Raw genomic sequence first — 144,179 nt, forward strand, 5'->3', positions numbered from 1 at the left:
ACACATATTTAAATACGTACATATAAATATACTCAATTTTGACCCTATTTCTTTTGACTGAAAGATACAGGCCATCACCTATAATGGTGAATTACAGTTTAGTACAATGTCTTATGGGATTCCCAGATGGCACAGAGGTAAAAAATTTACCTGCCAATGCAGGAGATGCAAGAGACTCAGATTTGATCCCTGGGTCAGGAAGATCCCCTGGAGGCAGAAATGGCAGCCCACTCCAGTATTCTTGCCTGAGAAATCCCATGGACAGGGGAGCCTGGCAGGCTATTGTCCCAGGGGTCCCAAGAGATGGACATGACTTAGCAACTGAACACTCATCTACACTACCTCATGGATATACAACTTCATTTCCTGAATTTATCTGATTCAAGGGGGAAGGTTATGTTAAATATTGCATTAGATTCTTTAAAATGTTGTTAGTCTGGCATAGTATAAGAAATAACTTTGTGCCCAATTTTTATCTTCATGTAAAATGTGGTATAATTAAGCTTTAGACTTGAAAGTAATATTAGCCCTGCTCAAGAATGTGTTGCAGTTATTCAACCAAAAAAGCAGATTTTAGAACTGTGTCTAACCTATGACGCTCCTATGAACAGCAAAATTACGTTTGCCTTTCCCCAAAATACACATGTAATACACACATATGTCTGCAGCATAACTTCTGGGTCCTTTGTGTGTATCAGATACCTGTTCCTGCTGAGGAGTCTTCTCAAGTTTTACCTTCCAAACCCCATTATTTTAAGCCACCTATTCTTCATTGATTTGACTAGTGTCCTAAAGATTAAAAGCTAAATACAAAAGTACACATAAGTATGAAATGTTTTTCTTTCTTTAAATACATGCCCTTCCATTTTTGCTTCTTGGATATATTAACACACTAACATGCACTGAATCTTCAAAAGAAGTGCCTCATATAAGATATCATTTTCCAAACTTTCTTGCTCATGAAGGTTTTTTTTTTAATTAATTAATTAATTAATTTTTTGGTGAAACATCAATAGACCTGTAGAATTTACTAACAGTTGAATTAAATGAACCCAGGTTTGCCTCTTGATTCCAAACTTTAGGTGCAAGCAAATTTCCTAATATTATTTAACACGAGCATTTCCCAAGGAAAGGGTAACTGGGAGGAGACTGACCAGGGGTGGAACCCAACCCTCTGCATCGAAAGGGCAAGTCTGGACTGCCAGAGAAGTCCTTAAACACTTACTTTCAAATGTACAAAAATAGCAGAACCCTACTTCACGACTGTCGGATTCCTATATCCAACTTCTACTCGCTATCTGCACCAGGATTTGCACTAAGTTTACACAAGATAGAGGTAATAGTTTTCTTTCTATTGATTTCTTTTGACTCCCCACCCCTTCTCCACCCTCAAACCATCTTCCTTTCAGATTATAATGCCAGGACTCTACAGCCAACCACTCAGGAGAAAGTCTTGATCTCTTTCTCTCATACCCACGTTCCCTTCCCCACCTAGTCCTGCCACCTCTACTTTCAAAATGCCCCAAATCAAACAATGCTTTCCCGGGCTAAAGACCACAGCTGGAGCCCCCATCAGCATCACCGTCTCTCACCTGAAACTGCTAACCCCTTCCTGCTCCCACGCTTATCCTCTTTCCGTTCATGTTCTAGAGGACAACCAGAGTTGCAATTTCAGATGCAAATACAAGGTTCCGAAAATGTCCTCCTGCCTCTCGCGGTGGTGGAGTCAGACAGGACCAACTGATGCAGTCATTACAGAGATGGAGCGTGGTATCAGCGGAGGCCCTGGTCCTTGGAATCCTCTGAACCCCAGGAAACATGTTCTTCAAGCCCTACCCTCCAGGAAGCTCTTATGAGTCTCCTCAATCCACCGTTTATATTATAAATGTTTCAACAAAAGTAATGAAATCATAACAAGTGTGAGAACTTGTTTCTTAATACCCATCTCTACCTTATCAAGACTGCGGGTGGTCCTGAGTGCCCTGACCATGTCTAGAAATTCTAAGGAAAAACATGATTTCTTTCCTGCTGTGTCACACATTATGTAGGGGAGGAAACCTTCAAACCAACCTACACTCACATGTGATCTGTGACATGCAGGTAATAACAAGATCAGTCTGGCTTTTGAGGTTAAAGTATTCTATCGCATTGCTATTTCAAGTGCCCATCAGACTAGTCCAGGCTGAGCTGATCAATTGTAAGTATCTCTAAATACTAACAATAAAATACAGAGTTTGTTCAATCTTTAGTCAAAATTGTGAAACCTGGAATAATCCCAAACCCTCCCTGAACTGTCTGAACTTGCAAAGTTATAAACGACATCAAGGAAAAATAGCAATTTCATGAACAACTGTTATTGTATGTTACATTCTATTTGGCACATCACTTAAAAATATTTGAAAAATATCTTTGATTGACTATGTCTATCATCTGCACTAGGAAGGCAGTAGATAGGATTAGAACAGAACACCTCTCTGGTGGATTCACCACAGATGCCTGGCTGGTGGGCCACACAGGCAGCAGATAGATTAACCTGGAAGATTTTGAAGGAGGGGATCAGGTGCAAGGGACTCTGCTTACATAAAACTTGACCCCCACATATCAGATTCATCTCTCCTCTATAATCTAAACTTCAGTCTGTTGCATTAAGATGCAAAAAGATGCTCCAAGCAACTAACTGATGACTTTGAAACTAACGAGTTGCTTCCTAACTAGTATTCTTTATCTTATCCTCTTCCTAAGGTAAATTATTATTTGAAGCAAATAAGACTGCTGAAAAGATATTAGCTTCAGGATTGCTAGATTAAAAACATGAGAGGAACCTTTCAAAATTCTCTAGACATTTAAAAATAAAAGTATTGCTATGCATAAAAAGCAACAATGATATAGCTAAAGATAAACATCTCTGGGGGACTATTTGCTCAAAATTTTGAGTAAATTACTGATAGATTTATCTTGCAGGGTAAATGTATATACACACATGAATGGATCTAAGAAACATAGAAGAATATAATAAATATCACTTATACAATAAGAACCATCTTCTTATAATTAGTGCTTTTTAAAGATAGTTTTCAAACTAGTTAATATTGTTACGCCAGATGCTAAACAACAGTCTTAGTCATATTTACAAAGGTGGTTTTATTTAAAATAAAAAGCTTCAGGACATTTTGCACATAATTTATCACGTATTTTATTGGTCATTTGACTTGCAGTTTCCCACACAATATCTCTCAATGGTAAATTATCATGTTTTTTAGCTAATTTGTTTAGCGTCCAGTTGGCAAGAACCTGGGTTTCAAGGTGCAAGAAAAACAAATAAATACATGCACCACAATGTTTCCAAATCATATACTTAAGATTGCAAGCATGATTACTTCACTCTCGTAAAATTTTTCTCCCCTAAATTAAAAGAAATAAAGTCCCCCGGTGTTGTTAGAAAGCATGGCAGCCAGAAGCAGGCCCTCTGAAACAATAGAGTCATCAGCCAACTTTATAGCCCGGGCTAATTCGATGTGTCAGACCCTAATCAGCTCCGTTTCACAGCGCTTTAGCTCCATAAAAGCAGATTTGTTTAACCGCAACCTGTGTATTTCAGCATGACTGAGGATGGGGAATAACGGGCCGAGAGCAGGCCGATCTCACGGGTTAGATGGCGGGGATAAAGGGAATCCATCATGGGCTGGAGAGGCAGAGGCGAAGTGACAGGCTCATTCATGCCTCGGAGACATTTTTAGGTCTATTGAAAATTCTAATCTGTGCACTCTAGATGAACCTCCGCACTCCCTAATTTAGAACATGTAGCCATGTGTGGAATCTGTCTGCCTCAGATAGGGCGGGCGGGGCGCGGTCGGCCAGCCAGCCCTCGGAGCGGTGCTCCCCTCTAAGTGCATCCTGCCCTGAACTCTGCAGCCCAACACATAAGCTCCATTTACAGGAGGATTTCAGAGTTAATTAAACGCGGAATTTGTTTCTTTGGAAATCACATATGCCTCGGGGTTGAGTAATAGTATTTCAGCAACTACTTTAATTTAGGATTAAGCCTACTGTACATTTTCCGAGGGAATTTTATTTTCATAAGGACGCATCTAAAAAGATGGGGAAATGTGGCCCCTCTGTTACCGTGAAAGGTTTTAAAAATAGCTTTAGAAAAAAAAAGACAACTGTATGAAGAGATGCTGCCAATCAGCAAATGCAAAATCATCTGTTGCCTAAAAAGCACTGGAAACAGACAAATAGAGGAGCATGCTGGTGAAATTGTTGCTTTGCTGATAAGGCAGGCAAAGACTTGCGCCAAAGGCTCCCAGGTTTGAGTTCTCTTTGCTCTGGATTTGCTCTTAGCATGCCAAGGTAATGATTCCAGAAGCATAATATTTACAAATATTTGGATCCAAGATGACAGGTCAGATTTTTATGATCATGCTAGCAAGTCAGTGCCAACATATATCAACTCCAACTGAAGTCCCTACAAAAAATAGTACATATTTTCATTCTTAATTTTTTTTAAGGTGGATTCTTAAGAGGGGGAAAATGTGAGCAAATGAAGAACAGAGCAATATAAGAATCCAGTACCTTCCTCTGTGGATTTATTTCAGTACTTCACAAACACCATGCAGTAAAAGCTTCACAATACATGTAGAACTTGAGTTCTTATCCATTGATGTTTTTGAGCATCACTTGCAGGAATGTTGCATATTAGCCAAATGCCCAGTTGGTGAGGTTGTAGATTTACAAAAAATCAGGGAATATTAATATTTTACAAAATAAAATTTAGAAAAACACAGGGGAAAAAAGTGCATTTGAAGTTTGAGAACAACGCAAACTTTTTTCTGTTTAAATTACTAGTGAGATTTTGTGTGTTCTTCTCAACCTGGAATACTTCTTTCCTTTCCTGAGCATTTGCACTGGCCTTAAAGATTGAGATGAAAATAATTGTTGCCAGTTTTGAGGTAGAAATAAAATTAGACAGCATTTGGCATTTTCTGTGGTCCACTGAGCATATGGACTCTTGGAGGTAAAAAGTTCAATTCATGAGGAAGAGCAGAGACAACGGAAGGCTAGAATGACTACAGTAAAATAAAACAGCCCCAAAGCCCCACCGAATAAGCCCCCATCCATAAATCTCATTAATCAGGAATACCTCAAAATAGAGAAGGAGTGGGAGGAAAGTGAGCTCTCCTTCAGAACGGCCCAGATTCTTTATTACCTGAATGAAAGGCTTGAAAGAAAAGGAAATGATTAGGGGAATGGAAGAGGCACGAAGATCAAGAAAATGGGAAACTTTTGTAGTTTGTCTTGGATAATGTTGTGAGGAAGCATAAGCATCCTGTGTCGAAGTTCGATATCAGTCTCTGTGCAGATTTCTCTTGATTGTGCAAAAGATCAGTTTCTAATTAGATGCGTCTTTGCAGCATGTGATTTGTATCGTTTAACCCGTTAAAATAAAAATTACATTGTCCTGAATGCATCCTCTGCTCAAAGACCTTGTCCAGTGTTTAACTTCTGGAACACTTCTAGTTTCAGTTCTTATTCATTTGGAGAATAGTGATTTATTCCTGAGTTCTATAAACAGGTATTGGAAAGGAAATTGAATAAAGCAAATGGAGAAGATCTAATTGTGAATGTGTAAATGCTCTACTAGGGCTCTAGGAATCATTGTGATTTGGCAAGTTTATCTTAGTGTCTGTGGGGAATCTGCTATTAAAATAAAGCATTGGTCTTGAGAAAATAATGCACATATAATAATGCAAACATTTAAGAGAACATAATTAGTTCATTATTTGCTAAAAATAATATTAATTGATTTTAACGATTACTGTTTGGTAATTATAGAACATCGATTTTATGAAGCTTCAATTATGTAGTAAAATGATTTTTAAATGTTTTACTTTTGATTTATTAGTTATAAAATAAGATAATGATTTTATAGGAAATCCATGCTGCATACAGAGTAAGAAAGGAGAATGCACCCTGTCACGGGGTATTTAAGATTCTATACTTATAGATGATGTTGAAGCTGAAACTCCAATACTTTGGCCACCTGATGGGAAGAGCTGACTCATTTGAAAAGACCCTGATGCTGAGAAAGATTGAGGGCAGGAGGAGAAGGGGACGACAGAGGATGAAATGGTTGGATGGCATCACTGACTCAATGGACATGAGTTTGGGTAAACTCCCAGAGTTGGTGATGGACAGGGAGGCCTGGCGTGCTACGGTTCATGAGGTCACAAAGAGTCGGACACGACTGAGCGACTGAACTGAACTGAACTGATACTTACAGAATCCTAAAGCTATATCTATTTATATCTACCAGATATAGAGTGTATATGCATACATATCAAGTTAATTTTGAGATGATGTGAATTTTTGTGGTAGGTGTTAATGTATGCTTTGAATCCACATGCTTCTTAGTTACTATTGCTAGATTTAGGAAATTTTTGAATTGGATTTCTATGATTCTTAATATATACTAATTGTATTGCCTTGGCTTATTTCTGTAGTAAATTAAATCTGCAATGATAATTTTCCACATACTATTATATCAGTTAAAAATCTTTCATAAAAATAGAATGTTCACTAAACTTTAATCATGTCACTTTTTAAAGTGCCAGAGAGACAGCACTAAAATACCACATCTCCATTGTGGCTTATATGGTCTTATTTTAGGTCATATTTATTCCTATTTTTGATAGGCATGATTTAGTCTTTTATTATTTAAAAAAATCTGATTTAGTCTCTTAGTCTTTAAAAAAAATGTTATCTATTATAGTTCACAGGATAATTTTCATGTTTATAATTTTATTTTTTCAGTTATCTATATCAGTTTGTTTTATTCTTATTACTTTATTTTCAATGTTTCAGCTGTTTAATACCTTTTCATTTTTACTTATTGGTTTCTTGTATAGTCTAGTTTAATTCTATTGAGTTGGTTTTGTCCTGCTCAGATTAAGATCTTTCTTTGGGGAGCTTCAAGATTGTCTTAAATATTATGCTTTGAATTTTAATACTTTCCATATCAATACTGTATTATCTATCTCTATTTATATCTTGTATGACTAGATATAAATTGACCTTATGTAACTATATCAACAGGTTTAGAGAGATATTGGTAGCTTTAGATACCAGTACAGATATAGATATAGATATAGATATAGATATAGAATAGATAGATCAGAAGTAACCTGAATCTCTTTTGATGTCTTTCCTGGGACGATGCAATTAGTTCTTCTCCTCCTTTTATCTATTTTTGAGGCCAGTTCTCAGGGTCAGCTTGTTAAAATAAGAAGGCAACAAGGTGTTGAAGAGCCTCTAACCCATCCACGTCCCTGACTGTCACCTGAGCAGGCGTCTGTGGTGCTAAAACCCTGGACACAGCCCTTGGTCCCAGACTCCCGATAAAGGATAGCGTGACTTTCAGGGTCAGGCATGTGAGCCTCTGGGTGCAGCCAAGTGAGAAATAGGCTCCAGCAGATAACCTTGAGCAGAGACAATCAAATAATCTCTTTCCAGACAGGGCTGGGCATCTGTGCTAATGAATTCTTCCAAGTTTGAAGGATGAGTGTATGGGTGCCTAAAACATCAGGGGCAAAACCAAACAAAACGCCCTAAGACCCGTAAGATATTTCTGGTTGTGGACAGGGGCTCTATTTCTGGACAACAATTTTGATTCATTTAAACAGGTGTAGATGAATTTAAAGCGGGTAAAGAACCTGCTTGCCAATGCAGGAGATGTAGGAGAGTGATGCGTGTTTTGATCCCTAGGTTGGGAAGATCCCCTGGAGGAGGGCATGGCAACCCACAGCAGTATTCTCGCCTGGAGAATTCCCTGAAGAGAGGAGCCTGGCGGGCTATAGTCCATGGGGTTGCCAAGAGTCGGACACGACTGAAGCAACTTGGCGTGCAAGGTTGGAGCTGAAATTCTGTCTTGCAGAGCAGAATAGAGGAAAGTGGAGATTTGGGCGCTATACCATCTCAACACACAGGGCGCTGTCATCTTTGACCCTTCAACAGCCTTCTGGGAAGACCAGTCTTGACCTTCAACCTCGGAATATTTTTGTCTTCCTGAAGTTGCTAACCCAATCCACCATGCCTGGGCTGCAGTCCCTGTGTGAAGATGCCTCCCCAAGGCTGTCCCCTCAGAGTCTGAGGTAGAAAGTCACAGGAGTGATGTAGGGAGCTGCCTCTTTTGCTCTGTTGGTATTGGGTGAGCTTCACCCACCCCCTTCTCCACCGCACTTAAGGGGGTGCTCAATGGATTTTCCCATAGGAAAGATATTGACACAACAGAAAGGGGATTTGAAGCTATACTTGCTTCAGTATACATTAGATCAACTTTTAGGGATTTGCCTAAGAAGCTAAACTTTTCTGTGGAGAAAGATCAAGTTCAGGGCAATGGGTTATCAAGCCAGCTCCTGGAGTCTTTATCCAGAACTGGAGAAAAATCTCTTCATTGTGCAGAAGTGCAAGGTACAAAGCAAGTGGGCATCCAAGACAACATTCCTTTTAACAGAGCTCTGGAAGCCAGAATTCCAGGGTTGTGGTGGAATCCTTTAGGGAAAAAAAGGTCATCTTTATTTTGAACGTGTTCATGTATAGATAAGAAGTTGAACTAAACTTTGTTTCTGCTTCACTCACAATACCTAACTGGTGCTTTTGGTTTGGTGCTTTGTTCTGCTAAGTGGTTAAGGACGTGAAAAGTTCTCTCCCAGCCTGCAGGTCTTGAAGCGCTTATTTCTTTGTCAGTGTTAGTATGTCAGCAGGTATGTGGGGGGGTAAGAGGTGCCCTGGAAACATGAATCGTTCACCCGGTTAAGTAAGATATTAAAAGGATCATACAAATGAAGATATGAAAGAGTTATCAATGAATCTCCATGCTCTGGCTTAAAAACTAAAGGTATTTTTGATAAAAGATGTCAGCAGTGCATATGTATGTATGTATGTATGTATGTATGTGTGTGTATATATATATATATATATATATATATATATATATATGTATATATGGCCAAATTAAATGGGCTTCCCTGGTGGCTCAGACAGTAAAGTGTCTGCCTGCAATGCAGGCGACCCGGGTTTGATCCCTGGCTTGGGAAGATCCCCTGGAGAAGGAAATAGTGACCCACTCTAGTACTCTTGCCTGGAAAATTCCATGGACAGAGGAGCCTTGTAGGCTACAGTCCATGGGGTTGCAAAGAGTCGGACATGACTGAGCGACTTCACTTCATGGTCAGATTTGTCATGTCTCCCACAGGGAGAGTTAATGCAATATATAATGCCTTATCTTTGAATGTACTTTAATCTGATGGACCCAAAGGCTGGGCTATGGAGAGAGGAAACACAGACGTCTGTGGTTGGCTGCTTCTTTCGTGAATAGTTGTAAGCAGCACCGTACAGGAGTTGACTCCAAGAGATGGATTGTTTGTTGTAGGCATTTGGCAGAATGGATTGAGGAAACCTGTTAAAAAAAAAAAAAAAAGTAATCCCTGAGAACTGGAGTGAGGTATGTGTCCACTCAAGAGCAGTGTGGAATTTCCCCTCATTGTCAGTACTAGGATTCTGGAACATGTGAGCTGTTTCCTAGATACATAACTTTAGGAGTAGGTTATGATTTATAAAAGTCACCTCCCCAGGTGAAGTTTTAAGATAGATAAAACAGGACGGTTTGATCTTAATGAAAGGTTTAATGGGAAAGCCAACCCAATGATGCGTTTTTCTTTGAGTGTTCTGCTGCATTCATTCATATTTTCTAAAGAAAGCAGAACAATATGAGGAATGTATTAATCATGTTACTCCTCTGGGCTACAGTAATTTATTAAACAGTATCTTAGTTTCCTGGAAGGTTTACTAAACCTATTCAATTACTTAACTCTTGCAAAATAATTTACTTAATGGAGACGGCAATGGCACCCCACTCCAGTACTCTTGCCTGGAAAATACCATGGACAGAGGAGCCTGGAAGGCTGCAGTCCATGGGGTCGCTAGGAGTCGGACACGACTGAGAGACTTCACTTTTGCTTTTCACTTTCATGCATTGGAGAAGGAAATGGCAAGCCACTCCAGTGTTCTTGCCTGGAGAGTCCCAGGGACAGGGGAGCCTGGTGGGCTGCTGTCTCTGGGGTCACAAAGTCAGACATGACTGAAGCGACTTAGCAGAAGAACTGATGAGAAAAAATATACATGAAGTTGTTAACTTAGGATGCTTCAGAAGCACCTAGAGAATAAAATATTTTCATCCCTCAGTTTATCATGAAATAGTGTTTCTATGCATCAAGTTTTCAAAAACCCTTTATTTTATTTCATGTTTTTCAATATTGGGGATAAATAGCAAATATTTACTAATAAATTAATTTTAAGGACGTACATATTTTCAATCAGTTTGCTTGCTTCTGGAATAAATGTCATATTCCAATTTTCTGAGAGATCAGACATCAGTCAAAATTGTATGATGCATTTTTCATAATGATCTTTGTACTTCCTCTTAATATTTCCCATTTCCTTCCAATTTTCTAAGCATTACTTGCATGTACCACTTGCAGAAGCCTTCAGATCAATCCAGTGAACTACTTTCTTATACAATTTACACTGAACAAAGAGCGCTTAAAAGTCTAAAAATGGAACTGCAGGCTCTGTGATAGAGATACAAAGAGATATTGTTTTCAGTCAAATATGAAAGAACATTGATTATTAAATGTACCATTGTTTTCTGTACCACTCAGAAAGAAAAAACAATAAACTATAATATATGCTTAGGAATAATTTACACAGCATATATTCATTACACTAGCCTTTGCAAGCTTTAAGATATATTTAACATATTCCAAGGGAGATGTCATTTTTTTTTCTTGCTTATATTGTTTGCAGGTGATGGGCAATCATTTTGCACATAATTCCCTTGCAAAATGGAGCACAGTGGAATCTACTTGTGGAGTTTTCCCATTGTGAGATACAATAAAGTACTTAATTTTGCTTTGCAAGAAAATAAATGGAATTGCAGTCATTCCTCCAATAGCTAACATTGCCAGCAAGGATTGAAAGATGCCATCAATTCCTAGATGCGTCTTGATCTTAGAGTTGATCTATTGGAGGAAAACATGTTTCTAGAATAGATGAAATGTATGTAGTACTTGGGGAAGGATTTCTTTCTCAAAGCCGTTTAATTTGTTTTCCTCAAAGAATGAACTATCTAGCATCCCTATCCATCTTTGGGTATTAACCCTGGAACTTCAGTCTTAGTAGGCTATTTCTTAAGAGATGGACCATGTAGAGGTATATTGTAAAATGTAGTCCATGTTTTCAGTAACTATTTACTGTATTAAGTCAATTATTAGCTATTAATATCCTTAGTTTACCTTCATTATTAGTTAAAATATGCATTTATAACTAAACAAATATTTATTCTTGGAAAGATCACAAACTAGTTGGTAGAGAATGCAAGCATATGTGAAATGAAACTAAATCTTTTAAAAATTTGATAATTCTATACACACTGATGTATGGATATACACTATATTTATTGACACATTATAAGTTTAAATTTGTAATGCAATTTTCAGAACAGTTCATAGTTTCCCCCTTGATTTTTTGCTAAAAGTTTGAGAATGTTCCTAAAAGGTAAAAAAATGGTCCAATGTCTCGTGTGAGTAATTAAATGCACGGGGGTGGCTACTTGTGTCTGTGCTATTCGCTCAGTTATGTCTGACTCTTTGCAACCCCGTGTACTATAGTCTGCCAGGCCCCTCTGTCTGTGGGATTCTCCAGACAAGAATACTGGAGTTGATTGCTATTCCTTTCTCTAGGGGATCTTCCCAACCCAGGGATAGAACCTGGGTCTCCTGCATTGCAGACAGATTCTTTACTGTCTGAGCCACCAGGGAAGCCTCAAGCTGAATATAATCTTTGGCAAATCTCTTAATATTTTGAACTTAAAATTTTTATTGTGTAAAAAATATGGTATGTAGTCCAATTGCAAATATAATTGTTTTTGGTTGTGACCATTAAAAGGATAGCTGTATCGATCATATAATAAATTGAAAGTGTTTATAATAACATATTATAATATCAATAATAAGTCTGAGAAGAGATCATAGAACCATACTTTATTTTTTCAATCATGGAAAACTCTGAGCAATAAGAGGCTATAAAGAAATGAAAATGCCTCAAGTGCTATACTGCTATTGAATACTTCAAGTTTTATAAATGTTACTTAATACAATATATACAATTATGTTGTTTTAAGAAAGATTATACAATAGGTTGTCACAGGGTACTATTTAATATATGTCGTGAACAAAGTGTGCAAACTTACCAAGGAAGTCATTCAAATAAGGATAAGTGGCCTGATATTCATGATTGACATCTTTGGATAAAGAACCAACTTAAGTGTGAATCTGCTTTAGCTTTGGAGGAGCAGCAAATAAACTGATTTTTCTTAAGACTGAAAGCACAGAATTGCTGTAACAGAAAAAAAAAATTCAAATATTACTTAAATATTAGTAAACAGAAAATGTGAAACTTTATTCTAAGAGTTTGAATTAAACACAATTTGAAAATCTGAACACTGATACTTTTTTTTTTTTCCTTTTTTGAAGGGGATTTGGTGAACATAGGAGAAGCAGAATACAAATGGAGCTTAGCTTTACATCTTCACAGGTAGATTCAACATTTGGGAAAAGCAGAAATGAGGGCAGTCTTAATGCAAGTTATTGCATCCTAGATACTTCCCTGGTTGTCAGACGGTAAAGCGTCTGCCTACAATGCAGGAGACCTGGGTTTGATCCCTGGGTCAGAAAGATCCTCTGGAGAAGGCAGTGGCAACCCACTCCAGTACTCTTGCCTGGAAAATCCCATGGATGGAAGAGCCTGATGGGCTACAGTCCGTGGGGTCACAAAGAGTTGGACACGACTGAGCGACTTCACCTTGCCTTCACCTTATTGCAATCCTAAAGAGGTTAGGCTAGAGACTGCAGAAATAAAGGGGGGAATAGTTGATTCTACAAATGAGTATATATTAGCATCAAAGGAAAAAGTGAAATTAAAAAGTAACTCAGCTTGTTAGCTATTAGAAGGATCTTCCCCAGTGGCCCAGACAATAAAGAATCTGTCTGCAATGCAAGATACCTGGGTTCGATCCCTGGGTCGGGAAAATCCCCTGGAGAAGGGAATGGCAACCCACTCCAGTATTCTTGCCAGGAGAATTCCAAGGACAGAGGAGCCTGGTGGGCTACGGTCCGTGGGGTCGCAAAGAGTCAGACACAACTGAGTGACTAACACTTTCAGTTTCACTTTCAATACCAATAGTAGTCTAGTGTGATGTACATTTTTAATTTGGGAGGCTTGGAGGGTTGTAAAGACTTCCTTTCATCTTAAATATCCATTTTCAGCAGTTATCAAAGGTTGATATTCCTTGGTCAGTCACCCATATACTTACATTTGTATTTATGACACACAGCTGACACTGCCCCTAAAATATACTCAAACGTGTACACTGTCTGTATATGTATATATTAACAACATAAATACCGAGTTATTTAAGCCCTGATTTAACCTATATAAGGAATGAAAATCTAGGGAAATGGTCCTTAATGCATTGTACAATTTTATAATGTTATTTTAAAAGCCTTATTAAAAACTTATATTCAATATATTCAATAAGAATATATTGAACCTTATTGAACCTATTATTCAATAAGAAACATATTAAAACTTTAAACTTTTCCTCCTACTAAGTACCTTAGAGTTACTTCTTATCTTTGTTTCTAAAACCCAATTACTTATACACATATATGTCTGTGCATATGCATATAAATGTATACTTATACATATATAATATACATATGAGGAGGGCTTGGAGACTTACTCCAGTATTCTTGCCTGGAGAATTCCATGGACAGAGGAGCCTGGCAGGCTACAGTCCACAGAGTTGCAAAGAGTTGGACATGACTGAAGCAACTTAGCATGCATACAGTGTAGAAATATATGTATACACATATGCATGTTATGTGTGTGCGTGTATATATATATGAAGAGAGAGAGAGACAGAGAGAGAGTAAAAGATTTTCAATTCTCATACAGTATCACATATATGAGGTTCAATATATTCTTATTGACCATGGTATTCGTAGCTTTCACTTTATTAGAAATTAAATAAAATTATAATTTGTCCTTGTACTACGTAGATATAATAGAAATCAAATCACATTGTAATGATTACAGTATTCAGGATGCAGAAAGGTGGCTAAAAGTATCTAACAAACTTACAAAAATTGTATAATTGGAGAAACATAAGGACAACATCTAGATTTTCTGGTTTTCAAACTGGGTATCTTTCTTTCCTTCTGTAAGAGGCAAAAATATTAATCTTTTTGCATGAATCTTCTAGAAACTGAAAACAGTATATCATGTTGCTTATTGTGTCCATGAAACATGAAAATAAGATATTACTTTGTGACTTTTGAAATTGAAAAGCTTTTTAAAAGTGCTTTGCTTTATATTATGCTTACCAAATCCTAAAAAATACATTTATTTCCTAAAACTCCATTTAAATTCCATATTTTCTTTAAAAACTTACAATACCATGTAATGGGTTTCAGTTTCATTTTTTAAAAAAATACTGCTTTATTTCACTTTGTCAATATTTACAAGGACTGGTATTTATTACCATGAGGTTCAAAGTGCCTTTGTAACTATTTTAAATTCTATATCTTAGATATTATAGGGCTTACTTATCTCTCTTCCATTCTAGCCTATGAGAGGTGATAGATCTCCTGTGTAAAATTACAATCTATTTGGAGAAAAAATGATAGGCATATAAGACAAAATAAGAACCATTTCAGAGTTTGTACATCAATATAGCAAAACTACCCATACACAGCATGCCTAAGTGTTGAGGGTGTAGTATTTATTCTGTTTTATATCTCTGAAATGTGTACAATTGAAAATATGTTAAGAATATAAACCCATGTGGTTTTATTGCCATTTTACTTTGAATAAAGAAGAATTTTATCTTCTGCTTGTTGAACATTTTCTGGGAAAAAATGACAACCTGAATGAAGATTTCTGGTTCTACTTGGTCATATAGATTCTACTTTGGAAATTCTGAAAAAAAGCGGTTGACCACCATTTGCTTCTTTCAAAATTTAGGTTGGCAGAGATAAGTGAAACAAAATGCCTGAGCATCTCTCCGTTATTTTCTTTGCTAAAATGTGAACGCACATGCGAGGCAATTCCTCATGTGCATCAGCTTCACGGATGCCGTGTTGAGTTGGGTTTCATCTGTCATACTGCATCACGTCAGGTTACATGGTGCTTTGTAATGGATGCTGACGTGGGGTTGCAAGCTGCCCTCGCACCTATGTAAACACACTCAGAATGAAAGCAGATGGGATGTTGTTTGCTGCAGTAACTCTTTTGGCAAGTAAAATATCCAACCCCAATTATGGAAAAGGATATCATTATTATGTTGCTAAATCTTACAGTCTGAAATGCATACGCAATCTGATATAAAGCATAAATGTTATGTGGTCTAATAGATGCTGCTGTTTTTTTTTTTTTTTTTCCCCTTGTGTCATGGGATAAAAGAGAAATCAAGCTAAGAAGATTTGTTTTCTTTTCTTAATTTTGCACTAAATATTAAACTGGAAATTATAATGCCACCACGGTCCATACTATCATGATTAGCTAAAATTTTTTCAGAAACAAGCCCTAGAGCTTTTGTGGTTTTTTGCAGCAACACTGAAGCTAAAATGTTTAATAGTCAATTCTTGTTTTGGAGAAAGTAATAGTAACCATTTTTCTTTTTTTTGCTACTGATCACTTCAGATTCCTAAATTGTGGCAAAGAGTTGCCAACACAGATGTCAGCAAAAGTTTCAGAGATGATAACCATTTTAATAGGACACAGAGTGAACAACTCCTGCTAAATAAGGCCAAATGGAGCTAAACTCTTCCTGTATCACCTTAAATTTCAGGCTAGGTCAGTGAACACTGAAAATAAAACCTAATTATTTGCAGTTGAAAAGTTCAATATCTCCATTATGATCTGACCTATTTCAAAAGCCCTTGAAGTTTTTCTGCTGCAATGAGTAGCAGGTCATCTAAACTATTTTTGAAACATTCAGCTGTTGTGAGCTACATCACAGCTATGATTAGAAGACTGATATTTTATATTGTGAAGTAAATGAATTATGAGAACAGAGAATTTGTAATTTGGTAAGTCTCTGCAATTGTGTGATTAGAGGTATTCTGTCACAATCAATATAACATTTCAGAAGAAATACAATTAAATAGCTCAATTGACTAATGAATTAAAATTAACACTTCACTAGTTTCTTATATTATAGATTTTTAAGATATAATTATTCCATTAAATGTTTATTTTATCCTAGTCTTCATGAGATTATGTGTTTATTTCAGTTTTAATTTAAAAATCTTTATATGAAAAACAGTTTTATTATATAAGTTGGTGGATCAGTTCGAAATTTAAACTATAAAAATAAATGAACTGATTCAGTACTTTGAAAAAAACTTTTTTCCCCAGATATTTAATTGAAATATCTCAATACAACTTATTTTTATAGCAAAATAAATCCCTATTCAAGTGTTTCTGTTGTTCTATGTGAAAGTATCCAGAAAAATGAGGAGGGGGAAGATGATATGTTAATGTCTTTTAGGAATACAGGGGGCTTCCCTGGTGGCTCAGTTTTTAAGGAACCCACCTGCAGTGCAGGGGATCTGTGCCGATGCCTGGATTGGGAAGATCCCCTGGAGAAGGGTATGGCAACCCACTCCAGTATTCCTGCCTGGAAAATCCCCATAGACAGTGGAGCTTGGTGGGCTACAGTCCATGGGGTCCCAAACAGTCAGACACAACTGAGCAGCTAAGCACACACACATGAATAAAGTAATTAAATTATCTCAGGAACTAGTCTGTCTAGTATGAGATCACAGAGATCCAAGTTGCATGATATTAGGTTATTTTTCCTTGTTTGAACTTTAGCTGTAGGAGAATTTTAATTTTCAGTAGACAATTGGGGTTATTTTAATTGGCTCTGTTCATGAGTATATTCTATAAATGCCTCATAAAAAGAGCAAGGAGCACTAAACTAACTATATAAATAGACGATTAGATAGATAGAACAGATAAACAGCTAGAGTTATATCAGATTATATTTTTATCTGCTGGCTTCAGCACTGCCCAGTGCTACGCTCATCCTAGTTATATTTCAGTCGTGATCTCTTTATCGTTTCTTTAACCACAAACTCAGACTTTTCTTAGTCTTCTGCCGGGAGCCGGCATATTGCATATTGAGTGCATATTGCATATTGAGTGCAGCACTTTCCACAGCATCATCTTTCAGGATCTGGAATAGCTCAGCTGGAATTCTATCACTGCCGGGAGCCAGCGTGAGGAACTCCGCCCATGACAAAGGTCATGAGGAAGGAGGCTCGGCATACACAAAGGCGGAATCGAGCCTCAGGAGTCCCCCTGGAAATTCTCGAACATCTACCCCCAAACCAGAGTCTGCCTACTTTCTGCTTTGTGCTTTCACCTACACCTCTGACTTTATGGGGGGCTGTCCCCCACTACCTCTCTCTGAAAAGAGAGTTAGCTTACAGCTCCAGTTAATAATTCCTGGGTGTGACAGTGTTTCAACCTACAAACTCCTTTGGAAGTCCTCTAGCCTGCCTGAATAGGTTTTTCCGGCCACATGTGATTGCTCAGAACCTCCCAACTGTGAGAGGCAGGAGATGTTCTAAACTGTCTAAACACAGATTCTTTTGAGTAGTTAAAAGATTGATTAGAAATTGTATTGGTGAAGGGTTTTTCACTTATTGAGCCAATGTTTGCTGCTAAGTCTCCATACTCCTTACCTACTGTGTCCTTGGCAGTGTATTGATTGATATAATGGGTGTATAGAAATGTAAAATGCAGCTTTGTCCAATGCTTTTTTGGAGGCTGGTGCCTGACTTTGGAATAATCACCTTTAGGGAAAAATAAGTTTCTTAAAATGTTAACAGGCCTCCTGGCCAGAAGATGATGTCAATCACCTGAACTTTTGCATATGATAAGTTTGAAAGCCTGGGTTCGATTTGAACCAGGAACTGCTGTCCTTGCATGACTCCACCCCTTCCCCCATTATCCTCTATGCATTAAGGTATAAAAACTACTTTGGAAAATAAAGTGCGGGCCTTGTTCACTGAAACTTGGTCTCCCCATGTCGCTCTCTCTCTCAAATTCTGGCTGAGTCTCCATCTGGAGCGTGGAACCTGCCATGCTTGCTAATTATGCCTGGGCTTCTAAGATCCGACCGGGGAGGCCTCAGTGTCTCCTCTCCTTCAGGAGAATGGAAGGACGCCTGCAGCCTACGTAAGTGGTGCAAACTTCTTGTCTTGAAGTTTTATTGGTCTCCCGCGTAAACCAAGCTACTCAGTCTCTTTTCTCCACTGAATTTTCCTACTGAGCTATCCTCGTTCTATTATTCTTTATATCCTTAATTAACATTTAATTAAGCAGTTGTTTCCTGACCCTCGCCTATGCCGTCTCTCCTTCGAATACCCTGGATCAGCTGGGGCTGGACCCGGGCAGTCTTCATCCTATAAATTTCACATCATCATCTGAAGCCCTTATTCAACTCCTTTCACATTGAAATGCTGTTCTATCTCCTCAAGGGCCACTCAGATATCTCTCTTAATGAGCAACCTATCTTCAGAAACTGTGACTCATAATTACAACCAATTGTTCATTTCTTCATTCAACAAACATTAATATGCCCTATCTACACTGGCTATTGGACTGTAAAATCAAATAGAATAGGCTATCTGTCCTTTATTGAGGGAAACAAGTGTGAAAACGTTGAATTCAATGAAGCTCCTTATAAGAAAGATATATAGAGAATGTATTCAGGGCATGCAAAATTAACTTGTGATTTGATCTTGAGAGTGGGAATTCATAGGAGAAAGAACAGAATAAAAAGCTTCAAAGAGTGAGCGACTGTGTGAGTCTTGATAAATAAGGGTTCACTCCACCTGAGGTGAATACTTCTCTTGTGGAAGAAGCAACTTTGCAAAAGGAGATATGAAATAAACAAGGCAGAGCATTTAGGTATAGCTAAAGGAAGCCACGATGGTAGATTGTCAGTGCTCACAAACAGATGAGAGTGTAGTCACTTTTAGAGGCTCTATCAGCACATGTGCTGGACTTTACTCTGAGGACAATGGAAAGATTAACAATATTTTTTTTCTGCGAAGCTTGATGACCAGGTTTTCATTTATAAAATGATTATTCTTCAGAACAGCCAGTATAGCCTGTAGACATGCTCTCAGTCCAAAGCATGATACTGACTTTCTAATTTTGTTTCTCCTAATTTCTTCCAGCACATTTTCCCTCTGGCAATCTCCACAATGAAAGCCCCAGTTGCCTTGGAGTTTATCCATTACTTCTTCCCCTTCTACATTATTTAACCTTAGTTAAATCAATTCTACCTCAAAATGTCTCTTTAATCCACACCTTCCTCTCTAACCCCAGTGAAATTTTCCTATCTCAGCCTCTTAAAATCCCTTACCTGTACTAAAGACTCTACAATTTTTCTAACTTTACTCATGTCTTAATCCCTTCTAATTTATCACCTACCTTGTCACCAAGGTTGCTGTTTTACATTAATTTTATCAGGACAGCTCCCTATTGGCTCATTACTGGACAAAATCCAAACTCATCTTTAATTTTTTTCTATCTGACCCCAAATTCTAGTTCTTGAACCACAGGTTTGGCTTGCTACAAAAAGGCCTGTGATATAAGCAGGTATGAAAGGGATTCACCATTTTATATGTGTCTAGTATATTTTTAAAAAAATATATGCATGTGTATGATATTTGCTATTATAATTAAGGAAAACTACAGATGTTGGTGAAACCAAGAAAGTAAATTAAATGGAAATTCAAACAAAAAGCTAAGATTAATGAACTGGAAAATAGATTCAGAACACATCTATAAGACTGAAGTTTGGGAAAAGGATGCATACACAAAAATTAGGAATCCCAAATGAATATAATGTATAGAGAAGTAGATAGCAGAAGAATATGGCAAGATAGTTGCTCAGAATCTTTACTTGACAACCAAATCTGATGGATTAGTCCTGCAACAGGTTTAATTCCACTTGTCCTTGTTCAGTCCCTAAGCCATGTCTGACTCTGCAACCCCAGGGGCTGCAGCACACCAGGCTCCTCTGTCCTCTACTATCTCCTGGGGTTTGTTCAAATTCATGTCCACGGAGTCAGTAATATTCTCTAATCATCTCTTCCTCTGCTGCCTGCTTCTCCTCCTGCCTTCAATCTTTCCTAGAATCAGGGTCTTTTCCAATGAGTCAGTTCTTTGCATAAGATGGCCAAAGTATTGGAGCTTCAGCTTCAGCATCAGTCCTCCCAATGAATATTTAGGGTTGATTTCCTTTAGGATTGAAATCCAACTTACACTATTATTTAACTGTATTATTACCTTCCCCCTTTTCGAGGGCACTCATATTTAAGACTAGGCATATTTAGGTGAATATGCTTTCTCAGTTGATGAGAAACATTCTGCTCTTCTGTACATAGAATAGTGCTACTCCTTCAGCATATTATTCTGATGAGCAGCAGCAGCAGCAGCAATGAAAAGAGAACCCTTGACTTATGCATGCTGCTGCTGCTGCTAAGTCGCTTCAGTCGTGTCCGACTCTGTGCAACACATAGATGACAGAGCACCAGGCTCCCCCATCCCTGGGATTCTCCAGGCAAGAATGCTGGAGTGGGTTGTCATTTCCTTCTCCGATGCATGAAAGTGAAAAGTGAAAGTGAAGTCGCTCAGTCGTGTCCGACTCTTAGCAACCCCATGGACTGCAGCTCATCAGGCTCCTCCATCCAAGGGATTCTCCAGGCAAGAGTACTGGAGTGGGGTGCCGTTACCTTCTCCATGACTTATGCATAAGGAAAAGTCAAACAGATGATGTCCTCAAGATCTAATGACAATTTCACTGGTCTAGATTTTGATCTGTTGCCAGCTAATCCAATTTGAATTTCCACTCACCTGTGTCCAGTGAAGTCTTGCTTTACCAGCTCCAGTAAGAGCTGAGTGGCAGCTTTTCCCCAGCAGATGTTAGAGTCTTTAATAGGGAGAAAATACCTTAAACTCAGACCTTCCAATTTGAGTCTCTTCAACCACATCTAAGCACTTGGCACCGGGTTGCTCTCTATCCTGGGTACATATGGTTTGTTTTGGAACTAAATCTAATTTAGCTATTTCCAAGTTCTGGTCAGCAAACCAGCCTTCTTCCATAATGAGATTTTATTGGTCCATGTCAAAATGAAAGAAACATGGTTAATTCAGTAAAATTTTTCTAAATACAAATTTATCCATTACTAAGGACCTAAGAGTTGACATTATGTTTTCTAAATTTTGGTATTGAAATATTGTTCCTTCCATGAAATGATTCTGATGAAAGATTATATTTTGGGTGGCAAAATCTAGTTTTCTTTTGACTTTTTATATCCTTGTTAGAAAAAAAAATGACAATTACAATTCATATATATATCTTTAATTTTACTTCTATATTCACATATGTATTTAACTTAATAATTAAATATGGATATATTTAATTAGATTGGATTTGTTAAATTCAAATATGTAAGGATTCTTCTAGCATATATTAACATTGAACCTGACCCTATCATTTTAAAGAAGCATTTTATTAATAATATTGGCCCTAGCCTTCAGAGGACAGCAACCTCTGAACTTGGGTATCTTTCTCACCATGGCATTCTTTCTTACCTTGATGAATGATACACTCTCTTTATGGCCCTAGGGGACATAATCCTTGAGTGGGCCTTCTGGCATCACATAATATATCTATTCCAGCATGTCCTTCTCGGTCAGCCTCCATCTACCTTCCATCACCATCTGTTGCAGCAACTCAGATAACTCAGATCTGTACACCTTACTAAGCAATGATTCCCACTTTCTCGAAGCTTCTAACAGCCGTACGACCAGTGTGTCAGGCTCATCCTTACGGTTTCAATCAGGATGTAAAATGGTATGTCCCAAGAAACTGCTGGACTTCCTGGTGGTTCAGTGGTAAAAGATCTACCTGCCAAAGCAAGAGACACAGGTTCCATCCCTGTGTTAAGAAGATCCCCTGGAGAAAGAAATGGCAACCCACTCCATTACTCTTGCTTGGAAAGATCCCATGGACAGAGGAGCCTGGTGGGTTACAGTCCATGGGGTCGCAGAGTCAGACACGACTGAAGCAACTAAACAGTGCCACCAGGTCAATGAACTTTTACTTTTCCAGTCTTCAGTTTCAGACCTCTTAATCAAGTATTGTTGTGTCCAGTGAGATATTTGGATGGCATCACTGACTCAATGGTCATGAGTTTGAGTAGGCTCTGGGAGTTGGTGACTGACAGAGAGGCCTGGTGTGCTGCAGTCCATGGGATCACAAAGAGTCGGACATGACTGAGTGACTGAACTGAACTAAACTGAATCAAGTTTACTTGAAATTTAATCAGAAAGATACTCTTGCAAGCACACGCTCACTAGTTCTTGTAGGTCCTCCATTGTATAATTTTATTCCTCTTTTGTCAATCCCAGCAGGTCATTAGCCAGATTATCTTTGCTGGGATTAAACCATGGTTATCAGCCCATGAGCTCTTAGGAGTGAATTTCATTCCCTGTGCATTATCATTCATCAAAGGGGAAAGAGTATTTTTACTAAAGAGAGGTGAACCACTTTTGTAAGCAGAGACATCTCAGGGGGTCTCTGAAGTGAAAATCCACTAGGGCATCCATCCAGATGTCCAACACCTTATTTCTAGTTCTCAGATTTTTCTAAGCAGGGTTTCAAACCTCAGTCCAAAGACTGGCTTTGGCTGAATATTGAAATATATTTGGAGATCTGTAACTTTCAGGTTCTAAGTCTGCTCTTCATCTTTGTCCACTGTCTCACTAAAGGCAATGTGCTGGGCTTTGTTGATCAGTCATGTCTGACTCTATGTGACCCCATGAACTGTAGCCCACCAGGCTCCTCTGTCCATGGGGATTCTCCAGGCAAGAACACTGGAGTGGGTAGCCATTCCCTTCTCCAGGGGATCTTCCCAACCCAGGGATCAAATCCAGGCCTCCCACATGGCATGCAGATTCTTTACCATCTGAGCCCCCAGAGAAGCCCAAGAATACTGGGGTGGGTAGCCCATCCCTTCTCCAGGGGATCTTCCTGACCCAGGAATCAAACCAGTGTCTCCTGCATTGCAGAAAGATTCTTTGCCAGCTAAGGAACCAGGGAAGCCCACTAAAGGGGATCTGGGCCTCTTAATAAACTTATAAAGAGGCTTCTAGTTCTCACAGTCAGCCTTTAAGGACTTGGTAATCGGCACTCTGTGTCTCATTGTCTCTCTCCAGAGAGTATCCTTCCTGTCTTCTGTACAGATTGTTTGTGTCTCCTCCTCCACTCAATTCATATGTTGAAGCCCTGATATTTGAAGTTGGGGCCTATGAGATGATGAAGCTTAAAGGAGGTCGTAAGGTTGAGGTGCTCATCCAACAGGGCTGATGGCCTTCTGAGAAGGGCAAAAGACACCGGGGCTCTAACCCCATCACAAGAGGATGCAGGAGAAGGTGGCCCTCTAAGGCCGGAAAGAAAGCTCTCATCAGGAGTACTGTCAGCTGCACCTTGATCTTGGACTTCCCAGGTTTCAGAACTGTGAGATATACATTTCTGTTATTTAAGTCACCCAGTGCCTGCTATTTTGTTATGGCAGCCCAAGCTAAGATAGGAGCTTAACACCCTTTTTCAATAACCAGCCAACTCCTTGTGTACATTGCTTCTTGCACATTGTTCAAATGCCTAAATCACTTGCTTCTTTCTACTGAACTTCTTCCTAGGCCACTATCAGTGAAACTCTCAGTGATAAGACGGCAGCCTTGAGCCAACAAGTATCTCTTCCCACGTATCCTTCAGCACGTGGTCTTCCTTGCTTATCAAGGGACCAGGTGACAGATGTGCCAGGCACCAAATTTCTTCTTACCTTCTGTTTTCTCACCCTTGATATCACCTGAGTTTTTGTTCTCTGAGAACACACCAAGAAGAGATTAGACTTGGAAAGGAAATATGAGTAACTCATTGTTAAGGCCCTCACAGAGATTACATGACATGTTCATAATACTATGAGAACATCCAGGAGACTGGGAATTATGACTAATACTGATCTTGGAGTATCAGAAACACGGAAGGCTTCAAAATGTGTAAATAAAATTGCATGCTGGATTGAATTGCTATATATTGGAAATATCCTCATTTGTTTGGACAGTCAGTGGAGTATTTCAGAGGTCAACAGCACTTAAGAGTATAAAGAGGCTACAGATATTGATTATCTCCAGTTATCTTCCTAAGCAACAAGGTCTAAAATCAATGGAGTGTTATCTCTATTATTGATGTTTTCCCAGATCAAGTATGCTGTAGCTCTCCTATATTTCCTTATTGTCACCAAACATTTATTATATTACTTTTGGATCTTTTCCCTTACAATATTTTGTCTCCATTTCCCCCATTTTGTTGGTAGGATGGGAAATAAATTGGTATTATTCTGTGCAACTAATGATGACCTTGAGGGAATGGTGGGCAGACTAGAGATGTGGGTGTGATCCAAGCCCTAAGTGTTTGGCTAAATTGGATATTTCATAAAGGTAACTGACAACTTGGAGAAATAGAAGAGAGTTGGTAGGATAAACATCTGACACTCTGAAGTGGGGAGTCACCAAATAATTGAATAAATTATTTTTAAAGCAAATTTTTTAAGCAATTAAAGTTTATTTAGCAGAAATTGGAAGAAACTGACTTTGTATTGACACATATTACTTCTAATTTACTTTTAATCATTATGTTATTTTCTATCACTGCTTATATATGAATTGTTATATTATATACTGCATATTTTAATTCCAGATAAAACCAGATTACTTGCTGATTTATTTACACTGAAAAAAATAGACAATGATAAAAAATTGACAAACCTTATTTTAATTTTCCTGTTATTTTCTTCAATTTGTTTTCCTTTTATTTTTGAAATGGACAACTTATTATGAGATCATAATGAGAGACTTAAAATTTAAATTAAACATAACTTATTCTAGGAAAACAGCTTTAGATTCTGAATTTCTGTTTCAAAATTTTTAACCACTGAGACTTCATTATGTAAATGAAAAGCTATCTTATAGATAGAGATGTATGTACATGAGTGTGCTTATTTGGGACTGATTTTTGTTTCACCAATGTATTTGGTGTAATGTTCCAGGACTCTACAAATTGGCTGCCTGCTCTTATATCTCTTGATGTGATACTCTATAACCTTGGTTGTGGAGAAAGAGAGAGAAGGCACTTTTAGTGGGAATGAGAGTCGCTATCATAAAATGTTGCAGAGAAATAGAGGTTTGTTTCATCTAGTTCTCATAAAATATGAAATGTCACTTTTTGAAACTAAGACAAGAAAAAAAGAAAAAACCTGCATGACCTACCTTCCAGGATGTGGCAGACAGAGTGAGATTAATCAAATATTTTTAAGATACTTTTTTTTAAGCCCCTGAAACAACAGAGGGTAGCCGTTATTGATAATTAGGCTTTGGGAAAGCCCCCAAAGAATTTGTGTGCCAAAAATTTAGAGACAGAAAATTAGCTTCTTGAATTTTCAGAGTCCAAAATGAATGTTATTTGTTTGGTTTAACTGAGTAAATAAGTTCAAGGAGAGAATTTTTTATATTGAATTTCATATGGGCGTGTTTCAGTGGCCTCAGTGTGCATTGGAGGCGCACTAGGAAACAGAAGATTTTATTACACATAATGCAACAATGTCATGAAATCCAATAATGAATGCATTTCAGATGACTTTCATTGATTTGTTTCCTCAGTCCTCCACCTTTATTCACCTGCTCAGCTACAGTTTTGGTCTTATGCTCCTCATTTCCCAGCCCCACGATGCTCATACTTTTAATAGTTCTTTGTAACATATGTGACTGAAGCAACAGAGGCCATCAAATATGACAACTCCAAACTTCCTAAAGTTTCTAGGATTCTGATTCATCCTTTGCTGCTTCCTGCTGACCTCAGAGTAAGAGATGCTCCTCTTTCTGTCCATAGAAAAACTTGAATTTCTGCTCTTGATCTGATGTCTTCTCCTCTTCTCTCATCAGCTAAAGAAGGAAGAGCGGGGTGGGAGGAAGGAAGGAAGGAAGAGCAGGAAGAGAGGAAAGGAAAAGGTCCGTCTTCTTTGGATATTTTCCCGGAGAAAATGTGCTTCTTCTCTTTCATTCTCAGTTCACCTTTTTAATGGGTGATGCTAGAATGGCTGTTTTTGTGTTGTCATTCCTTATTTCATCCACAGTCAACTAAAATCTTGCTCAAACAGAAGGTCACTAGTGATTGCCTACTAACGCCTGCCAAATTAAAAAACAACAACAAAAAACCCCCGATATTTTAAGCACTGTTTTTCAGGATTCTATGAAACGTTTAAGGGCTTCCCTGCTAGCTCAGTTGGTAAAGAATCCGCCTGAGTTGGGAACATTTAATAATACTGACTGTGCACAAATGCATAGGATCCTATTGTCAAATCTGGATAATAGAGTCAGAGGTTTTCCTCATTTTTTAGCGTTGCTGGTAGTGTCCACGCTCAGCTGAAGCAGAGAGGAGTCCAGAACATCAACAATACTTTTAAAGCTTTTCTCAGATTGAGGCTGAGGAAGAAAGTGTGTGTCTCTGTGTGTCCCTCCCTGCCTGTTTTTTAAATAGAAACTTCACGATACTAAGCACACAGCATTTCTGGGTAGAGAAAGACATCACAGGGATTTTGCAGAGTATTACTGGTTTCTGACTCCTTTCCTTCTTGTCATCAGATGGAATGTCAGAGCCTTGTACTACCAAGCTTTGGAAAAAAAGATAGTGATGGTTTATCAAATTCATCTGTTCCCAGGAGAAGAAAACACTGCACATGACTGATATCATCTGGCCTCACGGAGAACACTTTTTAGTCCACACCTCCCTTTGCAGCTGACTTCTTAATGAACCAATCCACATAAGTTAGCCTTCATTTTCCCTTGATTTCCTCAACTTTAAAGAATTTATTTTAAAATATATATCAGTTTTATATGTATGTCATAGGAAAAGGGAAAGCCATAATGAAACTGCTGAGAGAGGAAGAGCAGGTAAGAGGAGAGAAGGCAGGAAGGAGGGCAGAGAAGGAAAGCAGGGGTAAAGAAGAATGAACAATATGAGAGGAATTTATGGGAAGAGACAAATCAGGGGGAGAGAGGTGGCTGGAGTTTTCAGATCAACCCAGGACTTGAATTCAGGTTGGAATGTTTATGCACGTGCATACGAATGAATTCTAGCTGTTGGCACTTCTGACATTTGTTCTTTCTTGCATCATCATTGTAATACTCTCGGACAGAAGTTGAATTTTATTTAATGTCATCATCTTATTCTCGTAAATATAGTCTGTCCTCATTTGCTCACTTTCTGGTCTGTCTTCTAGGCTTTGAAATTTGACTTCTGCCCACAGCAGGCTACTCAAACTGCCTTTACTAATTTGGCCCCCTACTTGTTAGAGGTAGTAGCTTTTTCTATTTCTTTCTCTCTCTTTTTTTTTTTTTTTTTAAGTCCATCTCTTGTTAGAGCTCTCTATTATCTATTTTGTAAAGTGGATTGTAAAGCTCTGTTCCTTGGGTTTCTATGGGATGCTCTGGTGATGTTTTGGACTTTATCACTGTTTTCCGCAGACTAGTATCTGAGCCTCTCCGCTTAGCTCCTTCAGGAATTTACAAGATGGTGTCCTAGCATTCCACTCTTCACTCCTGATCCATCATCCCTTGATCATCCCACCTACTTCTACCCTTCAAACCACCACATTTATGATGGAGACTGGGAAGTCTCCATCTTCAAGCCCAAGCAACTCATTTGAATTTCTGAATTATGATGAACTTGACCATCTATTCAATACAGGCCTTTATGTTTCATGAACATTTCAAGTTTCATACATCAAAACCCCAATCCATCCTCTTCTTGTACAAACCTGCTCATGTCGTTCTCTGTGTCTTATCTCCATCCAAGAATCTGGAGGCATTTATCACCTTATCCTTTTCCTCCAGGCAATCTCTAAATATTATGCTACTTTCTAAGGTTTAAGGAAATTGGTCCTTATTCTCTATCCTCATTAATGACAACTATCACATACACACACTCTCTTATCACTTTACAATTGTGCTGCTGTTATAAAGTGCTAAGCAGTCATCTTGCATCCATTGGCCAGTCTCCTGAATGCATCATTTGCACATATAATCAAGATATATGTAAGCTATAAAACTCACCACATTAACACTTGCAGAACCCTTTATTCTTATAACCCAACTTCTTATAACCAAGAGAACAGGTTTCTACACATAGATTTCTCCTTGGGACTCTCCCTTCTCTGATTTTTTTTTCCTTTAACAATCAATTCTTAAAGAGAGTTTCCCCTGAGTGCTGGGCCAGTGTCCCTCTTCTGTGCCACCAGCAACCTGGTCTAACTATTAAAAGCTTGTATTATAGCTGTATACCTGTGTCTGTCACAGACTAAAAGCTTGGATATTTGAAGAGCAAGAAAGTATTGCTCTTTCCCTTACAACAGTAAGCCAATTCCCTTTAAATCAACTTGGAACCGAGATCTCTGAGTAATCAAATAGCCCCCAATCTTGAGAACCATATATCTGCAGGGAGACGCAAGACTTGGACATTTGTTTATCTGGAAAAGACTTCCCTGAACGCCATAAAACCTGGTAAGATACAGCTAGAAATGTATAGTGCATTGTATAAAGTCCACTGTGGGCTCCTGAGACAGGATGAAGCCCTTAATGCTGCAGACCTAGAGCGACTGGTGCCTTCTTGTATATTTTACACCAGGCACTCAAAGGGAAGATCAGGAAGAATTCTGACTCTTTGTTGTGCTTGGGGTTGGAGAACAGGTGTTTCTGCCTAAATTTACCCAGACCTCCTTCCCCTATCTGCCCTATGGAAATAAAAGGAAGACTTAAAATGTAAGAAAAGAATAACTGAAGCCTGCGGGCATGAATGGATTGTCACATCACTCATTGATTCTGTTAAAAATTAGAGAGGGAAAACATTGAGTATACATTCCAAATATTTATATCTAAGAAAAACATGTCCTTAAAACACAAATGAATTGGAATCTAAAGATTGGAACTATAATTTGCTTATAATTGGTGGAATCATTTTTTGAGTCATTGCATCATAAAATGGAACTTGCTTTGATCATGAACATATATTAAATGAGTAGGTGGTTGAAGATACTGTATTATTTTGAAGACTGAGAGTATAAATGAAGAACTTGTTTTCCCCTGGGGAACTATGTCTACCAGGAGTGGCTGAGACCAAGACATTAGGTCAAAACCTCAGTGTGTCTTTACTTCTTTCCAGTCTTCACTTAGCATAAGAAAATGTATTCCTGAAGATGCTGGGAAGTTGCTACGTGGTGTCCAAGGTAGCAAACATCTGGGCAATTGCTCTGACCCTGGCAGTGTTGCCTCAGACACACACTGATTTTCACAGTCTCAATGCTCAGTCAGAGCTGAAAACAGATAAAATTGGCGTGGCAGAAAGGAGTAGCAAACTGCACATTGCTATCTGGATGGTTTAGTAGCTGGGGAACTGTGGAACTAGTTGCTTCCAGGTTCCAAACGTGAGTCTGCTTTGCTTAAATCCATGACTCTGTCAAAAGTAACTGATTTATTTGGAGTTTAATCTCCTTGGTTGTAGGAAGGGAAATAGTACCTACACGGAGAGTTGCTGTGAGGTTTACTATCTTGACGCTGCCAGCCTTTCCTTTAACCTAAGTATTCCATAAGGAAATCTGGTACAACTAATATTAGCAATACTACTACTCTAAGTTCTGCTGCTACTACAGCTATTATTAGAGGCTTCTTTACTTCTAAATAGATAGAATTGGCATTTTGATTGTATATTTTATTTGAGTAAATGGATTCTTATATTGGATATCTATAAATATATAATAAATATATATTGTACATAATATACAGAGCATTTGATATAAGTGCCACTGCTTTATTTGAGTTTGCTGTGATCTTTACATTAGAAGAGGAAACACGCTTGTTTGACTAGAAGAGCCTTGTCCTGGGTAAACTAGTTCACAGCTTATCAAACGCTAAAGCCCATTAAGAGTTCTTTGAAAGAATAACTGTCTAAACTTGCAAACTGCAGGTGCAAGAGTTGATGTGCTTATAATGGACTCGTCGTACATGACATTTCATCAGATTTGATGAGCTAAGCTTAGAGCAGCAGCTACCATACTGGTACCATGGGGTCAAATAAAAGCCGTGCTCTGATGGCAACCTGCAACATTCACAGACATTTGCAATGTTAATACATCTGATGTATTAATCTCTTCCACTCAGCATCTTATTAGGTTTTAAATGGTCAATATTTAGCATCACATTTCTAGAGAGAAAATGAATTCCTGTCATATACTAAATCTAAAATAAAAGGCTTATACTTGGTGACTAGATCTGACCCCGTTTGCATTCATTATGGATGAAGCAAATGCTGTATAAAGACCATTTTCTCTTGTCATTAAATTCACTTGAGATACAGACATTTCTAGATGTGTTTATGTCTATGAAATTCAGCACAGCATAAATATGTTCTCTTAAGAGCAAGGTAACACCTAGTATAGAAAGGCTGTACATTCTGAAGTCTCTCCTCACACACACACACACACACACTCCTCAAGCAATGGCAGTGTTGTTCAAGGGATAATACGAAGCATTTGGGTAAAATGAGCATACAATTGATAATCTTATGTTCCCAATTTTCCTTCTGAATCTATAGAGCTTTCCTTTTACCCCTTCCCAACCTTCTCATTCACAATTTGTGAAATAGGCACCAAAACAAACAAACAAAATCACACTGTCTTTGAGAAAACACCCTTAGTTCTGAGAAGTAAGATTTGCAAATGAAATGATCTGTATTATAATCAAGTTGATATTTGATGTCATCTATATGTGTTTTATGTATACATAAAACACATAATTGTTATATTTGAGAGCTCAAAATTGTTTCCACAGGATCTTTAGGTAAACCACTGTCAGAACAAAATATTTTAATCTAGATATTGAATAAGTGAGTAAAAATCAAAAGTTGTATTTAAGAAAATTGTTAATCTACAGCTTTTTAAAATCCCCTCTCAACTGTAGGTAAAGCTGGTTTAGTTGGGCATGTGAAGAAATGAACATTGATATACTTTCAATTTCAAACTTTTTCATTACATTTGTTAAGGTCATCTGAGATCAGCGATATTTGACATTACTATCATAATTGTCTTGGGTAGGAGCATCAACCTAGTACATAAAAGACAGCAAAGTTAGTCAATAAATGTATGTGTTTTAACTGTTCCACCAACATGTTTTCCCCCATCTCCATTCCTTTTTTGGGGCCTTCTTACTTCACGAAACATAGAAACATTCAAATTAGGTTAATTAATAACCCAACAGTGGTACTCAATAAAACTAAGCTTGCCATGTAGGGTCACCCAATACGGATGGGTCTTGGTGGAGAGTTCTGACAAAATGTGGTCCACTGGAGAAAGGAATGGCAAACCACTTCAGTTTTCTTGCCTTGAGAACCCCATGAATGGTATGAAAAGACAAAAGGATAGGACACCGAATGATGAACTCCCCAGGTGGGTAGGTGCCCAATATGCTACTGGAGATCAGTGGAGAAACAACTCCAGAAAGAATGAAGTGATGGAGCCAAAGCAAAACCAACACCCAGGTGCAGATGTGACTGGTGATAGAAGCAAGGTCTGATGCTGTAAAAAGCAATATTGCATAGGAACCTGGAATGTTAGGGCCACAAATCAAGGAAAATTAAAAGTGATCAAACGGGAGATGGCAAGAGTGAACATTGACATTCTAGGAATCAGCTATCTAAAATGGACTGAAATGGGTGAATTTAACTCATATGATCATTATATCTACTACTATCATAGTCAACAAAAGAGTCTGAAATGCATTACTTGGATGCAATCTCAAAAACGACAGAATGATCTTTGTTCATTTCCAAGGTAAATCATTCAATATCACAGTAATCCAAGGCTATGCCCTGACCAGTAATGATGAAGAAGCTGAAGTTGAATGGTTCTATGAAGACCTACCAGACCTTTTAGAACTAACACCCAAAAAAGATGTCCTTTTCATTATAGGGGACTGGAATGCAAAAGTAGGAAGTCAAGAAACACCTGGAGTAACAGGCAAATTTGACCTTGAAGTACAGAATGAAGCAGGGCAAAGGCAAATAGAGTTTTACCAAGAGAACGCACTGGTCATAGCAAACACCCTCTTCCAACAACACATAAGAAGACTCTACACATGACATCACCAGATGGCCAACACTGGAATCAGATTGATTATGTTCTTTGCAGCCAAAGATGGAAAAGCTCTATACAGTCAGCAAAAACAAGACTCAGAGCTGACTCTGGCTCTGATCATGAATTCCTTATTGCCAAATTCAGACTTAAATTGAAGAAAGTGGGGAAAACCACTAGACCATTTTGGTATGATAAAATCAAATCCTTTATGATTATACAGTGGAAATTAGAAATAGATTTAAGGGACTAGATCTAATAGTCAGAGTGCCTAATGAACTATGGATGGAGGTTTGTGGCATTGTACAAGAGACAGAGATCAAGCCCATCCCCAAGAAAAAGAAATACAAAGAAGAAAAACGGACGTCTGAGGAGACCTTACAAATAGCTGTGAAAAGAAGAGAGGTGAAAAGCAAAGGAGAAAAGGAAAGATATACACATTTGAATGCAGAGTTCCAAAGAATACCAAGGAGAGATTAGAAAGCCTTCCTCAGTGATCAATGCAAAGAAATAGAGGAAAACAATATAATGGGAAAGACTAGAGAAGTCTTAAAGAAAATTAAAGATACCAAGGGAACATTTCATGCAAAGATGGGCTCGATAAAGGACAGAAATGGTATGGACCTAACATAAGCAGATGATATTAAGAAGAGGTGGTAAGAATAAACAGAAGAACTGTACAAAAAAGATTTTCATGATCCAGATAATCACAATGGTGTGATCACTGACCTAGAGCCAGACATCCTGGAATGTGAAGTCAAGTGAGCCTTAGGAAGCATCACTACAAGCAAACCTAGTGGAGGTGATGGAATTCCAGTTGAGCTATTTCAAATCCTAAAAGATGATGCTGTGAAAGTGCTGTACTCAATATACCAGCAAATTTGGAAAACTCAGCAGTGGCCACAGGACTGGAAAAGGTTACTTTTCATTCCAATCCCTAATAAAGGTAATGCCAAAGAATGCTCAAACTGCCACACAATTGCACTCATCTCACACACTAGTAAAGTAATGCTCAAAATTCTCCAAGCCAGGCTTCAGCAATACATGAACCATGAATGTCGAGATATTCAAGCTGGTTTTAGAAAAGGCAGAGGAACCAGAGATCGAGTTGCCAACATCTGATGGATCATCAAAAAAGCAAGAGAGTCCCAGAAAAACATATACTTCTGCTTCATTGACTATGCCAAAGCCTTTGACTGTGTGGATCACAATAAACTGTGGAAAATTCTGAAAGAGATGGGAATACCAGACCACCTGACCTGCGCCTTGAGAAATCTGTATGCAGGTCAGGAAGCAACAGTTAGAACTGGACATGGAACAACAGACTGGTTCCAAATACGAAAAGGAATATGTCAAGGCTGTATATTGTCACCCTGCTTATTTAAGTTATGTGCAGAGTACATCATGAGAAACATTGGGCTGGATGAAGCACAAACTGGAATCAAGATTCCCGGGAGAAATATCATTAACCTCAGATATGCAGATGACACCACTCTATGGCAGAAAGTGAAGAAGAACTAAAGAGCTTCTTGATGAAAGTGAAAGTGGAGAGTGAAAAAGTTGGCTTAAAGCTCAATATTCAGAAAACTAAGATAATGGCATCTGGTCCCATTCAGTTCAGTTCAGTCACTCTGTTGTGTCCGACTCTTTGTGACTCCATGAATTGCAGCACGCCAGTCCTCCCTGTCCATCACCAACTCCTGGAGTTCATTCAAACTCAGGTCCATCAAGTTGGTGATGCCATCCAGCCATCTCATACTCTGTCATCCCCTTCTCCTCCTGCCCGCAATCCCTCCCAGCATCAGTCTTTTCCAATGAGTCAACTCTTCGCATGAGGTGGCCAAAGTACTGCAGTTTCACCTTTAGCATCATTCCTTCCAAAGAAATCCCAGGGCCAATCTCCTTCAGAATGGACTGGTTTGATCTCCTTGCAGTCCAAGGGACTCTCAAGAGTCTTCTCCAACACCACAGTTCAAAAGCATCAATTCTTTTGTGCTCAGCTTTCTTCACAGTCCAACTCTCACATCCATACATGACTACTGGAAAAACCATTACTTCATTGCAAATAGAGGGGGAAACAGTGGATCAGAGGCTGACTTTATTTTGGAGGGCTCCAAAATCATTGTAGGTGGTGACCTCAGCCACGAAATTAAAAGACACTTAACCCCTTGGATGGAAAGTTATGACCAACCTAGACAGCATGTTAAAAAGCAGAGACATTACTTTGCCAACAAAGGTCTGTGTAGTGAAGGCTATGGTTTTTCCTGTGGTCATGTATAGATGTGAGAGTTGGACTGTAAAGAAAGCTGAGAACCAAATAATTGATGCTTTTGAACTGTGGTTTTGGAGAAGACTCTTGAGAGTCCCTTGGACTGCAAGTAGATCCATCCAGCCCATCCTAAAGGAGATCAGACCTGGGTGTTCATTGGAAGGACTTATGTGTAAGCTGAAGCTCCAGTACTTTGACCACCTGATGTGAAGAGCCGACTCATTGGGAAAAGACCCTGATGCTGGGAAAGATTGAAGGCAGGCGGAGAAGGGGACGACAGAGGATGAGATGGTTGCATGGCATCACCGACGCAGTGGACATGGGTTTGTGTGAACTCCAGGAGCTGCTGGAGGAGAGGGAGGCCTGGCGTGCTGCCGGCCATGAGGTCGCAAAGAGTCGGACACGACTGAGCGGCTGAACTGAACTGAACAGTGGTACTTAAGAGTTCAAGTCAAAGGGGGGGTCAGTGGATGCACAAACTTTATTTTTGTCTTATTTTAAGAAATTGCTACAGCCACCTCACCTTCAACAGCCACTACCCTTCTCAGTCAGTAGCCATCAATATAGAGTCAGGAACCTCCCCCACCTAAAAGATTACAAATCACTGATGGCTTTTTACTAGTATGTGAAGCTTCTTAGTTTCCTCAAAATAAATATAGGTTGCATTGTAACAAAGTGACATATTATCAGGATGGACATGATACAGTTATTGGATAAAGCTGCCTTATTTTAGACTATATCCATCTAAAGTTGTGCAATAGGGTTAAATGACAAAATTTAGATTGTACAATGGTATGATTATTATATAGTAAGTCAGATGATATAAATTGATTAAAGAAAAATAGTTAGATAGATAAATGATAGGTAGGTAGATAGAAAGATGGAGAGAAAGAGAGAAATCGAGGAATATGTAGATAATATGCCCACATACACACTGTAGTAGGGTTATGGCATACGCCTTTTTGCCAATATGTATTCTTATTTACTTTTTTTAAATTTATTTTTAATTTGAGGACAATTTCTTTACAATATTATGTTGCCTTTCACATGTATAGGAACAGAATTTCTGGTGATGTCTCCACTTTGAAAATACTAAACTATTAACATTACTAAACAAACTTTCAGCACTATAGTCTTCTTTAACTACTTAAAAATATCTGTTTTCTCTTTAATAAACTCTAAACTTAAAAATCTTGGAACAATATTTAAATTATTTCAAACACTCTCTGTGCTAATTTTGTACACCTTAGTGACTTAGTCAATAAACATCTGAAGCTTTAATAGCCTAAGAAATCATAAGAGAAACCAAAGTTTAAGGCCTAAAGAGAAATAACAAACCATTGATCATAGGTTATTCTTTAAATCCTATTTCCGTTTGAAAATACAAAGCTCCTTTTTTTCCCCACGTTTGATCATGCAGTGATTGCTTCTAATGGGACCTCGTAAAGTTCCTGCTGTGCATTTTAGAAAAGATTAGATGACAAATTCAGCAAAGTTGAACCGAAAAAAGATACGTACACCACATCCGTGGATTTAAGCTATTTATTTTCTTTAGTGACTCACATCGTTTTTGATTGTTGCTTTTAGATGGGATTAAAATTATAGCAGTTGACAGTCAGTACTACTGAAATAAGTATAAAATATTATCCACTATATGAATCCAAAAAGTTGTCTCAACTTCTATAGCAATTTCATAAAGCTCAAATATGAAACACAAAATAGTATATTCGAAAGAGGAAACATGGGCTCTAGTTCTAGAAAACAGTTTACATGTATCTATGATTTAAATGATCAAAACTGCATACACACTAGAAAGTCCACTAAAAGGAAGCTATAAACAATATGGAATTAGTGAAAGAAGGGCAAATTTAATTTTATGGCGTTGTAAGTAAAATATTAGGATTGTTTTGGCCAGAAGGAAACCCATTGACTTGCTTGCTGCAAGAGTTTAAAAGAATTCTCTTTCTTTTTATATGTGATGCTTTTGTATACGTGTTAAGACTGAATCTGAATGGTTAGAAATGTCTGAGGGCTTCCCTGGTGGCTCAGACAGTAAACAATCTACCTGTACTGTAGGAGACCAGGGTTCAATCTCTAGATTGGAAAGATCCCCTGGAGAAGGAAATGGCAATGGACTCCAGTATTCTTGCCTGGAGAATTCCATGGACAGAGGAGCCTGGTGGTCTACAATCCATGGGGTTGCAAAGAGTCAGACACGATCAAGCATCTAACACACACACACACACACACACACACACAGAAATGGCTGATGCCATTGAAATACCACATCTGATAGCATCATCTATACTATTACGAGCCTTCCCAGGTAGAAAGATAATATAGAATTGAAAAGATGGGAACAGAATTTCATTCCATATATTATTTCCATAAGCTAAATAATAACTTTGATTACAGACTAAGTCATAGTTTGTTTATCTAGGGGAATGCTCCAAAGTCATTACAATCTCACTGCAGATTGGGAATACATGAATGCTTTAAAGAAACAATACTTATTGGTCCACTCATATATGATGAGAAATAAAGAAGAAAACCTTATTCACAGATGGCACAGTCATTGCAACAACAGCCACCAAGCAACGGAGGAAAATGAAGTGAAGTGAAAGCACTTAGTCATGTCTGACTCTTTGTGACCTCATGGACTATAAGGTCCATGGAATTCTCCAGGCCAGAATGCTAGAGTGGTTAGCTGTTCCCTCTCCCGGGGATCCTCCCAACCCAGGGATCAAACCCAGGTCTCCTGCATTGTGGCTGGATTCTTTACCAGCTGAGCCATGAGGGATGCCCAAGGATTTCTCTAAACCAAGTTAGAGGGTGTTCTTTAATGAAGCATGGGAACAAAATATTAGACATTCTATTTATATACTTCTATAATGATGAGACAATATCACTAATTGATGATATTTGAATTGCTAGTAATATATTTTTAAGTGTGTAACTAGATATACCAATGTTCAAATTCTTATTTCCTGACAGTATGGGGACCATGTAAGTTCTGTTTATGTTCTGCTGTTGTGACAGGAGCAAGTTGTTTTGAGACTACTTCTCTAAGCAATGGGAAGAGGCATAAGGTTAATATTTCAGTGAGCACCCTGTCTTCAAGTTCTTTTCAATAACCTTCTTAAGCTTGAATGTACTGAGGAGTGTCCAACCCCCCACCACATCTACTAGTAGAACTTTGCAGGAGGGATGTTACAGAACCCACACTAGGAAAAAGAAAACCCTTGTTCTGTACTTCAAAGATCTACAAAGTTTGTTTGTCAACAAAACAAATAAACCCACAAAGCAACCCACAACAACAAAACAAAATAAAAGACAGTAAAACTGAAATAATTTTAATTTAATAGTAAAACGTTTAGTGGTGCTTGGTACATAGCATATGCAATCAATTTCCTTCCTTTTCCTGAAATTTAACACTTAAAATGCATGCCAATAGAATACAGTGGTCAACTTGCGTAAGCTGATTGAGGAGATGTGAAGGAGGGTGATTGGCAGGGGACAGAAATGATGAGTGAGGAACCTGGTGATGGAAGAAGTCAACTCTGCAAAGACTCAAAAGTATTTGTCCAGTCACACCCAGCAGAAGAGTTTGCCATGGATGCTGTATGACATTATAAATATTGTGATATATGTGTTGTTGTTGTTCAGTCACCAAGTTGTGCTGCGATCCCAGGGACTGCAGAGCACCAAGCTCCCCTCTCTTTCACCATCTCCCGTAGTTTGCTCAGATTCATGTCAACTGAGTTGCTGACGCTATCTAACCATCTTATCCTCTGCCACCCTCTACTTCTTTTGCCTTCAATCTTTCCCAGCATCAGAGTCTTTTCCGATAGTGACATATGCCTATATAATATGTTATTATAATATGTGGCATATGTTGCATATTAAGTTCTATTGGCTTAGTGGCAGTGCACGCAGCATCAGCTGAGATAATTTCCTAGACGCTGGAGGATCCATTTCCAAGATGGTCTATTTCTCATCAGACAGTTTTGACTGGCTAATGACCAGGAGATCAGCTAAAGATGAGGGCTGAGAATTCGTTTCCTCTCCCCATGGGTTTCTCCACGTGTCTTAAACTTCACAATAAATATAAGATACAGAGAGAAAAGTCCTATCCCATTTTATGGTCTAAATTCAGTCACATAGCCTTGCTTCTTTTTTACTCTATTAGTTGTAGCTATCACAAAGATATGATCCACCAAGTTCAAGAAGAGGAGAAACAGTTTCTACCACTTGATGGAGGGGCTTCCCAGGTGGCTCAGTGGTAAAGAATCTACCTGCCAATGCAGGAGATGTGGGTTGGATCCTTAGGTCAGGAAGATCCCCTGGAGAAGGGAATGACAACCCACTCCAATAACTGTGCCTGGGAAATCCCATGGACTGAGAATGCTGGTGTGGTGTAGTCCACAGGGTTGCAAAGAGATGGACATAACTTAGAGACCAAATAACAACAACAACTTGATGGAGGAAAAGAAAGGAAAGTTTCTGGGAGTAAAGGTGAGAGGACAAAAATGTTGAGAGCATTTAAAATACACATCGTCCTTCACAACTCGTTTGTGTTTTTTGCATTTTTTCATATGTTCTGCTAGGTTAGTATTTGATTTCTGAACATACAACAAAGCCTAAGTCAACTTTTTGGAAGAAAGGTGGTAAAATAAATTGACCCAATTATTTCAAGGAAGTCAAGAGTAGAAGTAACCTAAAAATGTCACATAATTAATTGGTGATTTTCAGATTTGTGTCTTTAATAAGGTAAGAATGAAATTGGATACCAAGATTAAATCCTACACTTTAAAGTTTTAAATACATTATTGGAAACATCTTTTTTTATAATTTCATTAAAAGCATCAATCACGTGGCATTTAAAAAGTACATGGGAAGATTACTTCATATATCATGTTTTTAAATTGTGACTGTATCTGTAAAAAGTCAACAAACTACCTGAAGAGTGAAAACAGAAGTGAATCAATTGGATTTTGTTGCTGATTCACCATTAACTTATTGAAATGATCCTCCCTATTCCTCATTTATACTTGGGTATGATAATGAAGTTTGTTATCACACAACCCAGGGTCATGAGAACGTTTCTTCCTTTATACTTTTACCATCAATGTATGAAGAAGCAGTACTTCCATAAGTGTTGTGAACTAATTAGTAGAACTTGGGTTTCTCTGTTGGCTAAGATGGTATAGAATCTGCCTGCAATGCAGCAGACTCGGATTCAATCTCTGGGTCGGGAAGATCCCCTGGCGTAGGAAGTGGCTACCTATTCCAGTATTCTTGCCTGGAGAATTCCATAGACAAAGGAAAGTGGCTGGCTACAGTCCATGGGGTTGCAAAGAGTCGGACACAACTGAGTGACTACATTGTTAATTACTAGATCCTACCTTTTATAACTATAGGAACTCAGCACCAGGGACTCTTGGTGGTTTCAAATAATCTGCTCTGAGATTTGCAATTGATACTTCCATGTGTTTCTGATAATTTCCACACGATATCATCTGTCTTGGCTTCAGCAAGTTACCATCCTCTGCCTCTGCTGGTATATGAGCCCTCAGAGTATGTATGTGTGTTAATTGATCAGTCTTGTCTGACTCTTTGCAACTCATGGACTGTAGCCTGACAGGTTCCTCTGTCAATGGAATTCTTCAGGCAAGAACACTGGAGTGAATTGCCGTTCCCTTCTCCAGGGGATCTTTCCAACCCAGGGATCAAACCCAGGTCTCCTGCATGGCAGGCAGATTCTGCACCATTTGAGCCATTAGGGAAGCCCTCAGAGTATAAGTTCACGAAACAAAACAGCAATGTTTCCAAGATGGAGAAAGGAAGCATTAACCCCAACTCAAATTTGGATTTCACTTGTTTCTATAATCCTGACCTAACTGCTTCTGGAAAGGTTTTACTGTTGTAGTTTACTTGTTATTGTTAAAATACTTCTGATTCTAACACCACTGTGATATTAATTTTTCATGTCAACATGATAGTCCATGAAATGCCCAGATTAAGCATTATTTCTAGGTGTGCTTGTGAGGGATTTTTCTAGATTTCATTAGTTCTGCCTCTGTGGACTCAGCAGATTAATCTCCCCAATGTGAGTGGGCATCATCTAATCTATTGAGAGTCATCAAATGGAACAAAAGTTAGAGGAATGATGATTTAATCACCTTTGCTTCCTGCCTGCCTGTTTGAATTGGGACCTCTTGTCCCATCTTCTCCAGTTCTTTGACTTGGATGTGAACAAACACAGGTTTTCATGGCTCTCAGGGCTTTGGACTCAGACTAAATCACAGCACTGCCTTCTCTGAGTCTTCATCTTGTAGAGAGAAGTTCATTGAACTTCTCACCCTCCAAAATTGCAAGAGCCAGTTCTCGGGAGGACCTTAATACATTCAGTCTCACTACAGAGCTCTCACAAAAAGAATCTGCCATGTGGGCAGTCAAAAGCCATTTCATCACTTTCTGCATCTCGCTCTGCCTCTGTTTATCTCTCTGCTCCCTCCACCCACTCTCTGTATATCACACTTTTGCACATATCTCCATCTGTTTCCACCCCTAAATCCAGAGAACACTCCTAAAAGCCCTTGAGCCAATCATAAAAATATATGCCAGAGAGCTGCACAGCCTCCCCGTTTCACAAACATTCAAACGGAATCTTGGTTTGAGCTCAGCTGGGACGCCCTGCCACATTGACGGAAAGTAGAGGGGAGCCTGAAATTAAAGAATCATTCTTTTGAATCAGAGATGCTTCTTCAGGGCTGTTTGAATCTATCAAATGACAAATTAGGAACATGTAATGACAAGTGATCTTTAAAATATCAGAGGAGCGTGCGTCATTTAAAAAGTCAGAATGAAATTCAAAGATGCTGAACGAATTACCCCTCTGTGCCGACTGTGGAGTTAATTCTTCAGAGGCTCCTCTCTGATCAAAGGAAGACACATTGCATTTATCTTTCACACAGCCAAAATGTGTATGTTCTTCCAAATGTGCTATTCCCTTTTGATTTGCTTCTCAAAATTTATAGATCTTCTTATAAAAACAGGACTCAATAAAGGAAAGTGTGTCTATTGAATAGAGGTCTAAGGAAACCGCAGATTCTAGTTTCAGAATTTTCTTTTTTTTTTTCTTTCTTTTAATTTTATTTTATTTTATTTTATTTTTTTATTTTATTTTTTTTTACTTTTACAATATTGTATTGGCTTTGCCATATATCAACATGAATCCGCCATAGGTATACACGTGTTCCCCATCCTGAACCCTCCTCCCTCCTCCCTCCCCGTACGATCCCTCTGGGTCATCCCAGTGCACCAGCCCCAAGCCGCCAGTATCGTGCATCGAACCTGGACTGGCGACTCGTTTCATATATGATACTATACATGCTTCAGAATTTTCAATTGCACCCCCTAAATGGGCTTCCCAGATGGCGCTAGTGGTGAAGAACCCACCTGCCATTGCAAGAGATGCAAGAGACTGGGGTTTGATCCCTGGTTTGGGAAGATCCCCTGGAGGAGGGCATGGCAAGCCACTTGGGTATTCTTGCCTGGAGAATCCTGTGGATAGAGGAGCCTGGCGGGCTACAGCCCAAGGGGTGGCAAAGAGTCAAACACAACCAAATGACTTAGCATGTCCCCTAAATGCAGATGGGATGTACAGCGCTCTCTCTTTTCATTTTTAGATTCTGACCATCCAATGAATGGGTTGGAAAAATTCTGAATGAAGAGAAGTGCACTTTGTACCTCAGCATGCACCCTACAACAGAGCACATCATGGATCAATGCACAGCAAGGGTGCCCATGTGTTTATTCACGTGGTTACTTACCTGTCACTTTCTTGGAGACATCTTGCCTGATTTTTAAAACTAAATCAGATATTCTCCTTATGTCCTGCTTCAAGCTCTCAATTTTTTTTTACTCCTTTCCCTTCTTTGTGAAAATCAGAAATTATGGATTTGTTTATGCCCTGATTCCTTTCTTGTCGTCTCCTTCACTGAATCGTTACAGGAGCCACATTTGTTGTGTGCATACAGCACGGTGCCTGAGACAGAGTAGGCATGGAATAAATATACGTATACTGGATAAATAAATGACACCATCGACATATATTGCAGCGTTATTAATTATCTGATGTTAGCCTTCAGAAGCCGTGCTTGTTGAGTGACATTTCTCTGAGTCCTCCATGTGTGAGAGATGCTGTTGTGTATTTCTCATGTCAAGAATGCAAGACCCTTATCTTCCTTTGTCCCAGCCATTGCTCAGGATTGGGTTCACAGCAAAAGCAACTCAAACCAAACCACCACATCTTTTTAATGATTATTTTTAATTAGAGCATAATTGTTTCACAATGGATATGTTTCTGCTGTAACAACATTGTGAATCAGCCGTAGGCAGACATATATGCTATGTTCATTAGCATACACCCCACCCTCTCTTTCCCCTGCTGTGTCCACAATTCTATTCTCTGTATCTGCATCTCTATTTCTGCCCTGAAAGTAAGTTCATCAGTACCATTTTTTCTAGATTCTATTTGTATACATTAATATACCATATTTGTTTTTCTCTTTCTGACTTATTTCACTCTGTATGACAGACTCTAGGTTCATTCAACTCACTGCAATATATTAAGTCATATATTCTATAATTACACACAGATTTATAAGTACCTGCACTAATTGTAATTTATAATAGTAAGTTGAATAAAAGTTAAACCTGAAGTAATAAGTTTTACAAATCCTGAAGCATTTAAAGATTATACCAAGATTAAGAATAAAGTGAAAGAACAGCCTCTGAAAACATGTGCATATGGTTTTCATATATGCTTTCTACATATAGAAGGTGCTTCAGTGTGTAACCAGCAAAGGGGAAAGAACACAAATAGCTTTGCTAATGCTAATAAGTTGCCAGAATCTCTAGATGGTGGGAAATGCTTTTCTTTTCTTTTTTTTTTCTACCATTTCAAATATATTTTCCTATGGTGAGATAATATAGACTAATTAAAATGCCAGCATTGCAAACGTTTATCAACATTACAGCATTTTTAGAAAGAAAATTGGTCTTACAGGGTAAAGCATCTGCCTGTGATGCGGAAGACCCAGGTTCAATCCCTGGGTCAGGAAGATCTCCTGGAGAAGGAGATGGCAACCCACTCCAGTATTCTTGCCTGGAGAATCCCATGGACAGAGGATCCTGGAGGGCTACAGTCCATGGGGTCGCAGAGAGTCAGACACGACTGAGCAACTACACTTACTTACTTACACTTATAATAATAGAGATTATCTGAGTTTGGAAGAGGGAAGGAAATGCTGAAATTTTTCTGCAGTGTACTGATATCTAGAGCATGTGTTTCAAACTCCCAACATATGTTCCATCTATTCTGAATGGAATTCTAGTGAGGGATATTGAAAACAAATATTATATTTCCAGGAAAAATAACCAAACACAGAAGTAGAAACTGAAAGAGTGAAATTCATATTGTTTGTGTTAGTCTATTTCTGGTCTCCATGTCTGGGGTATTAGAGCCCCAGTTTAATTTTTTCCTGAAAATAATATGTTTGAAAATTCTAATTATCAATGGGTATTATTCAATGCTCCTTCTTATTTTATTTAATTTAAAAATGGAATTTTAGCTTTTGATACTGATTGTGTCTCAAACTGGACAACTGGTTCAAAATAACTTTTAAAACAGTGAAATATATAATTATATACATATAATTATATATAATTTTGTATAATGTAAAATGTATACACATATTCAATGTGTGTGTGTTAGTTGCTCAGTTATGGTTGACTCTTTGTGACTCCATGCCCTGTAGCTTGCCAGGCTCTTTTGTCCAGAGAATTCTCTGGGCAAAAATACTGGGCTGGGTAGCCATTCCTTTCTCCAGGGGATTTTCCCAACCTAGGGATCGAACCCAGGTCTCTTGCATTGCAAGCAGATTCTTTACCACCTGAGCCACAAGGGAAGCCCATTTATATATATAATGCTAGCCTTGGTGCCTCCATGCATTTTGGTATTTAGTTTTCTCCTGTGTTCACAGAGGAGCTGAAGGTCTTGTTAGCAATCCATTGTGCAAATATTTATGCTTTGTGAGAGAATATCATTGGGTTTCTCTCAAAGTTTAGGTTAAAATTAGTACTATGCCCTTTTTCCCTCACTGGTTAAACATTTTGGTTGGAATATGAAAAGATTTAATAAGTCCTTTGACATTCTGGTGACCACCTTAAAGCACCAAGGCAATAAAATAATAATAGAGAAATGAAAACAAAGAAGACAGCAAAACAGCTCGTCTAAAATTTTGCTTGGCTATAAAATTTATAATCCTATAAGAACATATCTCTATTGGAAATCATAGGAACTTGGGAGTAACATTTCCACAGAATGTGCCTCATGTAAGGCTTCTTTATCTACATACTTGCATGCTGAAGCACACACACACACACAGTTTCCTTTATAATGGTTAACAGCATTTTTCAAACTGGAACTTGTACCAAACTGGACTTGTGGATTGCACCTGCATTCACATTCTACTCTGGTTATGTAAATAGGAAGAAAATCTTTTCTTTAAAAAAAAAAAAAATCAAAGCGTAACTGTAATGTTTTTCGTGTTTATTTTTGTCCTATTTTTGAAAACCATCAAGTCTATTTTTTAATTCAATATCAGTGTAATTTATTTTAGAGCACTAATTCTTAGGATATTCATATATTTTTTAAAATTATTAATGTAGAGTGTATAGCACTGTGAGATACATAATTTGATGAATTTTTTTTGATGGCAAAGATAATTAATTTCATGGCCGATTCATTTTGATATTTGGCAAAACTAATACAATTATGTAAAGTTTAAAAATAAAATAAAATTTTAAAAAAAAAGACAAAAGAAAAAAAGAACAATTTGTTTCCTTTATGTTGAAAGAATGCTCTTTAAAGGTCATTGTAAGATATAAGATTCCTCAGTATACTAGTAGATCATTGCAATTTCTTCAAAGATATCATACCTAAGATGAAATACATTCATGTGCATAATTTTAAAAAATAAATAATAGGAAATCTTGTGCTGTACTCATATAATACATTCTTAATTTGTTTATGAATTTTGCTTTCTTATATACAAAGTGAGTAGGAAATTTCAAACATCTTTTCATTCTTTCTTGTGCCTCTATTCTATTATAGGTTATTCTCTTTCCAAAACATTTACTGAAAACATACTGTGTTCACTGTTCTGCATTATACATAACTTTAAAGAATAAATGTAATATATTTTAAATTATTTTAACCTGATGTCTATGGAAGCAGCATTTGAGTCTAGGCCAGATGATAAAGAGGAAATAAAGTGGTTTTAAATATTGTTCTTTGCATGTGTATTGGTTTAACATATGTTTTTTAGTTAAAACTACTGTTAGAAAAATCTAGTTTGTGCAGATGTTATTCAATTTTGTAAAGTTTAAAAATAAAATAAAATAAAATAAAAATGGCATGTGTGTGTGTGCTAAGTCACTTCAGTTGTGTCTCACTCTTTGTGACTCCATGGTCGGTAGCCCTCCAGGCTCCTCTGTCCGTGGGATTTTCCAAGCAAGAATACTGGAGCAGGTTGCCATTTTCTTCTCCAGGGGATCTTCCCAATCCAGAGGTAGAACTCACATCTCTTAGGACTATAGCATTGCCAGGCAGGTTCTTTACCACTACCACCACCTGGGAAACTCCAAAAAAGGATTAAATGGTAATGAGATGTAATCTGTGGCTGACCAAACTACCTATTTCTATAATATTTGATGGGGATTTCCATTATTCTGAGTTCCTTTGCATGAAATTGATTAATTTCAAATCAAGGGAACTTGTTGGAACCTTGAAACATCGGCTGATGAAGAACTGTGTCAGTAGCAATCGTTCAAATTATGTACTGTCACTAATTAGCACTTTTTCCATGTGGTGAAGATCTGAGAAAAATCTTAACATTAGCTCCTGTTTTTTCCTTGAGTGTTGTAATGCATGTTCTTTAAGCAAGGGCATGTTTAATAAAACATGCTTCGTTTCCTTGGAAAAGGAATAGAGTCTCTTTGAGAGAATTCAGGGAGTCTCTTGGGACACAACAATAATTCTATGACCATCATTCCTCAAGATACAGCAAGAGTTAGGTGGAATCATATGACATCACCATTTTGAAGATCAACATGTTTCTAAGCATATGCAATTTTATGGTTCAAACTATTATTATTTGATGTCATAAACCGAGTTTCTTTTTCCCCCTTTTGACACAATTACTTTTCTGCAAGCCTTAGGCTTCAATGTACAACATTTTTTTTTCCCAAAGAAAGCTCTTCAAGGAAGTAAAAATAATTTCAAAACAACAGTCTGTGCAAAATCATAAAAGTGTATGTTGACTAATAATACAAAACAGAAAGAATAACACTATGCTTTTCATGAATAATTCTTTTTAAGATTTAAATAAAGGGAAATTCAACAGTAGTTTATATTATTCTACTTTAACAATAAGCTCATTTTTGACAGTAAATTAACCATAAAATAATTTTTTTATTAATAATGAGTTCTTTTAATATGAGATAAAAGCTTTTGGAGGTGATGGATATATTTATGAGATAGACTATGATTATATTGATATATATATTTCAAAACTAATCACATTAAAATAGAGACACAAACATAGAGAATAAATATATGGACACCAAACAAGGGGTGGGATGAATTGAGAGGTTAATATTGATATATACACAATACTGATACCATATATGAAATAGATACCTGTGTGATTAGGTGCTCAGTTGTGTCCAATTCTTTGTGACCCCATGGACTGTAGCCCACCAGGCTCGTCTCTCCAAGGGATTCTCCAGACAAGAATACTGGAGTGGGTTGCCATTTCCTCCTCCAGGGGATCTTCCCAACCAAGACATTGAACCTGGGGCTTCTGCATCTTCTGCACTGGCAGGCGAATTCTTCACTGCTAGTGCCATTTGGGAAGTTCAAAATAGATAACTAATGTGAACCTACTGTGCAGCACAGGGAATCCTATCAATTTTCTGTGGTAACTTGGATGGGAAGGAAATCCAAAAAAGAGCATATATATGTATACATATAGCTGATTCACTCTGCAGTACAGTAGAGACTAATTCAACATTATAAAATAACTATACTTCAATTTTTCAAAAATGGCAGAACATTAAGAACAATTCTTCAAAACTGGTGGTGAATCAGTGAGGGATTAGGTATACTATCCCATTTAATTTGTACTTTTTTGAAAGCTTTCCTGATAAAAAGATTAAGATATAATGGATTGGGCATGCTAGCTCTGGACAACCTACTTCTTGACTACTTATGAGAAAGACATGCACACTATACTTTACACCACTGCTTCTAAAAATGTTGGCTTAGTTTTGCTCTATCAAGCAAGAAATTATAATAAATATGCTTGCTGCTGCTGCTGCTGCTAAGTCGCTTCAGTCATGTCCAACTCTTTGCGACCCCAGAGACAGCAGCCCACCAGGCTCCCCCGTCCCTGGGATTCTCCAGGCAAGAACACTGGAGTGGGTTGCCATTTCCTTCTCCAATGCATAAAAGTGAAAAGTGAAAGTGAAGTCACTCAGTCATGTCTGACTCTTCGCGACCCCATGGACTGCAGCCTACCAGGCTCCTCCATCTATGAGATTTTCCAGGCAAGAGTACTGGAGTGGGGTGCCATTGCCTTCTCCAAATAAATATGCTTAATGATACAGAATTACATTATATATTTTAATTATATCCACATAGTTAAATACATTTCTATTATTTTAAACAAGCACATTTCTTACTTAACCACTTTCTGTTTTGCAAATAACTTTGAGACATGAGAAAATCTTTTCTTCCTCCTTTTATCTCAACCTAACTCTCAATACTAAAGATTTGTTGGCCTGGTTTATTAGTTTTGGACTTCTCTGAGGTTTTCCCTACAGAATGTTTCTGTGAAAAAAAAAACAAAACAACGTCCTTAGCACTTATATACCAAATTCCATTCATTCTATTTACTATTCACTCAATATTTATATAAAATACAAAAGTATTATCTCTACACAAATATATATAGCTACAGTTTCATTTCAATCTTACTATTTTCAAAATAAATGAGGTCAACTAAATACAGTCAACAAAGCCAGTCAATAGGTTTGCTTTATTTGTGTTTGGTTCATAATTTGCAATTCTATTGCTCTAGAAACATTCTCCTTCAATGGCCTGTTCAGTTACCTCAGTCGTGTCTGCCTTTTTGTGACCCCGTGAACTGTAGCTTGCCATACTCCTTTGCCCATAGGATTTTTCAGGCAAAGATACTGAAGTGGAATGCCATGCCCTCCTCCAGGGGATCGTCCCAACTCAGGAATCGAACACACATCTCTTGGGTCTCCTGCAATGCAGGCAGATTCTTTACCCACTGAGCCACCCGAGAAGCCCCCTTGGGTTAGTGATCCTTAACATTTATAATCTATTTATTCTACTATCCATATAAACATTTCCTGATTTAATATTAATATTTAAACTCCATATTGCTACTTCAAACTATTAATTGGACTCTTTTTAAAAAAACATTCTATACTGCAATAAAAAGGGAAAAGAAAGTAGATTGAAAACGTTGTATCAGTTAAGAAATGATATGAATTTTGTTTGAAAATTACACCCATAGTCTGAGTTTCTTCATTGTTTTAGAATTTCACAAGAAAAATTGATTGGCAGCATAAAAAAAAACAACTAGGCAAATGACCTTTATTATTTAATATGAGGGAAGAAGCACAGCTACTTTATTCCATGTGTAGTTCCATCAGCTGTCTAATGAGTTATGGAAGAAATCAGAAATGAGAAAAGAAGGAAGCATTAAGTATTACAGTGCAGACTTCCTGGGGTGAAAAATGTTTCTAAACCGTGCTAGTAGTTTGTGAAGCAGATATTCAGTGATCATTTATTCTTGTAGCATGCTCTTGCATAAGGAAAAAATAAAGACTTCTCTTGGCACTCTTCTTGCTTTACATAAATCATGTCACAATTAAATATGTTTTGAGATCCTCTGTTGGAAAGATTCTATGTGCAAATAAATGTGTTTTTTTTTTTCCCATTTGCAACTTCAAAGACGATTCTCACTAATGAGACACTTGAAATTCATATATGGCCTACTTGCTACACTTGGGAACTTTAAAATTGCATTTATAGACAGTTCAAGTATATAAAATAGAGGCCAATAGAAAATATCATTAATTAAATTCCCTAATTGTGTAGATATATTTTATCCATATTTGTGTGCCTCATTTCTGTTTTATGAAGTGTTTAGACTATTCTGCGTAAAGGGTGAAAGAAAATCTATAAGATAATGTGGAAAATGCACTCTGTCTTTCTGTAATAATAAATCATTTAATTTTAAAAGTTCTAATAATGTATGACCACCATATTACCAACAATGTAATATATATTCCATGGTTTTCCCATCTTCACAAAGGAAATATTAGAACAATAATATATATTTTAATGTATTTCCTCTTTCCCAGTTAATTTTTTTTATCATACACACCCATAGACAGGGAAAATATTTTGATATCTCTGACTGACAATCAGGGAAATTCAGTGATTAAAAATCCCCAGCATCAGCACTCTAAGTTCTTGTATACAACACTGAGCAGCAGGGGAAGGGCTGGTGGCTGCCCCAGCACAGCAGTACAATTGCATAAACCATTAGACTCCCGGGGCCTCGCTTGTCTTACATATAAAATGGCACAGTTGGAAAGAATGACCCTCAAGGTCATTGCCAGATCTAATATACTCTGATTAAATCCCAGTTTGAGGGTAACAAAAACACATGTGGAAGATATAGGGCTAAAGGGACTTTGTAAAGTAGTGAGAATTACTGCGCACCTCCTCACTGTTGCGCCTAGAACAAGAACAAGAATAATAATATTCATATCTAGTTTCAGAGTTGTCCAAACTTTGTTTCTCCTCCAGGTCACTTGAAAGGTGCACAATTTCCTCATTAGCAACCCTATTATCTGACTCTAGAAAGATTGTTTTTCCACTCTACCAGACAAATATTTCATTCTGTCTCTTTTCTTCCAAAATCTCAAAAAAAAAAAAAAAAAAAAAAGGAAAAACAAAACATTCCCCCATTTCTGAAAGCCTTGCTTATGAATTCACTGGGATACAAAAATCAATCTTACAGGAACTCCATCAATATTTCACCCTTAAGTCTCCAAACCTCATGCAAGCTTTGTCCTTATTCTGCCTTTTCTCAGTGTACATTGGAAACCATTTCTCCTTTGGTAAAATTTCAACATCCAATGTATACTCCAGGTTCTTTACTATCTGGATTACTCAAGGCTGTTTCAGTTTTTGCTATTATTTAATACATTTTCTAAATGATCTTGATACAAGCATGGAGCATAAAAGTGGACGCCAAACACTGAACATTCATCTTGCTTTTTCTTATCACCAATTCCTCTCTCTCTTTCTTTCATACACATTATCTATCTACAAACTCTCCATGAATCCATTCTTTTCTTTGCTGTCAAAAAACCTGCATACATTGATGATAGAGAATTTACATCTTTGACATTTATTTTTCCTCTAAACTCCAAAAGTATATATACTTTTTGGCATGTCCACTTGGGTGTTTCACATATATGTCAAATGCAATGAGTCCAAAACAGACCTCATGTTCTCCTGCTCTGTATATGTCCTTGCCTGTGTGTGTGTACTAAGACACTTCAGTCGTGTCGGCCTCTTCACAACCCCATGGACTGTAGCCCACTGGGCTCCTCTGTCCATGGGATTCTCCAGACAATAATACTGGAGTGGGTTGCCATGTCCTCCTCCAGGGGATCTTCCCCTCTCTGGGATCAAACCTGAGTCCCTTATGTCTCCTGCATTGGCAGGCAGGTTCTTTATCACTAGCACCACCTAGGAAGCCCTAAGTCATTCTTGCATTTTTTTCTAACCACAGTAAGTAATACTATTATTTACCCAATTCCTCAAATCAAAAGTCTTTTATTTAAACTTTCTTTTTCTCATCCTTTATGTTCAATATATCAACAAACATACCCAAGTCTTCTTCCCAAATATTTTCAAGATTCATCCACTCATCTCATTCTTCATGGCCATGTACACTATAACTCTCACTGGCTAGCTACTTCTTATTCTAAAAATCTTATCTCAGATTTTATCCTCTCAAAAGCTTTACATAAATATCCTGTTTACAGTGACTCCACCCATACACAAAACAAATTCACTCAGTTATTCACTCCTTTTCACATGGTCTGGTTAACATCATTGCACATTTCAGAAAGGTATACCAGCTCTATTTGTGTGCATGTCTATTGTCTATTTTCATCCCCTAGAATGTCAGCTACTGGGAAGTAAGTACCTAATCAATAAAAAATACTTAATAAGACAATCATAATTATAAATAACTTCAAGAGAATACTTACTGGGGTGATGGGGAGCTAGTCTGCGACTGTTGCTTCTGTCAGTTGCTTTTCACATTTGTGATACTTTAAAGTTTTTAAACCATGGTTTTATGATCAGTAGCAGTGTGTGTGTGCTCAGTTGCTCAGTCGTGGCTGACCCTGTGAGACCCCATGAACTGCAGGCCGCCAGTGGCTTCTGTCTATGGAATTTTCCAGGCAAGAATACTGGATCAGGATGTCATTTCCTCCTCCAGGGCATCTTCCCAATCCAGGGACTGAACCCAAGTCTCTTGTGTCTGCTGCATTGGCAGGCAGATACTTTACCACTGAGCAATCTGGAAAGTCTATTATTGCATTTGATGTTAAAACAATCCTCCTTCAAATCAGCAAGATCAGATATTACTGTTGTATATATATATACACACACACACACGAAAATATCAGAAAAGTTAAGTGACATGTCAAATATCACATAATAAACTTTTGATTTGAACAATACCAGAATTTAAGTCTTCTAATTCTTTTACTTAGCCATTGTTTACTCAAAGCCTGCACAATTCTCAAAAGTCTCTGAAGATTAGTTTATGAATCACATACTAAGTTTGGAAGTAAAATTATTTTCTTCAAACCTCACATACTAGATATGATTATCTAGCATGCCATTTTATTGATAATGTACTAAATGTCTACCATTATCGTATTGAAATAAAGTTGATTATATAAAGGATATACACAATGCACAATTTCTTATTTTAAGTGATATTTATGGGAATGTAAACACTGTGAATGGTGACCACAGCCATGAAATTAAAAGATGTTTGCTCCTTGGAAGGAAAGCTATGACAAACATATTAAAAAGCAAAGACATCTCTTTGTTGACAAAGCTCCATATAGTCAAATACTTGCTTTTCCAGTAGTCATGTATGTCTGTGAGAGCTGGACCATAAAAAAGGCTGAGCAGTGAAGAATTGATGCTTTTCAACTGTGGTGTTGGAGAAGACTCTTGAGAGTCTTTTGGACTGCAAGGACATCAAACCAGTTAATCCTAAAGGAAATCAGCCCTGAACATTCATTGGAAGGACTGATGCTGAAGCTGAAGTTCCAATACTTTGGTCACCTGATGCAAAGAACTGACTCATTTGTAAAGATCCTCATGCTGGGAAAGACTGAAGGCTAAAGGAGAAGAGGACAGCACGGCATGAGATGGTTAAAGGGCATCATCAACTCAATGGACATGAATTTGAACAAACTCTGGAAGGTAGTGAAGGGCAAGGAAGTCTGGTGTGCTGCAGTCCATGAGGTTGCAAAGAGTCAGACACAACTTAGTGACTGAAAAACAAAAACAATAAATGGGAACATTTATAGATTTTTTTTAAGTAGTGAAAAAGAAATGATTGAATACTTTTTAGTTTGTCCAAAGGAAATAGATAACAGAGAAAAGAAGAGGATGTTATTATTTAAGTTATATCTGATTTTATGAGAGTTAAACAAAAATACAGTGAAGAATATATCAAGAGACCATCAGTGCTGAAATAACCTTGAATTTGTGAGCCAAGTGAGACCTAAGATAAGAGGTACGTTCAATAGAAAATAAAAAACCAACTGTCTGATTCCAAAGCAAAAGAACCAGAAGGACCATAAATGGTAAATAAATGCTACAAAGTGTAACAGCAGATGTAGTGTCATTCATCATCATAAATTAAGGGTCAGAGTGCCACAGAGAAGCCATCTGAGGAATGTCCATAGGCATACAGTCAGTCAGGAAGAAAGTAATAAAGATTAAGCAAGTTCCAACTATACTGGACAACACAAAGCAGCCCTTTAATTGTGAGTGCTAAAACTAAATTAAGCTTTGCCACCTTAATTTGGATAATATATTCATTGAGATAGCAATGATGCTGTCCCAGAATGGTTAAATTTGCTTAGGTTTTTAATTAAAGAGAGTTTTATAGGAAATATTTCGTTCTGAAAACATGTGCCTCACGGTGTTTGGTATGAACTGTACTTAGAATTAGAAAGCTTAGAAAGGAGAGATTGCAGGTGATTCAATTACACCTGAATCGTTGTCAGAATTAGTGTATAAAAAACAAGTTTAAAAATTGAATAAAACTGCCCTCTCGAGAACCATTTTTGCCACTTCTGTGAGAACTCAGAAGGACACCTCACCTGGAGGGATGAGACTTTAGATTTTGGTTCCAGTTTCTCCAAACTGTGAGCAATCTTGCTGGGTGCCTCTCTATCTCCATGAAATCCAACTTGGAAATATAAGTGCGTTAGTACAAATAGTTGTAGTGAAAGCAGAAGGAGATATCCTGTTTCTGCCACACAATGCTTTTTTATTTGTTTGTTATAAATCAAGATCTCCCATGGAAAAAGTCCCCAAGACCAAAACTGAGTATGAGCTACAAGAGGCTTTAGGATAATAATTCAAATTTGTTATGATAAAGTCTGTCTGTATAACAAAATGATCGATATTAGGAATTTAATTAAGACAGATGATGTTATAGTGCAAACGTAACAGATATTGGAAAAATATAATAAATTCAGTGTAACTTCAATGCATGGCCATATGTCAATTTAGAAAAGGGGAAAAAATTCCCATATGTCAAAAGCGAAGGTGAATTCATATTGTGGACACTCAGTGGGAGGCTAAACTACGGGGGTCATGAGAAATACAAAGAATCAGAATGAGATGGAAGTTTTCAGATTTTGGAGTTGGAGCTTTAATTACTAAAGGAGGATGAGGCTTGGGCTGTAGCCAGCTATGTGTGAGTTCAGAACCAAACTTCCATAAGACTAGGAGAAATATATAGAGGTTTGTTATTCAAAGCAAGAATTACAAAATTTTTGCTCATCCACCTGAAAGGCTTTCTATCCATTGCACATAACTTGGAACCTAGGTATGATGACTTTGTGGCTACTGCAGGCACCCCACTCCAGTACTCTTGCCTGGAAAATCCCATGGACCGAGGAGCCTGGTAGGCTACAGTCCATGGGGTCGCCAAGAGTCAGACACAACTGAGCGACTTCACTTGCACTCTTCACTTTCATGCATTGGAGAAGGAAATGGCAAACCACTCCAGTGTTCTTGCCTGGAGAATCCCAGGGACGGGGGAGCCTGGTGGGCTGCCGTCTATGGGGTTGCACAGGGTCGGACACGACTGAAGCGACTTAGCAGCAGCAGCAGCAGCCATATTGGATTACGGCTTCCTTGAAGATGGAAAATAGAAATGGTGAGACTGACGGATGGTAGATCAGATCAGATCAGATCAGTCGCTCAGTCGTATCCGACTCTTTGCAACCCCATGAATCGCAGCTTGCCAGGCCTCCCTGTCCATCACCAACTCCCGGAGTTCACCCAGACTCACGTCCATACAGCCAGTGATGCCATCCAGCCATCTCATCCTCTGTCGTCCCCTTCTCCTCCTGCCCCCTATCCCTCCGAGCATCAGAGTCTTTTCCAATGTGTCAACTCTTCGCAGGAGGTGGCCAAAGTACTGGAGTTTCAGCTTTAGCATCATTCCTTCCAAAGAAATCCCAGGGCTGATCTCCTTCAGAATGGGCTGGTTGAATCTCCTTGCAGTCCAAGGGACTCTCAAGAGTCTTCTCCAACACCACAGTTCAAAAGCATCAGTTCTTCAGCGCTCAGCCTTCTTCACAGCCCAACTCCCACATCCATACATGACCACTGGAAAAACCATAGCCTTGACTAGACGAACCTTTGTCAGCAAAGTAATGTCTCTGCTTTTGAATATGCTATCTAGGTTGGTCATAACTTTCCTTCCAAGGAGTAAGCATCTTTTAATTTCATGGCTGCAGTCACCATCTGCAGTGATTTTGGAGCCCAGAAAAATAAAGTCTGACATTGTTTCCACTGTTTCCCCATCTATTTCCCATGAAGTGATGGGACCAGATGCCATGATCTTCGTTTTCTGAATGTTGAGCTTTAAGCCAACTTTTTCACTCTCCACTTTCACTTTCATCAAGAGGCTTTTGAGTTCCTCTTCACTTTCTGCCTTAAGGGTGGTGTCATCTGCATTACTGAGGTTATTGATATTTCTCCCGGCAATCTTGATTCCAGCTTGTGTTTCTTCCAGTCCAGCATTTCTCATGATGTACTCTGCATATAAGTTAAATAAACAGGGTGACAATATACAGCCTTGACGTACTCCTTTTCCTATTTGGAACCAGTCTGTTGTTCCATGTCCAGTTCTAACTGTTGCTTCCTGACCTGCACACAAATTTCTCAAGAGGCAGATCAGGTGGTCTGGTATTCCCATCTCTTTCAGAAGTTTTTACAGTTTATTGTGATCCACATAGTCAAAGGCTTTGGCATGGTCAATAAAGCAGAAATAGATGTTTTTCTGGAACTCTCTTGCTTTTTCCATGATCCAGCAGATGTTGGCAATTTGATCTCTGGTTCTTCTGCCTTTTCTAAAACCAGCTTGAACATCAGGAAGTTCACGGTTCACATATTGCTGAAGCCTGGCTTAGAGAATTTTGAGCATTACTTTACTAGCGTGTGAGATGAGTGCAATTGTGCGGTAGTTTGAGCACTCTTTGGCATTGCCTTTCTTTGGGATTGGAATGAAAACTGACCTCTTCCAGTCCTGTGGCCACTGCTGAGTTTTCCAAATTTGCTGGCATATTGAGTGCAGCACTTTCACAGCATCATATTTTAGGATTTGGAATAGCTCAACTGGAATTCCATCACCTCCACTAGCTTTGTTCATAGTGATGCTTTCTAAGGCCCACTTGACTTCACATTCCAGGATGTCTGGCTCTAGGTCAGTGATCACACCATTGTGATTATCTGGGTCGTGAAGATCTTTTTTGTACAGTTCTTCTGTGTATTCTTGCCACCTCTTCTTAATATCTTCTGCTTCTGTTAGGTCCATACCATTTCTGTCCTTTATCGAGCCCATCTTTGCATGAAATGTTCCTTTGGTATCTCTGATTTTCTTGAAGAGATCTCTAGTCTTTCCCATTCTGTTGTTTTCCTCTATTTCTTTGCATTGATCGCTGAAGAAGGCTTTCTTATCTCTTCTTGCTATTCTTTGGAACTCTGCATTTAGATGTTTATATCTTTCCTTTTCTCCTTTGCTTTTCACTTCTCTTCTTTTCACAGCTATCTGTAAGGCCTTTCCAGACAGCCATTTTGCTTTTTTGAATTTCTTTTCCATGGGGATGGTCTTGATCCCTGTCTCCTGTACAATGTCACGAACCTCAGTCCATAGTTCATCAGGCACTCTGTCTATCAGATCTAGTGCCTTATATCTATTTCTCACTTCCACTGTATAATCATAAGGGATTTGATTGAGGTCATACCTGAATGGTCTAGAGGTTTTCCCTACTTTCTTCAATTTCAGTCTGAATCTGGCAATAAGGAGTTCATGATCTGAGCCACAGTCAGCTCCTGGTCTTGTTTTTGTTGACTGTATAGAGCTTCTCCATCTTTGGCTGCAAAGAATATAATCAATCTGATTTCAGTGTTGACCATCTGGTGAGGTCCAAGTGTAGAGTCTTCTCGTGTTGTTGGAAGAGGGTGTTTGTTATGACCAGTGCATTTTCTTGGCAAAACTCTATTAGTCTTTGCCCTGCTTCATTCCTTATTCCAAGGCCAAATTTGCCTGTTACTCCAGGTGTTTCTTGACTTCCTACTTTTGCATTCCAGTCCCCTATAATGAAAAGGACATCTTTTTTGGGTGTTAGTTCTAAGAGAAAGTTACCCTAATTATCTGATGGGACACCCACTCTAACTCTGGGTTGCCATTTCTAGACTCTTATTTGTGAAAATAAACACTTGTATGTCTAAAGCAATAAACTCAAGTCTCTGTTACTAGAAGCAAGAGTCATTACATATATGCTAAGTTGCTTCAGTAGTGTCTGACTCTTTGTAATCCTGTGGACTGTAGCCCACTGGGCTACTCTGTCCTTCGGATTCTCCAGGCAAGAATCCTGGAGAGGGTTACCATGCCCTCTTCCAGAGGATCTTCCCCACCCAGGACCAAACCCTCATCTCGTATGTCTCCTGCGTTGGTGGTTAGATTGTTTACCACTAGCGCCACCTAGGAAGCCCAAGAGTCATTGCTAACTGATAAACTGATAAGAACCAAAAATTCAATCTTAACCATAATCAGAAGAAAGGATTGAAACTCTCTGAAGAATAAGTCCTTAATTATTTATGACCTGATTGGTCATACTCACTCTCTTTTAAGTAAGATATGTTCATTTAAAACAATAACAAAACATTTCAGAGTACTTGATAAGTGATATGATCCCCAATATACAGGATAATATTAGATTTATTTTCCTAACTTCTGAAAAAGTACTTTAGTTACCAATAGAGACTTTGGGGGTAGATACGGATATATAGAAAAATGAAAATGTAAAAGGGACTGTAAAAGATTGTCTTTAAAATCATGACAGGTGGAAAAATTTTCTCATTTCCCATTTTAGAAGTATTTTAAGCATCAAAAGCAACACACGAAATGGTTCAAAGGAAACAGTGACATAATAATAGATGATACCTGAAAAAACATTCAGTGATTTTTTCAGAATTTATTTCATCTAATTGTTAATTATATAATGAAATGGAAAATCCCAATAGCTTCTTTTGTCATTTATCTCACAGACTGTTTATCTGTTTATTTCTTTAAAAAAGAACCTGAAAATGAAAAATAAAAACAGCTCTTTTTTAAAGTTTAATTTCTCTACTAACCAGTCGAGTTCTATTTCTTTTTGGAAAGCAATTTGTGTTATCAAGTGTGATGATTTAAATGACTGGAATCTAGTGTTATAGAGTTGCTCTTGTTTAACATTTTGCTCTTGATCCATTTTTCATTGATCCTTCAATATTTTTGAAGCAGCTACTATATGCTATATAACCTGTTAGATGCTTGCCATCAAGGCAACCGTCAAATGAAGGTTCAATTCTGTAAGTCACTAGAGGGCTGTACCAAGTGGTCTAATTATGGACTGTTTATAATTGGAAGAAAAAAATGTGATGCTTTTAGGCAAACAGGTCTTTGGGAAGACCTCAGATCATAGCAACTTGGTTTCTTTCTTGACCTGCCTGCGTGCTTAGCTAGACATGGAATTGGAGGTCTCCATAGGTGTTCTGTCTAATTCATATGAGATTCCTGACAAAAAGATCTAGTATATTCTAGAGTAAGAGAATCAGGGCCCTCTTGACTTTCCTGATGGCTCAGACAGTGAACAATCTGCCTGCAGTGCAGGAGACCTGGCTTCAATCCCTGAGTCAGAAAGACCCCCTGGAGGAGGGCATGGTAACCCACTCCTGTATTCTTGCCTGGAGAGTTCCATGGACAGAGGAGCCTGGTGGGCCACAGTCCATGGGGATACAAGAGTCAGACACCACTGAGTGACTAAACACACACCATACATATATGTATATAGATGGCCTAGGGACAACTCTTTATTTATTTTAATTTAAAGGCCAAATAAATTAAATGACTTCTTCATAAGCCAATCAGTAAAACCCAACATGAATCAGACTCAAGGCTCCAGATTCTCCAGCAGGCCTCCTTCTTGTTTGATGACAGCTGGTCAACGTGGACCACTTGACAAGCCAGGAAAGCAGTGTCCTGGTATTGACTAAGAACCTTCCCTCTGGTGCTTGCCCTCTCTCAGTAAGATACATCTACCATCAAACTAGTCAGAGGAATATTTTAGAGGAGAATATACAATTTCCCACTAAAGAAGAACCTCGCTAAAGCACAACCATATATTGTCCCTAAATCATCAGTTTGTTAATATGTAGCTATGTATTAAAGGCAAAATAAAATTTGGATTAAAAAATGCTGCTTTAAACAAAAATGCAGTTTTGTGCCCATAAAGTTCTTATGATCTAAAAGACAAAAAGCCTCAAAAAAGTAGATAAGAAAAGAAAGAATGAATGTCTACATCCCAAGAATTTCAGTAAGTTAACCAGTGGTTTAGGAACAATATTGAAGCTCATTCTTAGGATTTATAATCTTATATTTGTGTAGAAAGACTTAAATGGATGACCACATGGAATATGAGAAGAGGCACCTTACAAAACAGAAAACTTGATTCTTAAGACATATACAGTATGCAATACAGTATATATTATATTACTTTTAAGCTAATGTTAATGAACTATTTTTTATTTATGTGGATGAATCATTCAAGGATATCTAAGGCTGAACTCTTTTGCCCTGTTGCTTTCAGTATTCTAATCATCTGACATATGTTTATTTAACTTATGTGCAGAGTACATCATGCAAAATGCTGGGCTGCGTTAAGCACAAGCTGGGATCATGATTTCCAGAAGAAATATCAATAACCTCAGATATGCATATGACACTACCCTTATGGCGGAAAGTGAAGAAGAACTAAAGAGCCTCTTGATGAAAGTGAAAGAGGAAAGTGAAAAAGTTGGCTTAAAACTCAGCATTCAGAAAACCAAGATCATGGTATCCGGTCCCATCACTACATGGCAAATAGATGGGGAAACAATGGAAACAGTGGCTGACTTTATTTATTTGGGCTCCAAAATCACTGCAAATGGTGACTGCAGCCATGAAATTAAAAGACACTTTCTCCTTGGAAGAAAAGTTATAACCAAACTAGACAGCATATTAAAAAGCAGAGACACTACTTTGTCAACAAATGTCCATCTAATCAAAGCTATGGTTTTTCCAGTAGTCATGTATGGATATGAGAGTTGGACTATAAAGAAAGCTGAGCACATAAGAATTGATGCTTTTGAACTGTGGTGTTGGAGAAGACTTTTGAGAGTCCCTTGGACTGCAAGGAGATCCAACCAGTCCATCCTAAAGGAAATCAGTCCTGAATATTCATTGGAAGGATTGATGCTGAAGCTGAAACTCCAATACTTTGGCCACCTGATGTCAGGAATTGACTCATTGGAAAAGACACTGATGCTGGGAAAGATTTGAGGTGGGAGGAGAAAGGGACGGTGTAGAATGAGATGGTTGGATGCCATCACCAACTCAATGGGCATGAGTTTGACTAAGTTCCAGGAGTTGGTGATGGACAGGGAAGCCTGGCATGCTGCAGTCCATGGGGTTGCAAAGAGTTGGACATGACTGAACCGAATTGAATCATCTGACAAAAATGACCAAAAAGTGATTACATAGGGTATATGCTGCTGCTGCTGCTGCTAAGTTGCTTCAGTCATGTCCAACTCTGTGACCCCATGGACAGCAGCCTAAGACGCTCCTCTGTCCACAGGATTCTCCAGGCAAGAATACTGCAGTAGGTTGGCATTTCTTTCTCCAACATAGGGTATATAATAGATACTAAATTTGAGAGAAATTCCAAGCTCATACTAGAAATTGCAAGTTAGAACATCAGTAATAATTTTGTACAAATTGAAAGAAGATTCCAGAAATCCACATGCCAATCTCCTTTTAAGTGAGCACAGTGATATACAGCACAAAAATATAGAGGGAATTAACAACAGCAGAAAAAAAAAATCAGCAACACATTTAAGAGGCAAGACCAAGAATGCCAGCAGGGCTCAGAAATGTAGACTATTTGCCTTAGCACCTTCAGCTTATTTTGTCCATACAGATTAAAAAGAAAAAAAAAAATGCACTGGAAGTCCCAAATGAGAAATGGCTCCCATTGGGATTCCACTCACCATTCACATTGGCAGTATGGGGTGGATTGGAAACAGAGGGGAAATGATACACAAAGAGTAGCCATCTGGATAGGAGCATCCGAAGAAAGAAAAAATGTACAAAGGGAAAAAATGAGGATAAATACAAGAGAAATAAAATTGAAAGAAACCTTACTTAGAACCAATTGAAGAAATGCAAGGATTTCACACTAATGGCAACTAGAAGTTAATCCCGCTATCCATCAGGACGTTGCCAGTCAGAACATTCTCAGGACACAAGTTTTCATAACAACTATTACACAAGGCACATCACAGGTTCTCAAGGCTCTGGATACCTTTTTACCTTCTTAGACATCTGAACAGCTGAAAGAAAAAGTAGAAATTTTTGAAGTCAACCAACCTAAACTAAATATTGAGGGAAAACATTGACCAAAACTGTAAAAATCCCAGTGACCTGCTATTTGCAGAATTAATTTCTCTGCATGAGAAATGATAACATTGATGGTGCTGATGGTGGTGATGATGGCAGCTAACCTGATTTTAGTCCTTACGATGTGCTAGGCATTGCTTAAAATGTTTATGTGTACTTCATCGTTCACTGGGGCTTCCGCGGGTGGTGCTCGAGGTAAAGAACTCACCCGCCAATGCAGGAGACATAAGAGATGTGGGTTCGATCCCTGGGTCAGGGAGATCCCCTGGAGCAGGAAATGGCAACCCACTCCAAAATTCTTGCTGGGAAAATCCCGTGGACAGAGGAGCCTGGAAAGGTACAGTCCATAGGGTCACAAAGAGTTGGACAGGATTAAAGTGACATCACACACACATATATTCAGCCACTAGCCATTATTCAAATAGACAGTGGTAACTTGGTTAACTGTGGAAAATTCTGAAAGAAATGGGAATACCAGACTACCTGACCTGCCCCTTGAGAAATCTGTATGCAGGTCAGGAAGCAACAGTTAGAACTGGACATGGAACAACAGACTGGTTCCAAATAGGAAAAGGAATACATCAAGGCTTTATATTGTCACCCTGCTTATTTAACTTATATGCAGGATACATTATGAGAAATGCTGGACTGGAAGAAACACAAGCTGGAATCAAGATTGCCGGGAGAAATATCAATAACCTCAGATATGCAGATGACACCACCCTTAAGGCAGAAAGTGAAGAGGAACTCAAAAGCCTCTTGATGAAAGCGAAAGTGGAGAGTGAAAAAGTTGGCTTAAAGCTCAACATTCAGAAAACGAAGATCATGGCATCTGGTCCCATCACTTCATGGGAAATAGATGGAGAAACAGTGCAAACAGTGTCAGACTTTACTTTTTTGGGCCCAGAATCACTGCAGATGGTGACTGCAGCCATGAAATTAAAAGACGCTTACTCCTTGGAAGGAAAGTTATGACCAACCTAGATAGCATATTCAAAAGCAGAGACATTACTTTGCCAACAAAGGTTCGTCTAATCAAGGCTATGGTTTTTCCTGTGGTCATGTATGGATGTGAGAGTTGGACTGTGAAGAAGGCTGAGTGCCGAAGAATTGATGCTTTTGAACTGTGGTGTTGGAGAAGAATCTTGAGAGTCTCTTGGACTGCAAGGAGATCCAACCAGTCCATTCTGAAGGAGATCATCCCTGGGATTTCTTTGGAAGGAATGATGCTAAAGCTGAAACTCCAGTACTTTGGCCACCTCCTGCGAAGAGTTGACTCACTGGAAAAGACTCTGATGCTGGGAGGGATAGGGGGCAGGAGGAGAAGGGGACGACAGAGGATGAGATGGCTGGATGGCATCACTGACTCGATGGACGTGAGTCTGAGTGAACTCCGGGAGTTGGTGATGGACAGGGAGGCCTGACATGCTGTGATTCATGGGGTCGCAAAGAGTCGGAGATGACTGAGTGACTGAACTGAACTGAACTTGGTTAATCAGTGTATAAATATTTAGTTTGGTCAGCAAACTTTGATAACTAATTTATTGTATAATACTTAAGGCTTTTTTATTTTAAAGGTCTGAACTATACTAATGTGTTCTCCCTACAGGATGTTGAGTGACATCATGAAGTATGCTTAATTTACATTGTAATGTGCCAGAATTTCACCACAGTGGAAAAGGTAATGCAGAAATTGATCTTTGTAGATAAATACCAATTTTCCCCTTGAGTACACTTTGCAGAATGAGACTCAGATTTGTTGTTGTAAATTCCCTACGCTTCACATCTCACACTTTATAGCTAAATTCACTTCCTCTTCCAAAAATGCTTTTACCCTTTTTACCTCGAAAGGCATGAAATGGAGGGAAAGATTTCTGTTGCTGGAGGTCAATGCATTATTAGACATCTCCACTTAACAGCCTATTATACAGAGTGAAGTAAGTCAGAAAAGTGAAAGTGAGAGTCGCTCAGTTGTATTTGTGACTCCATGGACTATACAGTCCATGAACTTCACCAGGCCAGAATACTGGAGTGTGTAGCCTTTCCCTTCTCCATGGGATCTTCCCAACCCAGGGATCAGACCCAGGTCTCCCGCATTGCAGGTGGATTCTTTACCAGCTGAGCCACCAGGGAAGCGCAGGAATACTGGAGTGGGTAGTCTATCCCTTCTCCAGCAGATCTTCCCAACCCAGGAATCAAACTGGGGTCTCTTGCACTGCAGGAAGACTCCTTACCAACTGAGCTATCAGATAAATCAGGAAGAGAAAGCCTGTGTGTTTAAGGCATGCATATGGAATCTAGAAAGATGGTACTGATGAACTTATCTGCAGTGCAGCAAGGAGGTGCAGATATAAAGCACAGACTTGTGGACACAGCCGGGGAAGGAGGGATGGGACAAACTGAGAGAATAGCATGGACACATATATGTTGTCATAAGTAAAACAGGTGGCAAGTGGGAATTTGCTGTGACACAGGGAGCTCAACCCAGTGCTCTGCGACAATCTAGAGGGTGGGATGAGGAGGGAGATAGGAGGGGGTTCAGGAGGCAGGAGACACACGTCTACCTGTGGCTGATTCATGTCGATGTATGGCATAAAACCAACATGATATTGTAAAGCAATTATCCTGCAATAAAAAAAAAATTAAAAGAAAAAAAAAAACAGAAAAACATAGAGGAAAAAATAGGGGAGCGGAGTAACATCCCAATTTGCCTGGGAACTCCCAGACTGACTCTCACATCTTTGGAAAGCTCTCATTTGGGGTAAACCCAAGTAGTTACTCACTATTAATAGAGGCAAACATAACTGTAATACCAGAAAATACCAATAGACAATCTTAGGTTGTTACACATAGACTATTTTGTGTATTAATATTTATATATCATTTTAAATCTGGAGGCTCTGTTCATTTACAAATTATGATGTTTGGATTCTGTTTCTGATACCATGGTGATGAGTATAAATAAAACGATGTCCAATGCAGAGCTGAGTATATTGTGGTAGGGACCATGGAAGTGACCAGTCTCATAGATTTATGGGAAAATTCAAGAAAAAAAAAACACAAGAACACTGTCTCTCCTTAATTCCTCTGCAAGGCCTTTTAGGACAGCAGTCTGAGGACCTGATTTGCCAAAGTCATGCTGAACTGTCAATGCCACAAGCTCACCCACCTGTTTATTTCAGGTGCTAATTTCACTCCTGTTTATTTCAGGTCATTCAGTAAACGGTGCCTACCTGCCCCATCTTGACAACTGTTGCTCTCAGCTTTAGAAACCATCTCTCTCCCCTTTGCTTGGATTTCAAGGAACTGCAAATATGACCAATTTACTCTTTGTTGCTGGCTTTCATTTTATTTCCCCCAAAGTGAACAAGATCAAAAAAATATATATATATGGCATCTTTGGTCACCTGTTATTCACTATTGACAGGGATAAGGAGGAGCCATTTTCTGTCATGAAAAGAGGCAAAGGACAGGCCAATGAAAAGCTGAAAAATCAGAACAGTCACATAAAGAACCATGAACCCAGGACCTCAGATTGCTGAGATCAGGTTACTACTCAGACTGGGGTTAAACCTAATACTATGATTTGTCTTGTGATATCCTGACTGCTTCTGCTTAACACAGATGCAATTTAATTTTAATGGGTATTTTACTATGATTAATAAATGTCAATTCAGCGTGTTATCTCCACATTATAGCATATTCACAGACTTTATCTATGCCAAGAGTATTTTTATGGGACTTAATGTTTGAGGGAATTGTAGTACTGTTGACAATAATTTCATGGTTTATGTATTTTGTAAGGCTTCTTTTTAATGGAAATTCTTTGTGAACTTATGGATGTGTTTGGTTGATAATAAAAGAGTTAAGAAATATAGAAAGGGGCTGGGCAGTGCTGGTGTCATTTACTGGATAAATTAGTTTTCAGATTTGCTGCTAATAAAAATATCCTGATTTTTTTTAATAGCATGGGAGATTATTCAGGCTGCATATTTCAACCAAACTTCTTTTTCTTTCAAATTCTCATCCCCTAACTTTATCCAGAATGATTTACACAGAAGACTACAAAACTTATGACTTCTAATAAGTAGATGATTTACTTCTAATAAATGTAGGAAACATGATTATTTTGCCAAGTACTTTTAATGATAAAAATTCCCCATGGTGGCCCAAGATTTCTGCAGCCTTTGCTTTATCTCGTGACTTAAAGCCAAAGAGTAGAAGTCTCATTTTACTTTCACAGAGCTATTTTAATAATCTTTAAATTTTGCTTATGGTATAGCCAAAGGTATGTTTTCTCCAGTAGTCATGTATGGATGCGAGAGTTGGACTATGAAGAAGGCTGAGCACTGAAGAATTGATACTTTCAAATCGTGGTGCTGGAGAAGACTCTTTAGTGTTCCTTGGACAGCAAGGAGATCAAACCAGTCAATCCTAAAGGAAATCAACCATGAATATTCATTGGAAGGACTGATGCTGAAGCTGAAGCTCCAATACTTTAATCACCTGATGCGAAGAACTGACTCATTGGAAAAGACCCCGATGCTGGGAAAGATTGAAGGCAGAAGGGGAAGACAGAGGATGAAATGGTTGATGGCCTCACATCTTGTGTATTTATCCCAGCTAAGAAGAGCAGGTGTGAGCCACCAGATAATATTTTATGACCTTTTAGCATTAGTTTATCTTTCTACACTTTAAGGAAGAAGCCATTATTCGAATGCTGTCTCAGAAGACCTTTTAAACAACCACTTATATAAAATCTCAAGACCAAGGTGATCAATGAAAACTTTTGTTCAGTCACTATTGGAAATCACACCTCTTCAATTCTCCTAGCACTCAGCCCTCTCCTTTACAGACAGCTTCATAGTTACAAAGTCTTTTTGCATATGTTTATGTATTATTTCCAGCCCTAACCTAAAATGTAGAGATTGTTTTTCTCTCTTAAGGATTTTTTTTTTTCAGTTTTGCAACCATGAAAACTTTTTCTTTCTCCTCTCTTTCTTTTTTTTTTTCACTCTTATTTCTTGTAAATATGAGCAAAAATAGTTCCTTCCCTTTTAACATATTTCACAATGATTCTTGTTTGACAATATTTTAGTTTTACATGCTTAGAATTCCTTAGAAGTCAAATAGTGAAGTAAAATCAATGCAGAATCACAGAGCTTAGGTCAGAAAGGGGCTTGATAATAGCCAGACTAGGTGTTTTTCTTCCCGCTACCAAATAAGAATGTTTCTGGTTTATGAACTGAAACTGAACCGAAACTGAAAACCCCTTTATTTTTGTGATTGAACTCAAAGCGATTGAAACCACCTCGGTGTTTTCCCAAAGCATTATTGACATAAAAATCACTCACATACACACACACACACACAAAATGAGAGGGGTGGATGAAGCCCTTTTCATGAGCTCACTGGATTTCAATCCATATCTGTTTAATCTGCTAATAAAAAAGTATTTACCATAATGATCTTTATCGCCCAACAGAAAAAAAGTTTCTTAAAGCCATAAAACTCTGCAACCTGTTTAAACTATCACTGCTAAACATTTTAATCAGAAAATCTTAAAATGGACCAAACAAGATAAAGAAGTTGATTTAAAAGAAGAGAAAAGAAAAAGGCACCAACTCGGAGCTTTCAAAGCAGCTCACAATCAATGCAGAAAAATCTTGACCTCGGTCACTAACTTGGGTGGCGTGCTAGAAGTAGGTAAAGGAACCCAGGTCAGGAGAGAATGGGCAACATCGGAACCACACACGTTCTCATTCCCTCAGTGCCTCAGGTCACCGAGTAACAGTTTGAGCAAAAAAAAGAGTATCCTTCATAACCTGGTGCAACCTCTCGCAACCTGATGCCTCCTCTTGCCCTGCAGTGGTACCTACAGGCCCCAATCCTAATGGTTTCCACAGGGCATCCGTAAAATGAAGCTACTTTAATTGAGGAGAAATAATTCCTTCCTAATGTACGATATTCATCTCTTCCAGTAATTTGTTTGCTAATATGCCAGCAATCGATAGATGACAGCAGAGAAGAAATTTGTTTTCAAAAGCACTGTTCATTAAATCACACGGGTTTCACCCGCTGCAACTGTAGCCGGCTTCATTATTCAAGACCACTTTCATATCCCATGTGTGTGGCTTTCATTATTACAGATCATTTTTCCTTAGGATGTGTGATTTAATTTTAATGCCTGAATCTAAATCAAAATCCTCCGCCACTTAGAAGCTCTCTGGTGTAATAAGAAAGCGAGGTTTATTCTGCTTTTGTGTTTAGGAGGGTTTGACTCTGTTTCTAAATTATGATAAAAAAATCAATATGAACCAACGGACAGCAAAAATGAGGCATGAAGTTTTCCTTTTCTAGATAAATATGTGATTCAATCTCTCCTTAAAACAATGCTGATACCTCTGGGTGGCTTCCTAATTCTTGGTTGATACGATCATTTAGTGATGTTTTTTGCTGTGAGAGGTACGGTTATACTTCTGAGACATTTCCTCTCGGAATATTTCACATGCTTTGCAGTTCAGAGCTAGTCTGTTATTTGCCATTGTTCTTTTAATTCCTGAATCGCCCATGCACACAGTACCCCCTTTCACCGATGAACTCTTCACAATGCTGGCAAAAATTAAAGCGTTTCCCAAGCTGGATTATTTCCAACACAAGCCATGATCTAATAGAGCAAATTATTGTCTTTGTCTCCACTGGGAAGCCAGTCAGTTAAGAACCATCTCCCCAGCCCACCTACCTAAGATCCAGACTCCAGCAGGTGTAGGGGCTTCAGAGGCTGTGTCCCCACTCCACCCGGCCCACAGGGGGCCCACGTGTGCTGCTGCAAGGAGAACCAACTCATTCATCTCTGAGCAAGTTTTTGAATTAGTGTGAATAAAAGGCACAATAAAAGCATTTCTTGTTGTGCAGAATTTCCATTTCAAATATAGAGCTGGAGCAGGAGGAAAAATATCAGCTTAAACCATGAGCCTCAAAATATGGTCAGAAGGCAAAATATTGATAACAATAGCAGTAATAATAATAATGTGTTTGAAACCAAGTAAGAAATATTTCTGAGGCTTCTCAGGTGGCTCAGTGGTAAAGAATTTGCCTGCCCATGCAGGAGTCGCTGGAGACGCAGCAGTTCAGAAAGATCCCTTGGAGAAGGAAATGGCAACGCACTCCAGTATTCTTGCTTGGAGAATCCCATGGACAGAGGAGCCTAGAGGGCTACAGTGCATGGAGTTGCAAAGAGTCCTACACGATTGAGCATGCATGAAAGAAATAATTACATTTAGAAAGTAGTGCTATGATGGGTTCCATGTTTCACACATAGACTCCAAAAGATGTTGTTTCTCTGGTTCTCAGGAACACTGCTCAGTCTCCATGGTCAACGGACATGACGTTGTTCGTTACTGGCTCCTGAGTTGTCCAGGAGGAGTCATTTCTCTACTGCATCTGATACTCTTCCCAATCTCCCTGTGGGCATCTCTTCCCATCCTGGGGTCTCCCCCACCTATTGTGGGCTCCTGGATACAGACCTTTGAAAGGAAGCTGCTTCCAGACAATAGACATTAAGGGAGAAAAAGAAAGAAAGAGAGAAAGACTGAGGCCACTGTCTTCCTCTTCTTTTCTTTCCTTTAGTCCTACAATGCCACCCTGTACAACTTTGCAGGTTTATCGGATTTTAATACTTTTCAAAGCAAAAGGATTATGAAGAGGAAAGGAAGGCTGTGTATTCATTCACTATGTAGAGCTTTCCTCACAGAGGCAGGAGGAAGCACCTATGATAATACATCCTTCAAATGGAATTCTCTCAGGGAAATCACCAGTTTTTGACTGGAAGAGTCTGCTCTCTGCTTCCCTAGCTCTTTGAGAAAATACTTTTCTTTTTCTCTTAAAATCAATCATATGACACTCAACCCACCCTTCTGGAAACCCACTAGGTCACCATGCTTCATTTCCTGAGTCCCCACAGGTGTGAGATGTTGCGTGTGGAGGTTACCTGGCTTGGCAGGAAGCCTGTGAGAACTGTCAGCATCTGGGTCCTGCAGAAGGGCCAACTCGGGCTGCTGGACCAGTGGTTCCCAGAGCGGTCCAATGAGTGTGGCCCTGTTAGACGTTTTCCATCAGTGTGTGTATGCAGGCTCATTTTTTATTATTTTGCCTCATGTGTATCTGTTTAGTAAGATATGTACATGCACGCTTGCACACACACACAAACAAACACTCTTTCTAAAATACAAACTCTCAGATACACAATACTATATATGTGTGTGTATATGTATATACATATGTGTATAATGGGTGAACAACAAAGTCCTGCTGTATAGCACCAGGAACTATATTTAGTATCTTCCAAAAACCTATAATGGAAAATAATGTAAATATATGTATACACACATATGTATATGTTTTGTATATATTAACATATATACATATGTTTAACTGAATCACTTTGCAGTCCACCTGCAACTTTAAAAGACATGAAATGAAATATGAGGTCTCAGCACTAGTACTGTCTTCCCTGTTTGGAAAAAAAGTGTTTCCCCAACGCTACGACAATTTGAAAATCTGGACTTAGAGTTTCTAACTTAGCTCCTTTCAATTATTCCCCTTCAAACTTTCACAATGCACCTTCTTCTTCCTTCCAAAATGTAAACAGACTCCACTCCTGAGGCATAAATCTCTCAATGTCTAGTTCACGTTGATCATGATTGTGATCATAGTTCACAATCCCTGCAAGAGAAAATATATTTGTAGAAGGTTATTCCTTCTAAGGACAAAAGTTAATTATTTCATTTGACTCATTTCTGAGAATAGTAATGAGCTTTGGGAGGAGCCTGTCACATTATGCATTAAGAAAGACACTTTGACTTTTGAGAAACTAAAGGTGATATTCGGCCTAATTTTTTAAATGAGTGATTTAATGGAAATTTTCACAACTAACATATATTTGTGATCCAAGATCTGAGTAGTCTGAGTAAGAATCTTCTAGATAGGACCAGGTACAGGTGTTTGAAACAGCTGAGTGTTTCAAAAACACATCTGATGTTGCAGGAGAAAAAATAAGCCAGACATCAGTGAATTCTGATCCACATCAGTAAGGATGCTGACTAGGACCTCTGTTTACCTCTAGCTTTAATCGACAGTTGTCCTTTTGTATCCGCAGGGGATTCGTTCTGAAACCTGGGCTTCCCTGGTGGCTCAGAGAGTAAAGAATCTGCCTGTAATGTGGGAGACTGGGGTTCAATCCCTGGATCAGGAAGCTCTCCTGGAGAAAGGCATGGCAACCCACTCCAGTATTCTTGCTTGGAGAATCCCATGGACAGAAGAGTCTGGTGGCCTACTGTCCATGAGGTTGCAAAAAGTCTGATACAACTGAGCAACTAATACTTCCACTTTCAGGGACACAAAGATCCTTGGATGCTCACATCCCATATTTGGCCTTGCATATCTGGGTTCCAAATCCATGGATTCACTCAACCTCAGATAATGCAGCACTGTATTTATTGGAAAAAAATCTGCTTATAAATGGACCCTTGCAATTTAAAGTCTTGTTGTTCAAGGGTCAATGGTACTCAGAGAGGTTACCCAACAGCATAAAATCACCATGCAATGAGTCAATACTGCCAGTAGTCTTTGTGGTGAAAATTTCAATTATGAGAGAGAAATCAACATTTGATATAATGAAGATTAAAATAAATTGAATCAATTGGCACAGAGAACCGTGGTGCCTAAGACAGTATTTTCTGAACTCACCTGAAAAAAATTTTAGTTGTGATATTTTAATTATTGATAATAGTGATTATATAAGTACAAGTACTATATAGTGCATGTTGTGCCTCCCAGCAGGTGATGTGATGTTAAAGAATCCACCTGTCAATGTGGGAGACATGAGAGATGCGGGTTCAATCCCTGGATTGGAACCCACTCCTGGAATCTTGCCTGAAAAATCCCATGGACAGAGGAGCCTAGCTGGCTGCAGTCCATGGGCTAGTAAAGAGTGGGACACGACTAAGCACAGAGCCATGATGCCTGTTAAGTCTACACTCCCTTTTCAAAATTCTACAGCCATTTCATTCAAAAATGTTCAATTGTTGTGACTGACTAAGTAGGCCAGGAGCTCAGTATTGTCCCAAAGGAAAGTTTAACTAGAAATATTCTAATCTGTTGGGAGTATATTTCTTGTGAATTCTTGATACAGATCATTTTTCTTCAGAGAAATACAGTTTATACACTCTTACTTTCTGAGATTTAGAAATAAGATTTCTAATGCCGGCCTTCTATGCACATAAACACATAATTTTGTGTTTAATTTGTACTATTGTGAATGTTTTTGGGATAGCAAAACTAAGGATCACAGTGTAATGAATGGGTACATTGTTATACTGATTGATGGAAACAGATGAGAAGACCCTCGTGCGCTCAAACTGTAAGATTATTTATCAAATAAAGTTCAAAAATACCAAAGATAAACTTATTACACTCAAAATTGACTGAAGCTTCTAATTTGAAACTATTTCCTCCCAGAGTTTTAGAAATATACTTTGTATTAAATATTGGTAGTCTACAAAAATTCATTTCTATTATAACCAAATTATCAGTTGGTGGATTTGAAGAGTGAAAAAGAGATAAAAGAGACTAGACACAAACAAAGTTCAAATGTTTGAACTTGACACCTGCTTATCTTCTAATTACAGAATCTGGGTCCTTTTCTGTCTGCAACATAGAATAGGATAAAATCTCAGATATACCTAAAATTGCATAGTATAACCTGGAGAGAATGGCCTTCATTAAACCTCTAAGCTTTAAATAGTATGGAAGATAGACACAAGAAGAGACCAGCTTAAGAAAATCTCTGCTTTTCTATAAACTATCTTTCATGACTCTGCAAACTACTGTTTCCCACTAATGAATTATTGATTTGGTCAAAAAGTCCATTCAGGTTTAAAAACTTTTTGGCCAACCCAACAGTACCTAACATAAGGACCTGTAGTAACAAATTCCTTTAGGAATTTAGATCTAGCAAAATCTAATCTCTTTTGATATAATTGGTGTTTTTAGTATTAATGATATTTGAAATAGCATGGTACTTTTGCTTTCTTTTTTTCCCTTGGATAACAGAAGCCTCAGATAAATTTGATATTCAGTTGAGTAACACTTGCATAGACAAACTATTTTACCATCACATTGGACATATATTTTTAATTATTACTTTAATCTTGAGACCTCTCTATTATGCTCATATAAAACACAAGAAAGCGTTTCTGTTAGTGTCCTTTTTTTTTTTTTTTTTCCTGTAGAGATGTTTTATAATGGAGTCAGACAACAGTAGACCTCTAAGCATCATTCAGACACACACAGCGGAATTAATATGAAATTTGGGTCAGGTGAAAAGGTTTCATTCTTGAGTGGTTAGCTTTAATGAAACATAATGTAAAAACGCTAGCATTTGAGAAAAGACACAAACAAGGTGACGTGACAAGTTGCACAAAGTGAAGCCCCAGAAGAAAGACTCCCTCCATCCGTTTCTTGACAGGCCCGATTCACTGATCAGCGCCTTGTTCCGCCTTTCGTTTGCTTGCGTGCCATCTCGTTCTCTCTGCCCCCAGCCCTTATCAGAGGAGTTATCATATAAAGGGCCTCTTTACAAATCGTATAAATTTTATAGGCTATACTGAGTTCAGTACAAGGGCATTTTACTACTCTCATCTCATCTGAGGCTTTGAGGAACAGGGGGGCGGCGAGAGCCTTGAATTCTTCGTGTTTTGTTTCTGCACGCTTTTGTCAGGGCTTTCAGAATCCATCATATCTCTAAGGCAACACCCTGTCCACGTTTCCGCGCCGTGTTTGTGTCCAGGACTCAGACCTGCCAGTTCACATCACGCGGCATCGGTGTTTGGGGCTCCTCTAATGCAGGCTAAAGATGTAGAGATCTTAGCTCACTTGTGCTGCCTGCTGACCTGTGTTTGAACTTTCTCCCAGCTGCTCCTGGGTCTCTTCAACATTGTTCTAAACTGTCGAATTTGGATGAAGCAATCCCAGTATTAAAAATGAAGAGAGATTATGATTTTTGTTTTTAAATTCCTGAGGGCAGTCGATACCAGAGATGAAATTGGGAGACGGCTGTTGCTTTGTTGGATTTAAGCCTATCCATATTGTTGGTCCCTGGTCTGAATGGTTCTTTAAAAACATTGCAAGAAAATTATACTCTAATAATAAAATAAAATAATAGACAACTGATAAGGACCTACTATATAGACAGGGGTCTCATCACTCTGTAATGACCTATATGGGAAAAGAATCTTAAAAGAATGGATATATGTATATGTATAACTGATTCACTTTTTTTACAACAGAAACAAACACATTTAAAATCAACTATATTTCAATAAAAATATAAAAATAAAATATAATTTAAATGAAAATAAATAAAAAAGATTTCTAAAATGTTGTAAAGATTTCTTCTCTAAGGTGTTGCAGTTGGTGTATTCTTTGGGGGACAGCAATGAGCTGAGTGCACCTGCTTTGTGTAGCTACCCAGGGGTTTTTTATGGGATTTAATTCATGAAATTATTGCAGAAAAGTAGGGTAATGCAGCCTCCATTGACATAAGTATGTCCAAAGAGATAACCCTAACATTTTAAGACAGGGCTCAGTGTAGTAAGTTTACAGTAAGAACTTTTAGTAGAGGTTGTAACAAATGATGAAAGACATGCATTATATAGAAAGCATTTGGTGAGAATAGGAACAAAACAAATGACAAGTGTTTTGAAGTTTTGTAAGTGTCTTCTTATGAATTTCATATATAATTTTTATATTAAGCTAATGTGGTCAATTTATTTTTCATCACTCTGCTGCCTCTTAAGTCAATTAGTTTGGTAGGGCAAAGTAGACTAAAAACGTTCCTAAGGTATGACAATTTTACCCAGATTAACATTTATATTGCATGAATAAAATGTTTTTAAAATGTGTGTAAAGCTGTCATTTTTAAAATCCTATTTTCATTTAAGATTTTCATTTCTTAAATTCTATTCTGTAGCTTAGAAATGTAAAAAAATTAATGTATCAAGTTTTTCTATCAATTTTTGCCTTTTTATTGATTTGCTACCTATTGTTTTAGTTCATTTCTTATAAGACATTTAAAATAACTGTAGCTTAAATATGAAATATTGTGTGATGGTGCCTAGGGCAAAAAAATAATTCCAAACTGTATTCACACTTAAAAATTAAAGTCTGATACTACACAACTTGAATATTTCTCATTTTTAGATTTTTCATTACTAAATAAATGAAAACTTGTATATGTATTCATTGGCAATGTGTAAACTTATGGTGCTTGACCTAGATATTGAAAACTTTCATTGAAATTTTATATTTTCTGTATTAAGGTATCATTTATATATTAAAAAAATCAGAATGTTCAATGAATTTTGGCAATTGAATATTCTCTATGTAATTACCACCCCAATGAAGATAAAAATTTCATCAACTAGAAAAGTTATCTTGGGCTTTTTGTCCATCCATCTCTCATGATTTATCATCTTTTCTGATTTCTATCATCCAAGATTGGTTTTGCTTGTTCTGAGATATCATGAAAATGGGATCATACTATATACACATATATATTTTTCCTGCTCAATATAATGCTTATGAGATCATCCACAATTTCAGATGTATTAGTAGCTATTAAAAAAAAATCCTTAGTGGTATTTCATTGTATAAAATATAGGATAATTTGAATATTCATTTATAAATTGATAAATATTTGGGATCTTCCTAGTTTGGGGCTAATATGCACTAGCCTGTACATTATTATACAGGCTTTATTTTAGGACATATGTTCTTGTTTTTCTTGGATAAATACATAGTAGTGAAGTCTTAGGGTCACAGGTAGATACATAACTTTCTGTGAAAACACACACAGTTCTCCAAAGTTGTAATTTATTTTACAAGCACATAACTAGTGTTCATGTCTTCTTTAATGTTTATTATTTTCAACCTTTTTAGCTTTAGTTATTCTAGCTAATTTAAAACTATTTTCTATTTTGGTTTCAACTTGCATTTCCCAGATCTTTAAGATGATGAGCATTGATTTCTTTATGTGTGTATTGACCATTTGTATATCTTCTCTTCTGAGGTATCAGTTTGAGTCTTTTGCTCATTTTTATTATGGACTGTCATATTTTCTTTCATATATTTCATATGACTTTCATATAATCTGGTGTAAGGTCTACAGGTACACTCCCTCCGTTGATAGTTCACCTATATTAATGTCATTTTCTAATAAGTAGAACATATGAATTTTAGTGAAGTTTAATCAATTTTTATATAATTTGTGCTTCATACAAACTTTGTAAAAAAATCTTTGCTATCTCAGGTCATAAAAATATTCTCCTATGTTTTCTTTTAGAGTGTTTACAGTTTTATCTTTTACATTTATGTCTATGGTCCAGCTCAGATCAATTTAGGAATAAGAAGAATGGTATTCTTTATCATGTGGATGTTCTGTTGTTCCAGCATGATTTGATGAAAAGACAATCCTTTTCTTTTTGCCATTGAATTACTTTGCACATTTTCAAAAATAATTGTTCAAATGTTTGTGAGTCTGTTCTCAAGGATATTTTAAAATTTTAGTGCAAAAAATTTAGTGCAGATCATTTGTTATTTTTTCCTAAGAAAATTGTTTTTATTCTAAGTGGTCATTTATCTTAGTGTCCTATTATTCACTTTATGTATTTAGAAATGTCATTGGATATTCTCTATACCACTTAGGTAACTTCAGTAATTGCACTTATCAGTTCTAGAATTATTTTCTATGTAGACTCCTTAAGATCTTCTACGTATATTCCTTAAGATCTTTGCCTAAGTAATCATGTCATTTGTGACTAGAGATAGCTTTATTTCTTGCCTTTGATTCTTTTTTATAGCTTATGTCTCAGCACTTAAATATCCCATGTGTTCAAACATGTTTATTTTTTACATCAGATTTTTTATTTGCTTTAAAATATTTTATGATTATTTTAATGTTTCAGTGATGTCAGATTTTGCTTCCATTGACTACTTGGTTTTGATTTGTTCTGGTCATTGGTCACATTTCTTGCTTTTTCTCTTGTCTTGTAATTTTGTTTTGTAATTGGTCTATACCAAATACTTTGAGTAAAAGAACAATAAAAGTAAAAAAGGTATTAAATATTTATACCAGAAAAGACCCCAGGGCCCCTTCTGTTGGTGTCCCATAGAAGGGACAGAGTCAATTCATTTTCTAGATGAACTAGTTTAGAAGTTGACTGCAGCATTTTTAGATGTAGTTCACCAACAGCTTTAAATATTTTGAAGGCAGAATCAGGCCATTCTCTGCAACACTGCTTGAAATTGAAGCCCAGCAAAACTGGAGACACCATTGAGATACAAATCACACCCATCAGCTTTTCAAACCGTTTGAGAGCTCGTCATGCAGTCATTACTGACTCATGTCCTGTGGACTGTAGCCCGCCACGTTCCTCTGTCCATGGGATTTCCCAGCAAGAATAGTGGAGTGAGTTGCCTTTTCCTTTTCCAGGGGATCTTCCTGACCGAAGGATCAAACCCAGGTCTCCTGCATTGCAGGCAGATTCTTTACTGACTGAGCCACCAGGGGAGTTGAAACTTTGCTTTAAAATAAGGCTGCCAGATGACATGATCCTCTACATAGAAAACCCTAAAGACTCCACCAGAAAATTACTAGAACTAATCAATGACTATAGTAAAGTTGCAGGATATAAAATCAACACACAGAAATCCCTTGCATTCCTATACACTAATAATGAGAAAACAGAAAGAGAAATTAAGGAAACAATTCCATTCACCATTGCAACGGAAAGAATAAAATACTTAGGAATATATCTACCTAAAGAATCTAAAGACCTATATATAGAAAACTATAAAACACTGGTGAAAGAAATCAAAGAGGACACTAACAGATGGAGAAATATACCATGTTCATGGATTGGAAGAATCAATGTAGTGAAAATGAGTATACTACCCAAAGCAATCTATAGATTCAATGCAATCCCTATCAAGCTACCAACAGCATTCTTCACAGAGCTAGAACAAATAATTTCACAATTTGTATGGAAAAACAAAAAACCTCGAATAGCCAAAGCGATCTTGAGAAAGAAGAATGGAACTGGAGGAATCAACCTACCTGACTTCAGGCTCTACTACAAAGCCACAGTTATCAAGACAGTATGGTACTGGCACAAAGACAGAAATATAGATCAATGGAACAAAATAGAAAGCCCAGAGATAAATCCACGCACATATGGACACCTTATCTTCGACAAAGGAGGCAAGAATATACAATGGATTAAAGACAATCTCTTTAACAAGTGGTGCTGGGAACTCTGGTCAACCACTTGTAAAAGAATGAAACTAGAACACTTTCTAACACCATACACAAAAATAAACTCAAAATGGATTAAAGATCTAAACGTAAGACCAGAAACTATAAAACTCCTAGAGGAGAACATAGGCAAAACACTCTCTGACATACATCACAGCAGGATCCTCTATGACCCACCTCCCAGAATATTGGAAATAAAAGCAAAAATAAACAAATGGGACCTAATTAACCTTAAAAGCTTCTGCACATCAAAGGAAACTATTAGCAAGGTGAAAAGACAGCCTTCAGAATGGGAGAAGATAATAGCAAATGAAGCAACTGACAAACAACTAATCTCGAGAATATACAAGCAACTCCTACAGCTCAACTCCAGAAAAATAAATGACCCAATCAAAAAATGGGCCAAAGAACTAAATAGACATTTCTCCAAAGAAGACATAAAGATGGCTAACAAACACATGAAAAGATGCTCAACATCACTCATTATCAGAGAAATGCAAATCAAAACCACGATGAGGTACCATTTCACACCAGTCAGAATGGCTGCAATCCAAAAGTCTACAAGTAATAAATGCTGGAGAGGGTGTGGAGAAAAGGGAACCCTCTTACACTGTTGGTGGGAATGCAAACTAGTACAGCCACTATGGAGAACAGTGTGGAGATTCCTTAAAAAACTGGAAATAGACATGCCTTATGATCCAGCAATCCCACTGCTGGGCATACACACTGAGAAAACCAGAAGGGAAAGAGACACGAGTACCCCAATGTTCATCGCAGCACTGTTTATAATAGCCAGGTCATGGAAGCAACCTAGATGTCCATCAGCAGATGAATGGATAAGAAAGCTGTGGTACATATACACAATGGAGTATTATTCAGCCATTAAAAAGAATACATTTGAATCAGTTCTAATGAGGTGGATGAAACTGGAGCCTATTATACAGAGTGAAGTAAGCCAGAAAGAAAAACACCAATACAGTATACTAACGCATATATATGGAATTTAGAAAGATGGTAACAATAACCCTGTGTACGAGACAGCAAAAGAGACACTGATGTATAGAACAGTCTTATGGACTCTGTGGGAGAGGGAGAGGGTGGGAAGATTTGGGAGAATGGCATTGAAACATGTAAATATCATGTATGAAATGAGTTGCCAGTCCAGGTTCGATGCACGATACTGGATGCTTGGGGCTGGTGCACTGGGACGACCCAGAGGGATGGAGTGGGGAGGGAGGAGGGAGGAGGGTTCAGGATGGGGAACACATGTATGCCTGTGGCGGATTCATTTTGATATTTGGCAAATCTAGTACAGTTATGTAAAGTTTAAAAATAAAATAAAATTTAAAAAAAAAAAAAAAAAAAAAAAAAAAAAAAATAAAATAAGGCTGCCAGCATCAGAGTTCTCTTTGCTCCATGACTTGCTGTGCCTTGAGAAGGTTGTTTTCCCATGCCCTACCATGGTCTTTGCAGTTATGTTTGTCAACAAAGTCCTCAAAGATGTCTCCTGCAGTGCCTCTACCCTACAAGAAGGCTCATTGTACAGCTTGACACATAGATGGAGCCTTAAGCAACCCTGACTCATCCTTAGTTGTTGTTTTTTTTTTTTTTTTTTAAAGAGAAATGCCCCAGTACACTTGATAGAGATTAGTGGTAAGATCTGGGTGTGACTGTGGATTGATGGTGGAATTAAAGCTTCTCTGAGTATGAATCTCAAAAGCCAGTCTTGGCAAGGCTGCTAATTGAGTACCCCCAAAGGTTCTGGTTCTCCTTCCTCTCATCTATGGCATGTTCCTTGTCCAGCAGTGGTGAAAACACCAATGGGTCTCCCCTGTCTAAAAAGGACTTTTCACTGCACGCCATGCTAAGTCGCTTCAGTCAAGTCTTTGTGATTCTATGACTGTAGCCCACAAGGCTCTTCTGTTCATGGGGTTCTCAAGGCAAGACACTGGAGAGGGTTATACTGGAGAGGGTTACCACGGCCTCCTCCAGGGCATCTTCCCAACCCAGGGATTAAACCCACATCTCTAACTTTTCCTGCATAAGTAGGCAAGTTCTTTATCACTAGCCACCTGGGAAGGTTCATTCAAATTTCCTGTGCTTGCTTCTCTCTGATGAGTTAAACAAATAGAAGAATACATACGTGTGTGTGTGTGTGCGTGTGCGTGTGTGTGTTGTTGTTGTTGTATGTATGCTCAGTCATGTCCAACTCTTTGCAACCCCATGAACTATAACCTTCCAGACTCCTCTGTCCATGGGATTTCCCAAGCAAGAACAGGAATACTGGAGTTGGTCGCCATTCTCTCCACCAGGGGATCTTCCTGACCCAGGGATAGAACCTGGGTCTCCTGCATTGCAGGCTGATTTTTTACCACCTGTGAAGCCCTGTATGTGTGTGTGTGTGTATATATATATATATATATATATATATATGTGTGTGTGTGTGTGTGTGTGTGTGTATTTGCCATTTCCTTCTCCAGGGGAACTTCCCAACCCAGGGATCAAACCCAGGTCTCCCACATTGTAGGCAGACGCTTTACTGTCTGAGCCACAAGGGAAGCCCTATGTATATATATAAGCCAACTTAATTATCTTGTTCTTGGAATGATGGTCAGAACAACAGTTCTTGGGATTTCTGTATACTAACTGCAAGTGAAAGCCATCATGACTGACTTTTCAACACATTCTTATTGCTTATTTTCTGTATTTTGGGCTATAAGAAATTATGTTTATCTGTATCAGGTAAAATGGTGTCTTGAAGGACAAATTAATTATAACTGAAACCAGAATCCAAGAAAGATAAGTATATTTTTCAACAGATGCTATACCATATGGCTAAATTTTAAGACAGAACACAGTCAAGGATAGAAGAAAAAGAGTTTAATAAGTGCAATCTTTCATTTTATGTTCCATAGCAAAGGGATTATATGACTACTGGCTGGAAAAGTATAGGTTCACTATTCAATAAACCTCTTAAATTCATAATTTTTTAGTCTTTTAAAATTAAAAATCTGATTGTATTGCACACATAATTTTTCCTTCCTTTCCTACATTCATTGATTTTTTTTTTTTTTTTTGGAAAATACAAAATTGGAAATAAAATTCTATGGACAATAATATACAATTAAGAAAGAGAGTTAATTCAGAATGGGAGCTAACTATATTTGAACCTGTAATATTTGTACAATTATAATAGTATTTATGTATTGTAATTAGAAGCACAAAAACAATAATTAAGCACTTCTATATTAACCTAAGCATGCTACAGAATGCTTTTTTAAGTTTTCTGATTTACTAAGGGATATTTGGATTTCATCTATTTTTATGTTTACCTAGAAAAAAGTTCTGCTAATAAATAATGGACTCTGTAGACATACAGAAGAGATAGAACCACACCAGTTACGTGAGTCTGAGCAGATGTTGAGCAGCAAAGCCACTGTCCATAGCTACATCGCCTCCAGACCTCCAGTCATTAGTCAACAGCATAATGACTAAAACCAGATGAAACAAATGTGACACTGAGAAGTTTTCTATCCAATTGCTAAAACCTAAGGAAGAAGTAGCATTTGCCAACGAGACACGTGGAACAGTGACAAACGAGTTCAAGTATCCTAACCAAGCTTTGCCGAGTCCCATGATGGAAGTAACAGAAGCAGTGCAGATGCTTGTGTGAAGTTTTAGTGTGTGTGTTAGTCACTTAGCTGTGTCCGGCTCTTTTGCGACCCGATGGACTATAGACTGCCAGACTCTGTCTCTGAAGTTCTCCAGGCAAGAATACTGGATTAGTTAGCCATTTCCTTCTCCAGGGGATCCCTTCTCCAGTCTCCCAATCCAGAAACTGAATCCAGGTCTTCTGCACTGCAGGCAGATTCCTTACTGTTTGAGCCACCAGGGAAGCAGTAAAGTAAGAAACACATTAATTAATTATATTCAATGTGATACTTAAAGGCTTTAGTATCTGGGGCTTCCTTGGTGATGCAACTTAGCAACTGAACAACAACATAACATAAGTAAATTCATAATTGTAAGTAAAGCTCATGTTAGTTAATTTATAGGAAATCACTTTGAAGCTTACAAAGGTTTGTATTAATATTAGTAAAATAACTGATTAAATGTGGGAGCTAGGTTATGACTAGTATCACAAAGAAATAGCTCATGGAGCAGCAATAAAACGAGCAGGATTCTGAAATGTGAGGCAACAAGAAGCGCAGAATAAGGAGGAAAAGGATAGTGTGATCAGTGGGTGGTGAAAATGAAAAGATTTTAGTTTTACTAGAGCAAATAATATTTTTATGTGGGAATGGCTCAGTTCAGTCACTCAGTCATGTCTAACTCTTCGTGACCCCATGAACTGCAGCACGGCATGCCTCCCTGCTCATCACCAACGTCCGGAGTCCACTCAAACCCATGTCCATTGAGTCCGTGATGCCATCCAACCATTTCATCCTCTGCTGTCCCCTTCTCCTCCTGCCCTCAATTTTTCCCAGCATCAGGGTCTTTTCAAATGAGTCAGCTCTTTGCATCAGGTGGCCAAAGTATTGGAGTTTCAGCTTCAACATCAGTCCCTCCATTGAACAACCAGGACTGATCTCCTTTAGGATGGACTGGTTGGACCTCCTTGCAGTCCAAGGGACTCTCAAGAGTCTCCTCCAACACCACAATTCAAAAGCATCAATTCTTCTGCGCTCAGCTTTCTTCACAGTCCAACTCTCACATCCATACATGACCAGTGGAAAAACCATAGCCTTGACTAGATGGACCTTTGTTGACAAAGTAATGTCTCTGCTTTTTAATGTGCTGTCTAGGTTGGTCATAACTTTCCTTCCAAGGAGTAAACATCTTTTGATTTCATGTCTACAATCACCAACTGCAGTGATTTTGGAGCTCAGAAAAATAAAGTCAGCCACTGTTTCCACTGTTTCCCCTTGGTTGGATACAGTATTTCCTATTTTTATTTTTATTTTTTTTAAAAATATTTTTTTAAATATAAAATATAAATATAAAATAAAAAATATTTAAAAAAAAAAAAACTTAAATTGTTCTGCCTTAGATTGTGTCATTACCATTACCAACTCTCCATCATCTTTTTCGAAAATTTATTTATTTTTAATTGAACTCCGGAAGATGGTGATAGACCGGCGTGCTGCAATTCATGGGGTCACAAAGAGTCGGACATGACTGAGCGACTGAACTGAACTGAACTGAATTGAAATTTATTTAGATTATTTAAATAAATATTTTATTTATATTTATTTATTTTTATTATTTTTAAGTTTTATTTATTAATAATTATAAATTGCTAACAGATAAATTATAATTTAAATATGATTAAATAAATTTAATTCACCTAATTTATTCATTTAATTTTTAATTGAAAATGTATTTAATTTCATAAATAAATTTATTAATTTTTAAATTGCTTTACAGACTTTTGCTGTTTTCTGTCGAACATCAGCATGAATCAACCATAGGTATACATATGTCCCATCCCTCTTGAACCTCCCTCACAGATTTTAATTCCTCTGTTTGCTGAGAGCTCAGACAAAATTTCATTATGATTCTTCATATATTTCAAACCTAATAGGATCCACCATTGTTTCAATGCTCCTCACCTCCCTCATGTCTTCAGTTTCTTCTCCTACCCAACTTTAATTCAGAGTCAGTTATTATAACTCAGTTGCATTAGCTTTTGTCCTGTTCTCACTTTTTAGACTCCTCTGGTATTAACTATACTGGTTAAATAGAATTTCCACTACTTCATACTCCGTATTCTGTGGGCTTCCGGCTTAATGTGGCTGGATCAAGCCCTGGGGCTTGTCACCATGCTACTTGATAAACTAAGAGAAATTTTGTACTGTATACTGTTCAACCTCAGAATGTTTCAACAGTGAATTTTTTCAGCACCCATTAGGAGCCTAATGTTTTGCAGGTTTATAAAAGTAGTATTGTATACATAAACATATCATAACCATTGTGGCGGTGAGATTCTACAGCCAGTGGTTATACTTAGAAAGCTATTTTCCATTTAGTAATGTTTGCCTAATGTTGATCATGTTAATCATAAAATTTTCAATGTCAAGGACAATATAAAACATGTCAAATGGCAAACAGCTGAAAACATACATATTTAAATAATAAATTATTCACATCATATATTAAAGTATATTTGAAATACGTTTAGATCTTGGGCTAACAATCTCCCAACTCACTTTCATGAGTGTCTTCCAAATCATAATTCGCCTGATATTTTCTCAAAAGTGAAGGATAAATAAAAGTTGTTACGTCACTCGTGTGAAAGAGACTATTTTTCATGACAACTGTTATTTCAGTATAAATTTTATTAAGATGCTGCTCAATAACTTACTCTGTACAATTCTCCTAATATTGCTAAGCAAATGAGATTTTGTCTGAGAGTTTGTCTCTGCTGCGAATCGTGTGGGCACACAAATATTTCAGAAACCCTCAGTGTGTACCAGATCTTAGTCAAGATGAACACATGGTTGAAAAGTTCAGGATATGGCCTAAGGCATTTAGTGACATAAAGTGGAAATACTCCTTCATTAGCTTAGAGGGCAAATTACTCTTTTTTTTTTAAGTTGATAATATATCAGTTATATCCAGAGACAATATAATTTTTAAAGAAAATAATCTACTTATTTTATGAGTGAGTGGCTTTTTAAAGGTATTAATTTATAACAGTATTGTACAAGTTTGGAGATAAGATTTCCTTTTTAAGCATTTTATAGAAGTGGTTTAAAATGATGTATTATTTTAATATCCAAATACTGAATTTATTTATAAATTTATTTACTATAATAATGTATTATATATGTATTTATTCATGTTCTTTCTAAAGGCTGGTAGTCTTCTATATAAGAAATCATTAGGGAATTTTATGGAAATATCTTAAATATTAGTTAAAATTATATACTTCCCAAGACACGTGTAAGTCTTTGAAACATACACTAAAGCTTTGTGTCAGATTCTGAACTACTTTATCAGAACTCAGTTGCAAAGTGTAGAAGGTTAGATTGTGATGAGATACAGTATGACCACAATTAACAGATCCAATGTAAAAAAATAGTCAACAAAAATATTTGTGATATCAGATAATTTTTATAATCGCAAATATTGTTTTTTAACCTGAAATTATTGAAACTCTGGAAAAGCCTAATTTCCATAGGTGCAAATTTTTCTACCCCTGAATACTATAATCCTACTATAACTTAGAGAAGGTTTAACATAAGAGTATATGTTTATGTAAACTAGCATTGACTACATCCCCTTCTGGCCAATTAAAAGCCCATGGAAATAAGGCATCAAAAATATGTTTGCTAAATTAATAGGAAAATTACATTCACTCTTAGAAACAAGTATGGAGCTTAAGGTTAGATTAATAAACTGGAATTGATGCCACCCCTGGCCAGTGAGTGTCAAGACCTGGGAAATGAGGGCTCAGCTACTTCATGGTAGGGATTCTTTTTCAGAGCCTGAAATCTGTGAGAATCCTTGTGTCTAGAAAAGTTCTGCCCATCAGCCTAGAAAAGCTTGCAAAGATGCTCACTTTCTGCCTAGAATCATGATTAGAGAAAACAAGAACAATAACAGTAACAGCCAATTACAAACAAATGACAACCCAAGACCTGCTGCTCAATGATTCTATTTTACATACACCTGCTGCAACCATAAACCAAGAAATCAACATGAGCAGAGAAATCCTCTGTAGCACAGGCAAAAACAACAACAGCAGCAGCAACAAAAGACACTTTGACAATGTAAGACAATTGGTACACAATGCTCTTTGGGAAAAAAATACAACCCCCCTCCTACCAAAGGAAAATGAAATTGCATGAAGAAGTATATTAAGAGGCTTAATTACAAGATGTAATAGAATATTGTGATTCCTTTCAGATCAGATCAGTCGCTCAGTCATTCCGACTCTTTGCGACCCAATGAATCCCAGCACGCCAGGCCTCCCTGTCCATCACCAACTCCTGGAGTTCACTCAGACTCACGTCCATCGAGTCAGTGATGCCATCCAGCCATCTCATCCTCTGTCGTCCCCTTCTCCTCCTGCCTCCAATCCCTCCCAGCATCAGAGTCTTTTCCAATGAGTCAACTCTTCACATGAGGTGGCCAAAGTACTGGAGTTTCAGCTTTAGCATCATTCCTTCCAAAGAAATCCCAGGGCTGATCTCCTTCAGAATGGACTGGTTGGATCTCCTTGCAGTCCAAGGGACTCTCAAGAGTCTTCTCCAACACCACAGTTCAAAAGCATCAATTCTTCGGTGCTCAGCCTTCTTCACAGTCCAACTCTCACATCCATACATGACCACAGGAAAAACCATAGCCTTGGCTAGACAGACCTTTGTTGGCAAAGTAATGTCTCTGCTTTTGAATATGCTATCTAGGTTGGTCATAACTTTCCTTCCAAGGAGTAAGCGTCTTTTAATCTCATGGCTGCAGTCACCATCTGCAGTGATTTTGGAGCCCAGAAAAATAAAGTCTGACATTGTTTCCACTGTTTCCCCATCTATTTCCCATAAAGTCGTGGGACTGGATGCCATGATCTTCGTTCTCTGAATGTTGAGCTTTAAGCCAACTTTTTCACTCTCCACTTTCACTTTCATCAAGAGGCTTTTGAGTTCCTCTTCACTTTCTGCCATAAGGGTGGTGTCATCTGCATATCTGAGGTTATTGATATTTCTCCTGGCAATCTTGATTCCAGCTTGTGTTTCTTCCAGTCCAGCGTTTCTCATAATGTACTCTGCATATAAGTTAAATAAACAGGGTGACAACATACAGCCTTGATGAACTCCTTTGCCTATTTGGAACCAGTCTGTTGTTCCATGTCCAGTTCTAACTGTTGCTTCCTGACCTGCACACAAATTTCTCAAGAGGCAGATCAGGTGGTCTGGTATTCCCATCTCTTTCAGAATTTTCCACAGTTTATTGTGATCCACACAGTCAAAGGCTTTGGCATAGTCAATAAAGCAGAAATAGATGTTTTTCTGGAACTCTCTTGCTTTTTCTATGATCTAGCGGATGTTGGCAATTTGATCTCTGGTTCCTCTGCCTTTTCTAAAACCAGCTTGAACATCAGGAAGTTCATGGTTCACATATTGCTGAAGCCTGGCTTGGAGAATTTTGAGCATTACTTTACTAGCGTGTGAGATGAGTGCAATTGTGCGGTAGTTTGAGCATTCTTTGGCATTGCCTTTCTTTGGGATTGGAATGAAAACTGACCTTCTCCAGTCCTGTGGCCACTGCTGAGTTTTCCAAATTTGCTGGCATATTGAGTGCAGCACTTTCACAGCATCATCTTTCAGGATTCCTTGATTCCTATAAGTGGAAGTAAAAAATAATGAGAAGAATTATATAGCACAACTAATTCAAAATTATTAAAGGGATAAAAGTCACAAAGAACTAATAATAAAAAAACCAACTACTATATTTAGGGGGGAAAAAAAGATGCAGTCATCAAAGCTAAAACAGAATTTAAGGAATTGCCTTTTGTATTACATGGTACTTGATTCTGTAGGAGATACAAATGTTTTGAGAGATTGTTTAATATATAATCAAAATTTAGTGTATAATGAAGACTATTTCATAAACATAAAATAAGTATAATTTATAAACAAGAAATTCTATAAAGCTGTATTGTCTGACAAATTAAAGGAAGAACAGCATTCAGAAATCTTTGGTAGAAAGGAATTTCATACTTCAGAAATCCAATGTGTTCTTATGAAAGAGTTTGTCATTCTTTCTTAAAAACAGATTTAATTATGTTGGTACCCTTGTTTTTGTTTAGTAGCTCAGTTGTGTCTACTCTTTGCAACCCCATGAACTGTGGCCTGCCAGGCTCCTCTGTCTGTGGGATTTCCAGGTGAGGATACTGGAGAAGGTTGCCATTTCCTTCTCCCCATGATCTTCCCAACCCAGAGACTGAATCCATATCTCCTGCATTGCAGGCAGATTCTTTAACACTGAGCCACACTTTTATTTTTGGAGAAGGCAATGGCACCCCACTCCAGTACCCTTGCCTTGAAAATCCCATGAACGGAGGAGCCTGGTGGGCTGTAGTCCATGGGGTCACTGAGAGTCGGCCACGACTGAGCAACTTCACTTTCACTTTTCACTTTCCTGCATTGGAGAAGGAAATGGCAACCCACTCCAGTGTTCTTGCCTGGAGAATCGCAGGGATGGGGGAGCCTGGTGGGCTGCTGTCTATGGGGTCGCACAGAGTCAGACACGACGAAGAGACTTGGCAGCAGCAGCACACTTTTATTTTAGTGTGGCATTAACACTATCCCAAATATTTGACTACAGATATAACCTTTAAAACTATATTATATTGTCCATAGAGTAGAATTCCTGCTCTTTGACATTATTTTAAAGTAAATCCATTCTCTTGTTTTTTATTGTACATCATAAAAATGATTTGGATAACATTGAAGATTTTAGAAAGTGCAAACATATGCAAAATGTAGTCTGAAGAATTTTGCCTGAAGCGTCTGTGTAATAAAGTTGATTTTTTTCTGAGAATAAAGTACAAAAATACTTGTATTATACTACTTTTTTTCTTTTTACACAGCATTGTCTCATAATATCCCATGTAATTTTACAGCAGGGCTATGAGGGGGTGATTTCTCTTAGATTGTGAAGTAATGACTATTAATAAAAATAAAGGACAGATTATATGGAGATAATGGGAAGCCAGGAGACTTGTTAAAAACTTCGGTAGCATGTGTAAAACATCATGGTGGCAAATAAATCAAGCAGAGAAGGCCAGATCAGAAGTGGGGGGGGGGGGTGTGGTTAGACTCTTAACTCTTAGAATACATTAGATAGCACACCAGGTGACTGAAATCAGTAAGACTGTGTTGAGCCTCTCCTTGCCTAGTTCATGCTGTAGTGAGTCCCCTACATTTGAACCTTCAAGTTACAAACTTTCAAAGATTCAGCCATGCATTTGCATGTCTGATTGCTTGTCAGTTCTCATGTCTATTGTATGCTGTCACGTATGTGCAGCCTCGTTTGTGCTTTTGTGGACTTTGCTGTATTATACTGTTTAGAGTATGGTAGTTTTATTTCAAGCCTAGGATACCAAGGGCAAAAGCAGCAAAGATATAGCTGGTATCTCCTATTGAAGAGGATCCTTCCATTCTGCCACTTCCTACCACCTCTTCCTCCTCCAGTCTGATGCTGAAGCTGAAACTCCAATACTTTGGCCACCTGATGGGAAGAACTGACTCATTGGAAAAGATCCTGATGCTGGGAAAGATTGAAGGTGGAAGGAGAAGGGGACAACAGAGGATGAGATGCTTGGATGGCATCATCCACTCAAAGGACGTGAGTTTGGGTAAACTCTGGGAGTTGGTGATGGACACAGAAGCCTGCAGTGCTTAGTCCATGGAGTCGCAAAGAATCGGACACGACTGAGTGACTGAACTGAACCGAGGATACCTAGTGCAAAAGCAGCAATGATATAGCTGGTATGTCCTATTGAAGACGATCCTTCAGCTCCACCACTTCCCACCACCTCTTCCTCCTGCACTCACTCTTCTTGCCGGGTCACTCGATGCCAGCCCCTGTGTGCCAGCTGTTGCACTGGACTACTACACTTTTCCAAGTACTCTACTGTAAGATGAAAAATGTCTCCCTTATTTTTGGTTTGTTCTTTATGTATTATTTCTGTGAAAAGTATTGTAAGCATATTACAGTACAGTACCATATAGCCAACTGTGTTAGTTGGGTACCTAAGCTATTTTTACTGGACTTACACGCCTGTTCTCAGAATGGAACTTGTTTGCATGTAAGGGACTTACTGTATTCTTTGTTGCACCCACTCTCTTTTTCTTCAAAAACACTACACTGTAATGCGATTCACCAAAAGGAATGTGTTATCGTGTCACTCAGGGCAAGTCTTTGAAGAACCATAATATCATGAAAAGAAATGTGCAAGGAAGTGTGTAGGCTGTTACTTCTTGACACTCCGCCTATAATCTCATGGGTGTGCTCATTCAGGTCTGACTGCTACCCCATGGACTGTAGCCTGCCAGACTCTTCTGTCCCTGGGATTCTCCAGGCAAGAATACTGGAGTGGGCTGCCATTTTCTTCATAGATATTTATTAGCCACCAAAGGAAAATAGGAACCTGGGTCTAATTTCAATAGGATTAGAGAACACAAATGTCAAGGGTGGAAACTCACTCACTCTTTACCACCATAGAGAAAGTAAAAGAAGAAAAATTATGTATAGAGTTAAAGAACTCTGTGAACACGTGTATGGAGTAAATAATACATCGTGGAAACATCGGTAAATCGGGGATAGATGACTAACTTGAAACTGACAATAAAAATCCTTTGGTAATTTGAACCCAATTGCTTTTGAAATATTGCTCCACCTCAACTAATTGATCAAAATAAATATTCAGGAGCTTATTGAGGTGTGTTCCATGAGCAGTGTTAGTGAGAAATCGCAAAAGCACATGATTATAGTCACTGTTCAGTCTCTGTGCTGGTGGAGCTATTCGCATGAGATTAAACTTTTGAAGTATTGCAGAACCTGAGTTTTGAAGTGAAAGGATGGAAAGTGAAAACTGGTAGGTTCACGCAGCTCTAAAAATTATGCCTCTTGATGAGGGAAAGACACGAAACAGGTTCCCACTATTTGATTACCCGCGCATTTATCATCGGTCTTGTCTGAAATTTCCTCTGAGCACCCTACAGAGGACCATACAACTAAAAGGTTTTCCATTAGATGCAATTTTAAAGAGCGCAAATGGTATGCAATCATATACAATGTGAGAAAAATTAGGACCATCACCGTCTTGTCTCCAGACATATTCACATTTAGCCTCAGTCTCGATTTTCTCCCAGGAAACTGGGGAGAGACATTCTCGGCAGTTTTCTGAGGGTCATGGGTGGAGAGGGCACGCTTTCTGCTACTCCAACAGGAGTATGTCAGTCTTCTGCTGATGGCATGCATTTTATGCCCACACACAGTAGATGTAATTGGCAGAGAAGCGAAGTACCAGTAACACATATACAATGCTCATCTACCTATCATATTGTCGCCCTTGCTCATCTTAAATTCCCCAGATGATAGATGCTCCATCAGTATTTCTGGCACACACATGTGCATTTAAACACTGACAAATGATGTTAATCAATTCGTAGGGCTCTCATATCAGGACTGCAGAGAGTACGTGGCACAGTGTTTGATAATGAGTGTTCACAACTTTTGTTAGTGGAGACATAAATCTCTGAGTGAATGGAAGGCTTCTGAGTACACCTCTGATTCCCCATGATTATGACACTCATTACCTAGATATTTATCCTAATTATCCAAGATGATCTGGTCCTTACCCCAATTTTAAACACAAGTTACCTAGAAATAATAAGCTTTTTCCTATACATTTACAATGGAATAAAAGTACCTCCAAATGTCAGAAACGTAACAGAAGAAAATTAAGCAGTTTTTTTTTTCACTGCAATTTTCTGCCTTACATTTTCACTTAATATTATTTTCATTATAAATGTGTGTCTTTTGTAGACTTCTTTTATTGTTTTTTAAATTTGTTTTTATTAAAAAGAAAATATGCACGCACATTTCAAAAGTGAAGGAGGAAGATGATATCCTCAGGCTGGGCGGGAAGACCTCTGTGCTATGACCATGTGGCCACAAAGGAAGAAAATCAATTTGCAGATTTGTTTCTGCAGAGCCTTGAGAATTTATTTCAGGAGCTCAGCGACCAGGCATCGCCTTCCCAGCAGTTTTGTTTCCAGTTCTGACTTTCTCAAGTCAAGATTCTACAGATTGGCTACCCCAGGATATGTAAGTCTTATGCTACTTGGGGTTTGATGTGAAAAAGAATCCTACTGTTCAGAAGCAAAGGCCTGTCAGAACAGAACCAGCATCATTTCCCATCTTTCTCTGTAAGATAACTTAAGACAAGAGTGGGGGAAACTACTTTTTCTTTATGAGGAAAAATATAATCAGAGCCCTCACGAGTCTCGCGTGATTTTTGGAACCCCAGCTACATTTAGATTTAGTCACTGCCCCGCTGCTACGACGTGCTTTTCTTGATCAGGGTGCTTTTCCTAATATCCTCTGCCTTGCCAGAGACATACCTTGTGAAAGCGCAATACAGATGAGAGACTTGATTCTGTCTGACGCTCAGTAAACACTGAACAATTCAGATCATCACCATAAGGGAACATTTATCTGTTCCTTTAAGTCATTTATAGGAATCTTGCCTACATCCTTAAAGTTAGGACCCTAGGGGACTTAGGAAAACTATGAGCCTATCACAGCCCTTATCTGGAGAAAGCTGTGCTCTTCTAAGACAACAGTTTCTTCCTTGGTGGCCCACCTTTCCGTGGGTGTACAAGTACATGCATATGTGTGCTCGTGTGTGCATGCCCAGTGACAAAACACTCTGACAGATTTGATAAGTACAGCACAAAGAAAGTGTAGTTCCCATTTAGAGTCTGATGATGTAAAATGAGGCAGGAGGCAGACAATTATTACAATAATCTTAGAAACATAGGTCAAAGGTGCCTTAAAATAGGAATCCCTTTCTCATAACTTATTGTAATAAGTTAAAAATAATAACGCTTTCTATGTTTATTTCAGCCAAGTGGATATTGTCATAAAACCAAGCTATTGCATTGAGAAAAGCTACTGGAAAAGTAGGAGACCCGAGACACTTCATTCTCATTATGGGTTATTTCCTCTTAAATGTGTTATTTGTGTAAAGTGAGAGAATCTCCACTTTTTGCATAGAGTGTGTTTACTTCTTTTAATAGAGAGCGCTCAGAGCCCTAACAAAAGAGCCTGCATTAGTGCTCATATTTCCTGCCGACGCTGTTCAGTGGCATTTGAGAGCCAGTACCCCTGCCACTGTGCTCCATGGGGAAGACTTCAATATTGCTTTCTCTCCCTTAGTAATGCTAGGCAACCTCCTGGTGGGCAAAGTTGCCTAAAACCCTTATACACAAAGAAAAAATTAAGACTCCTTCCAGTCTTGTCTTTTCTCTGGATGTATTAAAAACAAATAGTTTGGCAAATATCTCTATTTTAAAGCTGAAATAATCTGTTTGCCTTGATTTGGGAGGCATATTTGTTTGACATTTGCTGTGATGTTTTCTCCAAATGGATGCAAATAATCACAGATGTGGCTAAATACAGATGTGGACCAGGTTAATAGTCTTTGGCAAATCTGAATTCTCTCAGAATATACAGATGTCACGCTGGTGGCTCAGTGGTAAAGAAACTGCCTGCCTATGCAGGAGACATGGGTTTGATCCCTGGGTGGGGAAGATCCCTTGGAGAAGGAAATGGCAATCCACTCCAGTATTCTTGGCTGGAGAATCCCATGGACAGAGAAGCCTGGTGGGCTACAGTCATGGGGTTGCAAGAGAGTCGGACACGACTTAGCGACTGAACAATAACCACGAAGTTATAATAGCATAGAATACAAGAAAATAACTCAGCTATATCAAGAATTTGCCAACATGCTATGAAATTGGTAGAACCCAGTTAACTTGACATAATTACTCATATGTTAAATAAAGCATTTCCTTTTTAAAGCCTCAGTGAAATCCTGCAAAGAGAGACACTATTTTCAGGATCATTTTATATCTTGCTTCTCTTGCTAAGGCACATTTCTTTTTAAAAGGATTCAGTTCAGTTTTCTTGTAAAAATTTAATTTTATCTTGGCATTTTGGATTGGATATGAGGTTTTTAAAAGGTAATTGTTTCTTTTGATATTATATTTGGAAGAAATGCAGAAAATTAACAATTCTTACGTGAATCACGTGATGCAGTAAGAGAACTATTTGTTGTAAATGTTACAACTTGGAAGAGACACATCTGAATAAAACTGAACAAGTCTGATTCAACACTTAAAATCATGTCTTAAAATTTATAGTGCTATAATTAATCACAACCTTACCTTGCCATAAAGACTTCTATATTCTTGGAGGAAAAATATGTAAAACTATGTTTTTAAAACTTGATGCAAGCTAATTTTTTCATTTTCCTACAAAAGTAGCGATGTATTTGGAGAGAACTGTAATGCTTACTCCATTGTATCTCTTAAGGAGATTATTTTCCTTTTGATTTGACCATACTAATTCTCTTCTTGTGATATCTGTCATAGATAAATCACCATTTTTTAACTGATGTTTATTATTAAATATTCTCACTTTAGGTTCCATTTTGAAGTAGTTATTGGACACAGGATTAAAGAATAAAATGTTGGAATTGTGATTCTTTCTAAATTAAAGTACGATGTGATGGAGACTATTAAGTAGAAATGAGCTATATCTACATGACATCAATAGGGGAAAGCTTTGGAATGGTGTCTGTGCTTTCTGCCCAATTGGTGATATATTTCATTTTGTTATATTAAAAAGAACAATAATTAGGTATAAGTATTTAAGCCATTAGATCAATGCTTTCAATCATTTCTACTGCTCAGTGATTAACTTAATATGCAATTCTGATAATTGTAAGAAATCTAATATAGATTACTTTATCAAACCTCAGGAGTCAGCCAATATCATTTTAAAACTCTTTTAAAACATTATCAAATATTGCTCAAAGTAATTTAAAGCCCCAAAGAGGGTTTCTTCAGTAATATGATCTGCCTGTAAATTTTTCCCATTGATATTGAACTTAATTTTTTACATTAAGTTTGTGCTAAGGCAACATATTTTTTTAAATTTTTTAAATATAAATTTATTTATTTTAATTGGAGGTTAATTACTTTACAATATTGCATTGGTTTTGCCATACATCAACATGAATCTGTCACAGGTATACACGTGTTCCCCAGGCAACATATTTTATATTGTAAAGTTCAGATTTCTCTTACATCCATCTGATACACAACTTTGCTTTCCTATGCTTGAGCCTCTTTGAGGTAGAAATCAAGTGTCTTCCTCCTGCTCTTTCTTATTTGTACTGGAAGTAGATGTTAATATTTAATACATAATTTTTGTTAACCAGTAATTGGCAATAAAGAAAAAATAATTTACTGTTTCAGGATTCCTCAGTGTTAACTAATTAAACTAGCTACAGACCTGGAGCACAGGACAATGGCAAACTTTCAGATGAATTAATTTTATGGGAGACCAGCTGAGTAATTGGACTCCAATTACAGGCAGTTTAGTTCAATCATCACCTTCATATATAATTAAATTCAATTGGTTGATACAGCTTCTATTTTTATGAGGCCACTTACCAGCTTTTTGAACCCCACTGTGACTTTGGATCCAGGCCAATCAATTATTAGTCATTTCTCTTTCAAATGGAAATGCTCTGGATTAGGCATATCTTCCATTATGGCCACAGTTAAAATCTCTTTCTAGGATGTTGTGATATCTTTGGATCCCTCTTTTTTGCTTCTACACGGAAAGGATATTCATTTGTGTTCAAATGTAATAAGATGAACAGCAATAGGGCATAGCCATATGAGTGTGAAGGCTGGTTAAGATAACATCCTAGATCATCTCATTTGCAGATGAGTCTTATCCTTTTGGAAAACAGCAGGACAAATTTTGACTTGCTTTAAAAAAAAATTTTTTTTTTTGCCAAAACTCACCTAGAAATCTCATTTGCTTATTATTTTAAAGCTCAACGTGACTTTCCCTAGGTTTTAGGAAATATATACCAATTTCACAACAAAACTGTTAAATATTTCTGTAAAAAATGCTATGCATATATTATCGTAGGTGGATTGATCACAGGTTTTGATCTGCATGTACATAAATTGCTAATGTTTATGATTATAAATGTATACTTATTTGAAAGCACTTTTTAAAACAGTGAATTTTTTGAGAACATATTTATTGGCACTTATTAATTATTCTGAAAGTTTAGATTTGCTTTATTTCTGTAGAAACACATTCTTAGGAAAAGGGAAAGCATTTCTCTAAAACTCAGAATTATTTGAGGGGGCATATTTTTGTTCCTTCTAGTCTAATCTGTTAGAAAGAATGTAATTTATTGAACAAACAAAGAAATGAATTCTTTCTAAGGTCTTCTGATCAGTCATAATTAAGTACAAATTACCACACTGATAAGGCAGTCTTGACTATACTATGGATAGCATATTTGTCATTTTTGTAGTGATTTTTAAAAATAGTAATATATTATCAATGGTAAAGTAAAATTTAGAGGTTACAAATTATGAGGTTGTACAGTAATATAGTAAAACTAATACTTAGTTCAAAAGTCCTAACATGACAAAAGACTTTCATTTCCATCCATGTAAAGGGAAGGCCATCACTTCACAAGAAAAAAATTGGAGAATCAAGAGAATGATCTGAGATAAATTAAAGCAAAATGACTTAATTCTACCAAATAAATGTTGCCTTGTGTTCATTCAGTTTGAAAGATTTTGAATATTACTTGAAATTTCTTTCTTTACTCTCTTTTTCTAGCTTCAATTTTATGAGAAAATTACAATTTAAAATTGAACAAATTACTAACCAGTTAGTAAAATTTCTCAGAGACATCAATTAAAAATAACAGGATAATAATTTATTAATAACCAAGATGATAAAAACTTGAAATCATAAGAATAATGTTTAATAAATTTACTCAAGTAACGTTACAAAGATTAAATTTAATCATGCAGATAATTTAAGAAATCTGGATCATATATAAATAATAGTTTATAAACATATACAGTTTATAAATACATATATAAGATAGCATGTATATAAAAGTAAAATAGAAATATTTCTATATATAATAATTGTATATAAAATTATATATATTTATAAATAATTAATATATACACATTATACATATTTATACCTACACACTGATGCTGATACCTATTTGAAAAAATAACTGAAGCAATTTCAAGTTATTCTAATAATTTATATATCATAGAAAGCATACTTTCTATAGGAGATAAATGTAATATTGTCTATCACTCATAATCTTAGTGATTAGGACTCAATTTCTCCAACTTAATCTCATAGTCTATGAATTACTCAATATATTTACTAAATATCCTACATAACAAATTTTCTAACTATACCTTTATTATCATATAGTTCATTATTAATGTTTATTTATTTAAAAATAAATTTAAAAATCACTTTGCTTTGGATATATTTAAACTGAAGAAAATGTCCTTATTAAGTGGATGACCAACATATTAAAAAGCAGAGACATTACTTTGCTGACAAAGGTCCCTATAGTCAAAGCTATGATTTTCCCAGTAATCACATAGAGATGTGAAAGCTGGACCATTAAGAAGCCTGAGCACTGAAGAATTGAAGCTTTTGAACTGTGGTGTTAGAGAAGGCTCTTGAGAGTCCCTTGGACTGCAAAGAGATCCAACCAGTCCATCCTAAAGAAAATCAGTCCTGAATATTCATTGGAAGGACTGATGCTGAAGCTGAAACTTCAATGCTTTGGCCACCTGATGTGAAGAGCCAACTCACTGGCAAAGACCCTGATGCTGGGAAAGAATGAAGGCAGGAAGTGAAGGAGATGACAGAGTCTGAAATGGTTGGATGGCATCAGCAGCTCGATGGATGAGTTTGAGCAAGCTCTGGGAGATGGTGAAGGACAGGGAAGTCTGGTATGCTGCAGTGCATGGGGTCGCAAAGAGTTGGGCACAACTGAGTGGCTGAACAACAACAACGACGAAATGGTAATTTTCTCGAAGAATTGTTTTTATTGGATCATGTCTTTTAGAGAAACATGGAATATTTCCAAACTATACCTGTAACACAGTGGAAACATTATAGAGGACCATGATAGATTGAAATAGTCTTGGTAGAAACTTAATATTTTCAAACTTCTCTGGCAGCCCAGCATTTAAGACTCAGTCCTTCCAATGTAGGGAACATGGTTTCAATCCCTAATCATGAAGCCAAGATCACACATGCCACATGGCATGGCCAAAAAAAAAATTTTTTTTAATAAATAAAAATTAAAAACATAAACTGTAATTTTTTGTTTTTTCTTTTTTTTCCCCTTAAGAAAATGTACAATGTTATCTTAACTCAATCCCCACTCCCCAGAAAGAAACATCTGCATAGAATCCTAAATATATCAATGAAGAAACATCCGATTTTTAAATGAAAATCCAAACACTTAAAAGTCTTCTTGGACTGAGGTTACACATTACACAGAAGGTACTGATACATCTTGAGCCTCAAATGCGTGCTCAGTTGTGTCCAACTCTTTACAGCCTGTGGACCATAGCCCTCCAGTCTCCTCTGTCCACGGGATTCTCCAGGCAAGAGTACTGGTGCGGGTTGCCATTTCCTCCTTCAGTGTATCTTCTGGACCCAGGGATCAAACCTGTGCCTCCTACAGCTCCTGCCTTGGCAGGCTGATTCTTTACAACTGTGCCACCTGGGAAGTCCCACTGAGCCTTAAATAATGTAAAACTTAACTACGTATTACACAACCCCAAGCTGAAACAAGGAAATGGAAGCAGTCACCAAATAATTCACAGTCCCAGGTCCGAGTTATGCCTAATGCAACCATTCAATTTAATATCCAGGAGGGACAATTCAGTTATCCACTCTGTATCTAAGGAACCAGTCTGAGTAAAGTATTGATATAAAAACATAAGCTTCACAATCAATACACATTACTTCTTTAAGCATTTTAAAGTATCTTTAATGAAGTTCTAAAGCAATGTGCAGAGATCATACAGACTTGGCATAACCCCAAATAAGTAGATTGATGGTTGACCTAGAATAAACTTTCTGAAAACTAGAGGATCAATAATAAGAGAAATGATTGAGCATTAATTTTAATTTAATTTTAAATTTTACTTCCTGAATTATATAAATCTTGTATTTGTTGAAATCTGTTCCATGTATTAAACAGGGCATTCATGGTGATATAGTTATTTTACAAATAAAACTGAACACTCAAAATATCAAGGACACATCAATATTTGCTCAGACACTTAGTCTCATATTCAGATTTTTACAAGTGATAGTGTTCATTCGACTGTATTTTGTGTAACTGCAAATCTCATGAGTGTTGTCTGCTTTGTGTTCATATTTGCACTGCAATGCATCATAATATTAAAATATGCAGTCAAATATTATCCTATTATGGTTAAAGACATTTACAAAGAATTAAAAACAAAATAACTGGGAGACCCGTTTTGAAGATATTTTTGTTTTCCTTAAATCTATTTTTGTGGGAAGGGAGCATAGAATAGTGAATAATGCCAAGGGACATTTTCAAATAGTCATTAATGCTTTCTAAATTTTTCTAAAATATGTGATCAATTACCACTATGGTATTATTTTTTTCCCTGTGAGGAAAGGATAACTAGACAAATTGGACAAATGCTGCTTATTTCTCATGATAAAAGACAAGAAGCATGACCAATGATGTAAATCTTCATTTGCCATTGGTTAATCAAGGCAGGGTTGTTTTTATTTCTGGAGTCATCTGAAGTCACCAGGCTAATATTGTATAAAAAGGATTCCATCCTGATCATAGCCAAGTAGGGACCTTTGCCTTCCCTGGGAACAGAATCACCTTTAAGCATCATCTGAATCAGGAGAATATGCAATAAGCTGTCTGTCTGTCTCTCCTGCTTCTCTGAGTTTAACTGAGATGGTCAGCATCCCCCCGCCCCCGCCTGCCACCAACAGTACAACAAAAGCCCTTGTGTGCCCTGGTGTCAGCTTCACAAAGAGCATTGAGCATGCAGGCCTCCTGGGCAGAGAAGCACATCACTAACCCAGTGGGAAGTGGCACCAACAGAAGGCTAACACGGGTCAGTCCCAGAAAACCTGGTGAGGGGTCGGGCGCAGCTCCCCAGACGCGATAAAGAGAACGACATCCCAGGGGCCCGTCCTTCCTTTCAACCCGGATTCTCAGTTATTAACTGTGGCCTAACATCATACAGCCACAACAAAGCGAGACTTGGCCGCTTTCAGCTGTCACGCAGATGGCAGACTCTGAGCTCCTGTGAGAACTGGTCGGTGCCCATTGTGCTATGGCTTATTCAGCTTGGGGGTGAATGGGACACAGAAATGTTCCAGTTTAAGTAAACACTATCCAGTCATGTACTCTACTAGACCTGCCCAGTTCTCTGTCATTATTTATTAGGGCAGGGGGAGAAGGGGGCGACAGAGGATGAGATGGTTGATGGCATCACTGATTCAATGGACATGAACTTCGGCAAACTCCGGGAGATGGTGAGGGACAGGGAGTCCTGGTGTGCTACAGTCCATGGGGTCGCAAAGAGTGGGACACGACTTAGCAATTGAACAACAGCAACACTCCTGTCATGTACTCAACTAGACTGCCCAGTGATCTGTCATTAATTTTTAGGGCAAGAGGAGAAGGGGATAATAGGGGATGAGATGATTGGATGGCATCATCGACTCAACAGACAGGAGTTTGAGCAAACTCTGGGAGATGGAGAAGGACAGGGAAGCCTAGAGCACTGCAGTCCGTGGGCTCAAAAAGAGTGGAACACGACTTAGCGAATGAACCACAATTTATTAGGGGCACGTGAACTCCATGGAAGATTTCAAAATTCTGGGCATAATTTTTCTGTCAAAAATTGGCAAAAGAAAATATCATCACATAGACAATGCATATATGTCAAGGCTTTTTTTTTTTTAAACATCTGAGCAGGAATTCATTAGTTTTGACTTTAGGTTTGTTGTTCAGTTGCTCATATGTGTCCAACTTTGTGACTGCATGGACCACAGCACACATACTGGATTTAGTGGGACTTTATTGCAAGATAATTCTTTTGCTATTCATATTAAGTCAAATAAATATACCTTTATAATTTTTCTGTACCTCTATTATTTTTCTACTTGAACTATAAAATTGAGGAAAGCAATAGGGAAATGATGACTCAATAAGTTGAATGCAATTCCATAATGTCCACAAAGTATGTTGGTATCATGAGTGGATTCATTGCTGTGAGAATTCCAGGCTCTTTATTCTGGAACTTAGTCAGGGAAGTGGTATAAGTCTTTGGGCTTTTGTGGATTATAAACAGAAAGTTTGGGGGAATGTCATTATTCACAAAGCATCATTGTATCAGATAAATTGAAAGCTTCAATCTGAGTACTCATTCAAGTGTTTAAAACACATAAAGATTTACTTTGAAGTGTTTATTTTGAAGTATCTTGGGAAAATATTTGCAGAATTTTTTACTGGAAACACAGTCAAGTAGAATTTTTCTATAACAGTTATAAAACTGCATATTTTAGTAACCTAATCAAATACAAGTTTACTCTGTGAAATCTAAAAAAAAACCATTATTTTTAAAATTTTTATTATTATTATTATTATTTTTTACTTTACAATATTGTATTGGTTTTGCCATACATCAACATGCATCCGCCATGGGTGTACACGTGTTCCCCATCCTGAAGCCCCCTCCCACGTCCCTCCCCATACCATCCCTCTGGGTCATCTCAGTGCACCAGCCCCAAGCTTCCTGTATCCTGCATTGAACCTGGACTGGCGATTCGTTAAAAAAAAAAAAAAAAAAAAACACAAAAAACTTATAGTCAACTTTTTTCCAGTTCTATTCACTTAACAGGTAAGTCATAATGCAACTGGCTTTCCTATACATCTAATAAATAATTTTTCGAATGAAATCATGTTTGACCATGGGAGGCCCCATGTTTAGTAGTCTTCTACTGAAATAAATATCACTTTGGTTCCTATTGTATTTTTAAATATAGTGAAGAACCATACTAACACTAGGTTTTCATGACAGCATGGCTATTATTTTATAGCAAAATTATGTCCCATCAGATTCTTTCTTTACTAATGTAAATGTATAAAATAACCCATGATGGATTTAAATGCATAACACAGCAGAAACCTTAATAACCTAGCTATGCCTTGTAAAATCTGCCCAGGATGTTTGAAAAATAGAATTTCAGAAATGAGAAATACACTCCTGGTAGATTTTAAGGAAATCCTGAGTAGTCATCTTTGTAAAATCTAAATAATAAAATGAAGCTGTGGTGGAAATGTATGAATACGTTCAGAAGTACAGCAATATGAATATGTATTAGAATTTGCTACCAATTCAATTACTCTTTCCACCTCATCAGTTAGGTAAAAGCTTAACTAAACAAATTAATATTGAGTAGTTCCCCGAAGGCCAAGGACCTTAGCTTTGTTGTAATGAAGAGGAAATGAATTCCAGATATGTGTGTCCTTTGGGGAAAATGGCAGAAATTCAACTCTGAGGATCACAGGCAGGAGTGCCTTATTGATCTCTTTTCTCCAAGGGTGGATATCATGAAGGTAAGTAAGTAGTCTCTGAAGTAACTAGAGATTTAACTATTAAACAGGGCAAAATCAATATCTGAGCTCTCTAGTCAAGCAAATATGAGGTTCAACTGTAATACACAGATGCAGTCAGCTCATTAAATGAAGAGGATTTATCTAAATGTTTCATGGACAGGAATTATTTTCACAATTATAATTTATGGGATATTTTAAAAACATACCTAGAAATACTGTGATGTAGAAATTATTCAAAGAAGATGGTAGGCTTCAAGGTAATGAGAAAGTGTCATTCTATATGTTTACCATTGCCTTCTTTAAAAGTCATTTTAAAAACTAAAACAGTAACTCATCAGTTATGCATCAGTAACTCACCTCTCCACTTCCTTTTCTATTGCAATTGAAGAAAATGGTTGTCTACAATTTAGAGAAATCCAACTACTGCAAGGATTTCCCATTTGAAAACCTCTGAGACTTATTGCTTTCATTTCTTTATTTGTTCATTCATTTATTCATTAAATATTTATAGGAGTGGATAATATTTGTCAAGAACCATCCAGATTAGGAATAAAATATTAAATACAGAAAGAAATTGCTATCATTAGGAAGAGACAATTAACCATGAGGGAAGATGTAAATTAATACTGAATATTGGCTATTAACTCATGCTATGAGGCAGAATGTGTTTGGAAACATGAAGGGAGTGAAGGTAGTTCTATGTATGTATGCATGGGAAGTGGGTTCCAGGCAAAGAAAGAAGTACAGACAAAGGCCCTGAGGCTGTAATTGTCTGGAGAACTCACAAAGCTGTGGTCTGGCCTAGGTGATGTGAAAAAAAAAAAAGAAAGCAAATATCAATTAAGGGGTCTCTTGATGAGGGTGAAAGAGGAGGGTGAAAAAGCCTACTGAAAACTCAACATTGATAAAACTAAGATCCTGGCATCTAATTCCATCACTTCATTGCAAATAGATGGAGGAAAAGTGGAAACAGTGGCAGCTTTTATTTTCTTGGGCTCCAAAACCACTGCAGATGTTGACTGCAGCCATGAAATTAAAAGATGCTTGTTCCTTGGAAGAAAAGCTGTGGCAAACCTAGACGGTGTTAAAAAGCAGAGGCTTCGCTTTGCCGACAAATGTACATATAGTCAAAATTATGGTTTTTCCACTAGTCATGTACGGATGTGAGATTTGTACTATAAAGAAGGCTGAGTGCTAAAGGATTGATGCTTTCAAATTGTGGCGCTGGAGTAGCCTCTTGAGAGTCCCTTGGACAGACAGCAAGGAGATCAACCTAATCAATCCCAGAAGAAACCAACCCTGAATATTCATTGGAAAGACTATGCTAAAGCTGAAGCCCCAATCCTTTGGCCACTTGATGTGAAGAACTAACTGACTCATGGGAAAAGACTGTGACACTGAGAAAGATTGAGGGTAGAAGGAGAAGTGGGCGACAAAGGATGAGATGGTTGGATGGCATCACCGAATCAATGGACATGAGCTTGAGCAAATTCCAGGAGTTAGTGAAGGACAGGGAATCCTGGGGTGCTACAGCCCATGAGTCACAAAGAGTTGGACACAGCTTAGCAACTGACCAGCCACAGCAACAATGTGGGGGAGAAAAGAAAAAGGAAGTCAGGGAAGACAGTAGTTAAGAGGATGAGGTCAAAGAAATGACAACAAGCTGAAGCTAGTTTGTGTCAGACTTTGAAGGTTGGATAAAAACAAACATTTGCATTGATAGAATGAGTAAAGATCACCCTCAGCAATGCAGGGGTGCCTCATCTGGTCCATTGAGGGCTCAGATAGAACAAAAGCAGAGGAAGGGAGAAATTGCTCTTTTGCTTGAGTTGAGATACCCGTCTTCTCCTGCCCTCAGACATTGGTTTCTCAGTTCTCAGGCCTTCAGACTTGACTAAGACTTACACCATCACCTCCCCACCCTCATTCTTAAGTCTTTGAACTTGGACTTAGACATACCCCCTTGGCTTCCCTAGTTCTCAGGCCTTCAGACTGGGACTGAATTAGCCCTCTGGCTTCCCTTGTTCTCCACCTTGCAAACACAGATCCTAGACTTGTCTGTCTCTGTAATCACACGAGTCAACCCCTATAATAAATATATTTCTTTAACTGTATCTATTTCTATCCTATTGGTTCTCTGAGAACCCTGATGTCTTCCCTCAGTCTTCCAACTCCTGGATAAGCATGTGCCTACAGCTCCTTATGAAGGATACCTGGTAATTATGTGAGACATGCTCACCTGGAAGGCTGGAGGCAGAGAGGCAGACTTGGGTTGCAGTTTTGCCTTTCTCTCCTTTAATTCCCTTCCACTGTGCCTTCCTCCTCTTGGGCCTCTTGATTTCAGATCCAGTACTAGTTGCAAAAGTCACAACCATAGCATAGACTGCTTAACTGGTTTCCATAACATAATAAAGGCTAGTTATTACAAAGTGTTCTTCCAACTGTATTCCCTCATAGTGATTCTACCTTGCAGATCAAACTCTACCTAACACAATGATAAGACAGCTGCACCAAACCGCCAGGATTTGAATCTTAACTCTTCGTCTAGGCAGCTGCGTGACATCTGGCAAGTTTACTTAATCTCTCTGGGGCTCAAATTTCTTCATCTGGAGAGTTGAGATAAAAGTAATACTTGCTTCCTAGGATGTATGATTAAATACGATATCTGTGATGATTAAATACGATATCTGTGATGATTAAATATGTTATCACATGTAAAGCACTATGACCAGTGCCTGCTTATATGTTTTCAGTAAATGATGAGAGTAGCTTGACTAGTAGTAGTAAAACTATTTGGAGCAATATCAATGTGTATTAACGGGTTGTACACGTACCTGAATTTCATCTGAACTTTAATAGGCAAAACACTTTAAAATAAGACTTTAAAATGATGAGACATAAGACATAAGGCATTGGTTAATGTTCTTTTGAAGAGAAAGCTCCTCAGACAGTAATAGTTCTATGCTGTCTTTAAATATAGGCCCTACCTCTTCCAAAATAAAACACCTCTTCCTTTTTTTTTTTTTAATAGACTGTAGATGTGACATTTGGAAAATATGTGTTATAAAATTTCAAAAATGCATATAAATATTTTTTCTACATGATCTTGTATTAGAAACAGTAGTGAAAATTATGCTGCTTTAAGAAAAGGCTTTCAAAAATGAAAGGACATGTGAACAAGCAAAATCAGTATTTCCACCAAAGATATCTATATTTCTAGCACACACTAGCAACGAAGAGCTAAATATTAAAATATTTTTAAAAAATCAGTATATTAAATATACTTTAGAAGCTTAATTTGTTGACTATAATCAATTTATAGATTTTAATTCAACATTTCTTAATAATCATTTTCTGCTGAAGAATGAAGGTTGAAATGAACGTGACCTCTATAGAAGGGAAATTAAGATATAGAAAACAAAGGAAGCCAGTATATAATATACTCTTGCCTGGAGAATCCCATGGACGGAGGGGCCTGGTAGGCTGCAGTTCATAGGGTCACAAAGAGTCAGACACGACTGAGCGACTTCACTTTCACTTTTCACTTTCCACTTTCATGCGTTGGAAAAGGAAATGGCAACCCACTCCAGTGTTCTTGCCTGCAGAACCCCAGGGAAGGGGGAGCCTGGTGGGCTGCCGTCTATGGGGTTGCACAGAGTCGGACATGACTGAAGTGACTTAGCAGCAGCAGCGGCAGCAGGAGACTCAGGTTTGGTGGCTGGGTCAAGAAGATCCCCTGGAGAAGGGAATGGCTACCCACTCCAGTGTTCTTGCCAAGAGAATTCTATAGTCAGAGGAGCTTAGTGGGCTACAGTCCATGGGGTTGTAAAGAATAGGACATAATCAGGGGCATTAAGTTTCATTTACAAGGTCATATGTTGGTTCATTCAAGGATTGTTTTTTGAAGGCCTATCCTGCTTTATCCCAGCTCTTCTGTTGGCTAGCCCTGACTCCTTCATTTTAGGAGTTGAAATTAAATAATTCACTGTGGTCTCTTTGTCCTCTGACATCTTATGATTCTTCACAATCTTAAGAAGGTGCAATGTTAAATTGCATATGTAGGATACTCTTAAAATGAAGCCCAGGACAAATATTTCATAGATAAGTTTGAATTGATAAACATAACTGGCTATCTCCAAATTATATTTTAAAATAAAACTTTAAGATTCACCAAATCCCTTCAAGGAAAAGAAGGATCAACTATTCTGGGCTGTGTAGAGTCAGTGAAAATTTGACAAATTCTTAGAGCTCAGTTCAGTTCAGTTGCTCGTCATGTCCGACTCTTTGTGATTCCATGGACTGCAGCAAGCCAGACTTCCCTATCACCAACTCCCAGAGCTTCCTCAAACTCATGTCCATCAAGTCAGTAATGCCAACCAACCATGTCATCCTCTGTCATCTCCTTCTCCTCCTGCCTTCAATCTTGCCCAGCATCAGGGTCTTTTCCAGTGAGTCAGTTCTTCCCATCAGGCGGCCAAAGTATTAGAGTTTCAGCTTCAGCATCAGTCCTTCCAATGAATATTCAGGACTGATTTCTTTTAGGATGGATTGGTTGTATCTCCTTGCAGTCCATGGAACTCTCAAGAGTCTTCTCCAACAACACAGTTCAAAAGCAACTATTCTTTGGTGGTCAGCTTTCTTTATAGTTCAACACTCACATCCATACATGACTACTGGAAAAACCATGGCTTTGACTAGACGGACCTTTGTTGGCAAAGTAATGCCTCTGCTTTTGAATATGCTGTCTAGGTTGGTCATAGATTTTCTTCCAAGGAGCAAGTGTCTTTTAATTTCAGGGCTGCGGTCACCATCTGCAGTGATTTTGGAGCCCAAAAAATAAAGTCTGACACTGTTTCTACTGTTTCCCCATCTATTTGCCATGAAGTGATGGGACCGGATGCAATCAACTTAAGTTTTCTGAAAGTGAGTTTTAAGCCAACTTTTTGACTCTCTTTCACTTTCATCAAGAGGCTCTTTAACTCTTCTTTGCTTCCTGCCATAAGGGTAGTGTCATCTGCATTTCTGAGGTTATGGACCTAACATTCCAGGTTCCTATGCAATATTGCTCTTTACAGCATCGGACCTTGCTTCTGTCACCAGTCACATCCACAACTGGGCACTGTTTTCACTTTGGCTCTGTCTCTTCATTCTTTCTGGAATTATTTCTCCACCGATCTCCAGTAGTATATTGGGCACCTACCCACCTGGGGAGTTCATCTTTCAGTGTCCTATCTTTTTGCCTTTTCATACTGTTCATGGGGTTCTCAAGGCAGGAATACTGAAGTGGTTTGCCATTCCCTTCTCCAGTGGACCACATTTTGTCAGAACTCTCCACCATGACCTGTCCATTTATGGTGACCCTACATGGCATGGCTCATAGTTTCATTGATTTAGACAAGGCTGTGGTCTATGTGATCAGTTTGATTAGTTTTCTGTGATTGTGGTTTTCATTCTATTTGCTCTCTGATGAATAAGGATAAGAGGCTTATGGAAGCGTCCTGATAGGAAAGACTCATCAGGTACAAAGAACCAGTGAGAAAAAACAGAGCTCTCCACTGTCCTGTAGTTAGTTTTCAAATATGATGTACTGTTCCCCATCTCTGGGTCACAATGTAAAGCTCCGCTGTATTTGGAAGAAGCACACACACACACAAAGGATATCTCCCTCAGTGGTTCATGACACCAGTGTCCATGGCTTTTATCCATGTGGTTCTTCAAGAAGGAAGAAACAATCAAGTGATATTGGATTTTATTTATTTCTTCCTGTTTTCAATCTTTGTGGAAACATGGAGAGATCACGGGGTGTTGGGTAACTCTGGAATAGAAATTAAGATTCTTTCTTATGCAGCAGAAATAAAAACCAGTTAGAAAATAAGTAATCTTGGCATTAGATGATTTTACAAATAAATGAATCCTGCCTGGGATTTCATCTCTGTTCATTTTAAAGACAAGGTTAGCTCATGTGGGGGTCTTTCTACATTTATCTCTGCACTTCAGCGGCTTAAAAAGTCTAAATGGAGTTTGACTATTGCCAGGGGAAGAACTTGGTTTAGCTAAACAATTGTCAGATTTTATAAAAGGTATTTAACCCAAGCTGTTACAGCATTTACCATTTTCTTTAAGAAGTCAGCAATGAAAGATGAGACAACATTTGGAAATGGATATGACTTTTAATTACTTTTAGATCATGACTAATTTAATTTGAAATCTTTAACCCCCAGGTATGAGTTAGGGAAAAAAGTTAACCATTGTAGCTTGTTAATGGTAACCAATACACCAGCTTTATAAATAGCATTTGGTACAAAAGAATCACAGGTAAGAATTTAAGCACAAGAAAGAAAGTTAAATTATTAACAAAAAAAGCTTCCATTTACTAAAGTTAAATTATTGCAAAAAAAACCCTTCCTTTTATGCTACTCAGTTTAAGGGAAAACTGTCAGATTGCTTAAATCTTAAAACTGAAAAAAAATAGAGTCAAGTAAATATTTTGTGGTTTACATAACACACATATTTGCCATGGAAAATAGAGTTACATCTAAAAATAAATTAAAATGGCATTTATACATTATGATTATCACAAGATTTGACACTAAAAGGGGACCTAAACTTGCGTTAGACTCCGTATTCATTAACAGCTATCCCAAAGATATGGATACCATTGTCGTAAATGCAAATGAGAGCATTTTTGAACAAAGGAAAGTAAAATGGATGCAGAAAAATGCATCCAATGATTCACTGACATATATTTGAGAACAAAATATATTTTCTTTCTGTGTTATTAGTACCATTGCTATGCTAAGGTTTTTCAGTAGCTTTTTGAAGATTTAGCCAAATTAGATTAGATTTTTGACCAATTTTTGTACACAGACTTCAATCTGGTGTTAAGCATATCAGATAGGACTAGGTGAAACTCCCCACCCTCCCTTGCTTGACAATTGATGTCCTTTCAAAAAATGTAATAAACACCAACTAGTTGAAAATACATATGCTAATGAGAATGGAAAAATTCAGCAAAACTAAGAGATGAAGCAGTTTGGGCAGTGCAGATACAGTGCTTCAAAATCAAGGAGGTGGAATTGAGACAAGTGGCCTGAACGCTTGATTCAACCTTCAACTCTGGAATTTTATGACCTGAGGAAGTGTGCTGAGAGATTAAAAAATATTGTTAAAACAGCGTATAGAATCATAGGCATTTTCCACATTCACTTTATTATTTTACAAATTTGAGGCAGGAAAGCTGCATCAGTGCATATATACATATATACTGCACACATATGCACGAGTGCTCAGTTGCTTAGTCATGTCTGATTTGTTAGTGACCCCATGGTCTGTAGCCTGCCAGGCTCTTCTGTCCATGGGATTTCCCAAGCAAGAATACTGGAGTGGGTTGCCATTTTTTTCTCCAAGAGATCTTTCCAACTCAGGGATCAAATCTGCATCTTCCTCATCTCCTGCATTGGCAGGCATATCCGTGTGTGTGTGTGTGTGTGTGTACACAGAGAGAAAGAGAGACCGAGAGAGACTGATTTTAAGGAGCTGACTTACATTATTGTGGAGGCTGGCAAGTCCAAAATCGATGAGGTAGGCCATGAGCCTGGAGACCCAGGGAAGAACAGATGTTACTGTTTGCTGGCAGAATTTGATCTTTCTCTGGGGAAGATCAGTGTTTTTCTTAAGATCTTCAAGTGATTAGATGAGGTCGACCCACATCTTGGAGAATAATCTGTTTTCTCAAAGTTTATTGATTTAAATGTTAATCTCATCTTAAAATATCCTTACAGTGACATCTTGACATGATTGACCAAATACCTGGGTACCTGTTGGTCTAGTCAGGTTGACACGGAAAATTAATCAGCATGGGAGCCATTTTAGAAAGCTTTAGAGAAAACAGATGCCATGGTGCTGGCTTTTAAATGAGTAAATTGAATGAGGATTGGGAAAGTAAAGTTCTTGCAAAGAAACAGGTTTTATATAATATAAAACATCTGAAAATGCTGGGTAAACTGTGATAAATGATCTTGTAAAAGATTAACTGAAATGGCACACACAAAAAGTGGGGAAAATTCCCAAAGGATAAAGATGAAAAGGTAACTGTAAAAAAAGAGTGTTAAGATGGGTCTCTGTTTGGCCATTCTCAGGATGTTTGAATATTCAAAGGTTTGGGGAACAAAAAAAATAGAGAAAAATCTTTAGCCCGTAAAGTAGGAAAATTGAGGTGGTCACTAAATATAATGGAATAAATTAATGAATTAGCCTCTAAGAAAGTTCTGCCAGCTTATCAGGAGGAACATGTCTTTTCTGTTCTAGGCACAAAAGATGATATAAAATAAAACACCCTTCTCAAAAATATATTATCCAAGACTTGACGATGGACGTGGAATGTATAGTACATGCATGGTCCAGGAAGTGCTGAGCAGAGCAATTAGCATAAAAATGTTTAACACAACAAAAACTGACAAAACTAACACAGATATTTCTCCAGTAATAAGTCATCAGCAAATACAAGAGGAGAACATATCCACAGGAAAAAAAGTTAGTGGAAAAATATGAGAATTAGTAGTAGAAATATATAGTAGATTTTTTGATTGCTGTATATAAACATTATATATGCAATATTAATATTATTAAAAAAAAAGTTGGAATAAAATCACTCTACCAATTAAAAAAATTAAGGCAATGTTAGACACTGACTTAATAAGATAATAGCAAATACAATGATGACCAAGTCTGGGAATTAGAATGTTTGTCTGAAATTTAAAGACGAAATGAGGTCAGGGACCTTTGTGAAGACTATATTGTTTAGGCATATAACAAGAATATTCACCACAGCTCTAACCACAGTGATATTATTATTATAAGTAAGAGGAGTTTACTAAGATATCTTTTGTTGTTGTTGTTCTGTCTCTAAATCACGTCTGACTCTGTAACCTCGTGGACTGCAGCAGGCCAGGCCTCCCTGTCCTTCACTTTCTCCCAGAGTTTGCTCAGTCTCATGTCCATTGAGTCAGTGATGCCATCCACCTATCTCATCCTGTGCCACCCTCATTCGAAGAGTTCACTCATTGATTGAACTGAACTGAACTGAACTGAAGATTTAATGACACATACTAAAAAATACAATTGAAAAATAACAAAAACAAAAGAATTTGAAAGTTCAGTTAATTGTTATTCATCAGATCAGATCAGATCAGATGCTCAGTTGTGTCCGACTTTTTGCGACCCCATGAATCACAGCACGCCAGGCCTGCTTGTCCATCACCAACTCCCGGAGTTCACCCAGACTCACGTCCATCGAGTCAGTGATGCCATCCAGCCATCTCATCCTCTGTATTCCCCTTCTCCTCCCGTCCCCAATCCCTCCCAGCATCAGAGTTTTTTCCAATGAGTCAACTCTTAGCATGAGGTGGCCAAAGCACTGGAGTTTCAGCTTTAGCATCATTCCTTCCAAAGAAATCCCAGGGCTGATCTCCTTCAGAATGGACTGGTTGGATCTCCTTGCAGTTCATGGGATTCTCAAGAGTCTTCTCCAACACCACAGTTCAAAAGCATCAATTCTTCAGCACTCAGCCTTCTTCACAGTCCAACTCTCACATCCATACATGACCACAGGAAAAACCATAGCCTTGACTAAACGGACCTTTGTTGCCAAAGTAATGTCTCTGCCTTTGAATATGCTATCTAGGTTGGTCATAACTTTCCTTCCAAGGAGTAAGCGTCTTTTAATTTCATGGCTGCAGTCACCATCTGCAGTGATTTTGGAGCCCAGAAAAATAAAGTCTGACATTGTTTCCACTGTTTCTCTATCTATTTCCCACGAAGTGATGGGACCAGATGCCATGATCTTCGTTTTCTGAATGTTGAGCTTTAAGCCAACTTTTTCCCTCTCCACTTTCACTTTCATCAAGAGGCTTTTTAGTTCCTCTTCATTTTCTGCCATAAGGGTGGTGTCATCTGCATATCTGAGGTTATTGGTATTTCTCCTGGCAATCTTGATTCCAGCTTGTGTGTCTTCCAGTCCAGCATTTCTCATAATGTACTCTGCATAGAAGTTAAATAATCAGGGTGACAATATACAGCCTTGACGAACTCCTTTTCCTATTTGGAACCAGTCTGTTGTTCCATGTCCAGTTCTAACTGTTGCTTCCTGACCTGCATACAAATTTCTCAAGAGGCAGATCAGGTGGTCTGGTATTCCCATCTCTTTCAGAATTTTCCACAGTTTATTGTGATCCACACAGTCAAAGGCTTTGGCATAGTCAATAAAGCAGAAATAGATGCTTTTCTGGAACTCTCTTGCTTTTTCCATGATCCAGCAGATGTCGGCAATTTGGTCTCTGGTTCCTCTGCCTTTTCTAAAACCAGCTTGAACATCAGGAAGTTCACAGTTCACATATTGCTGAAGCCTGGCTTGGAGAATTTTGAGCATTACTTTACTAGTGTGTGAGATGAGTGCAATTGTGTGGTAGTTTGAGCATTCTTTGGCATTGCCTTTCTTTGGGACTGGAATGAAAACTGACCATTTCCAGTCCTGTGGCCACTGCTGAGTTTTCCAGATTTGCTGGCATATTGAGTGCAGCACTTTCACAGCATCATCTTTCAGGATTTGGAATAGCTCAACTGGAATTCCATCTCCTCCACTAGCTTTGCTTGTAGTGATGCTTTCTAAGGCCCACTTGACTTCACATTCCAGGATGTCTGGCTCTATGTCAGTGATCACACCATCATAATTACCTGGGTCGTGAAGATCTTTTTTGTACAGTTCTTCTGTGTATTCTTGCCATCTCTTCTTAATATCTTCTGCTTCTGTTAGGTCGATACCATTTCTGTCCTTTATCAAGGCCATCTTTGCATGAAATATTCCTTTGGTATCTCTGATTTTCTTGAAGAGATCCCTAGTCTTTCCCATTCTGTTGTTTTCCTCTATTTCTTTGCATTGATTGCTGAAGAAGGCTTTCTTATCTCTTCTTGCTATTCTTTGGAACTCTGCATTCAGATGTTTATATCTTTCCTTTTCTCCTTTGCTTTTCACATCTCTTCTTTTCACAGCTATTTGTAAGGCCTCCCCAGACAGCCATTTTGCTTTTTTGCATTTCTTTTCCATTGTTATTCATAGAAGGTGTTAAAGAGAAAAATTTTTCTAGCAAAAAGTCACATACTAAAATCATTTAACCTTATATTTTATTATATTGTAGTATAACTGATTTACAATGTGTTAATTACTGATGTACAGCAAATTGATTCAGTTATACATAAATACACATTAATTTTTACATAAATTATTTTCCATTATGATTTGTTATAGGATATTAGCTAATTCTAGATTGAGAAATTCTTGAAAGGACAAGCCACTTAAATAATGTAGAAGAAAATAAATACTAACTACAAGAGTTTACATTATGAAAACTGATACAAGTAAAATTAGAAAATATTAATAGTTCTATGATGACTTAACAAATTTTATCTTGAGCAAAATATCTATTCATAAGATTTGTCAGGCTAGCTTTTCATTGCATTGGGCTAATGTTACCTTCACACCAATACCCAGGAAGGACAGAACAAGAGGGAAAAGTTACACACTCGTAGTATCAATTGGCAGTCATTTAGATGTAAGAAAAATATATTGGACCAATCCTGTGTTATAGATTAAAAACATATGATTATGTTGGGTTGGGTTGAATCATTCAAGAGTAAGGATGGCTGACCCTTAGAACACTCTATCCATGTAACAACACATTAACTGATTAATGCAAGAAAGATTAGATCATAAAAGAGAAAAAGAATTTGACAAGACTTCCACACACATTCACATAAAAAGATATTCAACAAATAAGAATTTGTTTAATTTTAAACTTTCTAATATCTGTATTTAAAAAAACTTAAAAACAGATGAAATTAAAATAATAGTATATTTTTTTAATCCAAATAGAAAATATTATGATTTCAACAAATTATCAAAGCAAAAAACTCTATGAGATATTTTGCATTATGAAAAAAGTGAGTTTTGTTCATGAAGTTCTGTTCGTATTGGTCCAATCTTGAAAAAAGTAGTGAATCGAATGCATAAAAGCTGCCTTATACAAAGCCTATGTTTTTAGAGTGGGTGCTGTTTTCATATGATATGAGGTGTGGATTTGATATTGATTTAGCAAAAAATATTCCTCAATCCTACTAAATTTTTCTTAAAATGGAAAAGCAATTCTGTGCTCTTTCAAGGGTCCTCTGAGCTTTTATAGTCAGTTAGTAATCATGACTGTCTCTGTGTTAAACAGCATCAGTTTGGAGTGGAGTATCTCACAGCATCATTCATGCAATACATCTTAGATATACCCAATTAAAAAAGATTAATTAAAGAAGCCATAAAGATGAAAAAGGCTACCATATTTTAATACATATTAGCCCTTTTTTGTAAATCAATGTATTTATTTTAATTGGAGGCTAATTACTTTACAATATTGTGGTGGTTTTTGCCATACATTGACATGAATCAGCCATGGGTGTACACGTGTTCCCCATCCTAACCCCCCCTCCCACTGCCCTCCCCATCCCATCCCTCAGGGTCATCCCAGTGCACCAGCCTTGAGCACCCTGTCTCATGCATCGAACCTGGACTGGCAATCTATTTCACATATGGTAATATACATGATTCAATGCTATTCTCTCAAATCATCCCACCCTCACCTTCTCCCACAAAGCCCAAAAGTCTGTTCTTTACATCTGTGTCTCTTTTGCTGCCTCGCATATAGGGTCATTGTTCCCATCTTTCTAAATTCCATATATAAGCGTTAGTATACTATATTGGTGTTTTTCTTTCTGACTTATTTCACTCTGTATAATAGGCTCCAGTTTCTTCCACCTCATTAGAACTGATTCAAATGTGTTCTTTTTTAATAGCTGAGTATTCTTCCATTGTGTATATGTACCACAGCTTTCTTATCCATTCATCTGCTGATGGACATCTAGGTTGCTTCCATGTCCTAGTTTTTGTAAACAGTGCTGCGATGAACATTGGGATACATGTGTCTCTTTCAATTCTGGTTTCCTCAGTGTGTATGCCCAGCAGGGGGGGTTGCTGGGTTGTATGGCAGTTCATATTAGCCCTTTGAAAAATATTTGAAATGTGTCCTACTACCGTTACTGAACTAACATCTGATTTGGCTTTAAGTATGGGCTTCTCACGTGGCTCAGTGGTAAATAACTCGTCTGCTAGTGTAGAAGGCCTGGGTTTGATCCCTAGGTCACGAAGATCCCCTGGAGAAAGAAACGAAATCCACTCCAGTATTCTTGCCTGGGAAATCTCAAGGACAGAGGATCCTGGTGGGCTCCAGTCCACTGGATCTCAAAAGAGCTGGACACGATGTAGCGACTAAATAACAACAAATCAATATAGTCTTTAATGGGCAAGACACGCTTTTTATGGAGTGAGTGTCTGTTCCTTTTCTGTAAGAATCATGTTTCTAGAGAATACCTGTTCCTTTTTTTCTTTTTTCTTTTTTTTACTCTTGATGATAATCTTAGATTTATTCTCTCTACCATTCAAAGTTTTACCTTGGGGGTGATCCTTTTAATGAAGTATGTTAGAGAAAAACTATGTCAAGGTAGGCCTGCCTTCACCAAACTACAATATCCCACAGGTGAAGTTGTTGAAATCTGTGTGTCTCCTTTTCAGGTTCCAGAAATGCAAGGGGGTCTCCTGACAAGACCTCATGCCAAATAACTCATGGGGCTTATTTGTCCTCCCTTCACCGACCCTCAAGGATACTATCAAAAATCAACAGCTTCTGTCCTCAATACGTCTGTGTTCCAAGGTGGAACCATGCTAAACAAATACAGTTTACCCTGTTCATGACTTAATGTTACCCATGATGTATTTACATTTTAACTCTGGTTCTTGTCAAATACTGTCTTCTAAAAATATTTTTCATGTTCTTCATTTATTCTAACTCCAGACAGAGATTGTGCTCCATTATTCCACTTGATTTTCACAACCTCAGAGGAAGAAAATTTTCAGACTGTTTTAGAGATTAATGAGTTGAAGTCAAGTAACTTGATTGAGGTCACACTGATGGTAAAACAGTGATACTGGATTGGAACCTGGCCTTTTCAGATTCAGAAGTTGTATTCATTTAAAGACTGGTTCTTCTTTTGTCTGTTTGCATTTGAGTGACTATTTCCACCACGGCAGCACGTAAATGGGATTTTTAAAATGAAAACTAACATTATTTTACTTTCCAAAATGTATCTTTTATTTTATAATTCTATACAGAAGCAGTTCAGGGTTCAAATTATTCTTTGTTCTAGATGATACTTAAAGATATGATTAGTATGTCAGATCTTGTTATTTTAGCAGAAAAAAATGTTTTATTTCTATCAAAGTGAAGAATGGGAGTCATTCTTCAGGCAAGATATTTCTCAAAAATCAATAATACATTTGACAGTTAAGATAACGTGGTGATTAGAATATAGGTTTAGATACTTGGAATTAAGCAAGTACAATCACACCGACCCTCCCCTGCCAACCCATAGTATCACTTTCTGCAATTTCAGTTACTCATAGTCAACTGCAATTTGAAAATATTAAACGAAAAATTCAAGAAATAATTCATAAATTTAAAATTGTAAGCCATTCTGAGTAAGGTGATCAAATCCCACATGGCCTGCTCCCTTCTGCCTGGAATGTCAAACATCTCTTTATCCAGCACGTCCTTACTAGTAGTAGTTTAGCAGTTGCTGAATCATCAGATTAAATGTTGCAATGCTAGTGTTCAAGGGACCCTTATTTTACCTAATAATGGCCCCAAAGGGCAAGAGCAGTGATGCTGGCAATTCAGATATGCCAATGAGAAGCCATGAAGGGCTTATTGTAAGTAAAGAGGTGAAAGTCCTAGACTGCCCAAAGGGAACAAAAAGGTATATTGTGATTGTTAATGCTAAGATCTACAGTAAGAATAAAACTTCTATCTATGAAATTGTGAAGAAGGAAAAAAACTTTGTTTGTTTTGCTGTCCCATTTAAACTGCAAAATGTATTGCCACAGTGCTTGATGAGGGTTAGTTAAGATGAACAAAGCTGTAAATTTGGACAATAATATAGTTTGCATTCACATAACTTTCATTACAGTATATTGTTAAAATTGCTCTGTTTTATAATTGGTTCTTAGTATTAATTTCTTACAGTGCACAATTTATAAATTTATCCTAGATATGTATGTATAGGAAAAAGGCATAGTATATATAGGGTTTGGTGCTATCCCTGGCTTCAGTCATCCACGGGGGGTCTTGGGCAACATTCCCCCCACCCCCAGATAAGGGGGTACAGCTGTCCGCCAGAACAAGATATTGACAAAGGGCACACAGGAAAAGCACTTTGACTCATAGCAAACAAACAGCTTCTAAGAAATTTGATCTGACATTTCAAAGAACAGCAAACCAAGGAGACAAACTGTCATTGAGATAGAACTCTGATTTCGATTTAAAATATTTCACCGTGAACTAGATTAAACCTTCTTTAAGACCACTTTTAGAAGATCATTCCTGTTTTCTGTGTAAATAAAATTTCTCTGGTTAAATCCAAACAGTTTCACCCATTCCTTTATTTGTTCATTCACAAATCCATACATCCATGCCTGTGCAGATCCCACTGTCAGCTCAAGGAAACTTATATCAACCCTGTGCTTCTTAGAACAGAGCTGCTGCTGCTAAGTCACTTCAGTTGTGTCCAACTCTGTGCGACCCCATGGACTGCAGCCTACCAGGCTTCTCCGTCCATGGGATTCTCCAGGCAAGAACACTGGAGTGGGTTGTCATTTCCTTCTCCAATGCATGAAAGTGGAAAGTAAAAGTGAAGTCGCTCAGTCGTGTCCGACTCCTAGCGACCCCATGGACTGCAGCCTACCAGGCTCCTCCATCCATGGGATTTTCCAGGCAACAGCACTGGAGTGGGGTGCCATTGCCTTCTCCCTAGAACACAGCAACTATGTTCTAATACTATGAAATTAGAAAAGATTAACACATGGGTTGAGATTGAAGAACTCTAAGACTTACATAAAAATAAGTTATAAATACAGTCATGAAATGATACTCTGCCTTCAGTTATTCATTCGAAAAGAAATCAATGGGAAGGAGTTAGATATGTATCATGTGCAGCTTTAAAGGGCATGGAATTTCTCTAAAAGTGATGTACATGAAGGAAGTGCCATCTGGGGACCTGTGGCTTTAGTGAGCAAATGTACATGAAGAGCAGGGTTGAAAACTGATCTTAAAAGCAGTGTTGGAAGTGAAAGTCACTCAGTCGTGTCAGACTCTTTGTGACCCAATGGACTATACGTCTGTGGGATTCTCTGGGCCAGAATACCCTAGTGGGTAGCTTTTTCCTTCTCCAGGGGATCTTCCCAACCCAGGGATCAAACCCTGATCTCCTGCATTGCAGGTGGATTCTTTACCAACTGAATCATCAGGGAAGCCCTAGAAAAGGCAAAATTAGCCTGTACAGATAAGCAAAAAAAAGTTTTTTTTAATTTCATTTTAAAGGTTTTTAAGAAATTCCAATCTTCATAGCTATTAGCTTTAATGGATAAATTAATAGACTATTTAGTCTCATTCTTATCTGTGATATATATATATATATATATATATATATATATATATATATAATTTTTGGTAAAGAAGAAATGTTCCAGGTAACAAATTTACCTGTAAGTTTGTCCACAAACAAAAGTGATTGGAAAGAACTGGTTAAAGTTTTTATTTTTCTTTTCTTTAAAATAAACCTAATCCACTTGGAAAGATAATTCTGAATAATTTAAATTATAAATATTCTACTTTTCTCTGAATTAAAATTTTATTTCTTCCTCAAACATTGCATTTTCTGATTTCTTTCAAGATGTCTGTTATTAATAAAAAGAAAGCAAAAAACACAAAACAACCAAAAACTTACACACAATGAAATACCTCTTCATATATTTTATGGAAATAGTTTTCAGAACATACAAATCAGTTTTGTCAAAACCAGTCTATTAATAGCAAATGAGTTGACCTTAAATTCAGTATTTTCAGAGTTAAATAGTGAATGAATGGTCATAAATAGTACAATAGCTACTAAAGAAATAGATCCTTTTTATACTTGAAAGCTTCATAGCCACTAGATTATAAAACAGAAGGAAATCGTGGGGCAAAGAAGGGATTTCCATTTATTTACTATACTACTGAGAACTAGGAAAGAAAAAACTGTAAGCTTTCAGTCAATAAAGGCTGTGAATAATAACCTAGCGTGAGTAGCAGGTGAATAATAGTTTACCTAGAGGCTAAACTATAATTGTGCCTATCCATCAGAACATTGTGTAAAAACTATGTCCCTGAAAATAGTCATATGCTTAAATATTTTAATGCAAATAAAACACAAGGTGGACATGAAAGTCACTCAGTCATGTCCGGCTCTTTGAGATCCCATGATCTATACAGTCCATCAGATTCTCCAGGCCAGAGTATTGGAGTGGGTAGCCTTTCCCTTCTCCAGGGGATCTTCCCAACCCAGGGTTCGAACCCAGCTCTCCTTGTATTGCAAGCTGATTCTTTACCAGCTGAACCACAAGGGAAGCTCAAGAATGCAGGACGGGGTAGCCTATCCCTTCTCCAGCAGATCTTCCCGACACAGGAATTGAACCCGGGTCTCCTGCATTGCAGGTGGTTTCTTTACCAACCGAGCTATCAGAGAAGCCCCCAAACATGGTAGCTCTTGGTTTACAAAATATGTCTGACATATTTTATAGAGCTGTGTCTTCATACCAACGACTGAAATAGTCTTAACTCAGTTATCAAAAATCTTTGTTTAAATCTTGGAGATGCTTTTTCCCCTAGCTATATTATGTGAATAACTTTTCGAATAATAAATTATGAATGAAAAATAAGCTGCTTTTAAGTATTTCCAAAATTTATGACCTTCTTAGAAGTAATCTGTAATATTAATTGCAAGGGGAAATTCAATAGTAAGTGTTCTATCCTGAAGACCTTGATCATATATATATATATATATATATATATATATATAAGCAAGTCAGCATAAAATTAAACTTTTTCATGAGACACTGAATATTAAAATATGTTATTTCTGCTGCCTGGATTTGTTTGCTACACTTTTCTATCTTAAATTCCTCCATCCTCCTGGTGATTTGGTTCTGCTCTGGCACAGTCTTTCTTTCTTTTCTTTTTGTTCTGTTTTTGAAACTTTCAACTTTTTATTCTGTACTGGAATATAGCTGATTTACAATGTTGAGATAGTTCCAGGTGAGCAGCAAAGGAACTCAGCCAGATATATACAGCCATCCATTCTCCCCCTAACTCCCCTTCCATCCAGGCTGCCACATGACACTGATCAGAGTTCCCTGTGCTCTACAGTAGGTGCTTGTTGGTTATCCATTTTAAATATAGCAGTGTGTATATGTCCAACCCAAACTCCATAGCTATCACTTCCCCCAACCGCCACCCCACCACCACCACCCGTAAGCATAAGTTTGTTCTCTAAGTCTGTGCAGACTTTCTTTTAAGGAGATGCTTAATGAAACAATCAGCTCTTCCCAGATTATGGTTTGATTGGAGCAGGAAGACCATTCGATAAGAAATATTTTCTTCCTCGTTATTATGACACTTGTAGTCCACTTTTTCTTTAGAAAAAATAATGAATGTTTAAAATTTTTCTATTATGACCTATGGATGTTGACTTTTATCCATAAGGATGAATGCAAATTAGTGTTAACACATGGCTCTTTATACCAAATTTGAGTTGTAGATTATCTTAAAGCCAGGATCCCTTTATCATTCAAAGACTAACCCTGATTCAAGTCTAGAGTTAAGGTTTTCATCTGAAGGCAGGGATAAGGGGACATTGACAGCCTTTATCTTTCTTGTGTCCTTAAATCAGTTCTCTGGTCACAACTTCTATGGCCTGGCATATGAGTGAGCCACAATCTTATTGCAGTAACAATAAATTATTTCTACTAAGAATCAACCTCCTCCTAACATTTTAAAATAATTCCAGTAAATGTGTGGTTATCCTTACCAAATTATCACTTCATTTTCATTCTGATGTACTTTACCAAGAGGGAGGGACGGGTTGCAATCAGAGCTAGTCCAGAGAATTGTGCTTGTACTAGCTGTTTGCTATTGTTCAGTCGCTCAGTCATGCCCGACTCTTTTTGCGACCCCATAGACTGCAGCATGCCAGGCCTCTTTGTCCTTCGCTATCTCCTGAAGTTTGCTCAGATTCATGTCCACCAAGTTGGTGATGCTCTCTACCCATCTTGTCCTCTGCTGCCTCCTTCTCCTTTTGCCTTCAATCTTTCCCAGCATCAAGGTCTTTTCCAATGATTTGCTGCTTGCATCAGGTGGCCAAAGTATTGGAGCTTCAACTTCAGCATCAGTTCTTTGGAAGGAACTGATATTCAGGGTTGATTTCCATTAGTATTGACTGGTTTGATTTCCTCAAAGCTCAAGCGTTAGAGCAATTGGAGATGATGTCTCTTGTCATCTCCATGATGCAGAAAACAGCTGAGATGCATCTATAATCATGCACACGTGGAATACTGCACAGCCCAGAGACATCAGAAATACGACTGGCATTGGAAGGGAGGACAATAGTGGGCACATGACTTGTTCCTTGGGCTCAAAAACACACTCAAAACGTCTGCTCTCCCTCTCCCTCCAAGAAACTGCTCAAAATTGACGTTGACTCGGTTTCCTTCTATAGTAAGTCTCCTATATGTGAATGAGTTCCATTCTGAGAGCATGTTGGTAAGTCCAATTTGTTCCTAGTCCAACAAAATTGGACTTCCCAGGTGGTGCTGGTGCTAAAGAATCTGCCTGCCAGTGCAGGAGACCTGGGTTCGATCCCTCGGTTGGGAAGATCCGCTGCAGAAGGGAAAGGCTCCCCACTCCAGTATTCTGGCCTGGAGAATTCCAAGGACTGTATAGGCCACGGGGTTGCAAGAAGTCGGACACTGAGTGACTTTCACTTTACTTCATAAATACATGACATCCCATCAAATTTGAATTTCATATAAACAACAAATATAAATAGGTCCCATTAAACACTGTATATTTTTTTTCTAAGTGTAACTACTGCAGATGGTGATTGCAGCCATGAAATTAAAAGACACTTACTCCTTGGAAAGAAAGTTATGACCAACCTAGATAGCATATTCAAAAGCTGAGACATTACTTTGCCAACAAAGGTCTGTCTAATCAAGGCTATGGTTTTTCCTGTGGTCATGTATGGATGTGAGAGTTGGACTGTGAAGAAAGCTGAGCACCGAAGAATTGATGCTTTTGAACTGTGGTATTGAAGAAGACTCTTGAGAGTCCCCTGGACTGCAGGGAGATCCAACCAGTCCATTCTAAAGGAGATCAGTCCTGGGTGTTCATTGGAAGGACTGATGCTAAAGCTGAAACTCCAATACTTTGGCCACCTCATGCGAAGAGTTGACTCATTGGAAAAGACTCATGCTGGGAGGGATTGGGGGCAGGAGGAGAAGGGGACGACAGAGGATGAGATGGCTAGATGGCATCACTGACTCGATGGACGTGAGTTTGAGTGAACTCCGGGAGTTGGTGATGGAAAGGGAGGCCTGGTGTGCTGCTATTCATGGGGTTGTGAAGAGTCAGACATGACTGAGTGACTGAACTGAACTGATGTCCTAAACATTGACATGGGCTTCTCTTGTGGCTCAGTTGGTAAGGAATCTGCCTAAAATGCAGGAGAGCTGGTTTTGAGGATATTTTTCTCCAAAACTACCCTGGAGAAGGAAATGGCAGCCCACTCAAGTACTCTTGCCTGGAAAATCCCATGGACAGAGGAGCCTGGTGGGCTACAGTCCTCGGGATCGCTAAGAGTCAGATATGACTGAATGACTTCACTTTCACTTTTCACTTTCATGCATTGGAGAAGGAAATGGCAACCCACTCCAGTGTTCTTGCCTAGAGACTCCCAGGGACCACGGAGCCTGATGGGCTGCCATGTATGTGGTCGCATAGAGTCGGACACGACTGAAGTGACTTAGCAGCAGCAGCAGCAGCAGCAGCGAGCTCCACATTGTCATTCTGTAGAGTTTGCAACTTGAAGGTTTATATATATGGGATGGCTATAATGTATTGACAGTACATAATGAATTTGCTTCAAAACAGATACTTCTATGGGTTTTGAGTTCAATTTAGTTCTTTAACATTTTCTGCGTTTTGATTTGTAAGCTTACCAGCACATAATATGTCAATGTTCCTATAAAATGTGTTTTACTTGTTTTCTAAGACTGTCTTAGTTGAATTTTAAAGTCTACTTGGATACACATGATTCATTACACTTGAGAGAGAACTAGTGGCATGCACCCCCCACCAAAAAGAATATAAAGTCTTTTTTGCTAACGTGAAGATGAGCTGTTAGCTGTGTGTACGTTGACTTTTCACCCCTAATTTAGTGCATTTTCTGAATGCTATTCAAACTTACATTTGAATGTAATGAATAGTTCCTTTCATTTTATAAGTTGGTCCTGCTCTGAGTGCTTTTAGCAAACTCTGCCTTTAGAGAAAGTGGACTTGATTTAATAGAAATTGAGGCAGGGTACACAGAGAAGTTAGAGAAAAGGTTTCTAAAAAAAGAGACTGTAATTTACCATTTTGATGTTTATCTGAAAAACTACTTCATTTTAGTACAAGAGGGAAGAAAACACTTACAAAGAGGCCATTATGATTCCAACATTTTAACTAATAAAGTCCCATCAGTATTTTTTAATATTTTTAACATTTAAATGGTGCCTAACGAAATTTTATAAAATGAATAAGTCAAGTAGAAAACATGAAATATAAAATTAATGATCTTACTAAAAGTCTCAGATTGCAGCCAGCCTTTTAATGCCAGTGTTCACCAATTTAAGAAGTCCTTTCCTTAAAAGGATTCATCCTGATATGCTTCAATTATATAGCAAAGTTATTTTTTTCCTCTCTCTTCTAGATTTCTCTCCCTTGCCCATAAAAACTTATCTATCACCTTTGTTTTCATAGAATGAACAGTAAGTGGCACTATCTTACTTAATCTCTAAACCCCAGTCTTCAAACCATTTCTCTAAGATAGGATCCCATGTCACCATGACAGCTTTTATGGAAGGGTTAAGCATTATCATTTTCTACCTCATTTCCTCCTCCAGGACACCTTGACATTAGAAAATAAGTTCATACAGCAAGTTAATTCATTTAAGTACTTTGCAAGCCGTCCACAATTGACTCTTCTTGGAAGGCCCATTAACAGGGAGAGATGCTCTAAATCAGACTTTCTACAGGGACCACACTGAAGTTAGTTTACGACTCAAGAAGTTGGAGGTTAATACCTGTTCCTAAAATTTTCCAAGCAAGAATCAGCTCACCTCTGGGTGAGGTTGCAGGACTTTCTGAGTCTCAATTGAACACTTGTTAAAAGACATAAACAGGAAGTGTGCATACGTGCTCTTTTGCTCAGTCATGTCCGACTACTTGCAGCACCGTGGGTGGACTGTAGCTTGCCAGGCTCCTCTGTCCTCGGGTTTTCCCAGGCAAGAACATGCGAATGGGCCTACTCCAGGGGATCTTCCTGATCCAGGGCTCCAACCCATGTCTCCTATGATTGCTGCTTTGGAAGGCGGATTCTTTACCACTGAGTTACCTGGGAAGCAAGAATAAGCTCACCTCTTGGCCTAGGCTGCAGGACTTCCTGAGTCTCAACTGAACACTTGTTCAAAGACTTAAGCAGGAAGTGATTCTACAAGACTGTGAAAGCAAGGGCATTGCCATTAAGCAAATCCAGATTTGAGTCTTGACTCTTGTTTTTTTCCTCTGTAAAATATGAATCATCCTTGACAAAGTTCATTAGGAATGTAACATGAGTTCATTTATGGAAAGTTTCAGTAAAGCGTTTGACAACAAGAAACTAACTTTCAGCTTTTTTTGATATTTTCATTTACAGCTAAAGCCATCTAACCTTGGGAAAGTCAATTCATCCAAGCATCAATTCCACATCTACAAAATGAAATTACAACACCAAGTTCATAAGTTATGGTTGTGAGTGTGATGATTAAATGAGGCAACAACTGTTACTTATATATCCTAAACCTCAAATGAATATGTATATTTTTAAATGCTGTAAAGGACACATGATCATACAAGTTTAAAAAATTATTTAAAGAGCTTTGAATATTGACATTTATAATAATAACCAGTTAATCAGAGAATTTAGTATAAAAGGCTTAGAAATAATTTGGACTCAGCTTCAGATTGTAGCTCTTTTATTTATTTGCTATATGTATCTGAGTAAAACATTTGATTTCTTGACCCCTCAATTTTCTCATTTGGAAAGGGAGGAAACTTCTATAGAAAGTCAGTGAGAAGTATACAGTAATTAATGGCAATATACATAAGGAATATGACTTAGAGCTCAACCCATAATCATAATAAGAATAAGGGTAGTAATAGTTAAGATGTCAGTAGTCATGGGCAGATATGAGATTTGAACCATAAAGAAGGGTGAGCACCAAAGAATTGATGCTTTTGAACTCTGGTACTGGAGGAGACGCTTGAGAGTCCGTTGGACTGCAAGCAGATCAAACCAGTCAATCCTAAAGGAAATCAGCCCTGAATATACATGCATAACCAGCATTTCTATGCAGTTGGTAGCATTTACACATCACCACCATATAACCAGATATACTGGCTAAATGTGTGTGTCTATAAGGAACAAACACATAATTATTAGAGACATTTACATTTTTAGATCTCCTGATGCATGCATGGTGCTCAGTCTTGTCAGACTCTTTGTGACCCCATGGACTGTACCCCAGCATGTTTGTCTGTCCATGGAATTTTCCAGGCAAAAATACTTGAGTGGGTTGCCATTTCCTCCTCTAGGGGATCTTCTCTTATCATAATTTACCCCATAATACATGGTACATGCATAAATTTAGAATTTTTGATTTGTTTTGTTTCTTGGGCAAAATACTAAATTACAAATGGTGCAGAGATAAGGTGATTTTTTTTCTACTTTCTGTTTTTTCTACTCTGAAAAACTCGTGTGTAATGATCTCACCTTGCATTATTAACACTAAGCATGTGTCTTGATTTCCCTACAAGTCTCCAAACTCATTGAAATCAGGGGCTGTTTCATACACCACTATTTATACTTCACCTGACTGGAGAATTGCTTTCAGTTTTGTAAAGGTCAACAATTTGCAAGGGATTAAACAAGTGATTGAGGGCACACCTGTGACTCTCGTACACGGTGGTGAGGGCACTTTTGGGTGGAAAGTGTTCTTCCCTCCATTAAAATATGAAACACCAAAGGAGCGTTTTTTCTTTTTTATTTCCTATAATACTTCTTCATGGCCCCTTTGAAATTCCTTTAATTTGGCACAGATACCGGTTTATGGAGATTCAGAACACACTTCTCCCTTTGCAGCATTAATTTTTAAGTTTGTTTGGGTTGGGAGTGCTTGTTGGGTTGATTGTTGCTTCAGTTCTAGCTAGTGATCTGTACACAGGCCGTGTAACGTATGCTCTGTAATGGAGTGTGTCGGGTATGAAGAGCCAAGACATTAGGCAGTGCATTAAGCAAAGCCTCTCCAACTCCTGCACTGGGCTTGGCTGGATCTGAGAGAGGCCAGACCTCTACAAACAGAGCCCTTGAGATGCATTTTCTTGCGCTCTCTTTGTTTGTATTCTCTGATGTTTGCAGATGCTGTGTGACTCTTTTGATTGATTCCATTTGGTTGGTTCAATGAGCACGCCCAACAGGCTTTGTTCTCTGTGAGTTGAGATAGCAAGAAACTATAATGAAATGCTTCCACCTGCGCATAAAGATCTTATCATATGTTCCAGCCAGCTTTATCGTGTTCAATGCTGATGGATTTTCTGAGACTTGTTAGCTATTAACAAAATGCCTTTTTAAATCCTCTACAAAGTTCATAAACATCAAACGTCTATTGTCCATTATCTACACATAATCTTTCCCCCACCAAAATATCAGTCTTTTATATCTTACTTTCAATTATCTAGATGCGGCAAATACATTTTGATTAACAATTATCTGAAACATGGCCTTATTTTTGCATGTGATTTTTATGGTGAATGGTTTACAGACTATAACTCATCTCAAACGACTGATCAGCTAAAGATGACTTTTACATTTTACAGATAGATTTAAACAATTTATACATTATTTATACACTTATTTGACTATTACCAGAGGAGAGTTTTCTGTACTTTAAATTACAAGTGGAGTGAAAACAGAATCCATCAATTTTATTTACTTAAAATCATTCTCTATCAAACTCTTCCTCAGTTGTATTAACTTCTGTAAAAATGACTATATATATCAGATCAGATCAGTCGCTCAGTTGTGTCTGACTCTTTGCGACCCCATGAATCGCAGCACACCAGGCCTCCCTGTCCATCACCAACTCCCGGAGTTCACTGAGACTCACGTCCATATAATTTATTTATGGCTTCATTGTTACACACAGGCTTTTATTTTTTTATAAAAGCTCATTTTACAAACTTTTCTTTCCCCTAATGTATAGAGCTAGTACCTGAAGATATTTATTATTTTATATTTATTTATTTTACAAGCAGGCTCTAGGCCACATGAGCTTCAGTAGTTGTCACACATGGGCTCAGTACTTGTGACACAGGGGCTCAGTACTTGTGACACAGGGGCTCAGTACTTGTGACACACAGACTCAGTACTTGTGACACAGGGGCTCAGTACTTGTGACACAGGGGCTCAGTACTTGTGACACAGGGGCTCATTACTTGTGACACACGGGCTCAGTACTTGTGACACACAGACTCAGTACTTGTGACACAGGGGCTCAGTACTTGTGACACAGGGGCTCAGTACTTGTGACACACGGGCTCAGTACTTGTGACACACAGACTCAGTACTTGTGACACAGGGGCTCAGTACTTGTGACACAGGGGCTCAGTACTTGTGACACATGGGCTCAGTACTTATGGCTCCCGGGCTCTGGAGCACAGGCTCAGTAGTGGTGGCGACGAGCTTAGTTGTTCCACAGCATGTGGGATCTTCCTGGACCAGGGATCCAAACTTTACCTACTACTTTGACAGGCAGATTCTTTACCACTGAGCTGTCAGGGAGCCCCCTTAATTTTTTAATTATGTTGTTTCCTTACTTAGAATCATTTCTTCAAGAATTGACTTTTTTTTTTAAAACTATTGTTGAGATTTTTTTCAAGTCTATTGATTAAACTTTCCTCTATCTAATTTTTAGTAATTTGTTATTAGAAAGTCTTTAATCCTTGTTACAATTATTTTTTTAATAAAAACTCATTTTATAAAGCTTTCTTTTTAGTGGTAATTGAATAGCTAGGCACACATACATCAGAGTTATCCTAATCTATAGAGATAGTACATGAAGATATTTATTAAAAATGTTTCTTACAGATGCTGTAACTATAGAGATACTTTACCAAGGATGAAATAAAATAAGCAAACAGATGCATACCAGACATATGAAATTACAGTGAGAAAATATGAATGATCAAAGCAGTTGGTTCACTATGCTTTGTTTATTAAATTAACAAAAATATAGAGTATTTATGGATCAGTTTTAGGCAGACCAGGAGTTTGTGAAATAATTTTTAATATACCAACTGATGTTTACATAGGAAAAATTATGTGTAAGAGCAGATTTTCAAAGTTGATAAGACTGGCTCATCTTACAAGGAAACTGACAAGCCTATAGAATACAAATGGGATCTTGGCTGATAATACTGTTTGGAGGGTCACAGGAACCTAACCCCCTATTTCCCTCAGTGGCAATACATTAGTATTTACCAATTCAGCATTCACAGAAACTTTTTGGCACACACCTACCATCAGTGATGAGAATCAACTCTGTGTGTGCATGTATATTAAAGGAAATGTTGACAATATTAAGTTAAATATTGCTTTACTTGTCATGCTTCTCTTATTTAAGTAGATGTAAGATTCTAATTACTTCACGATGGCCATTAGGACAGTATGGCTGAAGCATTAAACATTAAAAAAACATTAAACATTAAAGCATTAAACATTAAAAAAAAAACAAATATATGTGCAATTTTAACATGAGTCTTTCTTTTTTCATTTTTATTAGAATTACATCAGTTTGTTAATTTTTTAAAAAGATATGTGTGAAGTATGTTATACTAAATAGAAGTTTCATTCTATGATTGTAAGGGAACGTTACAAAAAAGAATTTGATTTGGTAAGATTAAGTACCACTGAGGTAGAGTATTCACATTTTTCAGGGAAGTCAGAAGCTCTCTAAATTATAATTAAGAATTTAAAATATGATTCTAGTGAGACAAGAAGGCCATTAGAGAAAGATTATTTAATAAAAGATAATGGAAGAATTGTTAATCATTTGGAAATAGCATAGTTAAATACCTAATACATAACATATATCAAAATAAATTTTGTAGGAAATTGATGTACATGTATAATCTGAAATAAGTGTAGGAATTATTCAAAAATATTTTTTAAACGACAAAAATTCTAAATACCACAGAATCTCCAAAGGAAGACTTTGTATAACAAGTTCAATGCGCTCACAAAAAGTACTGTAAACAAACCTGAAAGATACAATGGGACGTGATGAGAGTTTTCATGGCTAGATTAAGAGAGAGTAGGTGGAGGGTTCAGGAGGAGAATTGAAAAGTCAGTAAGAGATCTGTACTCCCACGATGGTGGTAGAGTAGATTGTCACAGCGTTTCTGAAATGTTAGCCACATACATCAAAAATTCTAAAAATGTTCATCAGGCAAATCCGCATTTCAGAATGTGTCTCAAGGAAAGAATGAAGTGCATACTATGCACACACCCCAGCACCCCGCACATACAAGTTACACATGTGACGTCCTTTACGCCTTTGCTGATTATAGTGCATTATCACTATGGCACCTCACTCCAGTACTTTTGCCTAGAAAATCCCATGGACGGAGGAGCCTGGTAGGCTGCAGTCCATGGGGTCGCTACAGTCGGACACGACTGAGTGACTTCACTTTCACTTTTCACTTTCATGCATTGGAGAAGGAAATGGCAACCCACTCCAGTGTTCTTGCCTGGAGAATCCCAGGGACGAGGAGCCTGGTGGGCTGCTGTCTATGGGGTCGCACAGAGTCGGACACGACTGAAGCAACGCAGCAGCATCACTATACCACTAGGCAAGGTAAGTTTTAGCAATCAAAAAGTTACTGAATAAAATTGTTGATCTATTTTATTTTAGGAAAGCTAAAAGATGGAAATATCAGACAAGAAGGAGGAGGAGCAGAAGGAAGAGAAGAAGAAGAAGAAGACAGAGGAAGATGGGGAGGAGGGAGAGGAGGAGCAAGGAACAGAGGAAGAGGAAGAAACAAGAGCAGCAGAGCCAGCTGGAGACCAAACACGTGTTTAGAATGAGCATGGACAGGTTTCCTTAGCAGGTGTAATAGAAACGGAGAAAACAACTGCAGATAGTTAGCTTAGGACACCTACATAATTCAGGAGTATTTTAAAAATTAAAATTCCAGATATCATGTAGATTAATCATAATTGAACGCATGATCCTTCCAGTATTTGACATGCAAATTGTGGGTTTCCATTGATAACATGTGATTCTTTAATTAAGCTTATCCAATAAATATTGATCTGCATTTCTATTTGAATTATGATGCATTTCTAGATTTTTAATGTTTTTAAAAACGTAAGGCAAGTATTTTTGCAACAAACATAGAACAAAATGCCCTTCTAAGGAGAGTATGGAACACACTTCATTTATATTATCATTGAGTATTAAAAATTTTATGTTTCACTTATTTAATACTCAAAACAGGTCTAAATTTTGCTCTAAGTTTTCAAATTCAAAGAAAAAAAAAATAAAGTGCATGAGCCCATGATGTTATCAAGAAAAGAAAATGCCATTTCAATTCTTACCAAACCAATAAATCCTACTTTTTCTTCTCCTTTTATTTCTATTTTTGAGGTAACAAATTTAAATATGGGGAACCATTAAGAAAGAGTTTCAAACTATCTTGTTTTGACGGAGGTTTTATTTTTATTCTGCTTTTGCTGGGGTTCCATGATGCTCTATTGAATCTTATAGTTTTCTTTGTATCACTGAGAAATAAAATGTATCAGATGGACTATAAGTGCAGTTTTATGAGGAAAAGAAACTATATGAAATTGACACTTTCATTCTCAACATATCTCTTATTGGTGTTATTTTGAGCTATAAGCCTGTTTGTTCTACACAGGAACAAGCTGTTTTTGCTGCTGCAAGAACTCAAGAGTCAATATAGTTACAGGAGAGTAAGTCGAATTGTATACCTCCTTGCACATCATGGACAAAATTGTCAATGAAGTAATTCCTAAGAAGCTTTATTATTAGGCCCTGTGTGAGAAGCAGAAAGAACAGCTTGATTTTTCAGGTCCCAGCCTGAGTCTCTACTGCTGGCAGTTACTGCAATCACCTTTTTTTCCCCACATAAATATAAAACATTACTGTAAAAGTCATTGAAAAAGAATGAATACAGACCCCACAATCATATTTTCACTGCAGTGCTTTCTGGACTAACTGCACTTGAAGAAATACTTCTTTTTCTTCCTTCACACTGTTATTCTGTGTGTCTCTTAAAAATTGTTTTCTTCATTTCTTGCATTGGCACAGTTGTTGAATTCTAATGGCAGGGAATCCATGCTCCAAGCACTTTAGTTTTCAAGGTAATAGATGTGGGTGTTCTACGTCCACCCACCCATCACATACTTTTTTCAAGTAAAAGTTAGCAAAACTCTTGCAGATATTTGTTGATATGTTTCAGAATCCTTTACCAGCTTGATCATATGGAATGACTGAGTTACTGAGTTTTTCTTCTATCTTCTATAAATGATGATATATTTATTTAGTAAATTTTAATCCCCTAAATGAGGCTCTTCATTTTCACATACTTAGTTTTTAAAGTTCAGAATTACTCTGAACACTTGTCTAATCCATACAAAAGTCTCGACTGATTAAAATAAATCGAACTTGTGTGTGTGCTACTGTATTCCATAAAAATACCAATGACAATTTTGAGAAAAATTTAAATTCTCAGTGTTTATATGAGTATCTCTACCACCAACAGGGTTTCCTGGTGTCTCAGATGATAAACCGTCTGCCTGCAGCATCTGACTCGGGTTCCATCCCTGGGTTGGGAAGATCCCCTGGAGAAGGAAATGGCAACTCTCTCCAGAACTCTTGCTTGGGAAATCCCATGGACAGAGGAGCCTGGTGGGCTACAGTCTATGGGGTAGCAAAGAGTCAGACTTGATTTTTTTTTTAATTTTAAATTTTATTTTATTTTTAAACTTTACAAAGTTGTATTAGTTTTGCCAAATATCAAAATGAGTGTTTTAATTTTCTTTTTCTTTCTCTTACCACCAACATGTGGTTAGTATTTCTGTTTTGAAGCACTCTGACAAACGCACTGTAAAAAAACAATAAAACCTTGTTTATTGCCCAGTTTGAATGAATGATGTATAGATAATGAATCAGAAACATGTTTTGCCACCCAATGGCCTTTCCTTTCCTTGTATAAATCCTACTAAAGCAGTTTAATCTAATTGACATGTAGTGATAAAAACATCATTTGGGATTAGCTCAAAATTTTTCTTTCTGCCATATAACATACTCCATGTTAATATACTTTTAACGACATCCATTAAATGCTCTAGTTCTCCTACCTATCACTGCACAGATAGAAAATCAGCAATTTGAGGCATTCAATTTAGACCTTTTCTGAAAAACAGAATAATTTCCTGTGCAACTGCCCAACAGTAAGCTACGTATGCCATTTTCCAGAGATGTTGGGTATACTGGAGTGAATTATTTTACTAAATGCACCACAAATAGCTGAAATATTTAATGGAAGTCCCAAGGACTTACATCTCAGACAGTAATTTATCTATGGGGAAAATTTGTGTAAATATTTACAATTCAAATAGCCAAAATTTTATAATAATTAGACTGTACTGTGCACAGGCATTATACCAGTTGTAAAGGTAAGACCCTGAGAGAGATCCCCTAGCATTGATTGGCAAGATTATGTCCTGCAGTTACAGAGGAATGTGTGGTATGGAGCCCACGTGAAATCACGAAATCCATGTTTTCAACTAGCTTAGACCACGCAGATTTCAAGTTGTTTTTACACCTGGTTAAAATATTATTTTTGGATTCTTTTAAATGCCTAATTTAAAAGCTGAACAGCAATTTGGCCTGTAAAACAGCACTGTTATTATAACATTGTGATGAGATAAGATTAAATGAATCAGAAATGATACATTAATTCCACATTACAATATGCATGGGTTTAAACATCAGGAAGGTGAATGCTCTTGGTCTTTAATCAAGGATTTGCTATTTCCAAACATTAAAAAAAAGTAGCTGATGTTTGTCAGGAAAAAATACTATTGCTAAGCTCACTCATCTCAATTCATTAAAGTATTCTGTGAGTGCAGGGGACAAAGCTAGGTGTAAGCTTTGCTGTTTAATATGCCCGCAGGACATTGCACATGGCTTACAGAGCCAGCCAGTGGCTATACTGAAAAATGGATGAATTTTTATTTCCATGACACTCAATACACTCAATACACATTATGCTCCATGACACCTTGTCCATGGCAGCTCACAGCTCCCTCTTTTTATTTCCCTCTGCTCAGTCTTATCCCATGCCTGAATTCCTAGGTCTGCAGCATATATAATTACTATTCAGCTTGCTTATTAAAGTGTTTGGATTCTCACAGAAAAAAAAAATAAAATCATGTAAACAATTAAAAGGTGGGAATGTGTATCTTCCTTGGGGCTTTCTAGGTGGTGCTAAGTGGTATCACCTGCCAAAGCAGGAGACACAAGAGACATGGGTTCGATCCCTGGATTGGGAAGATCCCCTGGAGGAGGGCATGGCAACCCACTGCAGTGTTCTTGCCTGGAGAATCCCTTGGACAGAGCAGCATGGAGGGCTATAGTCCATAGGGCTGCAAATCATACACGACTGAAACAACTCAGCACGCACATATCTTCCTTATTCTCCGATTGTATGATTATCACGTATACAGGGTCTTTCTAGTGATACAGGACTGAGTTAATATAAGTTAACAATCTTCAGCTTTGCATATGGTCAGGAAGGAGAGTGACATGAGACCTGTAGCCAAAAAGTTGCTCTCAAAAAAGAAAAGTGGCTATTTTCCTGGTTCTATATTTCATGCAAAAGCTTCACAAATTCTTTTTTGAAAATATTAAATTTGAAATGCATTTTCCAGGCAATAATTCATATTATTAAAACTAATATGTAAATGTTTATATAAAAATAAAAATGAAAACTTAAACCTGCATAGTGATAGCTAATAAATGCTTAATGTTTATAATACTTTCAATTGTTGTTGCTGTTGCTGTTGTTTAGATGCTAAGATGCTAAGTATCCAACTCGTTTGAGACTCCATGGATTGTAGCCCACCAGGCTCCTCTGTCCATTGGATTTCCCAGGCAAGAATAGTGGAATGGGTTGCTATTTCATTCTCCAGGGGGTCTTCTCAATCCAGAGATTAAACCCACGACTCCTGCATTAGCAGGCAGATTCTCTACCGCTGAGCCCCCAGGGAAGCCCAATACTTTCAATTACATTGTGTTTTATTAATATCTCTTGAGTTTAGTTGAGACTCCATTTTGGAAATCCCCCAACTTTTGTCAGTTCATCTCATTCCCTTACATCATTTTGAGAGCCTGCATTCGACTTGACCATTCAACTCAACCATCCCTCTAGGATGGGTATATGACTTATGGTAACTGAAGTTAATAATCTTTCCGGGAAAGGTAAATCATTCAGGGGTGGTTGGAGCTGGTTCATTCAGGGTTGTTTTGAGTGTTTTCTCTTTTATCCCCTCTGTCATTTATTCCCTGGCCAGATCTGCTCTATGTGGGCACAGAGACCTGCCGGAAAATAAAGCTGGCAAGACTTGAAAGCTAAGACAAGTAGTCAATCTTGACAAATAAATGTAGATAATATAATATCAGTTGTATCTTAGACTCATGAAATGGCTTTTCATGACCATAGATTTGGGGACTAGATAAAAATAAAAATAGGATATGTACTGAAGTGTGTTGCCTACTATTTCCAGCCTTAAGTGAGATTCTACAAGAAAATGTGTATACACCCAAAGGGCTGATGAGAAAGAAGAGAAGAAAGAAAATACTTCCAGTTTTCCAGAACCACTGTAGGCTTGTGGTCAGCAACAAATGGGCTTCCCAGGTGGCGCTAGTGGTAAAGAACCCACCTGCCAGGAGATTTAAGAGACAAGTCCAAAGGATTTCCGGTTTCTGTCCCTGGGTGCGGAAGATCCCCTGGAGGAGGGCATGGCAACCCACTCTAGTATTCTTTCCTGGAGAATCCCATAGACAGAGGAGCCTGGTGGGCCCCAGGTCATGGAGCTGCAAAGAGTTGGACACGACTTAAGTGACTTAGCACGCACACAGCAACGAATACATCTAAAGATCCTGAAAATGTGTCTTATATCTTTGGAAGACTGTGTCACATTCAGTGCCCCAGGGACATGGAGGCAGCAACCGCAACAGAGAAAAGATTCTGATGTAGACCGAGACAGAAAATAAAAATCGAGAAGCTGGCTACCACAATTATTCTGGGTACTTCTTCCTTAATGAAGCCTAAAATTTTTCTCGCTTTGAATTTTTTTTATCTCTTTTTGAAGAAAGGACTATCAAATCACCCATGCTGATTTGCCATTCATCTGGCATGACAGACTCAAATAAAGCTTGCCCCTTACGGTCTCTACGGAGTAAAACCTGCCTGTTTCCCTTGAGAGCTGAGGATGCTCAGAACTCAGTATCGGGAGAAGGACCTGCGCCCCCTCCTGGCTGAGGTGCAAAATCACTCGATAGGTCAGCATCCTGGCCTCTATGCTGGTGGCGAAGAAGATGCTCTGCTTTGCCTGTAGTGGGCCGTGCCTCTCTCCTTGGATTCATAGACCAGAGAACAAGAGAGTCATCAGCCACTTGAGTCACCTGAAAAAGATCCCCTCTATCTCACCCCTAGGAAAAACAGCCATCGGTTTCCACCATTCGTTTCACCAGTGGAGCTTCAACCTGTTGACATAGGGGACTGCTGTAAAACCTTCCTTGAACTACTTTGTAATCTAGATCATGATCACAAATAACTGAAGCAAAAGATGAACATGGAAATCCTTTGGACTTGTCTCCATTTGGAAACTGATGTCCAGAGGTGATTCCAGGAAAGCAGGGATTGTCTGAAGCAGTGGCATTCAGCGGTCGTGCCCCGGAGTTTGTCAAGGAAGGCATCAATCTGTGTCTCCCTCTTACTTAGCCACACTGCTTATTATTAAGAAATAGGAAGAAGGTTTTGCTCATGACTCTCTATTCAATTATATTTATATGCACAAGGAAGTAATCTGTATTCATGCCAGTGAAGATATACTTGAGAACAAAGTAATGGTCATAGATTTAAAATATGGTGCATTTTAAATATTTGAGAATTATTCAGAGAAAACATTGTATTCATAAGAATACATAAGAATACAATATACATAAGAATACAATGTTTTCTCTGAATAATTCTCAAATATTCAAGATGCACCATATTTTAAATCTATGACCATTACTTTGTTCTCAGGTATATCTTCACTGGCATGAGTACAGATTACTTTCTTGTGCATATAAATATAATTGAATAGAGAGTCATGAGCAAAACCTTCTTCCTATTTCTTAATAATAAGCAGTGTGGCTAAGTAAGAGGGAGACACAGATTGATGCCGGTTCGATGCACGATACTGGATGCTTGGGGCTGGTGCACTGGGACGACCCAGAGGGATGGAATGGGGAGGGAGGAGGGAGGAGGGTTCAGGATGGGGAACACATGTATACCTGTGGCGGATTCATTTTGATATTTGGCAAAACTAATACAGTTATGTAAAGTTTAAAAATAAAATAAAATTAAAAAAATTATAATTAGAAATTTTAGTTATGAATATTTTTAATTTTAAAAAATCTGCCTCAGTTTTAAGTTTAAAATGCATCAATTTTTTTACTTGCTTTATGAACGCAATGTTCATGATAGATTTGTTGTTAATAAACAAAAGATTTTTCAGCTCAATATGTCTTTTGTATAGTGTCCCATTCAACCTTCTTATCCTTCTTAACAATATGTATTTAATCTCCTTCATCAACAAAAATCTTGTCTTAATTATTTTCTTTTCTCCAAGAAAATTCATCCCAGCCTCATTAATTTACACATTACCATGTGTCCTTCTCTCAGGGATGGAGTTCAGAGTATACTTTTGCCTACCTTCACTGAGATATTTTAGAGTCACCCAAAATAAAGGGACATATCCATCTATATAAATAAATTGTGGTATATAGAATATGGCCTGTAGATATTTTTGAATAGATGACTGAAAGTCTATACGTGGACTCATAAATATATTCCACAAACACACTGGACATAAAGCCTCACTTGATAGCCAATATTTGCTTCCTTAGAGAATACCACTAGAGTACACAAGATTGAGCTGCCAGACCGCTGAGGGCATTTTCCTTTCCTTTCTCTATCTCCTTGGACTAAAAGAGGATTTTACTGAACTAAAGAGCATCCATATTTATCTGTGGTGCTCAGTCTCTTCAGTCATGCCTGACTCTTTGTGATCCCATGGACAATAGCCCTCCAGGCTCCTCTGTCCATGGATTCTCGTGGCAAGAATACTGGAGTGGGTGGCCATGCCCTCTGCCGAGGGATCTTCCCAACACAAGGATCGAACCTGTGTCTCCAATGTCTCTTGCATTGACAGGCATGTTCTTTACCACTAAGTGCCACCTAGGAAGCCCATACTTATCTAATCCTATCTAATGTCACCACTTCATTTTTCCAGTCTTACTCTCCAAATTGATCAATATGCTGCTGCTAAGTCTCTTCAGTTGTGTCTGACTCTGTGCAACCCCATAGATGGCAGCCCACCAGGCTCCGCCGTCCCTGGGATTCTTCAGGCAAGAACCCTGGAGTGGGTTGCCATATACTGATCAACATATTTTATCTTAACACTGTTTTCTTATTAAAAAAACAAAAGCAAAACTCAATGGATTCATTGTCTGAAAAATAGTGACTTGAGTTTTTAACTTATCCTAGAACAGTCTTTGGTATAATGGTTCTCCAGTTTGTGGATTGCCCAGCCGGGCTCTATGGTGAGGCTATTGTCTCCAAGAGGACTTTGCCACATGCTACGCCTCCACGGGATCACAGAGTCATGACTGAGTGACTGAACAGCACCAACAAAGAACAGTCTTTACGATCTGGCTTCTGCCTATTTTAGTGATATCACTTTTCCCCAAAGTTTCACCCAAAATGAATTACTTGCCATGCTTGAAAACACTATGATCTCTTGTGCCCAGGAGTCATGACACAGACAATCCTTATTGTCTTTTCACACTCTGACTTCTGCAGCAACATGGGTGAATCCATCTGCCACATTTCTCATCTGATATCACCACCCCGACAATTCCCAATTCCCTGATTTCTGCTGGGCAGAATGCTCCCTTAAGTATACATTGCTTTGTGACTATATGTCTATCTATTAGCCAAAAAAAAAAAAAAAAAAAATGCATCTACCCAGCATCCAGCTCATTTCAGAGGATCACTAAGTGGTTTTGAATGTCTAAGTTTTTGGCATATCAACTTTGTAGAATCAAAGTTGAAAAAAAAAATTGCAAAGACTAAAAAAGACTTCAAATATACTTGTAATTTAAAAAATAAATAAATAACGTTGCCTTATTGCTGGCTGAAATATAGTGCTTATTTTCTGATAATAACACAGAACTATTTCCTAGCTTTCCACGAAGTGACAACAGTTGAAGATTATTTTTCTGTGAGTAAGGTTCAGTGATAAATTGACAATAATTTCCTGAGATGTCAAGTGTTTAGGTCTTTACATATTTTTTGTTTTGAATCAAATTATTCCTTTAAAATGCCAAATGCACTTTTGAATGTTGCGCCCTTAATCTAATACTTTTTTTATTTTTTATTCCTTAGCATTTGTGTCTACAGAAAAAGGAGTTCAGGCATCAGTGTCTTATGCTAGAAGTATAAGCTTCGGGGTGCTGAGTGTGAGTGTATGTTCCGTCTCTCACTGCTTCCTGACATGGGTCCTTTGCATATTATCTAATCTTTGTGATTCTCATTTTAATTCTTATATGATTTATTTTATCAAGATAACAAATTGACATACTTTTGAAAAAGGATAATGTGTACTCAAATCAATGTAATTATAATACCTAGGGAAAAAAGCAAGTACCAGCTCACTCTCACCTTTTTTTTTTTCCCTAAGAATTGCATGGTGGGAATTTCCTGGTTGTCCAGTGGTTAGGATTTGGGGATTTCACTCCTGGGTCCTGGGCTCAATCCCTGGTCAGGTAACTAATTCCACAAATCACAAGGTATGGCCATGAAAAAGAAAAAAAAATGGCATAGTAATCAAGTTGACAGCAATGAATTCATTTGGGAACTTTCAATGTCTTCAGATAAGGCTCTTTCAAACATTTCCATGAAATAACTTGCAGTTGGGGTTCAGAAAACAGTGTGGCCATAGGTGGTTTCACCCTTGAGAATGTAGGATTTCCCTAATTCCACCTCGTACTGCCTGCCTGTCCCCAGTAGTGCTGACCCATACCATTTGTACAGCAATGCCTCTTCTGGCTTCTGTGAACGTGTAGACGTCTGCCTGTGCTTAGTCGCTCAGTTGTGTCCGACTCTTTGTGACTGACCTCATGGACCCTTGCCCACCAGGTGCCTCTGTCCATGGGATTCTCCAGGCAAGAATCCTGGAGTGGGTTGCCATTTCCTACTTCCAGGAAGACATCTGCCTAGACAGTGTGTTAAAAAGCAGAGATATCACTTTGCTGACAAACGTCCCTATAAGTCAATGCTATGGTTTTTCCAGTAGTCAAATACAGATGAAAGAGCTGGACCATAAAGAAGGCTGAGCACTGAAGAATTGATGCTTTCAAATTGTGGTGCTGGAGAAGACTCTTGAGAGTCCCTTGGACTGCAAGGTGACCAAACCAGTTAATCCAAAGGAAATCAACACTGAATATTCTGTGGAAGGACTGATGCTGAAGCTGAAGCTCTAATACTTTGGCCAGCTAATACAAAGAGCCAACTCATTTGGAAAAGATGCTGGGAAAGACTGAGGGCAGGAGGAGAAGTGGGAGACAGAGGATGAGATGCTCAGATAGCATCACCAAGTCAATGGACAGGAATTTGAACAAACTCTGGGAGACAATGAAGGACAAAGGAGCCTGGCATACTATAGTCCATGGGGTCACAAAGAGTCAGACATTACTTAGCAACTGAAACAGCAAAACATCTGCCTGCCCAGGGTAGTTATGATGACCCAAGAGTGCCTTAGGTAGACTTTTAGTAAACAGCACTCTCCTGCTTTTGCTTCTAGAGGAACTGGGGCTTGTCTTCTGTGGCTTCAGCATCTTCCCCTCAGTACATCAGTCAGCTCGCCTCTCCATGCTCTCTGCCTGTACTATGAGGGTAAAGATCTTTCCCCAAAGATAGAAATTGCATACTGATGCTCACACATTTAGGGGATATTTTGCAAGGAAATAAATTGCTCCTTCTTGCAGTTGGAAGTTGGCTTCATAATTTTTTAACATGAAGATAATGCCTCATAACAATGCTGTGAAAGTTAAACAAACAAAAATGCAAAGCTTCTTAAACTTTTAAAGTATAAGAATGCATTGTAATTTGGTTCATCCCCAAGACTTTTAATACTGAAAAAAATTGCAAGTGCATGCAAGAGGTTCTTCTAGCTCAGAGAAAGTATGATACATTTACTTTTTCCCTTTAATTTGGCAGATATTTTTCTATAGAAGTACAATTATAGCTCTATATAATTTAAATGTCTATATTTTAATTATGAAAACTAAATAAAATGCATTCAGGTTTTAATTCTGCTTGTAGAATCAATATTCAATCACAACTTTTACTGCTAGCTTGAATTAACCTTCGAACAAATGAAGGGAAACAATATTTTAAAACTTTCAGAAAATTAATGATATTTAAAGACATCTTACTGTTTATTTCACACTTAAGTATATTTGAAACTAGAACAGGAAGAATAATATTCTAGTATATTAAACAGAAGAAAGAGAAAATACTTCCTAAGCCATCAAATATCCACAATTTATTAAAGAAAACATTGAAGATTTTTAAACCTGGCATTCTCTACCGAAATCCAAGATGGTTTAATTTTAATATCTGAAGGCTAACAGAAATTAGCTCTTCTATTATGACAACTTCAACTAATAAGAGGAGATAGCAAAGTGCTATTTCTTTTTATCTTTTCCCCCTTACACTTAGTAATGATTAGATCTCTACACATAGATACAGCAGTGAGATTAAAGCCCATTAAAGACATTTGTCCATGTGTGCCATGTTGCTGCAGCCATGCCCAACACTTTGTGATTCCATGGACTGTAGCCCGCCAGTCTCCTCTGTCCATGGGATTCTCCAGGCAGAATACTGGAGCGGGTTGCCAGGCCCTCCTCTAGGGGATCTTCCCCACCCAGGGATCAAACGGACATCTTATTATGTCTCCTGTATTGCAGGCAGGTTCTTTGCCTCTAGCGTGTTCACCAATAAAATAATTTAAAAAATAGGCTACATATTATTATAACACAGATGTGTAAATCAGATGTATCAGGCAAAATCAAAATGAAGTCAGTCAGAATTAAAAACAAAAGCAAGCATAGGACTTACAGCTAACTGGGCAGTAAGCACTTGTAGTAGGAGAAAAGTTTAAGATGAACTGTGCTTTATCAGATATGTGTTTAAAGACGTTATTCTAGAATGTTCTTGCCAGATGAAGATTGAGAAGCTAACTGAAAAATGAAAATGCTGGGAGGTAACACCATAGTAAGAGAACTTTGCTGTTTTCTCAGATTTTGTCTTTTACCTTTGAGATATATATATATATATATATATATATATATATATAGTGCTGAATGTCTCTGTAATTTTTTTTTCAAATGACTGCAGAACCTGGAAGAACTGTTACTGCTATTGATGCATGCATGAGTGCATGCTAAGTCGCTTCAGTCATGTCCAACTCTTTGCAACCCTATGATGTGTAGCCCACCAGGCTCCTCTGTCTGTGGAGTTTTCCAGGCAAGAATACTGGAGTGGGTTGCCATGCCCTCCTCCAGGGGGATCTTCTATTGATGCATAACATATTTCTATTGATTGCTTCATAGATATATAATTTGAATTTTTTGAAACTTTAGCTGTGCTGTCAAGTTTAGAAAAAGTATCCCAGTGTACTGTTTTGGGTTGGCATCACACAGAGATTAACCCATATTGGTCTAGAAATGTTAAAGGTAATTTTTCCGTTTGTACGGGGTGGGGGTGGGGCACAGTGTCTTAAATACATGGGTTTGATTATAGAAACTAATAAAGTATTCTCTAAATAAAAATAAAATGAACTTCAAATGTATAGAAGGCAGAGCAGGGTGGTGGAGAGTGAAAGCAAGTAAGCCCTGACGGACTAGCCAGGGCTGTTTCTCTGTTTTTCCTTTTGCCGATGCTTCTGTCCTCAGATATTTGCACAACACACACACAGCAATCGGAGTAATCAGAGACACCATGCTCTGATCTCAGGCTCTGGAATGCCCGTGTTTTGGTCAGATGTATCTCTTGGCACTGCAGCAAGAGAGGAAATGAAGACCAAGCAGAGAAGAAGCCGTGATGGATTCTGGGGTGAGGGCAAGCAGGGTTGGCTTGTGCCCTAGGCTTTTCTCCCTGGGTGGACTTAATCTTAAACGTATTATGGGATACAGTTTGGAGTTTCTACATAGTAAACATTTCCACTTCTAAACAGCTGCATTTGTGTTGGCACAATTCTCAATCAATTTGATACACTATCCAGTTGGGCAGAGAATGCAGAATTTGGTCCAGAGGGAAAATAACATTTTCAAATGGTTCTCTGCTTTTGATATTTTTAAAATGGAATCAGTGGATTAGGCTAAACCTGCCACCAAAATGCTGAGGGTGTAGTGCTATTCCTGCGGCTTAATAATGCTACTGATTTTCTCAGAGGAGTAGTTTTGATGCTTCCATGTAGAAACAGATTTAAATGTAACTAACAAATCTAGCCATGTGAGGCTTAACAAGAATCTCAATAAGGTAAAACATAGAGTCATTAA

The 144,179-nt window shown here is 37.8% G+C and overlaps 1 long non-coding RNA gene across 1 annotated transcript; it reads left to right on the top strand.

Moving 5' to 3' along the window:
* The first annotated feature begins 18,195 nt into the window (after window positions 1-18,195).
* On the top strand, window positions 18,196-66,137 carry LOC129624193 (uncharacterized). Its single transcript, XR_008700810.1, has 3 exons — window positions 18,196-18,363; window positions 63,817-63,888; window positions 65,418-66,137. It is a non-coding gene; the product is annotated as an uncharacterized LOC129624193 (long non-coding RNA).
* Window positions 66,138-144,179: the final 78,042 nt, after the last annotated feature.

This window comes from Bubalus kerabau, chromosome 12 (genome assembly GCF_029407905.1).
Source record: "Bubalus kerabau isolate K-KA32 ecotype Philippines breed swamp buffalo chromosome 12, PCC_UOA_SB_1v2, whole genome shotgun sequence".
NCBI lineage: Eukaryota > Metazoa > Chordata > Mammalia > Artiodactyla > Bovidae > Bubalus > Bubalus kerabau.